Source organism: Balaenoptera ricei, chromosome 14 (assembly GCF_028023285.1).
Source record: "Balaenoptera ricei isolate mBalRic1 chromosome 14, mBalRic1.hap2, whole genome shotgun sequence".
NCBI lineage: Eukaryota > Metazoa > Chordata > Mammalia > Artiodactyla > Balaenopteridae > Balaenoptera > Balaenoptera ricei.
The window spans coordinates 47143633-47248984 of NC_082652.1; the positions used below are offsets into that span (position 1 = coordinate 47143633).

At 37.6% G+C, this 105352-nt stretch overlaps 2 protein-coding genes and 1 non-coding gene across 3 annotated transcripts; all 3 read left to right on the forward strand.

Moving 5' to 3' along the window:
- Nucleotides 1-1050: 1050 nt before the first annotated feature.
- DSG4 (desmoglein 4) lies at nucleotides 1051-48267 on the forward strand (the record flags this gene model as incomplete). The annotated part of the gene is given in 13 exon segments (XM_059893786.1): nucleotides 1051-1083; nucleotides 5320-5355; nucleotides 6862-6987; nucleotides 8529-8684; nucleotides 9026-9170; nucleotides 11450-11616; nucleotides 11878-12012; nucleotides 12861-13046; nucleotides 18058-18323; nucleotides 19646-19811; nucleotides 22127-22343; nucleotides 23915-24211; nucleotides 48080-48267. Coding segments are annotated over 13 exon segments (2118 nt in total), but the record flags the coding sequence as incomplete, so codon positions are not given.
- Nucleotides 48268-60832: 12565 nt separating this feature from the next.
- On the forward strand, nucleotides 60833-88038 carry DSG3 (desmoglein 3). The gene is made up of 16 exons (XM_059893882.1): nucleotides 60833-60880; nucleotides 67718-67753; nucleotides 68275-68406; nucleotides 70066-70221; nucleotides 70810-70954; nucleotides 71949-72115; nucleotides 72978-73106; nucleotides 73382-73567; nucleotides 76036-76307; nucleotides 77459-77598; nucleotides 78676-78900; nucleotides 80572-80829; nucleotides 84387-84526; nucleotides 84830-84893; nucleotides 86292-86539; nucleotides 87472-88038. The coding sequence occupies exons 1-16, from the start codon at nucleotides 60833-60835 to the stop codon at nucleotides 88036-88038; spliced, it is 2913 nt and encodes a 970-aa protein (XP_059749865.1).
- Nucleotides 88039-98739: 10701 nt separating this feature from the next.
- LOC132348282 (U6 spliceosomal RNA) lies at nucleotides 98740-98846 on the forward strand. The gene has a single exon (XR_009497411.1). It is a non-coding gene; the product is annotated as a U6 spliceosomal RNA (small nuclear RNA).
- Nucleotides 98847-105352: the final 6506 nt, after the last annotated feature.

The following is a 105352-nucleotide window of genomic DNA, read 5'->3' on the forward strand; positions in this document are numbered from 1 at the left end:
ACTTCAATGGGGTTGTGAGATTCAAAGTGAGATTGAGGTTAAAAATTGAGACAACCAAGGGGTTGGTTGTCTGGAATTTGGTCTGTCACTGCTGTCCCATTTCACCACCTTCCACTAGCAAAATATTTCACAGTTAACAAAGTTATTTCACACACGTAACAAAAATCCTGAAAGGTAAATAGAGGTATTCTCATTTTACAAATAAAGAAATTTTGGGGGCATAAATGATTCATAAATGTACATAAGTGGTACAGTGGAATTTGAACCAATATCACATGTCCCAAACTCTATCTACTGTTCCAGAATTGACTCGTTTCCCCACTTGGGCCAATGCTGTATCCTATATATATGCTTCTTTTACAATGTGTATAATATTCCATTATGTTTTCTCATCTGTTTTCCTCCCTCTTTTAACCTACGAGCTCTTTCTGGGCAGGTACCCCATCTTAGTCTTTATCGTATTCTTGGAGATTAACACAGAAACATACATTTTAGTTTCTTAGGCACTTTTACATTGCTAGAAAAGGTCCTGTTCAGGTTCCTTCAGTTAGTGCAATTTATTGTAAGGACATCCAAAGAAAAAAGGAGGACAAGAAACTCTCTCATCAACTAGGCCACAGAGACTGGGAGTGACATTGCTGGGTCATATTTTTACTTTTCTGAGAAACCTCCATAGTGTTCTCCACAATGGCTGAAACGATTTACATAACTACCAACAGTGTAGGAGGGGTCCCTTTTCTCCACACCCTCACCAACATTTGTTATTTGCGGTCTTTTTGATGATAGCCATTCTGACAGGTGTGAGGTGATATTTTATCATGGTTTTAATTTTCATTTCTCTCATGATTAATGATATTGAGCATCTTTTCAAGTGCCTTTTGGCCATATGAATGTCCTCTTTGGGTAAGTGTCTATTCAAGTCTTTTGCCTATTTTTTAATCATTTTTTTTTCATGTTCAGTTGTATGAGCTGTTTATATATTTTGGATATTGACTCCTTACCAGTCATAACATTTACAAATATTTTCTTCCATTTACAAATACTTTCTTCCATTCAGTATGTTGTCTTTTCATTTTGTTGATGGTTTCCTTGGCATCAAATGACTACAACCTTTGGATTCTATTGGCTACATTTAAAAAGTAGTGTAACAGTTTATTTTATAATATCAACATTTATAGTATTCTTAAATTCCATTCTTTACAGCTATTTAAACGTATAACAAAAGTTTTTAGATGTCACTATAGAAAATTTTGAAGAAGCACGTCATTTTCCAAAAAAATTTTCGGGCTACATAAACAAAAATTTTTGAAGATTTCTGCAAGACAGTATTAGGAATAGTCAACACAAACACCAATATTTTCCCAAAGTCAGGGACCACAATTATATGACACCAAAATTTAAGCAAAACCAGAGCAATTTGGTAAAATAATATCAGGTGATTCAATAGAAGCTTCAGGAGTTGAGTAAATGAATTGTTAAAAGATAAACTGAAACATATTAAACTTTTAAGAATTTATTTGAACGAAAATCAATTCAAATCAGGCATCGCCAAACCGGAAGTAGTTAGAAATGCTCCACCAACAGAAGCTGGGGACAAACTTTTATAGAGAAAAAGCAAAAGCAAAGTAGGAAATTATTGGTCGGCTACAGCCTAAAGCCTAGATGACCCTTCGTGAACAGCTGTCCTTAAGTTTCAACTTTGTCACTTTGAGGCATTCACAAGCTTAGATTTTGGTCTGCTTGCCTCGGCACCACGGCATCAAAGCCACCCCAGTCTAATAGCCTCCTTGTTTAATTAATGTAACAAAAAGAATCAGTGATTTGGGTCCATCCTCCAGCGGGTGTTTTCACACTGCGCAGATCCAATATTAACCTTGCAGGCTTGTAAACAGGCAGAAACCAGGGTGAAGATACATTGGAAAATACCTGCCACACCACTGATTGAATTATGAGCAGAACCCCAGCTAAGACTCACTCCCACTACCTCTCAGTTAAAATTAGGTTACTGGGTTGATTATAGCTCTGAAAGGAAGCAGCATAATGAGGCTAGCGTGATTCTCCGTCAAGCCTGAGACAATGTCAGGAAGGGCGAGAGCAACAGGTGGAAGAGAATATCAAAGAGGAGGGAGAAAAAAAGAGAAGAGGAGAAGCAGAGGAGAAGGAGAGAAGAGAGACAAGTGGGAAGCGGAAGATGAGGAGGGAGAGCTTCTTATTAACCGCAGGCTCATGTGCTGAGCTCACCAACCTTCTGACATCCACCAAGACAGCCCTTAACCTCCCACTGTAGGACAGTGCCTGGGAATCGCACGTCAGAGTTTAGTCTCCAGCTCTAAACTGCAGAATCTATACGATGCCCTGAATGGAAGACATCTATTAACGTGATACATAAGGCAACCTTCAAAATGTATGATGTCTCTATGCGTTCACTGACAACGAACTTTACCCCAATAATCAAGTGCAAAAACCAAATTACCGAATGGCGTGTTATAATATGATTTCTTTTGGGTTAAAAAAACTACAATTTGTGTAAGTATGTGTTTTTGAAAAAAAAAAAAGTCTAAAGGAATTTCTCCAAATATTAACCATGATGATCTCCAAATAGTGGGATTCTGGGTGATTTTTACTTTTTCTGATACCTTCTAGAATCATCTACTTTTCTAACACAAAGAATATCTAACCCCCGAAAAGGCAGTATTTATTATAAAATAAACCATCTTATGCAGCCATCTTCTATTATATATGAAGCTTTTTCCCAGGCCTAGATATTTTACTAATGTCTAATAAACTTACACGTGAGGGAGAAAGTGAGTTAAAAGAAAACCTTGTGTTCTACTGCCCAATTTCTAGTCTGTATCTTACCCCCTTCAGGACTCAGCTGTCATTCCAAATCCCCACCCACACCCTGCACTCCCTCCTACGGCCCCTCACACCTGCAAAAATCTGCTCTGCCCCCATTTCACCTGTCCCAGGCTCTCTCTAGCCTCAGTTCACTGGAGCGCCCTGACTCACTGGAATTCACAATAGTGTCTTATCATCTCCCTGAGTCTCCACTCTGCCTTGACAACAATCCCCAGTGCTGGGACAGCCCTCATATTCCTTCTCCTCCCACTCCCAGGTTGTCAAATTCTACTAGAAAAGGCACAAAACGAACGGGCTACACATCATATTCTTGCTTCCTAATCTCAGCTGGTCATCACACTCTTCACCAACTATGGAATAATCATTTATTTTCGGTCTCTAATTTTCTGTGCTCAAGTGTTCCCTAACTCAAGAATGCTAGGTAGGCCTACAGCTCTTCTCTGATTTGTGCTGTTGGGCTGACTTCCTGTCACCTTCCCTGTGGCAGATTCTAGAAGTCTTTGACAGTCTCCTCTAGCCCCTTCCCATGCCTGCTCACTCCAACCCTGCAAAACTACAGAATAGGTGTGTGCGTAATTTTCCTCCAGTTATACCTCCAAATGATTTTCTCTCTTCATTGTGTTCCTCTAATCTTCTGTTTCAAAGGAAGAAATAGTCTTCCTCACTATCAGGTCTCTGTTACCCACAGTTCTGATTCAGCCATCCTATTCTCTCTTAATCACAATTGTAACTACTCCTTGATTTCTTCCTCCTTCTCCCTCTCGATTTTCTCCTTCTCTTTCTATCACTGTTTCTCCACAACCCATTTCCTCTCCCTGTAGACTGTATACTTGGTCATGGTTTCCCAGCCTTAAAAATATGATTTGATCTAATTAAATCCTCAACTGTTATCTCACATTTTTTAAATCTCTTAACTTGAAAATGTAATCTATTGTTGCTATTTCCATTTTCTCAGTAACTTATTCCTTGACTCCTGTAATTTGACTTATGCCCCTGGGAAAAGTTAACAATGACTGCTTACTTTAGATCCCATGATGTCCTCAGTTCCCATTCTCCTTGACCTTGTTATGGCACATAAACTATTAAATATTCCCTCTTTGTCTAACTTCTTATCACTCCACTCTACTCATTCTGCCTGCTTTTTGGCTACTTCTCCTCCACCTACTTATCCAACCTCTTCTCCTTTCTGAACTCAGCTTCCTCTCCAACCCTCCACCACAAGCACCACAAGCACCACAAGCCCTGCCCTTTCTTAGCAACCTCACACTAAAAGAATCTGCTGTGCACCCACAGTACAGCCTTGGTCCCTTGACCTCTCTCTTCTCTTAGTCTCCGGGTGCCCTCTGGTTTTAGACTTCTTCCTTCTGCCCCCGGCACAAATATAAGCATTTCCCATAAGATTCTGTTCCCTGTCTACCTCTTTATCTTAAACTGATTCAAGTCATAGCCTCATTTCCTTCAACTTTAAATAACACTCCTGTTTGGATAAATTCTACTTCCGTAGCTTTTATATCTATCCCAAATTTTAGAAACACATTGAAAATAGACAAAACAAACTTCAGCCACCATCTCCCTGCAGTGATAATCTCCTGCTGAATTTTCTGTTTCTATTAGTAGTACTTCGATTCTCCCAGAAAGCCAAGCTCACATCACCGGAATCATCTGACTCTTCCTCTCCTCCTACCCCACAGTCCACAAGCCCTATCCGTTCTTTGGTAATGCCTCCATCCTCTCCCCTTCCCAGCGCCACTTCAGCACCGATATTCATGTTCTATGTCTTACCTAAGCAATGGCTAATTCCTAAGGGTCTCAACTTCAAGTGCTTTTCCCTTGTAATCTTCTCTTCGTATCAATGACATGTTTCAAAAATCATGCTTTTGTCACTCCAAGTCTCTTATCCAACAAAGTTCAGACTCCTTAGTCTGGCATATAAAGCACTTCATGATCTGCCTCCAAGCTGACATTCCAAACCTTGTCTCCCATGTCTTCTCACACTATTTCCTCTACCTTCCAGCTAGTTTATTTACCATTTCTGGAACATCCTCTAAAACTTGGTGCCTTTACAACTGTGCTCACGTTTTACTCTGGCTGAAATTTTCTTCCCCATCAATTCCTCTTATCAAAGCAGATTCATCCTGCAGACCTCTTTCAAATCCCTACTCTCCTATGAGGCTTTCCCAGAACTCACCTTGATAACTTGAGCTGTCCACTCTACCCTTCCACTGAAGCATGTATCCTAACCCACCTTGCTGTAGTTACGTGTTTGTCTTCCCTAAAGGTTAAGCCTTTAGAGGGCAAAAGGCCTGTATTATTCACTTTGCATTGCCCATGTTTATTCCATATTATTAACAAAATGTGTATTTTACAAATGAATTAATAAGAGAACATTGTCAATGGTTTTATGATACTGCTTCCTTTAAATTATGCAAATTTATGCTAGTATTTTACCTTCTATAACAGGTGGTGCTGGAAGTAAATAGTGAATTCATTGTTGAGGTAATGTATAATAAAACTATTTTCTCAATTTAAAATCAAAAGAACAACTGAATTTTGTAATGCATCACATATTAAAAATCAGAGCATTTGAAACCATAATTGTTGAGAAAAAAGGTAAGCGAGAGAACCTCTTCCAAATTGAAACAGCAATGGCAAAACCCATATTCCCAAATAGCCATGCATTTAGCCATGGTTGTGACAGCTCAGTGTAGTAACTCCTACTTATCAAACTATCCTATTAGCTTATTTATACATTTCCCAACCCAAATCAAAGAAAAAGAAGCAACGTAACATTTTAGAATGGGAACAGGATTTGTAGACAGTTACATCAGCAAGAAAGACAATTGATGTTAAATTAATGAGAGAAAGATACAAAAATTTTAAAAAAAGTAATCACAACTAAATAAAACAACAGAGAATCTGGTGCCATTTAGAGCAGGACTCAGGAAATAAAGCTACTGTCCTCTATCACCAGCAAGACTTTATTTTATTTCCGTAGTTAAATTTTCATTTTGATGATCTGACACCTTTGAAGAAATAAAATTACTTTTCTAATATCTGTTGACAAACAAGGGAATATGTGGTACATTTCAGGAGGTTGTATCAAAATGAGGAAAAATGTCAATACTTTGGTTCTTGAAAGGATAAGCTCCATTCACAGGGAACGTTTCCTTTCCCCAAAGTGGTAATTAAATGAAGCCCTAGCTTAAATAAATGCAGAACATTCTATGTCTCAATAAGTACATTAGGAGTTATTTTTTAAAATATGTCTATGCATATACATATGTTTACGCATGGAGTAACATTCTTAAACTCTTCAACTATAAAATTCTTAAACATTTTCTAACAGCAGCAGCATAAGACTACAAAGAGAAAAACATAGCAAGCAGAGATACAAATGGAGAACACTAAGAAGCTATATAGACATCCATGGGATTACTGCAGGTACCATTAATTCAGTTAAAATATTCTTCTAATCCTGCGATAATATATTTGGATGCTTAGCCAGAGTTGTGTCCTTATCAAGAGAAGAGAAAAATCCCTTCCCTCTTTTAGGTGAGCACACTCACCAGCACAAAACTCCTTTTGCAGGGGATGCACACACATGGAACACTGAAATCTTTTACACTCTGGAGACCAGAAAGCCTGGTCAGAGCACAGTGAAGGGTAAGGTGGGCAGGACCTCTCATTTGGTGAGGATAGATTGAAGAAAGAAAAACCACACATATTATTCAATGGAACACACTATGAGCTCCACACACAATTTCTAATGAAATTTGTTTCACTAGAATCCTATAGTTAGAAAAAGGACAATTCCAAAAGAAGTTGCTAGTCAGGGTGGCCAAGCTGTATCTATCTAGAGTTCAGAACTAGTAAAAAACTTTCTTTGTTCCTCAAACTCAATACTGTTACTTCTTCTGGGTGCACCTTACAGTGTTGAATAAATGTCCTTATTGAGTAAAACTGTTCTAACACTGTACAAAATGGGAACGCTTTTTGCTTAAGGTGAAAGAAGTAGGCATGGAAAATGGCACCGCAAAATGGCAAGTGGTCAGAAGACAAAAGCAAGAGTGGATTGCTGCAGTCTGTCGAGAAGGAGAAGATAACTCCAAGAGGAATCCGATTGCCAGAGTAAGTGATGAAATAAACAGGCGTAGGCTGTGCTGATAACAAGGGCTTCTGCAAGGCAGGAAACCCTCAGACATTTCAAGGACTTGCAGCCTTCAGGACACCACAGTGATTTAGGAAGATGGGTGACGTGGAGTAATGTGCTCACGCTGATGAGGCATCGTTTTGAATATCACCTTCTGGGAGCTGATACAGAGCAGAGGGTCCTTAAGTGATACTGAGAGATTTGGATCTCCAGCACAGCTGGGCTTTATCTGTTCGTTTGTGTTCTGGGTATTGTCACATGTATATGTTATAGGAAAGGTATGCATGGCGTAATAGTCTTCAGACTATCCCTCCCCCAAATCAAAGGTTACAGTATTGATTAATTCCCTCCAAAAGAGTAAGGATAGTGTCAAAAGTTCCCACTAGATCCCTACATCCAGAAATTAGGAGAGTCTTAAAGAGTACTCCAAATAATGGCAATCAATAAGGAAGGAGAGTGAAGAAAAGAATGTATAATAAATTGATTCATGAAGGATGGGACTCACATTAACAGCCTCACTAGCTCTTTTTGGGCATCTTGGCCCTGCCCCACTGGTGAAATCAACAGTAGAGTGATCTACCAGAATTCTCTCCTTAAAGTGTTACATGTATACATAGCTTAAATGTATATATAAATCTCCACATATATAGTAAGCATCAGCAGTGATATTATAGCTATAACCTCAGCTCAAGAAAAGAGATTATTCTCTCTCAGAAGTTTTCAAATTTTTGGAAAATTTTGGAAAGCTTCAAATTGTTATTGTTTCCATTCAGCTTACAGTTATAGCTTTATGTTATCCCACTTGTATGGCGTGTTCTTTTCTTTTTATTTGCATTTGGGGGATTTCTTGGATTTTCATCTATATAAATAAGATTTTTAGATTAGAGGGGAGCTAATCCAAGTTGTATTTCCAGCTGTCATTGTTTAACTGTGGATATTTGGGCAACAAACCTTAGTATTTTACTGAGTGTTCTCATCTTTAGTATACAGGTGAGATTTCAAAATTGAAATATCTTTGTTTAAATTTATGAGCAATAGATATAAAACTATAAATTTTCTTAATTTATCTGTAATTTTGATTAAATCTCTAACTAAAATCTAGACAGTGTACATATTAATGTGAAACAACATTTTAAAAACAGTAAGGATGGTGATTTCTTCTGTCAAACTTTCCTTAGATGCAAAGAGAACCAGAGAATTGGACAATGTACTCTTAATAATAACAAGTCTAGCATCAAGCACATATGTGCCATATGCCAGGAATTGGGGTGAAGTGACTATATGTTACCTCATACAATCCCCACAACAAACCTAGGATATAGGTGGTATTATCCCATTATAGATTGGTGCTTGGCAAAGCTAGGTGAATTTTCCAAAGTTACACAGGCATAAGTCAAGGTGCCAGGTTTCAATCCAAAGCCCACTAGGCTACAAAGCCTATTCCCTTCTCACTGCACTACACTCTGCAGATCATGATTTGCTCTAAATTAAATCACAATCCTGGCCATTTTCCTCACAGATTCGATCAGACTGTGAAGTGAATCAGAAGATTACATACCGCATCTCTGGGGCAGGAATTGATCGACCACCCTATGGAGTATTCACCATTAACCCTCGGACTGGGGAAATTAACATCACCTCAGTGGTGGACAGAGAGATAACACCACTTTTCTTGGTAAGTCACGGCAGTATGTTTTGATTTATGCATATTATTTTTCTACCCTTTTTAAAAAAATATATCATCTCAGGACTAATGCTTACTTTTGATAAATCACAGTAGACTGAAATCAAATGAAGGGCTTGAATAGATGAAAAGAGTATGAAAACATAAGTTTATAGTTCAGAATTGCATATGTATGTGATCAAATGTCTAGACAATATTTAAGTTACCAGATTGTAATACAGTCTGAATTCACTGAGAAAATTATCTCTTTGCACATTTCCTGGTGTATTTTCAGGCATGTTACTTAATTTCCTTTGGTAGAGAAAGACATTTTTTTCTCCAACTTTCCACAGATCTATTGCCGAGCTCTGAATTCATGGGGTGAAGATTTAGAAAGGCCTCTTGAGCTTAGAGTCAAAGTTATGGACATAAATGATAACCCCCCAGTCTTTACACAAAATTTGTACACAGCCAGCATCGAAGAAAACAGCGATGCAAGTTAAGTAGTATGACACTCCTTCTCTGCATTACGCCATCTCTACTTCTCTTGGTCAAAAGCTTTAGGAGATTGAAATACAGGTGGTAATTTCAATATCAGAAAAAGTCAAACCTGCATTTTGAACAAACATCACAAATTCTAACTTAAAATTTACCTAGAAGAAAAATCATATCTAAAATGCTAAACATCGTGTTCGTGGAGGATTCTTAAATATGTGATTTACCAGAAGCCTAGTGCCTTCCTCAGAGATTGTCACTGGGCTCATGATTAACTTAATCTAAATGAGTAAACTGGGGAAGAAACCATGCATGTGAAAATGGGCTCCGTTCTGGTCTATTTCTCAAATTCTGGGCTGAACCTCACCAGATAGAGGGTGGTGAAGGGTTCATCTGCAATTGCCCCCATCAGATCACTCACAAAGGACTCACTGGCCTTCACAGTCTACACAGCCAAGTTACATTATATTCTCTCATATTTTTTTTTCATTTTCTCATCCTGCTTAATTCATTCTCCAGCTCTAGTACTCTTCTCTCTTTCCCTCTTTCTATCACTTCTCCTGAACTTCCTTCCTTTCTGTGTCTATGATTTTCCTGTATTGCTACTTCCTTTCTTCTCTCCCTTTTTGCCTTCTGCCTCTTTCTTCCCCCAGTCCTCTAATATTCCTTTTCCTTTCACATCTATGTTTGCTCTTAAACCTCTAAATAAATTTGGGAAAACAAGAATAGAAAACAGAAATTTCATAAGAAAGACAGATAACAAAGCAAATTATAGGTACTGTTGGAGAGTCAAAGAAAAGATGGAGAAGTCCGGGGGTAGGGGAAGAAAAGAGACAAGAATGCTGGAGGAGAGAATGAAAGATAACAAGGAGCAGGGGTCAAGAGGGGGTGTGAGGAGAACTCCTTTCTTAGATCTCCTAAGAAAAGTATTGTAGAAAATAAGAAAAACAAAATGTTTTATAACATAGGATGGGAGTACGTAAGGAAGTAAAGCAGGGGTTCTGCCTAAAAGAGTCAAAACAGGGAGGGGGGGGCCAAAGTCCATCATTGTTTCCTCACTAACACACTTCAGCACAACCTTGGTGAAGGAAGAGAGGGTGAAACCCACACCCACGTCCATATCCAAGTCCACTCTCTTGCTGATCAGTAGCCTTGTTAATGTCCCTCAGGTGAGGAGAGTTACCCACAGGGCCAGGGCATACTTTCATCAACTAAGAATTCCACAAAACCTGGCTATTTCTCTTCAAGGGGTCCCTGGTTCTCTGCACTAGGCTTCTTCACTATGAATCCTGGCTGGAAAGCAGAAAAACATAAGGGACAAACCAACTCTGGAAAATCATCCTGTGGGCTGATGTCCTTGGGGATTGGCCTAGGATGCCTGTGCTTTGTCCCCATGAATAACTAAGACTTCTTATATTCTTGTGGAAAAATCTTCTTTTCAATCATTCTGTATTTTTGACTGTTTGATAAAGTACTATTATCTTGAAAGGTAAACAATAATAATTCTCTGCTTTCTGGATGAGTGAAAATAATGAATTTAAATAAATTCTCCGTAAATAATTGCAATGTTGAATTTAATTAAGCTATAATCTTTCCTAATTAAGCATTTTAAAATAATTTCACAAAACTGTGGCAAAAGCAAATTGATAAAGTCAATTTTTCAGCTTTCTGATAAAGGCTGTTGAACTTTTTCACACATTAAAGATTAATTACTTTACAAACTATTGAGTATAAGATAGGATCAGAAATGTATTGTACAACATAGGGAATATAGCTGATATTTTGTAATAACTGTAAATGGAAAGTAACCTTTAAAAACAGCATTAAAGAATTGTAAAAGTTTTTTTAAAATACATTTGCAAAAATGTGAGACAATGCCAGCCTTCTCGCTAAATTATGTTTTGATATAGTTCATTTTTATAAAAAGGATGTGACATATGTAAACACGTAATGAGTTTATTACTGTTACTTTAAATAAATTGATAAGTACATACTTTAAATAAAGATTATTGATTTTTAGAAAAGATTACTATATTTTGCTAATTTACCATTTAATCATTTAAGGAGTGCAAGTACTTTATAAACAGTAAAGGATTTTATAGAAGCAAACCACCATTATTTTGTATTTAATGGTGTTGCTGAAAGTTATGGTAATATATTCTCATGGAAAACTAGAACAAGAGAATTCAGGAGAAAGCTGACCACTCTTCCTATGCCCGATGATTTGCTGACTTGATTCTAACAGAGTCCCAAACATTCTTCACCTCCATCTTCATTTCTAGACACTCTGGTAGTAAAGTTAAGCACCACAGATGCAGACGAAGGCAATCATCTGAATTCTAAAATTGCCTATAAGATCCTCTCTCAGGAGCTGGCAGGTGCACCGATGTTCATCCTGAACAGGTACACTGGAGAAGTCTGCACTATGTCCAATTTCCTCGACAGAGAGGTAAAGCCTTCTGTGGATGAATTTTAAGAAATAAGGAATTCAATTTTGAAGAGACAAGGATGAAATGATTCATGTGTGCCTCTCCTCCAATGTAAAGGAGAAAAGTAAAAAGCATCCATCCATTTTTTTTAAATGAAAATGATGAAAAGATAAAATTGTATTAAGATTATAGAACATTATAAAAGAAAAATGGAATAATCAGAATGTGTTGGATTTTATTCAAAACAAGATCAAAGTCTTAAAATTCTCTTTCATCTTAAGCAACACAGTATGTATAACCTCCTTGTGAGGGGCTCAGATCGTGATGGAGCTACCGATGGACTCTCTTCGGAGTATGACTGTAGAATCAAGATTTTAGACATCAATGATAATTTCCCCACTTTGGAGAAAACTTCTGTAAGTTGTTACTCTTATAATCCTTTTTCCATAAGTATCACTAATAGATTTACTTTCCCGCTAGTTTGTGAGCCTGGTTCTGTTACATGTATAGATGTACTTAACTTACTTGCTGTATAAACCTTGGAACTTCTTATGTATAATCATATATCTTAATAGTACACGTTTGCCTTTGAGTCACTATTCTGTGCAAATCTCTTCTGCAAAAGCAACAGACCATCTCCTCCATGCTCTCTACTCACGGAAATGTGGAAATTTATTAACATAACTCTGGGAATCATGTAACAACATAGAGGTATCTTTCTAGGTCTGATGATTTGCTGAATTAAATCTATAAGAGTCCCAAACATTCCCAACTTCCATGGTCATCTTTAGGCATAAAGAAGCATACAACTGAAAACAGCAGGGCCAAACTTGGCTCACTGCCTATTTTGGGTAAAAGAAAAAGGTTTTATTGGGCCACGACTGTCCTCATGCTGTCTGTGTCTGCTTTGATCCTACAGCAGCAGTGATGAGTAGTTGCGACACGAACTCTCTGGCCCACGAAGCCTCATATAATTACCATCCAGCCCTTTTACATAAAAGGAGGGAGTAACTTAAGGAAAATTTAAAATAAGCAAGAAAAATGAAACATAGTGACAATTTGATCTTGATTTCACATACAGGACAAGAAAATCAGTTTTATTATCTTATAATCATTTTACTCTTATATTTCTGATTGGACAGATGGCTGATGCAAAAATCATTGGCATAGTCTGTTGTTAGTATTTTAAATGATAATTCCGTATTAGTAAATCTCTTTCCTCTTGAAAATTCATTGATGATAAAATTTATCTATGTCATTTCAGTACTCAGCAAGTATTGAAGAGGATTGCTTAAGTTCAGAACTGATACGATTTCAAGCAATTGATCTTAACGAAGAAGGAACTGACAACTGGTTGACAAAATATTTAATTCTCTCTGGAAATGATGGGAACTGGTTTGATATTCAAACAGACCCACAAACCAATGAAGGCATTTTGAAGGTCGTCAAGGTGCAATATGGGATCTGCAATATTTTCTTCCGAAGAAAGGTTAAAATACTCAGAGAGAATCTCCCTGCAACAAATACTCTACAACCTTGAATACTATCTGTATGGACACGTGCCCTTAGTTAGCTGACTGTGTCAGTCTGAAACTCCCAGCCCAGCAACACAGTATTTATTACCAAGAGAAATAAGAAGGCTGTTTTGTTCTCATAATGCCCAACACCTAGTTGAGAAGATAAGGCAAGTACTCCCAAACTAGATAACAATATGAGTTAAAAACAAAATAAATAGTAGTATAGATGTTATGGTATTAAATGTAATTAATAGCCAGATGGGTGAAATATGAAATAATGCCTAAAAGGTGAGATCCTTCTGAGCTAGATGTGGCTGAAAAGGTTTCAATCATGGAATCAGGTTTAAGCAAGACCTTATAACTGAGATTGCTAATGTGGGTAATGGAATAAGCAAACACACTGAGGTGAGGAAACATAATGCATGTTCAGGCGTAACGAGCAGTTCCGTGGGACTGTTGCAGAGTATTCATGGAGGGAAGAACAGATGTAGGAATAGATATTGAGCTGGAGTCAGTCTGCTGAGAACCTTGAGTACTGGACTACAGGGTTTGACTTTTTCTTATAGATTAATTTTTCTTAAACTACTTTATGGACAACAATAAAATCTAAAAACGCAAATTAGAAACAAATAAAACTACAAACCAATAAGATTCAAATTAGTATTTATGCAATAAGCGAAATTAATTGTTCTCAAACAAAATTACTACTAACAACATAAATAGAACTTATAGCTATGAAAATATATACTAGCAGACCTATGCTTAGTTTACCATGCAGTGTGAACTGCGATTATTCAATTGTTCCTACTTTTCTCTATTCCAGTTACTGTGAAACTTTTTTTCAGACAGTAAATTAGGAAGCGACTTAGCCTTCACCTAATGCAAACATATTATTTATATATTGAGTTTTTCTCTGTCCTTTTTGCAACTGTTTGAAGAAATTAAAGCATTACTACCTTACCACAAAATACAAGCACTACCATTGAAATCATGCAGGGTATTAATTTATGAGGTGGTCATTAAAATTATGGCAAATATAGATATATGTGCTTTTTTAAATTGTCATTCAAATGAACACACATTTCAAAATTCCTTGAGAGAACACAAGGACTCCAAGAATATGTGATGAACTTCTTGTTTGAGAAACATGGCTTTGGGCCAGAAGTCAGCAAACTATGACTCACAGACCAAATCTGACCTGCCACCTTCTTACAAATAAAGTTTTATTGTAACACAGCTGCACTCATTCATTTGTGTATTTCCTATGGCTGTTTCCACACTCCACTGGCTGAACGGAATGCTTGAGACGGAAACTGTATCTGACCTCCAAAGCCTAAAATATTTACTATCTGCCCTTAACCAAAAAAATTTACCAAGCCCTGCTTATAGACCAAGGAAAGCTTTGGGGTATATTTTTAACTAGCAGTAACATTATGAGCTTAACTCCAGAAAGATTAAAGAAAATAATTTTTATATTAATCAAGTCTTGAGGTGCTAGGAACCTGACCTAAAGCAATAGCAGTCAAAATGCAAGTGAGGGAACAAGAATAAGAGCCACCGCCAAATGTAACATGGATAGAAAGAGACAAGAGGTCACCTATCACCTTATCAAATTCTGAATACTTAGTCAAGTTTCTTTCCAGGGATCAGAATTTGTTCCACCTTGCATCTTGGTTAAAAATCAAGATCTAGACATGTCACGAAATTCTTACGTATCTTCTTACCATGTTTATCACTGACTTTGTACATTATCTTGCAATATGTAACTATTCTTTGCTTTTAATCTGCCTCCAAAACTACTAAACTAAGAGCAAAAAAAATCCTTGAGCATAAATAACTTGACCTAAATATCTTTGTATCCTTAGCACCTGGCCCCCGTCTCCAGAAGATAGTAGTGACTCACAAACCTTTAGGCATAGTGTTGATGGTGACATTTACTGAAACTGCAGCTCTTACCCAAATGGGAGTCACTGAGCAGAATTCATCATTTCTACAAAATTATAAAAATGAAAAAGAAAACACGTTCATAACTCAGGCAATGAACTATCTATGACTTATATAATGTGTCTTCTGTGAAAGCTAAAAGTTTTTTAAAGATATACTTACTTTATTGCCAAAAAAACTATTGGAAATTCAATTTCATGAAAAATTGGTCAAGGTAGGATTAGACATTGTGTAGACAACGTATCTATTCTTTTTTTTTCTGGATGATAACTTCCCAAGTTTTTTAGAGAGAGCAGAAAACAACATGCTTTAAAAACATCAAAATCATCAGCATCTACATCAATAATGTAGAAAGGCTAACAAAATTTAAAACCTTAATATGTGTGCTAGCACATAGCCAAAAGAACTATGTATTTAGAGAACATATGTGTAATTTTCCAGGATTTGGCATGTGGAATGAGGTCACTAATGTCCCCTTGGTCCCTCTCCATTTTCACTCAAGCTACCACTTAACCCTGTGGGAACTGACCTCTAAGCCATGGGCATTTGACTAAGATTTCTATAACCCTTTTCTTAGCCTGAGGACATTACAAATGATTAGTTCAACCCTAATTTGGGAAATGAAAGGTGCCAGGGATATGAATGGTCCCTGTTCTCCAGGAACCATCCCACTTATAAGAGGGAAAAGAAAATCCTAACAGATCCATCCGAGTGATTTTACCTTTGTTCTAGAAGGCTTGCTCCTTTCAGGGTTGTGGTATCCTTAGGTTAGAAAACCTTTTTCTCCTTTTCCTCACCCACTCCCCAGTATTGCCCATAATTAATTAAACTGTTTCTTGGGTATGGAACCCTGGCAGTTCTACCCTCCTTAGGTTTGGCCCCTGCAGCACAGCTTAACAAGAGAAAAATCTCTAAGAAAGTAAAAAAAAATCCCTTTTTCAATAATAACTTCCTTTTGGTATTTATCAATACATGTGTATGGATTACTAACAAACAATATAAATATATGGGGGGGTATGTACACATTCACTTCAACATCAAGAAGAAAAGCAAATGCTACCCAGTTGGAATTCTAACAAAGAAATATTGGTTCTCTATTTTTATAATAATTCTAACTAAGGTTTATTAAGCACTCTCTGAACACCAGCTATTGGGTTATATTCTGTGTATAGAAGCTTTGTGCATATTATCTCAATCATCACAACTCAAGGAAGAAAATACTGTGATTACTTTTTTAAAGAAAGTGAAACAAAATCAAAGAGGAAAACTAACTTGTCTAAGTTCACCCAGGTGTCAAACGACAAAGACAAATTCCAAAGTCTCTCAGATTCCAAAGTCATACTTAACTGCCACCTCCATGCCTCACCGTGTTATCTGGGGCCAGTAAACCAAGTTTTAGGAAAGAACTAGTGCCTTGAGATTTTTCCCTCTGTTCACCTCTGTAAGCTCCTTCCTGTGTGTGCCCTGCTTGCCTCTTCCAGACATACTTGTACCAGAAAATGCCAATTCCTGTAAATTTCAGCAATTAAAGTCCCAAATCTCAAGGGTTTTAGCTGAAATTTAAGTGAGGCGTGTTGAGCCAGCCCCAAACAAGAAACCAAGTGAATTCCTGTGAATATTTCTGTCTTATTAGCTCTTGTGAAGAATTTCTTTTTAATTAATTTATTTATTTTTGGCTGCGTTGGGTCTTCATTGCTGCACACGGGCTCTCTCTAGTTGCAGCGAGCGGGGGCTACTCTTCATTGCGGTGCACGGGCTTCTCATTGCGGTCGCCTCTCTTGCTGCAGAGCACAGGCTCTAGGCACGTGGGCTTCAGTAGCTGGGGCACGCGGGCTCAGTAGTTGTGGCTAACGGGCTCTAGAGTGCAGGCTCAGTAGTTGTGGCGCATAGGCTTAGCCTCTCCGCAGCATGTGGGATCCTCCCGGACCAGGGCTCGAACCCACGTCCCCTGCATTGGCAGACAGATTCTTAACTCCTGCGCCACCAGGGAAGCCCCAGAAGAATTTAACTATAATCTAAAAGAACATTCATAAGGTCATGGAATATCCCTGAGAAGCAGAGATTTATCTAAGGGTCTTGCTGATGGCACTGATATCTTACGTTCTATTGTTAGTAAATGTGTTGCAAGTGATGTTTTACATTAGCTTCCAGAGCACTTCTAAACAGTGCCCAGTACTCCCTTTTTTACAATTTTTTTTTACTTGTTATAGAAAATGGATCTCTTCCAATTGAAAATCCATTTTTGAGTACACAATTCATATTCAGCTCTGTGCTGAATCGTTGGGGGTGACTTTTCATGTCACCACATCAATCATTCTGTATCAAAAGATTCTATTCATGTTTTATCCAAAGAACCCATCTCAAAGGTGACTTTTCTCTGGGCATCGTATTTACTTATTTGAAGGTGCCCTATGAAGGAGTCTTCTTGTCCCCCAGACTCAGCACAATTAAATTATAGTTTAGGTCTGACTATAATAGTCACAAATTCTCCTTTAGAAGTTGTTTGCATCATTTTTTTAAATTACACATTCAATTGCATCATACATATTGGCTTCTTGATTCTCTGATTATGCTTCCAAGATATTCTCAGATAGGCATTCTACAAAGGAAACCTGGCTACTATTTATTCATTCAATAGTTGTGAACATTTTTATTTCATTCTAAGTTTTACTTTTTATTTTTCATAAGCACCTCATTTGAGAAAGAAGGATCATCTTTCATTTCAGGGTTTTTAACGTAAGAAGTTCAAAACTCCAAAATTGGAGTCCACTTTAAAGTCACAGGCCTAAATGAACCCATGTACCTGATTATGCCAAAAGATAAAGGAAATAACACGTCTGAAATACCTAATGCAGTAATAAATAAAATATTATCAATTCAAGATCAGAATTGCATAGCTCCTGGCCTTTATTCTAGTGTGCTGCTTTTTTATCTTGGCTTCTTATTCTATCAAGAGAGTCCTTTTGCCATTTCAGAGTTTTTTACTTTCTGTCTTTTCAGAGGCTGGATTATGAACAAGTGCCTAATATTCATCTTAGCATCAGAGTTAAAAACCAAGCTGAGTTTCACCACTCAGTTGCCTCTCAATTCCGAATGCACCCAACCCCTGTGAGAATTCAGGTTGTTAATGTGAGAGAAGGACCCGCATTTCATCCAGATTCTATGACTTTCAGTGTGCGAGAAGGAATAAAAGGAAATTCCTTACTGAATTATGTGCTTGGCACATATACAGCTATAGATTTGGATACAGGAAATCCTGCAAAAAAATGTCAGGTACTGCAAATATTTTGCTCGTGTTTAAGAGATAAAGCACGGTTCTGTCCTATGTTAATTCACTAGTATGTGCTAGTGTATATGGGTTGAAATACTTTCGGAGTTTTGCTTTGCTTTTTGTTGTTGTTTGTTTGTTTTAGAAGGCTATTGTGGTATTACCATTTTTTTCAGAATTTTAATAGTGTTTTAGAGGCAGTAAGGGCTCCAACTGGTTAAAGGAGTAATTGTGTCCAGGGAGCAATTGTAAGATCAAAGAACCACCTACAGTTACTCTATGAGTCTCTTTGGTCTTTTATGCCCTGTTGTACTACCCTGGACCCAGGATGATTAAGCTATTTTATAAACAGTAAGACATCATTAAAGATGAGTCACTAATTTTTTCCTTTAAAACTGTGTTATCGGATGACTTTGCGGCTAATTTCAATCTCCTGCTTGACCTAAAACAAACAAAAAAATGATAACGGTAGAAGCTGAAACACAGGTATCTCAGAAATTTGATGAGCCTAAAGAGAGGTCAGAATTGGAACAATAGAAAGGTAGGTATTATGGACACCAGATACACAGATTATACAGGAATTAGACCTATATAAGATATTCTGGGAAATAACGATAGTGAAATATATAAGTATTCTCTCTGTCTTTTCCTTGTCTTTCTTATTTTCTTCCTTCCAATATTTTTGGAGTGAACAAAGTCTACTGACCTGTAAATTACTTTTGAAATTAACAGTTTTGATTACTTAATCAGTTAATAAATTGACAGACAACAAAAATTATGAAGTCTACCAAGGGAAAGAATATGCCAGATAAATGCTTTGGACGTTTGAATTTATGCCTGGTACAGAGACCAGATTTTCTTTCAATAATGTCAAGAACTTTGAATCCATTACATGTAACAAAAATCCATATACACAAGCTGGCTAGATGACACCACAACCCCTAACAGGCCAACAATGAGGTGCTCTGAAACCAACATGCCTTAAAATCTAAGAAAAACAAAGTGTACCACATGTGAAAATGAATAAAGCATATTCCCTCAGGAGACAGTGCTGTGATTTCATGAACAGACCTGAAATAAATTCATACATTTTATTAACAATTATATTAAGAGCCAGAAGAGTAATAATTATAAAATTATAAAATTCTGTTGTGAATCTGTGCACTAATATGTTCAATACTGGAATTTTATTCTATTTACATTTTATAACCCAAGTCAATTATCACCATAAAGAATGCAAACACCATATATAAGTTCAGCACATTGTGTGGCTTAAAATGATTAACTTTCATATAAGCAAATGATGAATGGATGAATGACTTTATTTAAAAACAGGTGTATCATGGGACATGATGCAGGCAACTGGTTAAAAGTAGATTCAAGGACTGGTGAGATACAATTTTCTAGGGAATTTGATAAGAAGTAAAAATATATTACCAATGGGATATACACAGCAGAGATCCTGGCTATAGATGATAAGAAAATTTATTTTCAAATTTTAAAAAAATTATTACTATTACATTCAATACAAATATTATTCTAATGTTGATGTTAGATTGACTCAGATAAAACATACAGTTTATTGGTGTCTGTAAGACTCACAGAGAGCTCTAAATACCGTAGGTCAAGGACTGAATTCAGTATCCTTTTAACCATAATTTACATTTAAGTCATAATTTATTTCACCTATTTCCAAAAAAGAATTGAATGTGACTTAACAGTGTAAAGCATAAAAGTTAAAATATATAAATAAAATTCAGTTTCTGCTTACGACCTCATCTCTTGAGATGGTTGATCAGCTTGTAGAGTATGTTAGAAATATTTACTTAAAGTAAGTGCTACAAGGGTGCACAAAATTCACCTGGGGATGACCTGCAGGAAAGGCAGTGTCCCGAAGTGTATAGGTATTTTAGAGCCACTAAAACTGAGCTACAATAAGAGGCCTGTGTGAGTGTTGTTGTCCAAAGTAAGATGTTAAAGACCAAGAAAGGATGGACCTAGAGTCTGTCATACAGAGTGAAGTAAGTCAGAAAGAGAAAAACAAATACCGTATGCTAACACATATATATGGAATCTTAAAAAAAAAAAAAAAAAAAAGGTCATGAAGAACCTAGGGGCAGGATGGGAATTAAGACGCAGACCTACTAGAGAATGGACTTGAGGACACGGGGAGGGGGAAGGGTAAGCTGGGACGAAGTGAGAGAGTGGCATGGACATATATACACTACCAAACGTAAAATAGATAGCTAGCGGGAAGCAGCCGCATAGCACAGGGAGATCAGTTCGGTGCTTTGTGACCACCTAGAGGGGTGGGATAGGGAGGGTGGGAGGGAGGGAGACGCAAGAGGGAAGAGATATGGGGGTATATGTATATGTATAGCTGATTCACTTTGTTATAAAGCAGAAACTAACACACCATTGTGTTATAAGCAATTAAGCAATTATATCCAATAAAGATGTTAAAAAATAAAAAATTGAATAATGTTTGAGGATGGATCAGAGACAGCAGAAAGTGAAGTAAGTTGAGTCACCTTAAGCTGCTAAAAAAAGGCAAAAACAAATGCAGAAAAAAGAGTGCATAAAAAAAGAAATCTTGGAAGAACATAGGGGTCAGAAGTATCTGTGATAGGGAGGAGTTCATAAGCTTCTCTAAAAAAGGATGATTCAAAAGATTGAGAGTTTCCTGCTATGTAATGTAATTGTAGAAGGAAAGGCCGATGATAGGTCGTGTTTTCCTTAAAACTGAGTGATGGGAAGATTGTATCTATTTTTGTTTCAATTTGCTCCGATTTCCAACAGCTTTAAACATAATGCTCTACTTTATTTGTAGCTCACTTACCAATAATCAGACTTATTCAAGCATAAGGAATACCTTAATATCCCAAATGTACTTATTCCCTTATTACCTGCTAGTAAATTATGCAATAAATGTTATTTTCAAATATGGAAAAAATAAATAAATAAATTAATTAATTAATTAATTAAATAAAGACCAAGAAAGCACAAGGTTATTCCAAATATAAGATCCAAATTAAAAGTCGTTAAGTGCAGATGCACTGAATTAACTTGTAATTGAGCTGCTTCTCACGTGGGAAAATCTATTAAACATTCCTCTTGGTGAGTAGCAACAGGAATTTGTTTATTTAGCGATAGTTAATGATTCTCCAGAGCAATGTCTGGGAAACCAGCTACTACATAACAAAACAACAGAAAAAGATCAGTAACCAGGAAAGAAGGGAGAAAATAGATGTCCCAGATACCTACCTAATAGAAGATAGATATTGTAGGTTTGCATTAAGTTTATATCTGAGATTTACAGTAGCCAAACAAAGAGAAAGATAAACGGGCAGTATAAGATTGAAAGAGAAACCATGGTAATGCCCAAACAATTACAGTCCATACATTCTAATCTTCATCCTATGAGTGTCACTTTTAACATCTGGGTGCGTGAGTTATATAAATATTATAGTCTTATTTACTACCAGTATTCTAGAGGGCCTGTTCCTAAAATGAATTCTAGCCAGGTTGACCAGAGCCAGTGCTTGTACATTCAAGTAAATAAAAAGAAAAATACATCAAAATGTATCCACAGAAGCCTAAAAACAAGGGCCATTGTTTATTAATCTAAGCAGAATATCTTCAGGAGATTGAAGCAGGCAGGAACCTATCACTCACCATCTCAGGAATCAGTCATACTATTCCTCTGTCCTGTGGCATCATCATGGGATATGAGAAAGAATTTTCTCCCTGACATCATTTATCCCAACATCCAATATGTTTTACTGTTTCAGATGGCTCTGGGAAAACAGCCACGGAACCATATGTATCGAAGTTCCTGATATCAATGATTACTGCCCAGTCATCGTTGCTGAGAGGGAAACCATCTGCCTTGCCTCTTCCTCCATCCTTATCTCTGCAACAGTCATTAACGATCACTCTTATGGGTCTCCCTTTACCTTCTGTGTTGTTGATGAACCCCCAGGGACAGCGGACAGTTGGGATATCAGATCAATAAGTGGTAAGCAGAATGCAAAGTTGCTCATACTTTAAGACCAAAAGCAAAAATAATTACCAAATAATTAGTCAAGTCACGCAACAATACTTTCTAACTCTATTTCCACCAAGAGTGTAAAGAGCCCATAATAGTATGTGTGTTTGTACCAACTGTTGCTACTTTAAAATGAAGGCCTCACATCGATAAAAATTGAGGATAAATTTCAGGCAACATAACACTATATACCTTGGGTTCTTTTTCCTGAGATGTTAAATGTATAATAGAAAATGAAACATTATGAGAGAACCTCATTTGGGCTACAATAGCTCCCTAATCACATATTCATTTGGGGAAACAGGAAACTTCAGGAGGTAGGGTGGTAAGATGGGGGTCAGACTACAGAGTCCAAGGTAAGTGGAAAAACCCACCTTTCTGAGGCCACCAAGCTTCTCCATTCATCTTGAAATGATGCCAGAAAAAAATGCCACCATTAAGGACTTGGAGGAAATTAAGTCACCTGTTTTCTAGCCCTTTCCCACAAAACAACTTTAATATTTTAAAAAGCTAAGTAATTCCATTAAAATCAAGACAACTCTGAATTCACCTTTCCCTACAAAGCCCAATATGCTATTCTAAATAATTGCTAACCACTTTTCCCTCATTCAGATCCTAGATACTATGAGTAAAAACATAAGAAAAAATGTGCAGCACGAAGGTTTGTAAAGGTATTTAAATGATATTATGCATTTGCCTGTAAAAAATATAGTCACATTGGAAAGAATATTCTCAGGTCCTATTTACATGTTGGTGTTGAAGAACAGAATAAAATCCCACCTTGAACTGGGAGATTGGGATTGACATATATACACTAATATGTATAAAATGGATAACTAATAAGAACCTGCTGTATAAAAAAATAAATAAAATAAAATTCAAAAAAAAAAGAATAAAATCCCGCCTAACAGGTTGTGGCCATGCCTTATTTGACTCTTATTTTGACCACAGGTCACATTTTGGTAGACCTAGCCAGCTTATCACATAACTAACTGAAAGTAATAACCCATAATAATAATAATAATAATTGACTGTTAAGGATTAATCAATTACTATTCATGATTTAGGAGTAAATCACCTCTAAACCCTCCTCGGGTTGATAAGCAAATTTCAACCTATGTTTTAAGCAATAGTTTCTATAAAAATCAATAGGTAATCATAGCACAAAGAATTAGGAAAATAATAGTTATTGGAATAATTTTAAATAATAGGACAGCAGTTTTGAATAAGAGGTAACAACAGTCTTCAGAAGGGTATTTGTAAACTACAATCCCAAATAGAAGACTTCCAATATTTCCTTTCAGCTCAATATTCTTCATTCACTGGACAAATATTCATTGAGTGCATATTATATGCTAAAGTATAATAGGATATAATATTATACTCTGGAAATAAGCATCATAAGCATTAATTTTAAAAAATACAATGTACTCTATGATTGAAGGAGCATGAAAAAAAATCAGGCCCTAAGTTAGTCTTGGGTATTAGGAAGGGTTACCCCCAAGAAATTTTTATTTTCTCTCCCTTCTCTTCCTTCTCAGCTACCTCTGCAATCCTGACAGCTGAGCAGCCTTTATATCCCTTATATTACGAGATCCCAATCCTACTAAAGGACAGTTTTAACAGAGCATGCGAATTGCCGCAGATCGTGGAGTTAATGGCTTGCGACTGTGACAGCGACAACATGTGCTTGTACCCGAGTACCACCGGCATCAGCACTGGGGACGGCAGCTCCGTTACCAGTGTGTCTGTCACTGATGACCAAACTGGGGGTTCAAATGTTGGTCTCGGACCAACAGGGATTGGCATGATTGCACTGGGCCTCTTACTACTGCTTCGTAAGTACTGGATTAAATCACTGTTTTCAGCAGTTCTTCAAAATAAGAATGTAACCAGGTTCACTGGAATGGCTATGTTCAGTTTGGCCATTTCTTTATTTTTTTTAACATCTTTATTGGAGTATAATTGCTTTACAATGGTGTGTTAGTTTCTGCTTTGTAACAAAGTGAATCAGTTATACATATACGTATGTTCCCGTATCTCTTCCCTCTTGCCTCTCCCTCCCTCCCACCCTCCCTATCCCACCCCTCTAGGTGGTCACAGAGCACTGAGCTGATCTCCCTGTGCTATGCGGCTGCTTCCCACTAGCTATCTATTTTATGTTTGATAGTGTATATATGTCCATGCCACTCTCTCACTTTGTCACAGCTTACCCCTCCCCCTCCCCATGTCCTCAATTCCATTCTCTACATCTGCGTCTTTATTCCTGTCCTGCGCCTGAGTTCTTCAGAACCATTTTTTTCTTTTTTAGATTCCATATATATGTGTTAGCATATGGTATTTGTTTTTCTCTTTCTGACTTCACTCTGTATGACAGACTCTAGGTACATTAGCATGCTTTTCTTTTGTTTTTTTTTTTTTTAGCACCTTTATTGGACTATAATTCCTTTACAATGGTGTGTTAGTTTCTGCTTTATAACAAAGTGAATCAGTTATACATATACATATGTTCCCATATCTCTTCCCTCTTGCGTCTCCCTCCCTCCCACCCTCCCTATCCCACCCCTCTAGGTGGTCACAAAGCACTGAACTGATCTCCCTGTGCTATGCGGTTGCTTCCCGCTAGCTATCTATTTTACGTTTGATAGTGTGTATATGTCCATGTCACTCTCTCACTTTGTCCCAGCTTACCCTTCCCCCTCCCCATATCCTCAAGTCCATTCTCTAGTAGGTCTGTGTCTTTATACCCGTCTTGCCCCTAGGTCCTTCATGACATTTTATTTTTTATTTTTTTTAGATTGCATATATATGTGTTAGCATACGGTATTTGTTTTTCTCTTTCTGACTTACTTCACTCTGTATGACAGACTTTAGGTCCACCCACCTCACTACACATAACTCAATTTCATTTCTTTTTATGGCTGAGTAATATTCAATTGTATATACGTGCCACCTCTTCTTTATCCATTCATCTGTCGATGGACACTTAGGTTGCTTCCATGTCCTGGCTATTGTAAATAGAGCTGCAATGAACATTGTGGTACATGACTCTTTTAGAATTATGGTTTTCTCAGGGTATATGCCCAGTAGTGGGATTGCTGAGTCGTATGGTAGTTCTATTTTTAGTTTTTTAAGGAACCTCCATACTGTTCTCCATAGTGGCTGTATCAATTTACATTCCCACCAACAGTGCAAGAGGGTCCCCTATTCTCCACACCCTCTCCAGCATTTATTGTTTGTAGATTTTTTGATGATGGCCATTCTGACCGGTGCGAGATGATATCTCATTGTAGTTTTGATTTACATTTTTCTAATGATTAATGATGTTGAGCATGCTTTCATGTGTTTGTTGGCAATCTGTATATCTTCTTTGGAGAAATGTCTATTTAGGCCTTCTGCCACTTTTTGGATTGGGTTGTTTGTTTTTTTGATATTGACCTGCATGAGCTGCCTGTAAATTTTGGAGATTAATCCTTTGTCAGTTGCTTCATTTCCAAATACTTTCACCCATTCTGAGGGTTGTCTTTTTGTCTTGTTTATGGTTTCCTTTGCTGTGCAAAAGCTTTAAAGTTTCATTAGGTCCCATTTGTTTTTTCGTTTTTATTTCCATTTCTCTAGGAGGTGGGCCAAAAAGGATCTTGCTGTGATTTATGTCATACAGTGTTCTGCCTATGTTTTCCTCAAAGAGTTTGATAGTGTCTGGCCTTACATTTAGGTCTTTATACCATTTTGAGCTTACTTTTGTGTATGGTGTTAGAGAATGTTCTAATTTCATTCTTTTACATGTAGGTGACCAGTTTTCCCGGCACCATTTATTGAAGAGGCTGTCTTTTCTCCACTGTATATTCTTGCCCCCTTTATCAAAGATAAGGTGACCATATATGCGTGGGTTTAACTCTGGGCTGTCTATCCTGTTTCATTGATCTATATTTCTGTTTTTGTGCCAGTAGCGTACTGTCGTGATTACTGTTCCTTTGTAGTATAGTCTGAAGTCAGGGAGCCTGATTCCTCCAGCTCCATTTTTCTTTCTCAAGATTGCTTTGGCTATTCGGGGTCTTTTGTGTTTCCATACAAATTGTGAAATTTTTTGTTCTAGTTCTGTGAAAAATATCATTGGTAGTTTGATAGGGATTGCACTGAGTCTGTAGATTGCTTTGGGTAGTATAGTCATTTTCACAATGTTGATTCTTCCAATCCAAGAACATGGTATATCACTCCATCTGTTTGTATCATCTTTAATTTATTTCATCAGTGTCTTATAATTTTCTGCATACAGGTCTTTTGTCTCCTTAGGTAGGTTTATTCCTAGATATTTTATTCTTTTTGTTGCAATGGTAAATGGGAGTGTTTTCTTAATTTCACTTTCAGATTTTTCACCATTAGTGTATAGGAAAGCAAGAGATTTCTGTGCATTAATTTTGTATCCTGCTACTTTACCAAATTCATTGATTAGCTCTAGTAGTTATCTGGTAGCATCTTTAGGATTCTCTAGGTAGAGTATCGTGTCATCTGCAAACAGTGACAGCTTTTCTTCTTCTTTTCCGACTTGGATTCCTTTTATTTCTTTTTCTTCTCTGATTGCTGTGGCTAAATCTTCCAAAACTGTGCTGAATAATAGTGGTGAGAGTGGGCAACCTTGTCTTGTTCCTGATCTTAGGGGAAACGGTTTCAGTTTTTCACCATTGAGAATGATGTTTGCTGTGGGTTTGTCATATATGACCTTTATTATGTTGAGGTAAGTTCCCCCTATGCTTACTTTCTGGAGGGTTTTTATCATAAATCGGTGTTGAATTTTGTCCAAAGCTTTCTCTGCATCTACTGAGATGATCATATGGTTTTTCTCCTTCAATTTGTTAATATGGTGTATCACATTGACTGATTTGCATATGTTGGAGAATCCTTGCATTCCTGTGATAAACCCCACTTGATCATGGTGTATGATCCTTTTAATGTGCTGTTGGATTCTGTTTGCTAGTATTTTGTTAAGGATTTTTGCATCTATGTTCATCAGTGATATTGGTCTGTAGTTTTCTTTCTTTGTGACATCTTCGTCTGGTATTGGTATCAGGGTGATGGTGGCCTCGTGGAATGAGTTTGGGAGTGTTCCTCTCTCTGCTGTATTTTGGAAGAGTTTGAGAAGGATGGTGTTAGCTCTTCTCTAAATGTTTGCTAGAATTCGCCTGTGAAGCCAGCTGGTCCTGGACTTTTGTTTGTTGGAAGATTTTTAATCACAGTTTCAATTTCAGTGCTTGTGATTGGTCTGTTCATATTTTCTATTTCTTCCTGGTTCAGTCTTGGAAGGTTATAGCTTTCTAAGAATTTGTCCATTTCTTCCAGGTTGTCTATTTTATTGGCATAGAGTTGCTTGTAGTAGCCTCTTAGGATGCTTTGTATTTCTGCGGTGTCTGTTGTAACTTCTCCTTTTTCATATCTAATTTTATTGATTTGAGTCCGCTCCCTCTTTTTCTTGATGAGTCTGGCTAATGGTTTATCAATTTTGTTTATCTTCTCAAAGAACCAGCTTTTAGTTTTTTTGATCTTTGCTATTGTTTTCTTTGTTTCTATTTCATTTATTTCTGCTCTGATCTTTATGATTTCTTTCCTTCTGCTAACTTTGGGTTTTGTTTGTTCTTTTTCTTGTAGTTCCTTTAGGTGTAAGGTTAGATTGTTTATTTGAGATTTTTCTTTTTCATAAGGTAGGCTTGTATAGCTATAAACTTCCCTCTTAGAATTGCTTTTGCTTCACCCCATAGGTTTTGGATCGTCATGTTTTCATTGTCATTTGTCTCTAGGTGTTTTTTGATTTCCTCTTTGATTTCTTCAGTGATCTCTTGGTTTTTTAGTAACGTATTGTTTAGTCTTCATGTGTTTGTGTTTTTTACGTTTTTTTCGCTGTAATTGATTTCTAATCTCGTAGCATTGTGGTCAGAAAAGACGCTTGATCTGATTTCAGTTTTCTTACTTTTACTGAGGCTTGATTTGTGACCCAAGATGTGATCTACCCTGGAGAATGTTCCGTGCGCACTTGAGAAAAAAGTGTAATCTGCTCTTTTTGGATGGAATGTCCTTTAAATATCAATTAAATCTCTCTCGTCTATTGTGTCATTTAAAGCGTGTGTTTCTTTATTAATTTTCTGTTTGGAAGATCTCTCCATTGGTGTAAGTGAGGTGTTAAGGTCCCCCACTATTACTGTGTTACTGTCGATTTCCTCTTTTATAGCTGTTAGCATTTGCCTTATGTATTGAGGTGCTCCTATGTTGGGTGCATATATATCTATAATTGTTATATCTTCTTCTTGGATTTTTCCCTTGATCATTATGTAGTGTCCTTCCTTGTCTCTTGTAACATTCTTTATTTTAAGTCCATTTTATCTGATATCAGTATTACTACTCCAGCTTTCTTTTGACTTCCATTTGCATGGAGTATCTTTTTCCATCCCCTCACTTTCAGTCTGTATGTGTCCCTAGGTCTGAAGTGGGTCTCTTGTTGACAGCATATATATGGGTCTTCTTTTTGTGTGCATTCAGCAAACATGTGTCTTTTGGTTGGACCATTTAATCCATTCACGTTTAAGGTAATTATCGATATGTATGTTCCTATGACCATTTTCTTAATTGTTTTGGGTTTGTTTTTGTAGGTCCTTTTCCTCTCTTTTGTTTCCCACTTAGGGAAGTTCCTTAAGCATTTGTTGTAGAGCTAGTTTGGTGGTGCTGAATTCTCTTAGCTTTTGCTTGTCTGTAAAGCTTTTGATTTCTGCTTCGAATCTGAATGAGATCCTTGCCGGGTAGAGTAATCTTGGTTGTAGGTTCTTCCCTTTCATCACTTTAAGTATATCATGCCACTGCCTTCTGGCTTGTAGAGTTTCTGCTGAGAAATCAGCTGTTAACCTTATGGGAATTCCCTTGTATGTTACTCGTTGTTTTTCCCTTGCTGCTTTCAATAATTTTTCTTTGTCTTTAATTTTTGGCAATTTGATTACTATGTGTCTCGGCATGTTTCTCCTTGGGTTTATCCTGTATGGGACTTGCTGCGCTTCCTGGACTTGGGTGGCTATTTCCTTTCACATGTTAGGGAAGTTTTCGACTATAATCTCTTCAAATATTTTCTCAGGTCCTTTCCCTCTCTCTTTTCCTTCTGCGACCCCTATAATGCGAATGTTGTTGTGTTTAATGTTGTCCCAGAGGTCTCTTAGGCTGGCTTCATTTCTTTTCATTCTTTTTTCTTTATTCTGTTCCGCAGCAGTGAATTCCACCATTCTGTCTTCCAGGTCACTTATCCGTTCTTCTCCCTCAGTTATTCTGCTATTGATTCCTTCTAGTGTACTTTTCATTTCAGTTATTGTATTATTCATCTCTGTTTGTTTATTCTTTAATTCTTCTAGGTCTTTGTTAAACATTTCTTGCATCTTCTCGAGCTTTGCGTCCATTGTTTTTCCGAGGTCCTGGATCATCTTCACTATCATTATTCTGAATTCTTTTTCTGGAAGGTTGCCTATCTCCACTTCATTTCATTGTTTTTCTGGGGTTTTATCTTGTTCCTTCATCTGGTACATAGCCCTCTGCCATTTCATCTTGTCTGTCTTTCTGTGAATGTGGTTTTTGTTCCACAGGCTGCAGGATTGTAGTTCTTCTTGCTTCTGCTGTCTGCCCTCTGGTGGACGAGGCTATCTAAGAGGCTTGTGGAAGTTTCCTGATGGGAGGGACTGGTGGTGGGTAGAGCTGACTGTTGCTCTGGTGGACAGAGCTCAGTAAACTTTAATCCACTTGACTGCTGATGGTTGGGGCTGGGTTCCCTCCCTGTTGGCTGTTTGGTCTCAGGCAACCCAACACTGGAGCCAACCTAGGCTCTTTGTTGGGGCTAATGACAGACTCTGGGAGGGCTCATGCCAAGGACTACTTCCCAGAACTTCTGCTGCCAGTGTCCTTGTCCCCACGGTGAGCCACAGCCACCTCCCGCCTCTGCAGGGGACCCTCCAACACTAGCAGGTAGGTCTGGTTCAGTCTCCACTGGGGTCACTGCTCCTTCCCCCTGGGTTCCGATGCACACACTAATTTGTGTGTGCCCTCCAAGAGTGGAGTCTCTGTTTCCCCCAGTCCTGTTGAAGTCCTGCAATCAACTCACACTAGGCTTCAAAGTCTGATTCTCTAGGAATTCCTCCTCCCGTTGCCAGACCCCCAGGTTGGGAAGCCTGACGTGGGGCTCAGAACCTTCACTCCAGTGGGTGGACTTTTGTGTTATATGTTTTCTCCAGTCTCTGAGTCACCCACCCAACAGTTATGGGATTTGATTTTATTGTGATTGTGCCCCTCCTACTGTCTTATTGTGGCTTCTCCTTTGTCTTTGGTTGTGGGGTATCTTTTTTGGTGAGTTCCAGTGTCTCTCTGTCAATGATTGTCCAGCAGCTAGTTGTGATTCTGGTGCTCTCACAAGAGGGAGTGAGAGCACGTCCTTCTACTCCACCATCTTGGTTCAGGGCCACAAATTTTGCTTTTTCCTCAGTTTTCTCCCACCAAAATTATCAGCTCTGTGAAGGCACCGTCAGTGGCTGCTTGTTTGTTGTATTTCCAGTGCCTTGCTCTGTGCAGTTCTGGAGAGGAGAGGGCCCCACACCATGCAGGGCTGCACAGGGAAATGGTGAGGGTGGTCTCCAGGCACAGAGAAAGAGGCAACTTATGGCTGAAGCCTTTATCGTGCTTTCTTTGGAAAGAAACAGGTGAGGCAGATTCCGTCCAGAAGTCTTGATTGGCAAAATGAATGAATTGAGTGCTCAACTGAGCAATCAATGAATGGACCAACTAGGTCTCACATTGGTAGCACAGATGCTGGTACTCACAAATGGCTCTTCATCTGGGACAAAGGGATGGACACTTCCTCAACAGCTAACAGCGAAGGGAAGCATCGCAAAAATCAGACTCCACCGTGACCTAACCCGACAGCCGTGCCAGCCGCCGAGCCTCGGTTGAGCCCTTGTCTTTGCCTAGGGCTGTGGGCTCAGCGGTCGGGACCCGGAGGCCGCCTGTGGAGCTGGGAGCTACCTAGGCGGCCCCACGCAGGCTTAGCCAGGTGAGTGCCTGCCACCAACAGTTCTTGATAGGACTTGCTTAAACACAAACTTAATAATAATTGATTTAAACAATTCTTAAATTTTTAATAATCTAGTAAGAATTATGATTACCTGATGTATACCCATCATTTATGCAGATTCTGACAATCAATAAATGTAAGTTGATTGAATAAAAGAATGAACCATTAAATGATTATTATAAATTACCATATATGCTTAGATACATTTCTAGTCTCTCCTTTATTACACTAACATATTATTAAGTATGCTGATAATTCTGACTATTGTTACAGATGTACTACATTGTTTTTAGTATGTTTTGATATCTGCTAAGTGCAGTCGCCACCCATTACCTTTTATTTTTTTTAATTATCTTGGCACTTCTGATACACTCAAGTTTAGAAAAAATAGCAAACTTGATGGAATTTTGATGAAAAATAAAATTAAATTGAATGTATAAATGAATAACTTTGAGCCCTTCAAAAATAGCATTAATCTAATGCTTTGCCTTTTCTAGTGTGATATTTTACACAGGATAAATACTTCAGAAAAAAGTTAAAACTTCTGGAAATTTGAGACTGCTGGTAAATACTTTTCATTATAACCATTGACTGATTGATAGTTTTTATTTTCTTTCAAAACTATTTCCTCTATTTCTTATATATAAGCTCAGTAACCAAAAAAAAAAAAAAAGAACCAGGAGAACAGTGACTTCAAAATCACTTGTGAAGTTTGCTCTGGAGTAGATAGGAGGAGGATGAGGCTGTTGGTGAGGCGATCAGAGGAAGTTCTTTCAATGAAACAAAGCAGTGAGGGACTGCTTTGAGTTTCATCTACACGTCCTGATCCCTGGGCTAACTGAATAATTTACGGTCCACGTCACAAAATCATATTTTAATTGTGCATTTCACATCATCAGCAAATGGTGGCAACCAGTTATGCCAGGTATGTCCCAAAGATGGCACTCTAACCTAAAAACACCAAGCCAGTAAATGCCCTTAAAACTGGATGACCCTCCCTGGAAGACCATCTGCTGAAGGAGCAGAACATGAACACTAAGACCCAGGCTTTCACCTCAAGAATAATATGCTTTCTACTTTTACAAGGAATAGAAATGAAATCAATAGAAAAGTCAGTGTTAGGATTTTAAGACTTTTTTTGCTATTGGTGCACCACTGATTATATTCCTAGTATAAAATTAATGTGTGCTTACTGTAGAAAATTTAGAAAATATAAAAACATAAAAAGAGACAAGCCTCTTAGATAGCCTCATTCACCAGAGGACAGACAGCAGAAGCAAGAAGAACTACAATCCTGCAGCCTGTGGAACAAAAACCACATTCACAGAAAGACAGACAAGATGAAGTGGCAGAGGGCTATGTACCAGATGAAGGAACAAGATAAAACCCCAGAAAAACAACTAAATGAAGTGGAGATAGGCAACCTTCCAGAAAAAGAATTCAGAATAATGATAGTGAAGATGATCCAGGACCTCGGAAAAACAATGGACACAAAGCTCAAGAAGATGCAAGAAATGTTTAACAAAGACCTAGAAGAATTAAAGAACAAACAAACAGAGATAAACAATACAATAACTGAAATGAAAAATACACTAGAGGGAATCAATAGCATAATAACTGTGGCAGAAGAATGGATAAGTGACCTGGAAGATAGAATGGTGGAATTCACTTCTGCGGAACAGAATAAAGAAAAAAGAATGAAAAGAAATGAAGACAGCCTAAGAGACCTCTGGGACAACATTAAACGCAACAACATTCGCATTATAGGGGTCCCAGAAGGAGAAGAGAGAGAGAAAGGACCCGAGAAAATATTTGAAGAGATTGTAGTCAAAAACTTCCCTAACGTGAAAGGAAATAGCCACCCAAGTGCAGGAAGCGCAGAGAGTCCTGTACAAGATAAACCCAAGGAGAAACACACTGAGACACATAGTAATCAAACTGCCAAAAAATAAAGACAAAGAAAAATTATTGAAAGCAGCAAGGGAAAAACGACAAATAACATACAAGGGAAAAACGACAAATAACAAATAACATAAAGATTTTTCAGTACTTAAGGTTGACCCTTTATGCCAGGTTAACAGCTGATTTCTCAGCAAAAACTCTACAAGCCAGAGGGAGTGGCATGACATAATTAATGTGATGAAAGGGAAGAACCTACAACCAAGAGTACTCTATCTGGCAAGGATCTCTTTCAGATTCTATGGGGAAATCAAAAGCTTTACAGAGAAGCAGAAGCTAAGAGAATTCAGCACCACAAAACCAGCTCTACAACAAATGCTAAAGGAACTTCTCTAGGCAAGAAACACGAGAAGGAAAGACCTACAAAAGCAAACCGAAAACAATTAAGAAAATGGTAATAGGAACATCCAGATTGATAATTACCTTAAACGTGAATGGATTAAATGCTCCAACCAAAAGAAACAGCCTCACTAAATGGATACTAAAACAAGACCCATATATATGCTGTCTACAAGAGACCCACTTCAGACCTAGGGACACATACAGACTGAAAGTGAAGGGATGGAAAAAAATAATCCATGCAAATGGAAATCAAAAGAAAGCTGGAGTAGCAATACTCATATCAGATAAAATAGACTTTAAAATAAAGAATGTTACAAGAGACAAGGAAGGACACTACATAATGATCAAGGGGTCAATCCAAGATGCACCCAACATAGAAACACCTCAATACCTAAGGCAACTGCTAACAGCTATAAAAGAGGAAATCGACAGTAACACAATAATAGTGGGGGACATTAAAACTGCACTTACACCAATTGACAGATCATCCAAACAGAAAATTGATAAGGAACACAAGCTTTAAATGACACAATAGACCAGACAGATTTAACTGATATTTATAGGACATATTCCATCCAAAAACCGCAGATTACAATTTCTTCTCAAGTGCGCACAGAACATTCTCCAGGATAGATCACATCTTGGGTCACAAATCAAGCCTCAGTAAATTTAAGAAAATTGAAATCAGATCAAGCATCTTTTCTGACCACAACGCTATGAGATTAGAAACGAATTACAGGGGGAAAAACGTAAAAAACACAAACACATGGAGGCTAAACAATACGTTACTAAATAACCAAGAGATCACTGAAGAAATCAAAGAGGAAATCCAAAAATACCTAGAGACAAGTGACAATGAAAACACGATGATCCAAAACCTATGGGATGCAGTAAAAGCAGTTCTAAGAGAGAAGTTTATAGCTATACAAGCCTACCTCAAGAAACAAGAAAAATCTCAAATAAACAATCTAACCTTACACCTAAAGGAACTACAGGAAGAAGAACAAACAAAACCCAAAGTTAGCAGAAGGAAAGAAATCATAAAGATCAGAGCAGAAATAAATGAAATAGAAACAAAGAAAACAATAGCAAAGATCAAAAAAACTAAAAGCTGGTTCTTTGAGAAGATAAACAAAATTGATAAACCATTAGCCAGACTCATCAAGAAAAAGAGGGAGCGGACTCAAATCAATAAAATTAGATATGAAAAAGGAGAAGTTACAACAGACACCGCAGAAATACAAAGCATCCTAAGAGGCTACTACAAGCAACTCTATGCCAATAAAATGGACAACCTGGAAGAAATGGACAAATTCTTAGAAAGGTATAACCTTCCAAGACTGAACCAGGAAGAAACAGAAAATATGAACAGACCAATAAAATTGAAACTGTGATTAAAAATCTTCCAACAAACAAAAGTCCAGGACCAGATGGCTTCACAGGTGAATTCTATCAAACGTTTAGAGAAGAGTTAACATCCATCCTTCTCAAACTCTTCCAAAAAATTTCAGAGGAAAGAACACTCCCAAACTCATTCTATGAGGCCACCATCACCCTCATACCAAAACCAGACAAAGACACTACAAAAAAAGAAAATTACAGACCAATATCACTGATGAATATAGATGCAAAAATCCTCAACAAAATACTAGCAAACAGAATCCAACAACACATTAAAAGGATCATACACCATGATGAAGTGGGGTTTATCCCAACGATGCAAGGATTCTTTAATATACACAAATCAGTCAATGTGATACACCACATTAACAAATTGAAGAATAAAAACCATCTGAATAGATGCAGAAAAACATTTTGACAAAATTCAACACCCATTTATGATAAAAACTCTCCAGAGAGTGGACATAGAGGGAACCTACCTCAACATAATAAAGGCCATATATGACAAACCCACAGCAAACATCATTCTCAATGGTGAAAAACTGAAAGCATTTCCTCTAAGATCAGGAACAAGACAAGGATGTCCACTCTCACCACCATTATTCAACATAATTTTGGGAGGCCTAGCCATGGCAATCAGAGAAGAAAAAGAAATAAAAGGAATCCAAATTGGAAAAGAAGAAGTAAAACTGTCACTGTTTGCAGATGACATGATACTATACATAGAGAATCCAAAAGATGCCACCAGAAAACTACTAGAGCTAATCAATGAATTTGGTAAAGTAGCAGGATACAAAATTAATGCACAGAAATCCTTTGCATTCCTATACACTAATGATGAAAAATCTGAAACAGAAATTAAGGAAACACTCCCATTTACCATTGCAACAAAAAGAATAAAATACCTAGAAGTAAAGCCACCTAGGGAGACAAAAGACCTGTATGCAGAAAACTATAAGACACTGATGAAAGTAATTAAAGATGATACCAACAGTTGGAGAGATATACCATATTCTTGGATTGGAAAAATCAATATTGTGAAAATGACTATACTACCCAAAGCAACCTACAGATTCAATGCAATCCCTACCAAATTACCAATGGCATTTTTTACAGAACTAGAACAAAAAACCTTAAAATTTGTATGGAGACACAAAAGACCCCAAATAGCCAAAGCAGTCTTGAGGGAAAAAAATGGAGCTGGAGGAATCAGACTTCCTGACTTCAGACTATACTACAAAGCTACAGTAATCAGGACAATATGGTACTGGCACAAAAACAGAAATATAGATCAATGGAACAGGATAGAAACCCAGAGATAAACCCACACACCTATGGTCAACTAATCTATGATAAAGGAGGCAAGAATATACAATACAGAAAAGACAGCCTCTTCAATAAGTGGTGCTGGGAAAACTGGACAGCTACATGTAAAAGAATGAAATTAGAACACTCCCTAACACTATACATAATAATAAACTCAAAATGGATTTGAGACTTAAATGTAAGACCAGATACTATAAAACTCTTAGAGGAAACCATAGAAAGAACACTCTTTGACATAAATCACAGCAAGATATTTTTTGATCCACCTCCTAGAGTAATGGAAATAAAAACAAAAATAAACAAATGGGACTTAATGAAACTTAAAAGCTTTTGCACAGCATAGGAAACTACAAACAAGACTAAAAGACAACCCTCAGAATGGGAGAAAATATTTACAAACGAATCAACAGACAAAGAATTAATCTCCCAAATATATAAACAACTCATGCAGCTCAATACTAAAAAAACAAACAACCCAATCCAAAATGGACTGAGACCTAAGTAGACATTTCTCCAAATGTCCAAAGAAGGCATACAGATGGCTAAGAAGCACGTGAAAAGCTGCTCAACATCACTAATTATTAGAGAAATGCAAATCAAAACTACAGTGAGGTATCACCTCACACCAGCTAAAATGGGCATCATCAGAAAATCTACAAACAACAAATGCTGGAGAGGGTGTGGAGAAAAGGGAACCCTCTTGCACTGTTGATGGGAATGTAAATTGATACAACCATTATGGAGAACAGTATGGAAGTTCCTTAAAAAACTAAAACTAGAATTACCATATGATCCAGCAATCCCACTACTGGGCATATACCCAGAGAAAACCATAATTCATAAAGACATGCACCCCAATGTTCCTTGCAGCACTATTTACAGTAGCCAGGTCATGGAAGCAACCTAAATGCCCATCGACAGACGAATGGAGAAAGAAGAAGTGGTACATATATACAATGGAATATTACTCAGCCATAAAAAGGAACGAAATTGGGTCATTTGTAGAGACATGGATGGATCTAGAGACTGTCATACAGAGTGAAGTAAGTCAGAAAGAGAAAAACAAATATTGTATATTAACGCATATATGTGGAACCTAGAAAAATGGTACAGATGACTGGTTTGCAGGGTAGAAATTGAGACACAGATGTAGAGAACAAACGTATGGACACCAAGGGTGGAAAACGGCGGAGGTGGTGGGGGTGGTGGTGTGATGAACTGGGCGATTGGGATTGACATGTATACACTGATGTGTATAAAATTGATGACTAATGAGAACCTGCTGTTTAAAAAAATAAATTAAATAAAATTGAAAAATAAATAAATAAAAAGAAAATGGAAATCATGTTCCATTACCCAGAGACATCTACTGCTCACACCATGATAGTTTTCCTTTCAATTAATGCTATCATAGCTCTACCCTTTGGCTGACAGGTAATGCCTAAGAAAACCCAATCTGTAGTTAGTACTTAGTCTCTACACCCTTTCTCTACAACCTTATTCATTGCATATAATTTTAAAGTTGAGATTATTATATACAAAAGTTTGCGCCTACTTTTTATATTTAAAATTCTTTAAAAGTATTTTAGGGGATCTTTCATTCCATGAATGAACATTGAGGTTTCTTCCACTTCTTTTATATTGTAAATAATGACGTGATTAATATGTTTGTGTGTATAGCTTTGCATGCACTTTGCATTATTTCCTTTTGAATTGAAATTTCTGGGTCAAAGACTATGCACATATTTAAGAATCTGTATATTACAACACATTATTAACAAGGTAGTCCAGGATGTTAGTGAAAACACCTTATACACTACAGTGTAATAATCATAGCTATATTTTTTACATTTCTGGAGTTCCAGTTTCCCTTCCAGTTCTGAGATTGAGTCCGAGTGTCCAATAGATGTTTCCTATTACTCTGAAGCTTATATTCATTTGTAAGGATGCCAGCACTCTAGAGGATATTTAGATAGATATCCCATGCTATCAAGGCTTAAGTTGTCACAGGTTACTTTTGATGGCCTTAAAACTTACTCAGTTTTTAGACTGAAGACGATACAGGCTCTGCTGTCTTTGTATAATGTGTTCAGCCCTGATCTATGTAGGTATAATACTAGAACCAAAGTATTGAGCTATAATTTTCTTTTAAAATACCAAATTATCATCTAACAATTTAAGCCCTGAAAAGCATCTCTCCCCCCAAAAAGTCATGAGAAAGTCTGAACCACAATGCCACACTGGCACACCCAGGTGCCACCTGTGGGCTCACTGATAGAACTAGGTTAACCATCCAACAGAAAGAATCCTTAGATTTAAATATGTGCTTTAGAGGGAAGAAAGATTCCCAGCAAAAATAGGACATGGTCTGACATGATGATGGTAAATCCCATCCTGGGATGGCACTTATTACTTACCTGTGGTCTTAATTTCAAAAACTTTGAGATTTTTACAGTGTCCAGAATACATTAAACCCTGACTAATCTTTCACAATTGGTGGATTTCAATCAAGTTCTAGCCTGTTCCTTGTTATTTTACATTTCCACAGTTTGAAACTAATGTTTCCACCCCTCACCCAGCCTCCCTTAATTTAGAGAATTTGCATCTTCTGCTTCACCTGCACTGAGATACCGGGAGGAGAGAAGATATTGTGACAAATGACACTGAAAAATTAAGATTAAATTTTCAACTCTTGAATGGAGAGGACGGAAGACCTGGACCCGTGAGGGAAATTTGGCTTATACACTCATCCTTTTCACAACAATTACAAGCTGGAGTGCAAACCCCAAACAAATATCACAAGCTAACAAGATTCATTAACTGCTGCTGATGGCTGTTATCTATTCATACAGAGTATAATCTTCACAGAATGGTTAGAATCAAGATGCTTCCAACTAACTACCGACATCGACGAGTACTTTTGGACCAAATCACACAGCAAGCACTAAAACAGTTAACTGGAACCTTAACACTTTTCCACCCATTCCAATTTCATAAAATTTATCAGTGAAGAACAACAGATTGCCTAAAGAAATGAAAAAAGAAAAAGTTAAATCCTTTACCATATTCTGGTAATCAACTATTTTAGGGAGTTAATGCCTTCCTCTCTCAATCTTCAGACTTTCTGATGGGAGGCTCAGGGGAGCCTCATTTTCTGCTGAGAGGAAGCAAGGATGAGAATCTGAAAGAGGAGCTATTCTCTACCAGAACAAGAGGGAACAGGACACCTACCCTCCATTAACTCTGGCCTCTCCCAGTCTCTCTCCAAGTCAACAGTTCCTTTCTGCCCTGCACCACAGGCTACCTCAGAAAGGAGTCCCCAGCAGCAGGTAAGGAGGACACCAGACTCCTCCCTCTACACTTTTCCCTCCCCTAGAGAGAGAAAAAGGAAGGGGAGAAAAGACCACAGAAAATCCCACTGGCTTAGCAATTATGGTTTCCCTGGAATCGAAAGGGATGTCCTTTTTCTGAAGGTAAGGGTGTGTGCAGCTCACTGCATGTTTTGGCAAAGTACTTGTGAAGCATCCTCAGCTAAGACAGAAAAACATGTAGCTTAGCAGGAAAAAAGGGCTGAGAAACGATACCTGAAATTAAAACCACTAAGCTCCATGATAGACAGTGATTACTTAGAAAACATCCATCACGTTGTCAACTGGAAAATCTGTGCAGAATGAAAATTGCTTTATAAGGAGTTTCAAAATCTGGAACAACTGTTGATTTTAAGTGTCGGGTACAATAATTAGTAGTAACCATACCTCCTGATTTTCTAGGATGGGTTCACACTGATCACCAGCTCTTTCAGTCTTAACTTAAAATCATCTATCTGTTATCCCCTTATGTACTCATTCTTGTTAGACTAAGTTGAGTTTTAGAAAATACAGTCACCCTTATAGGCATCCATTAAATATCTGTCAATCTCATATGACCAGTTAGTCATCTAAAATCTTTCATAGCATGAATTGAATTAGTTCATTTCTTTCCATGCCTATGGATACACCTTGATCCAAGACTCTACCACTGTCTCATTCATCTTCGTGTCTCAAGATCGCCAAAAGGCACATGAAAAGCTGCTCAACATCACTAATTATTAGAGAAATGCAAATCAAAACTACAATGAGGTATCACCTCACACCAGTTAGAATGGGCATCATCAGAAAATCTACCAACCATAAGTGCCGGAGAGGGTGTGGAGAAAAGGGAACCCTCTTGCACTGTTGGTGGGAATGTAAATTGATACAGCCACTATGGAGAACAGTATGGAGGTTCCGTAACAAACTAAAAATAGAATTACCATATGACCCAGCAATCCCATTCCTAGGCATATATCCGGAGAAAACCAGAATTTGAAATGCCCCCCGATGTTCATTGCAGCACTATTTACAATAGCCAGGACATGGAAGCAACCTAAATGTCCGTTGACAGAGGAATAGATAAAGAAGATGTGGTACATATATACAAGGCTGAATATTACTCAGCCATAAAAAGGAACGAAATTGTGCCATTTGCAGAGACGCGGATGGACCTAGAGATTGTCATACGGAGTGAAGTAAGTCAGAAAGAGAAAAACAAGTATTGCATATTAATGCATATATGTGGAATCTGGAAAAATGGTACAGATGAACCAGTTTGCAAGGCAGAAATAGAGATACAGATGTAGAGAACAAACTAATGGACACCAAGGGGTGAAAGTGGGGTGGGGGGGATGAACTGGGAGATTGGGATTGACATATATACACTAATATGTATTAAATAAATAACTAATAAGAACCTGCTGCATAAAAATAAATAAAATTAAATTTTAAAAAATTAACTTTTATAATCTGAAAAATAAATAAATAAATATATTCCATATACATGGAAAATATACTTGATTGAATTACCCTTATTCATTCAATTCTTAACATTGTTATCAAAATTGTCTCTTCTAGTAGCTGTAGATTATGGGAGGATCTATGCTTCTAAAAGAAAAATCATGAAGAGATATTATTAAATGTCTACATTCCAAGGCTTGCAGCTCTGCATATCTAGACTGAGAATTCTATTCATATTTGGGTTCAATTCTTGGACAAGTCACTTAAGTTTCTTCACCGTACTTTGCTTATTTGTGAAATTAGAGAATTGGATTAAATCAATGTTTTTATACTGTGGGTCACACCCCCCAATAATGAGTCATGAAGTCAATTTAGCAAGCCTATATAGGGAAATATTTTTAATGGAATTAGATAGAACATAAAAGAAAAGGAAATAGCAGAGTATATCACAAATAGTAAGAGTATGCGTTTGTATATGTGTATATTGGTTGTTGACATAACTATATTTTTCACCATGGTTAAAGAAAGTTTGAACACCACTAGACTAGATCATCTTAAGTTTCCTCAGAGTCTCAAATGCTTGAATTTTAGGAATAAGTTGAAAGAGGAATAGGAAGGCCTTCAGTGGTAGGATTGGGAAGTTAGAGTAACAGAGGACAGTGTCTCTTGGAGCAGAGCAAAAGCTGTGCAGGTAAGAGATAATTCAGTGCCTTTAATATTATCCACATCATATGAAGATAAGCAATAGGTAAATCTTTTATACAGAATACCTCTTCCTGGAGAGCATTGGGAAAATAAGAAAGTTATCAAATCCCTGGAGGACTACAGAAGAGTTTGTAAAAATTAGTACGCAGTGATCCTCATTTACCAAAGGCCTATTATAATTGTTACTAAGGGAAGACCGTTTATGTATATGGAGGAAAGGGAGGCTCCATGTAGGTTGTAGGTATATCCTATCCTCATTCATTTAAATTGAACGTAGCAAACCCCACTTCTGACTCTCTTTGCTTTGATCTTCAACTTCTGGAGTACGAAATAGCTTTCACTTTGTAGATGACGAGACACGTGCCCATAATTCCTGCCCAGTAGTGACTTGTCATCCTAACCTGGACACTGGGGATGGGACTGGTGCCCAGTCTCCACCATAGACGAACCATGCAGTGATAGGCAAGTCCCATCCCTCTCTGGGCTTCACAAGCATCCCCTTCAAAATGTGAGTTTCTTGGACAACATATGTCTCTGTGTATGAAATTGCCCAGATCTCATCTGCTCTTACTATATCAAGTCTTTCCTAAAATGAGAATGACCTGAGGCATTCCAGGCATTTTGTTCAAGAAGAAACCAGTTTCGGAGGATCCCCTTTGGGAGTAAAACCCCAGGTATGCAATTTCCAGGATATTTTATGGTCAACTGAGAAAATTAGGAATGAAGCTTCATGGAGAGAAATGAACTGTTGTTCCCTGAGGGATAAGTTTTCTGAAAGAAATTTCAGAATTACTTGAGATTTTGTGTTACCCCGCCCCTTTCTGTGTGCTGCCCTTCTTAAGGGACTCGAGAGGGGGCATCAGACTTAGTGCGTCCACTCCCACACGCTCAATCCCCTCCCCCCCCCCCCAATACACACAGTAGCTTGCTTTTCTTCAAGCTCTAGCAGAATGGGTTTTAATTAAGTCTAAATGAATACCAAGCAATTTTATTAGTTGGATCTTCTTTAAGAGTGAAAAAAGCTTTGGAAGAGGGAGCATTTACATTTTCTAGTGAAAATACAGAACGTAAAATTTCCTCTGATAAATAGAGTAATACAAATTTCAGATCTACATTCTGCCCAGAGGTAGCATGGAAAAGGGAAAACGAATAGAAAGAAAAGACAGAATGGATGGAGGTGGTGAGGGCGGCTTTCCTCCTGAAGCAGCAGGAAGAAAAGTGTTGAGAGGGAGGGAGAGGGAGTAGGAATCAGGAATGGAGAGAGCAAGCTGCATCCAGACAGCAGACTGGAAGAGGGGTGCACCCTGAAAGGCGAACAGGAGCCAGTGCTGTGCTCACTAGCCCCAAGGAGGCTGCCACACTATGGAACCAGTCACACTGGCCCAATCTGATCTCTGACCTCACCAGGAAGCCTGCACAAGACAGAGCAGAGATAATCCTTGTTCTAGGATAGACAGTCATTCGCTGGTTTGGAGCTTGTTAAACTGACTAGTTGCCTGTTGTGATTCTTGTTCCTAATTTGTACTCCATTCCCATTTTTGTCGTTGTTGTTTTTCTCATACGAGTCCTAAATGCCAGACTCTTGACTTTTATTCTGACTGCTTCTCCCTTAGACCTGAGTTGGATTTCTGAGTGCTAGCACAACAAGAACTTTTCCAGATACTGAAAGATGCCCACATCCTACAGTCTCACCTGGTAGTTCTGACCCTGATCTTAGACTTTCTCCCAGCATTCCCAGATCCATTCTTTCAGTGGACCACTCAGCGGCATGATTCCTAACCCACATTTTGTTCACACTTTCAATCCACTGACTTCATTTCATTTCAAAAATATTTATTGGGTATCTGGCATGAACAGGCGAGGCACTGGGACTACAAAGAGGAACCAGACACAGTCCCACCCTTGGGGATGCTACAGACTAGTAAGAGGGATCAACTCTTAAGCAAACATTCCAGGATAATCTTTAAGAAATCTCTACCTATGTGCTACGTTTGGACATGCAGACCCAGAGCACAGGCTAGTTCGGGAGATCAGAGATGGTATCTGCAGAAGATGAATCCTCAGCTCATTGTTAGGGAAGCATGTAGCAAGGTGGTGAGGAGAAGGTGGTGGAATTGGGGTTAGGCAACCACCAGCAGCGTGCAGCCTGGTGTGACACAGGCATAAAGAGCATCACGTACATGTGGGAAATGGTGGCCATGAGACCTAGATGTCCATTGGAACAAATCATGGAAAACCTTGTGTCCACGGTAAAGGGCTGGCAGTTTATCTTACAGGAGTTGATGAGACACTGAAGGATTTAAGCAAGGAAAGCAAACGCTCAGATTTGTATTTCACATGTGTCTTTTCAGTGCCTCTGTGGTGCTAAATTTGTGGAGAGTAAACCTTGATGAAGGGAAGGAATTGGGCTGATTCTGCTTTCGGTTCTGCACCTCCCAGCCCACCTCCTCCTGTGACAGTCTGTGACCAACTGAGCACAGCTGGAGGCAGTTTCACAAGCCAACTGCTTTGTCTTTTGACATTGAAGGGTATTGCTATTTAGCCAGTTTAATATCTAATATATATATATATATATTTTTTTTAAATGAAGTATAGTTGATGTACAATATTATATGTTACCAATGTACAGTAGTAATTCACAATTTTTAAAGGTTATACTCCATTTATAGTTATTACAAAACATTGGCTCTATTCCCTGTGTTGTACAATATATCCTTGTAGCTTATTTTATACCTAGTAGTTTGTACCTCTCAATCCCCTACCCCTATGTTGCCCCTCTCCCCTTCCCTCTCCCCAATGGTAACCACAAGTGTGAGTCTGTTTCATTATATTCACTAGTTTGTTGTAGTGTTTAGATTCCACATATAGGTGATATCATACAGTATTTGTCTTCTCTGTCTGACTTATTTCATTTCGCATGATACCCCAAGCCCGGGCTTCCCTGCTGGTGCAGTGGTTAAGAATCTGCCCACCAATGCAGGGGACACGGGTTGGAACCCTGGTCCAGGAAGACCCCACATGCTATGGAGCAACTAAGCCCGTGCACCACAACTACTGAGCCTGCACGCCTAGCGCCCACGCTCTGCAATAAGAGAAGCCACCGCAATGAGAAGCCTGGACACCGCAAGGAAGAGTAGCCCCCACTCGCCGCAACTAGAGAAAGCCCGCACGCAGCAACAGAGACCCAATACAGCCAAAAAAATAAAAAATAAATAAAATAAATAAATTTATTTTAAAAAAATACCCCCAAGTCCATCCATGTTGTTGCAAATGGCAAATTTTCATTCTTTTTTATGGCTCAGTAGTATTCTATTTTATATATATATATATAATATATATATATATAATATATATATATAATATATAATATATATATTACATATATATATATATACCACTCTTCTTTGTCCATTCATCTGTTAATGGACACTTGGGTTGCTTCCATATGTTGGTAATTGTAAATAATGCTGCTATGACCATCAGGGTGCATGTATCTTTTTGAAGTAGTGTTTTTGGGTTTTTTCAGACAAATACCCAGGAGTAGAATTTCTGGGTCATATAGTAGTTCTATTTTTAGTTTTTTGAGAAAACTCCACACTGTTTTCCACAGTGACTGTACCAATTTACATTCCCATCAACAGTGTATGCAGGTTCCCTTTTCTCCAAATCCTCGCCAACATTTGTTATTTGTGTTCTTTTTGATGACAGCCATTCTGAAAGCTGTGAGGTAATATCTCGTTATAGTTTTGATTTGCATTTCCATGATTATTAGTGATGTTGAGCATCTTTTCATGTGCCTGTTGGCCATCTGCCTGTTCTCTTTGTAAAAATGTCTGTTCAGGTCTTCTGCCCATTTTTCAATTGAGTTGTTTGCTTTTTTGATGTTGAGTTGTATGAGCTGTTATATTTTTTAGATATTAACCCCTTATCAGTCATATCATTAGCAAATATTTTCTCCCATTCAGTAGGTTGTGTTTTTGTTTTATTAATGGTTTTCTTTGCTGTGCAAAAGCTTTTAAGTCTAATTAGGTCCCATTTGTGTATTTTTTTATTTTATTTCCTTTGCTTTAGGAGACAGATCCAAAAAAATATTGCTACGATTTATGTCCAAGAGTGTTCTGTCTATGTTTTCTTCTAGGAGCTTTACAGTTTCTGGTCTTACATTTAGGTCTTTAATCCATTTTGAGTTTTTTGGGGGGTTTTTTGTATATGGTATGAGGAAATGTTCTGATTTCATTCTTTTACATGTAGCTGTCCAGTTTTCCCACAATATTCTTCTTAATCATTTTTAATTACAGTAAGCCCCATACATGTGAACCTTCAAGTTGCGAACTTTCAAAGATGTGAACGTGCATTCCATCCACGTCAGGTATGAGTCAAATTGCAGCTTGCCCTCCATCTCCTATTGCTGTTGACCCTTCAGCTCTACCATCTCCCACCTCCTCTCCCTCCTCCAGTCAGTAACTCTTCTTGCTTGTTCACTTGATGCCAGCCCCTGTATGCCAGCTGTTGTCCTGTACTATTGTACTTTTCAAGGTACCATACTGTAAAATTAAAAATGTTTATTTTTTGTGGATTTTTAATGTATTATTTATGTGAAAAGTATTATAAACCTATTACAGTACAGTACTACATAGCTGATTCTGTTAGTTGGGTACCTAGGCTAACTTTGTTGGACTTATGAACGTGCTCTTGGAACAGAACTCATTCGTATGCAGGTGACTTACTATAGCTGCTGGGGGCATATTTTTCTTCCAAACAGACTTTAAAATATTTTTATCCTCCACCTGCGTCCTTCACATAGGCTATGGGTCAAGTCTGAGACTGCATTGAGAATTTGTCTTTGAGGAACTGACATAGTAATTCATTTCATCCAGGGACACATTAATATCTTTCTATTTTCTTAGATCTTATTTCACGTCCTTCATTAATAGTCTTCTAACCATTCTTAAGAAAATTACTTCCAAATATTTTACTGTTTTTACCTGAGACTATGAATGAATTCTTTTTCTCATTTCACTTTCTAGACTCTTATTACTAGGGAAAAACGTTACTGATTTATTATATAAAAATCCACCTTAAAATTTCTAAGAAAAGTGCTACATGCAAATGTGTGATAATAAATTTGAAAACTCTAGAAGATATGGATAATTTCCTTGCAAAATATAAATTATCAAAATGTAGCCCCCAAAATGGAAAGCCTCAACAGACCAACTGACCATTGAGGAGCTCCATATAGTGAAACTTGGAGTAACTGGAGATAAATTTCATAAGCTCAGAACACTTCCTTAAAACGCAGGCTGACTTACCCAAATTAGTATAAACTGCATCACTTCAAAGTCTAAAGGAATAAAAAGGTGTTTTGAGAATTTGTCAATCCTGACTTCACATGGAGAATTGAAGATTAACATTAAGTCAGCATGTTGAACAAGTTAATCAACATGCGCAAACATCCATAAAATTAGCCGTGTGTCTAAGGCATCAAAAATGAAGCCCAAACTGACTCATGAACCTGCTGTGCGAAAAAGGGAGACTAGAGGTAGAGTTTTCTCTACCTTTAATCTCTCTTTAGGTGTAGCCTTCCAGAAAAAGACCAAATATGTTGCAGCTGTGCCGGTACTGGATCAAAAAAATAAAATCATACTGTAAAGATGTGCTTTGAGAAACGTTCAGCCTAAATGAATCCATAGGAATCTTCAAAAGTTTCAATAAAGAAAAGTAAATTGAAATGATGTTCAAAAAAGTTAATGTGAAATAGTATAGAACAAAATTCTGTAAGCTAAACAACATTTTGCTGTAAGACATGGATTTATTCCCTATTCAGGTAGGTAATGGATTCTGATCGTCTTCTTAATGTCAGCAAATAGAATAAGGGTGTTTATTCAAAGGAAGGCCAACTAGACATGTCCAAAACTGTAGAAGAAACACGTTCATATGTTTGAACGGGAAGTTCAGTGCCTTCTTAAGTACTGTGTGAATACAAAACAGATCCACATGATACAGGAGTTACTGTGCCCTTGAAAAACCAAAGCAACAAAATACACTTGAAATTTGTTTCCTCTCATTAATCTTTTCAGGAGGCTTTGTAGCTCCTAGTCAGGACCCCAATGGTAAAATGCCCAGGACAATAAGTTGTGCAAGTTTTACAGGTTTGAGACTTACTTGCAACTTACTAATCATAAAAGTATCAGCGTATGATGCCTCACGTAAAAAGCCAGTAACACATGAGTCTTTGGTAGAAAAGATTAAACACATCAGTCTTTGACCCAGCAGAATAAAGAATGACAGACGGCTCATTTTTCAGAAGCATCCTTCCTTTCCATGCTAGAGCTAGGAGTTCTTAACCACAAATACTCCTGTAATCCTTGGAGATCATTTTTTAAAATGTTCCATGCTGTTTTCAGATCCCATCTACAGATTGGCGTCTAAGGCAGACCAGGGAGCATAGATCCTGTTGTGTACGATGCAGTGTATCCATTCCACTGGCAGCCACGCCTCATGGTATGTGGTTTTCTTCCCATGGGTGGAGTGGTGGGTTGAGATTTAAATTTTTTAAATTATAAAAAAGTTTTGTTTTCTTTCCTTAAGAATTACCTATAATAATACTGGTACGATTTGAAAACATAAGTCATGGCTCCCATAATACTTAAAAATATTCAAGGACTTCTGTGAAATGTGCTCTTTATCATCAAAAGGAATATATATATATACAAATAAAGGGATGTAAAAAGAACTAGAGAGTATAGGAAATTAATATTTGACTTTGCATATTTGATTGTCTTATCTTTTCAAATCTTTTTTTTTTTCACTGTTTTCAAGTTTGACATGTCATTTACTAACCAATGTAATGAGTCTGTTTTCTTTAACATTTTTTTTTTATTCAAACAGAAAGTCACAAAAATTATAATCATCCTCATCAATTCACTTAGTCCCATGTAATTATTTTTTCACCTTGATCTTTTGTTAGCACTTTTATGAATTCATCAGTTTTCCATTAGAGTTCTGAAAATGCTTATTCATTCAGTTCAGCAGTACAGTCAGTTACCAAAACCTGCACTTGTCAGAGTCTTTTCCATGAATTCCTTGAAGATGAAACCCTTTTATAGGAACATTTTTGCAAAAGCATCAGAGTACACCCAGAACTGTCTGTAAATGACAAAAGACTTAAAAATGACCACGGTTAAAGATTTGATGAAAGTTCATAATAATGCAGTTGACAAGGAAATTTAGTTATTTCTGAGATATACATTTTAAAGTAATAACTAGAATTATGACTTATAACATTATACCAGAACATATAAGATTTTTAGGAATTTCATGTAATGTCTGAAACATTTATATTAACATATTTCCAGGCAAATAGCCCAAAGAAAGTTTAGTATTAGGTTTTTTTGTTTTGTATTGTTTTGTTTTGTTTTATACAGCAGGTTCTTATTAGTCATAAATTTTATACACATCAGTGTATACATGTCAATCCCAATCGCCCAATTCAGCACACCACCATCCCCAACCACCCCCCCCCCCCGCGGTTTTCCCCCCTTGGTGTCCATACGTTTGTTCTCTACATCTGTGTCTCAACTTCTGCCTTGCAAACCGGCTCATCTGTACCATTTTTCTAGGTTGCACATACATGCATTAATATACAATATTTGTTTTTCTCTTTCTGACTTACTTCACTCTGTATGACAGTCTCTAGATTCATCAACGTCTCAACAAATGACTCAATTTCGTTCCTTTTTATGGCTGAGTAATATTCCATTGTATTATATGTACCATGACTTCTTTATCCATTCGTCTGTTGATGGGCATTTAGGTTGCTTCCATGACCTGGCTATTGTAAATAGTACTGCAATGAACATTGGGGTGCATGTGTCTTTTGGAATTATGGTTTTCTCTGAGTATATGCCCAGTACTGGGATTGCTCAGTCATATGGTAATTCTATTTTTAGTTTTTTAAGGAACCTCCATATTGTTCTCCATAGTGACTGTATCAGTTTACATTACCACCAACAGTGCAAGAGGGTTCCCTTTTCACCACACCCTCTCCAGCATTTGTTGTTTGTAGATTTTCTGATGATGCCCATTCTAACTGGTGTGAGGTGATACCTCATTGTACTCTTGATTTGCATTTCTCTAATAATTAGTGATGTTGAGCAGCTTTTCATGTGCTTCTTGGCCATCTGTATCTCTTCTTTGGAGAAATGTCTATTTAGGTCTTCTGCCCATTTTTGGATTAGGCTGTTTGTTTTTTTAGTATTGAGCTGCATGAGCTGTTTATATATTTTGGAAATTAATCCTTTGTCCATTGATTCATTTGCAAATATTTTCTCCCATTCTGAGGGTTGTCTTTTCGTCTTGTTTGAAGATTCCTTGGCTGTGCAAAAACTTATAAGTTTCATTAGGTCTCATTTCATTATTTTTGTTTTTATTTCCCTTACTCTAGGAGGTGGATCAAAAAAGATCTTACTGAGATTTATGTCAAAGAGTGTTCTTTCTATGGTTTCCTCTAAGAGTTTTATAGTGTCCAGTCTTACATTTAGGTCTCGAATCCATTTTGAGTTTATTTTTGTGTATGGTGTTAGGGAGTGTTCTAATTTCATTCTTTTACATGTAGCTGTCCAGTTTTCCCAGCACCACTTATTGAAGAGACTGTCTTTTCTCCATTGTATATCCTTGCCTCCTTTGTCATAGATTAGTTGACCATAGGTGCGTGGGTTTACCTCTGGGTTTTCTATCTTTTTCCACTGATCTATGTTTCTGTTTTTGTGCCAGTACTATATTGTCTTGATTACTGTAGCTTTGTAGTATAGTCTGAAGTCAGGGAGTCTGATTCCTCCAGCTCCATTTTTTTCCCTCAAGACTGCTTTGGCTCTTCGGGGTCTTTTGTGTCTCCATACAAATTTTAGGATTTTTTGCTCTAGTTCCGTAAAAAATGCCATTGGCAATTTCATAGGGATTGCATTGAATCTGTAGATTGCTTTGGGTAGTATAGTCATTTTCACAATATTGATTCTTCCAATCCAAGAACATGGTATATCTCTCCATCTGTTGGTATCATCTTTAATTTCTTTCATTACTGTCTTATAGTTTTCTGCATAAAGGTCTTTTGTCTCCCTAGGTAGGTTTATACCTAGGTATTTTATTCTTTTTGTTGCAATGGTAAATGGGAGTGTTTCCTTAATTTCTGTTTCAGATTTTGCATCATTAGTGTATAGGAATGCAAGAGCTTTCTGTGCATTAATTTTGTATCCTGCAACTTTACCAAATTCATTGATTAGCTCTAGTAGTTTTCTGGTGGCATCTTTTGGATTCTCTATGTATAGTATCATGTCATCTGCAAACAGTGACAATTTTACTTCTTCTTTTCCAATTTGGATTCCTTTTATTTCTTTTTCTTCTCTGACTGCCGTGGCTAGGACTTCCAAAACTACGTTGAATAATAGTGGTGAGAGTGGACATCTTTGTCTTGTTCCTGATCTTAGAGGAAATGCTTTCTGTTTTTCACCATTGAGATTGATGTTTACTGTGGGTTTGTCATATATGGCCTTTATTATGTTGAGGTAAGTTCCCTCTATGCCCACACTCTGGGGAGTTTTTATCATAAATGGGTGTTGAATTTTGTCAAAAGCTTTTTCTGCATCTATTCAGATGATCATATGGTTTTTCTTTTTCTTTTCTTTTTTTTTTTTTATAAATCTATTTATTTATTTCTTTTTGGCTGCGGGTTTTCTCTGGTTGCGTCGAGCAGGGGCTACTCTTCTGTTGCGGTGCACGGTCTTCTCATTGCTGTGACTTCTCTTGTTGCAGAGCACGGGCTCTAGGCACGAGGGCTTCAGTAGTTGTGGCTCGTGGGCTCTAGAGAACAGGCTCAATCGTTGTGGCGCATGGGCTTATTTGCTAAGCGGCATGTGGGATCTTCCCGGACCAGGGCTCGAGCCCGTGTCCCCCGCATTGGCAGGCGGATTCTTAACCACTGCGCCAACAGGGAAGTCCGATCATATGGTTTTTCTTCTTCAATTTGTTAATATGGTGTATCACAATGACTGATTTGCGTATATTGAAGAATCCTTGCATCCCTGGGGTAAATCCCACTTGATCATGGTGTATGATCCTTTTAATGTGTTGTTGGATTCTGTTTGCTAGTATTTTGTTGAGGATTTTTGCATCTATATTCATCAGTGATATTGGTCTGTAATTTTCTTTTTTGGTAGTGTCTTTGTCTGGTTTTGGTATGAGGGTGATGGTGGCCTCATAGAATGAGTTTGGGAGTGTTCCTTCCTCTGCAAATTTTTAGAAGAGTTTGAGAAGGATGGGTGTTAACTCTTTTCTAAATGTTTGATAGAATTCACCTGTGAAGCCATCTGGTCCTGGACTTTCGTTTGTTGGAAGATTTTTAATCACAGTTTCAATTTCATTACTTGTGATTGGTCTGTTCCTATTTTCTGTTTCTTCCTGGTTCAGTCTTGGAAGGTTATAGCTTTCTAAGAATTTGCCCGTTTCTTCTAGGTTGTCCATTTTATTGGCATACAGTTGCTTGTAGTAGTCTCTTAGGATGCTTTATATTTCTGCAGTGTTTGTTGAAACTTCTCCTTTTTCATTTCTCATTTTATTGATTTGAGTCCTCTCCCTATTTTTCTTGATGAGTCTGACCAATGGTTTATCAATTTTGTTTATCTTCTCAAAGAACCAGCTTTTAGTTTTATTGATTTTTGCTATTGTTTTCTTTGTTTCTATATCATTTACTTCTGCTCTGATCTTTATGATTTCTTTCTTTCTGCTAACTTTGGGTTTTGTTCGTTCTTCTTTCTCTCGTTCCTTTAGGTGTAAGGTTAGATTGTTTATTTGAGATTTTTCTTGTTACTTGAGGTAGGCTGTTATAGCTATAAACTTCCCTCTTAGAACTGCTTTTACTGCATCCCATAGGTTTTGGATCATCGTATTTTCATTGTCATTTGTCTCTAGGTATTTTTGGATTTCCTCTTTGATTTCTTCAGTGATCTCTTGGTTATTTAGTAATGTATTGTTTAGCCTCCATGTGTTGTGTTTCTTACTTTCTTTCCCTGTAATTCATTTCTAATCTCATAGCGTTGTGGTCAGAAAAGATGCTTGATCTGATTTCAATTTTATTAAATTTACTGAGGCTTGACTTGTGACCCAAGATGCGATCTATCCTGGAGAATTTTCTGTGCGCACTTGAGAAGAAAGTGTAATCTGCTGTTTTTGGATGGAATGTCCTATAAATTTCAATTAAATCTATCTGGTCTATTGTGTCATTTAAAGCTTCTCTTTCCTTATTTATTTTCATTTTGGATGATGTGTCCATTGGTGTAAGTGAGGTGTTAAAGTCCCCCACTATTATTGTGTTACTGTCGATTTCCTATTTTACAGCTGTTAGCAGTGGCCTTATGTGTTGAGGTACTCCTATGTTGGGTGCATATATATATATAATTGTCATATCTTCTTCTTGGATTGATCCCTTGATCATTATGCAGTGTCCTTCCTTGTCTCTTGTAACATTCTTTATTTTAAAGTCTATTTTATCTGATATGAGTATAGCTACTCCAGCTATCTTTTGATTTCCATTTGCATGGAATATCTTTTTCCATCCCCTCACTTTCAGTCTGTATGTGTCCCTAGGTCTGAAGTAGGTCTCCTGTAGACAGCATATATATGGGTCTTTTTTTTTGTATCCATTCAGCGAGCCTGTGTCTTTTGGTTGGACCATTTAATCCATTCACGTTTAAGCTAATTATCGATATGTATGTTCCTATAACCATTTTCTTAATTGTTTTGGGTTTGTTTGTTTTTTTTTAATTAATTAATTCTTATTATTTTTTTTTTTTTTTGGCTGTGTTGGGTCTCCGTTTCTGTGCGAGGGCTTTCTCTAGTTGTGGCAAGCGGGGGCCACTCTTCATCGCGGTGCGCGGGCCTCTCACTGTCGCGGCCTCTCTTGTTGCGGAGCACAGGCTCCAGACGCACAGGCTCAGTAATTGTGGCTCACGGGCCCAGTTGCTCCGTGGCATGTGGGATCTTCCCAGACCAGGGCTCGAACCCGTGTCCCCTGCATTAGCAGACAGATTCTCAACCACAGCACCACCGGAGAAGCCCTTGGGTTTGTTTTTGTAGGCCCTTTTCCTCTCTTGTGTTTCCTGCCTAGAGAAGTTCCTTTAGCATTTGTGGTAGAGCTGGTTTGGTGGTGCTGAATTCTCTTAGCCTTTGCTTGTCTGTAAAGCTTTTGATTTCTCCATCAAATCTGAATGAGATCCTTGCCAGATAGAGTACTCTTTGTTGTAGGTTCTTCCCTTTCATCACTTTAAGTATATCATGCCACTCCCTTCTGGCTTGTAGAGTTTCTGCTGAGAAATCAGCTGTTAACCTTATGGGAGTTCCCTTGTATGTTATTTGTTGTTTTTCCCTTGCTGCTTTCAATAATTTTTCTTTGTCTTTAATTTTTGGCAATTTGATTACTATGTGTCTCGGCATGTTTCTCCTTGGGTTTATCCTGTATGGGACTCACTGCACTTCCTGGACTTGGGTGGCTATTTCCTTTCCCATGTTTGGGAAGTTTTCAACTATAATCTCTTAAATATTTTCTCTGGTCCTTTCTCTCTCTCTTCTTCTGGGACCCCTATAATGCGAATGTTGTTGCATTTAATGGTGTCCCAGAGGTCTCTTAGGCTGTCTTCATTTCTTTTCATTCTTTTTCTTTATTCTGTTCTACAGCAGTGAATTCCACCATTCTGTCTTCCAGGTCACTTATCCATTCTTCTGCTTCACTTATTCTGCTATTGATTCCTTCTAGTGTTTTTCATTTCAGTTATTGTATTGTTCATCTCTGTTTGTTTGTTCTTTAATTCTTCTAGGTCTTTGTTAAACATTTCTTACATCTTCTCAATCTTTCCCTCCATTCTTTTTCCAAGATCCTGGATCATCTTCACTATCATTATTCTGAATTTTTTTTTAGAAGGTTGCCTATCTCCACTTCATTTAGTTGTTTTTCTGGGGTTTTATCTTGTTCCTTCATCTGGTACATAGCCCTCTGCCATTTCATCTTGTCTATCTTTCTGTGAATGTGGTTTTTGTTCCACAGGCTTCAGGATTGTAGTTCTTCTTGCTTCTGCTGTCTGCCCTCTGGTGCATGAGGCTATCTAAGAGGCTTGTGGAAGTTTCCTGATGGGAGGGACTGGTGGTGGGTAGAGCTGACTGTTGCTCTAGTGGACAGAGCTCAGTAAAACTTTAATCTGCTTGACTGTTGATGGTTGGGGCTGGGTTCCCTCCCTGTTGTTTGTTTGGCCTGAGGCAACCCAACACTGGAACCTACCTGGGCTCTTTGGTGGGGATAATGACAGACTCTAGGAGGGCTCATGCCAAGGACTACTTCCCAGAACTTCTGCTGCCAGTGTCCTTATCCCCATGGTGAGCCACAGCCACCCCCAACCTCTGCAGGAGACCCTCCAACACTAGCAGGCATGTCTGGTTCAGTCTCCCCTGGGGTCACTGCTCCTTCCCCTGGGTCCTGATGTGCACACTATTTTGTGTGTGCCCTCCAAGAGTGGAGTCTGTTTCCCCCCAGTCCTGTCGAAGTCCTGCAATCAACTCACACTAGGCTTCAAAGTCTGATTCTCTAGGAATTCCTCCTCCCGTTGCCAGACCCCCAGATTGGGAAGCCTGATGTGGGGCTCAGAACCTTCACTCCAGTGGGTAGACTTCTGTGGTATAAGTGCTCTCCAGTCTGTGCGTCACCCACCCAGCAGTTATGGGATTTGATTTTACTGTTATTGTGCCCCTCCTACCATCTCATTGTGGCTTCTCCTTTGTCTTTGGATGTGGGGTATCTTTTTTGGTGAGTTCCAGTGTCTTCCTGTCGATGATTGTCCAGCAGCTAGTTGTGATTCTGGTGTGCTCGCAAGAGGGAGTGAGAGCACCTCCTTCTACTCAGCCATCTTGGTTCCTCTGTCTCAAATCTTATTATTATATCACCTGAGATGGTGAAAAGGCCAGGATGAGGTTAGATCCAGGAGGGATGCCAGGTCTTTTGGATCTAACCACGATCCAGAAGTTACTTAGTCTGGGTCCAGTTTCTTAGATTGCTATACTCAGAATCTTAACTTTATTTCCATTTATTATAATCTGATAAATTATTAGCATTTAAATGAACATTTAAATCTCTTGGTAGAGCTAAAATATATTTTTTATACAAGTACTATTTTATCATAAAAGAAGCAGAAAAGAATTACCTATAATAAACATTATGCCTGGGGGAGGGGAGGGAGGAAGGACAATTTCTTACACTATCAGTGGGAATGTAAACTGGTATAGCCTTCTGGGATGACGACCTATTAAAAACTGTACTACATGTGCCCTTTGATCCAGCAGATATACTTGCACAAAATTTTTAAAGATATGTTCGTTTAATCACCCTGCAAATTGCTGGGAATAAGGTACTAAATGAAATAGACATGATACCTCCCGGATAGAGTGCACAGTCAAGTGGAGAAAGGCAATATAAGCACTCCAATTAAGAAATAACAATGGACACATGATACTAAGCCCTATACAGACAACAAATTGGGATGACAGATAAAATAATGGGGATGAGAGTGCCCACGTTAGGGAGTAGGAAGAAAGGATCCCTCTGAGAAGGTCTCATAAGCTACCAATTGATGAATGAGAAGCAGCCAACCAGGCAGGAGAGAAACTGAGTGAAGACCTGAGGCAGGAAAGAGCTGGTGGTTTTTGAAGAACAACAGAAGGTGCATGTGAGAAGGAAGGAGTGTGTGAAGTGGCTGGAGAGGAACACAGGTAATGGACCAGGCAGTTCCCTGGAAGCCACAACAGGCAGTTTTGATTCTGTTCCAAGTACATTGGAAGCCACGATCCTTTCAAAAATAGCAGTCAGGTTGCTGAGTGAGAGGAGGATTGGGTGAGAGGCGAGAAGGGAACAGGAGCTCAGTCCTAGGCCCATTGCCTAGGCTGCCTGAGAGATGCCAGGAATCTGGTGAGTGTGGATGCCCAGAGAAGGAGGGAACTAGATGGATTCAAAATAGATTTTGTAAGTAGATTCCACCTGGTCAAGTTTATCTCCAACCAACCACAAGAACCAAAGAAAAGTTTCCTAAAGAGGCACGTTGTTGAAGTGAACATGAGGCTCGTTTGGAAAATTCCTCCATTCGCACTCTTTATTACCTTATAAAAATATTCCCACAAATAAGCAATTGCCTAATCAGACTAAACAAAGCCAAAAGATGTTGACCCTAATCCACGGCATAAGTAAAAAATTTTTAAATGTGCATTCACCCATATTTACCCTTCCGAAATTTGGGCTTGAATCAATATATGATAAAAAAAATTGCACAAATCTTTTGAAAGAAAGAATTCCAGGAATTACAGAACCATGGTGACCATGTTGCATACTATCTAATAGAAAATTAGATCGATAGCTCTATTTTCACTGATTTTTAAAGTTGCAGACTGTTCTCTGCAAATGCACAATTATTACATTCTCTGACATTTCTGGATGCCTTCAAGTGATGATCCTAATGAAAGAAGTGTATGATTTCCATCATCTTGAATAACAAAAAGTGATGGATCACTACGTTGGCAGGCCATTTCAGGATGTATGTATCATTTTGTTAATGCATGATTTGTGGAACTCATACCTTAATTAATGAATCTGTGGACATTCAAGAACAATTAAATATCAAGAAGTAGTGATGTCTGACATATAAGATATATTATATACATGTTTCCAGTCAGAACAAACAAAAACAAGTGAAGGCTTGCCAGTGAAAACAGTCTTATTAACATCCTCTACTTGGTGAATAATAGAACTGCTGTAGACAATGAGCATTAGAAACATCATGGAAACCTCTGAAGCCACTGCCTCTTAAATAAACACTCATTTTTATTGCTTCACTTCTTATGCCATGGTTCAGTTTCCAGCAGATTGAAGAATGGTCTCTTCTTAAACCTACGATGTATTGTATCTATTGTCCAATTCTTATATTTTTAATATGATGCATCAAATGAAGCACAATACACACATACAATGAAGCTCCTTTTTAATGATTATGATTATTATTGTTATGATCCTCATTTTTATTTCAGCTTCTTGAGTAAAAGCCAGTTTCAAGTTGGGCTTATGTTTCCAAAGCCATTATCTGGAGAGTAATAACATAACCACTCAACAAAAACTATTGGAAAATCCTCCCTTCTTTCCTTTTCACAAACATAAACATCAACAAAAATAGCAAGTGAAAACACTGCTTAGTCCAGAAGGCACAATGCAAATGCACTCCCCAGCAGGAGTAACCTCCAGGCCACCTTCCTATCACCATGTGAATGTGGCCCCAACACAAGGATGCTTTATTACCTTTATTACCTTTATTACTGAGGTTCCCAATCCTGCAAAGAAAAAGAAGTGTTGGCTTAAAACACTGTCAAGAGCACATAGAAAGAAGATTAGGGGAGTCCTGTCTGCCTACAGAATGGACAATGGGATCCGTCCTTGCTTTCTACAACCTTCCTTAACAGGGACAAGTAAATGGAGCCAGCCTGAATCAGGCCAAGTCTGGTACATACTCTCCTATAACGGTGCCCATACTCTATTTACACCACCCAACCAAGAATCCTTAGATGGTATTTCAAAATACAAAAATGAAATACCAGTTAAGTCCTTAACCTGTGTTCAGGTGAGGAAAGAGTGAAGTGATAATCAACATTTTTAAGGCTAATTAATTAAAATTGTCAAAGAAGGGATTTCCCCGGTGGTCCAGTGGTTAATACTCCCCGCTCCCAATGCAGGGTGCTCAAGTTTGATCCCTGGTCAGGGAACTAGATTCTTCATGCCGCAACTAAGAGCCCACATGCAACAACAAAAATCCCACGTGCCACAACTAAGACCCAGTGCAGCCAAATAAATAAATAAATAAATATTTATATAATTGTCAAAGAACTGGAGTTTTAGGAAAGGTAAATCAGAAAAAAAAAAATTGAGTCATATCTAGAATTTAGTCCACAATACAACTTATGGGTATTCCTAGGAATATCATAATTCACTGCTATCATTTTTTTAAAATTTCTTTTGTCTTTAGCACAATAATGCTTTGAAGAAATTGCAAGATATTAAATTATGGAGAAGGAAGGCATTGAAAGCTCATTATGTTTTTCTCTTTTTCCCTGCCCCAAAGTTTAGAATGTTATTCATAAAAGCTTTCTGTACTCACATTATTTTTAAAGAAGTTACTTTTTTAATGATAAAACTAATATATTCTCATTACCAGAAATAAGAAAATATATACAACCATAATGAAGAAATAAAATACATCCATAATCACTTCATTCAAAAAATAAGTTCTAGTATATTAAGGTGGTTCATTCTAGTCTTTGCCCATATGTATGTATTTTTCATTATGCTATAAGAAAAAAGCCCCAGTATACATACATATAAACCCAAAACTCTCACCAATGTTAAAAAAATTCAGATACTAAATTGAGAAGCAACCAACACTTCAATTGCTGAATTCTGCACTATGCAAATCACTAATAAGTTCAATAAAGCTCATCCCAGCTTCTATCCCTACATTTGTTAACTAGTCCAGTCACAGACTAGTTAACATACTTAATGCCACTCATCTGAAACTTAAAAATAGTTAAAAGAGTAAATTTTGTTATGTATATTTTACCACAATTAAAAAAAAAAAATCCCACAAGATTTTTACCTATAAGGTGTTTTTTTCCAACTCCTAGACTATAAAATCCTTTCTGTCTAAAATACTCTGATTAAATGGTTTCCCTGGTACTAAAAATCTTCCAAAACCTGATGCACAAATACTTATAATATTGTTTTTCTACCAAACATTTTAAAAAATATTCTGGAATGTTGAGTGCTCTTAACTCTAGTGTTATAAGCAAACTAAAAAGGTGCTTTAGTAGCTTTTTCCCATCCCATAACTTGAGTTGGAGTCCAGGAGTTTAGAAGTGCACAAGTAAACAGCAGTGAGCAAGGTATCTGCTCTAGAGGAAATGTAATTAAAAGTGCACAGAGTTAACCTACTTCACTAGGCAAATTACTTTTTTAGAAAACTTATAAATGAAAAGAAATAAAATAGAAAGATGTCATCTGAGTATTATCAGGGATCTGATTTTGCAATGCACAGCTTATATATTTCAAATATCCAAGGCACCATATGTGTTTAGTCCAATTTTATTTCCAGTTGTTTTCATTCAAAACCTGTATTAATAACTGCTTGATGTGATGGTTTTCTTCTTCAGATTTGTAGTTTCTTTCAATAAAATATATTATTGCTTAACACCTAAAATATATTTTGCTTAACTTTAAATCTACTCACATACACTCAGGCTAAAAATAAATGCTCTTCCACAAGTTAGATTTGGGGGAATTTTGTAGGTTTTGTTTTATTTTTCAGTTTTAATTGGCACCATGAGAAGCAGCCAATTAGATCCTTTTTCAGTGTAGTCAAGGTTAACTTTTTCACTTCCACGCCATGATTAATTTATCAGCTGGTACCATCCTATGAAAACTGGTTTTTAGCCTGCGAACTTTTCTTTCAGCTTCCAACAGAGGATTTCATTGCTTCAGGAATTGAGGTGTGTCTAAGTTTTTACCTGGGAGCAAAAGTGATGCAAGCGTTTCGAGTTTAGGGTGGGGAGGAGCTGCAGAACAGGCCATCTGCAGACTCCTGAAGACTCCTGCTGTCCTGAAGACAGCAGAGACGCTGAGAGGGCTTTCCTCAGACATCGCATGCAGGCGGTTGGAAGGACTAAAGCAGCAGCTCCCTTGGATTCGTTCACCAAGGAAATCAGAGACAATGGCTTGGTTCCTTTTCAGAACCACAGGGGCTCTGACCATTTTAATGGTAAGTCCTATTTTTTTCTAATAATTGCAAACTTTCCCTGTTTCCTTCCTTGTTAGAGAATGCTATATTTGACTGCTGAATCCCTATTATAAATTCTAAAAAGAGTTCAGTGGAAATAAACATTTTAAAATGAAATTGTAAAGATTACCGGTTTCCCCATTTTGTTGTTTTTTTTAAGGTTGTATTTTCACATAAGAAAATAAGCCAGATAGAAATGAATTTGAAAGTTGCTATTTAGCATTTCTTCAGGTAAATAATTAACTAAAGAATTAAATAATCCTGGTCTCAAGTCTATTTTCCACAACACCTTGACTTTCTTCAAAGTAATGCTTTTATTCATCTTTTTATTCATGCTTTTATTCTAATACACAAACTAAAACACATAAAAGAGAACGAGGTCTATTTTCCAAGGTTTTATATCTCTTAAGCATATGGCTAAGAATTGTACATGCCTGGTCTTGATTCCTGACATGTTTTTAAGTAGTCAAAGACCATGGAATTAAAATCAAAGCAATGTTTGACTCTAGAGAAGTTGGGAGGGTTATTAAGAAAACAGTGTCTTATGTTTAGCCTTTATGTGCAAAAGACATCCAACCTTTGGGTACAAAAGAAGACAGAATATTTTATAAGCCAGTTTTTCAGAAGAGTAATACTTTTTTGGATTGGGAAAGATTTATATAATATTACATAAAAGAGAAGTGGAATCTGGAGAGCAAAGCACTAGCCTGGATATTACAGACTAGTTTTTTCCTTAAATGTGTTATTTTAGTAAAGAAGAAAACTTGTCACAATATTATCAGTTACACAAAGATATCAAAATAGTGAAATACGCCATAATGAATATTTTTTAGATTCTTAATACTGATTCCTCATTTTATCAATAATAAGTTGGGTTGGCCTACACATCAGTTTACCTCATTGCCTCATCTAAAAAAACTGAGATAATTGAACTTCAAGAAGTTATAGGGAGATAGTTCTCAAGGAAGAACGTTCTAAAAATTAAATACGTTTAAAATTAGAATAGATTGCCTGTGAGCCAGTTTCCCAGCCTTCCTTCTCATGGCAATGGTCAAGCAGAAAAATTGGTATCACACCCTTCTGTTTGAGTCTGTTTCTATTATGACAGTTTTATTCATCTTTGTATCCCCAATGACCACCATAATATCTGTCTTACAGTGAATGCACAATTGTTTGAAGAATGGATAAATGAATGATTGAATGCGGCCTCTCTCAACTATAACTTCCCCTCATGGTGCTTCTATAATGTTAGTCATGGAAGAAGCTATGAGAGGTTAGAACATTTTGCTCCCCTCAGGAAAATTTTACAGGCACACATACACAAACACACAAGCTATTTAAACAACAATATAACTTCATACATAATTGTTAAACTGAGAGGTCTGGACAAGCTCTTTCCAATATGGTAGCCAGTAGCCACATGTAGCTATCAACCACTTGAAATGTGGTTGATCTGTATTGAAATGTGCTGTTAAGTATAAAGCATACACCATGTTTTGAAGATTCAGTATGAAAAAAAAAAAGTAAAATTTATCATTAATAATTTTTATGTTGATTACATATTGAAATGGCAGTATTTTGGATATATTAGTTTAAAATATATTAATAAAATTAATTTCACCTTTTTAACCTTTTTAATATGAATAATAGAAAATTTAAAATTATATATGCAGCTCACATTTGTGGTTATTATATTTCAACTGGAGAGTGCTGGTCTACTCTTAATGCTATTAGTGGAAGGCGGTGTCAGTCAGAGGTGGGGTAGGCAAACAAGTCTCCACGGACCAGGTGAGATTTGAGCCGCTTTTTGGTAAGTATAGATGGGCCACAGGGAGATATCTGCGGTTGTCAGCCCAGCACATGCAAAGGCAGGCGCCATTACGGCACTTGCCTAGAGGCAATGGACACACTGATTTGGCTGGAATGATAGTCTGCATTGGAGAATCTGGACATGAAGTTAAAAAGGCAGATGAGGGTCAGACTGAAACGTGCGTTCTGTGAAGGGTAATGAAACCCTTTTAGAAGTGGGGAGCCACCCAGAGTTTCGAAATAGCTTGGTGATGGGAAAAAACAATGCTTTTAAAAGCACTGCGGAGTGGGAACGCGCATCTTTTGTTATTAAAGGGTGGGGTCTGAAAGTTGGAAGACCTGTTTGGAGGTTTTGAGTTAATGCCACCAACCTATGACCATACAAGTGTTGCCTAGAGAGGTAATATATGAAAGCTAAGTCACAGACTTCAATCTATGCCTGTACCACTGACTCACTCCAGGCCTTGCTTCCTCAGCTGTCAAATAAGAATAATCATATCCCCCTGACTAACGAGAGTGACCACAGTAAGAATAAAGGAGCTATGTGCATAGGAAAGTGCTCTGGAAAACATAAAGTGCTTTGTAAGACTCTAATTCCTATTATTTGTAATATTTTAGTAATAAAGATGAATCTTGATTGATGAAGCAATCCAATTTCCAGTACTAATAAATATATGAAAATAAATTTCCTCCTGATCCTCTCCAAAAGTTAAGATTCTAAAATCAGAATAACCTTGCCAAGAAATTCCATCCAGCCCTGCCTGACTTGAGCAAAACTTAGGAAAGATGTCATTACTTCCACCTATTACCACTCCCACTTACTTAATACCCGAAACCGGTTTTCACTTAGAACACTCAGTGTCCATGACGTTTCTCATAAACCTCTTAGCCTTTGTCTCTACCTTTCCTGTTAAGAGTCATTCTGATAGCCTAAGGTGAGGGCTTGCTTTGGGAAGTTCATCACAAGAATTACATAGGCAATTGGCTACTATCCATAATTATACTATGAATAATGGAATTTGTATAATATGCACATTTTTCTTGCATGGCCACTGCACAGTTGGCCAGGCTGTACACTGCACAATGCCAGGAAGTGCATTCACATAAACTACAATGTGAACAGTGCCCCCTGGAGCTGTGCAAGGAGCAACCTACACAATTGTACGGTGGAGCGCTGGTTCTTGTCTTTTTCTGATGCTCAAGAAAGAGAAAGTCCTTATGTGCCTTGACATGAATAATAATAATAAAAGGTCACTTAATATCACAGTGGCTCTTTTACACCATTTTTTAAAAGTCTGGACAGAAGTAATTAATACTTATTAAGCAGTTACTGTAGGCTAGGGATCATCTCTATGCTTTAGAGGTGTTAATTCATTTAATCCTCACAACAAACCTATAAAGTAAGTAGAATTATTATTTCTATTTTACAGATGAGGAAACTGAAAAATTAAGTAATGTTCCTAAGTTATTCAGCTGGTACATGGTGAGACTGGGATTTTAATTCAGGGATTCAGGATCCAGTGTCCAATTTTCTATTGCTACATTTGACTGCATCCTACACAGTCTTTAAAATGAGCTCTTGAAAACAGCCATGGGTATTTGTTTTTCTTATCACCTCTATCATGATACAAGGCTTAACTTTCTAAATTGAGCTTACTCTAAACATCAGTTATTAAAAATTGAACCGTCCTAAATTACTTTTTAAGTAATTAAACATATATCATTTTACTTCAATTAAAGAATTTGCCTTGATTAATACAAAGCTTATTAAAATACTTTCAGGTTTTTAAATTTTAATTTTAAAAAGTCTATATATATATATAAAGCTATGAGGTATCATAAAATATAAATCACTCATTTCTTCTGAATTGTACATATGAAATTTATTCAAACATGTATTGAATGACCTCTATGATCTGGCACATAAATAATCATTGTTCTTAACCAATTATAAAAATATCACCAACCTATGTATATATATTTCATGAATTTTTCCAAAAATAATTAATAATTTAAAAAAATCAAGTTTAAAATTTGTAATGATTCCTTTGAATTACCCAATTCATTCTACAAATTTCCCAGAGGGGAGTGGGTGTGATCCACTCTCATCCCATTCTGAGAAGAGTGGCCATGCCCTAGCCTGGCTAGGACTAGCTCTGTGGATCCAATCCACAGTCTAACAGTCTGTCCTTCCCCACACTAAAGTAACAGATTACTCTAAACAAAACCTTGGCCAGCTCAGTAAAAAGCAATTGTTATTATATATGATATTTAAAAATCCAGTCACCCATATCCTCAAAATATATTTATTGTTGACCTACCATACTCAATAGGAATCTTAATGATATAACTACATACATTTTAATTAGCAAATAGGGCATGTGAATATCAAATCACTTTATGTCATACGCTTTTTAACCTAATAATCTCATTTGCTTTTAATAAAATATTTCTAATTCTTACGTATGCCAAGGTATTTAGACCATATCAATGCTTTAAAAATCATGTAGTCAAAATTATAAAAATAACCAGGAAACAAAGGGAAGAAAGAAAAGTAAAGAAATTCTCAAGATATGGAGTGTTTTCTCCACATTGGTATTTCCTAGACTCTAGGCCACAAAAAAAGAAAACTTAGTTGATTTACATTGTCAAGAAACTATTGAAATATTTATTACATATTCAAAATACGTATATGAACAAAGTAACTAAAACATCTAAGTAGCCACATATAAGTATTAATTAACTAAAATAGGAAAGTTTTTTAAAAACACTATTCAAAATAATGTAAGCCTATGATTACATGTCTCAATACATATATAAAGAACACGGCATTATTCAGAAGTGCCCCCGTATTCCTAGAAATACAAAAATAATCCCATTTTCACAATATTCCCTAAAATTGGAGAACATTCTTGTTGGTCTGACTTTAAAAGAGAGGATGGGAAACAGTAAAGGTTTGGCTGAGTAACTTCTCTAGGGGCTCTGATTCAATGAAATGATTGAACAAATAAGAAACACCTGGCTGCAATGCTCATTTTCCATAGTTTAGGGTTTGTCCTTCCTTTGCTTCCCAGGAAAACAGAAATCATGTCTTAATGTCTACTAGAAGAATCATTCTCCATGGGGCTAGTACAAACATGATTCATATTTTCTGGATGACTCTTTCTGGTTTTCCTGTAAAAGAGATTGTGCCTGGTCCATCCCTCCTCTCACATGTGGCTGAGGTGTTCTTAAGAACTGAGAAAGTAGTACAGTGACTACATTGCTCTGGTCTTTTCTCCCAAGTAACTCATGATATTGTTTAATAAAGAGCAGCAAAGCTGTAAAATCATTTTGAGACCTGTTAGAACCACAGTAATGGTTCTTCTTCATGACAATTTTAACAAACACCCTTTGAAATAAAGATTTTACTGAAATTTTTAGAATGGAAGGGTCCTGGTGTTCTATGTCTGGTATGATTATTCCTTTGGTTCAGACTGGGGCCTGCCTCTTTATTATAACCTTCCAAAATAAACAATGTAATAAATCTACATTGTTTCAGGAATAACTGCAGCCTTTGCCAGGAAGAAATCTAAACTGACTATCATATAACTTTCTTTCTATGACTAGTTTTTTTCTATTTATCTATGTTGACTTTGGTTAGAATCTAGTGTAGTGGTGATGTGCACGCTTTAGAGTCAGGCTGCAGGGGTGCAAATCCTGGCTCTCCTGGGGCTGTTGGTTGGGGCAAAGTACTCATTCTCTCATGTCTCCATTTCTTCATCCATGAAATAGGGATTACAATAAAAGAATCTCCTTCAGATGACTGCCATACTAAGTGAGATAGTAAACATAAAGCTCTATGAATAGCAACTGACACAAAAAAATAATCATTTTTTTCTTCTGATTTATTTTTCACAATCTTTTCCCTACCAGATTCTCTTCAGATTAGGTAATCAGTGAGTCACAAAATAGTGGTTAAACATCTGCTGAGGGACAGGTATTGTACGAATTGCAAGAAGAAAAATAATACAGAAGCAATGATTTGGGAAGTTTGCAATTCTCTTGGCTCGATATCACAATGCACATAAAACCATAAGAAATAATAAATCATGGTAAACCATTACGAGCAAAACTGCATGTTATAGAATATGTGTTGTACAAACTCAGAAAAGGAGACATCAGTAAGGACAGTTTCATGGAGACTGTTGGAACTTGAAATGATCTTAAAGGATGAGTAATATTTAAGTGTGTGAAGGGAAAGAAGAATGCATTCCAGGGGGAAAATGACACAGATGAAGGTCCTGTATGCTCTTGAGATAGTGAAGACCCTGGCCCACCTGGCTTCATTTTATCTTTATTTTTTTCAGATCAGTATGAATATTAAGCTCAAATTTAAACTGAAGTAGTAAGGCAGAGATGCGCAGATCCATGTCCCACAGAAAACAACACTAGTGACTGGAATAGCATATCCCGATCTTTTACGTTTCATTCTCTAAATTAGACTAGTTCCTTTCCACTCTCTCCACTCTTATATGACTAAGAAAATGCCTTACCCTGCAATTGCAACTAACTAATACAGGATTGCCTTTGTACAAGTCAGTAGCGTAGGTCGTGGCTTTTAATAATCTCCTATGGCACTTTCTGAAGTTTATCACAATGATGCTCACCATTGTTTCCCAAAGCAATAGCTTCCATAGCTCCCGGGAAGTGTTTATAGAGCAGCCAGGCAAGAAAAGTCTGGTTGCTGCAACAACTGTTAGAATTTTGAAAAGTCCAATAGATTCTCCTGTGTATCATTGAAATGCTGTAGTCAGATTAAAGAACTGAAAGAACTTGTTTATACGAAGAGTATTTTCTTTTTTTTGGAAGGATTTTGCCCTTTGAATACTGTGTCTCCAAATCTACTTCTTTTGAAATAGAAACAAACTACAATATGAACAGCAGAATGTAAAAACCAGGATTATCGTCTTATATAATTGCTTATTTGAAAAATTCACATTTAATTTGACTTTATTTAAATGTCTACAGGTGGTCCTTTTGGTTCATGGAGAATGGAGAATAGAGGTAAAGTATGAAAACGTTTTTTGTAATTAAAATAATAGTTTAGTTAAAAAATTAAAATTGTACTCAGGAAAAATAAATATTTAATGTTTTAAATTATTTAATAATTTAATTGTGAAAATATAATTAAAATTCTAATGGCTAACCTAATAATATTTAAATACTAGCAAGAAGAAGTGTCATTATTGTAACTTATCACATACCTTCTTCTTATCTTAAATAAATCAACAGGTTTTCATTAAACCTGTCTTTTATGCACAGAATAGTTAGATGTTGTGGAATATATATAGAAAATATAAAATATGATTAAATGCTAATATTAAAAATCATATAGCTCTGTAGCTATTGTAGTTATTTAATGTTTCTTCTTAGCTTGACAGTGTGAGGGAGAGAAAATTAGATATTTAACAGTCTTAGAGATCTTGAAACATAGGAGGCTCCTCAACCTAGGTGTCTATAATTAATACTCAAAGCAAAAATTTCCAACAATGTGCATAATAAAATGGAATCCCTTTTTACATAAGACAAAAGGGCAACATGGAGAATATGAGACAGCGGTACAACAAGGCAAAAGGAGATACAAACGTGAATGGGTGAAATTTGCAAGACCCTGCAGAGAAGAAGAAGACAACTCGAAAAGAAATCCAATTGCCACAGTAAGTATTATGAGCAGAAGTAATGTTTTCAGAATAAATGTACTAGATGTAAATTAAAATAATATGGCAATTCCAATTAGCAAAATGCAGACTGAGGAGTCCACAGAACAAATAACCTGGTATCTTCAACAAAACAAAAAACACAGTAATAATAGTAATAACAATTTAAAAGAGAGACAGATGAAGGAGCTATAGCTTCTAGAGTAATAAAACATAATTAAGAGACATTTCAATCAATTTCAATGGATACACCTTTTTGGATTCAGATTCTAGCAAACAAATAGAAAAATTATATGGAAAGTGCTTTGTTTGGGGCAGCAAATTATGCTCCGAGAATAAGATTTTTACCAGTAATTTATTTAGCACGGGTTCACTGCAGGAGTTATAATAATTTCACAAGCCAATAACATATAAGATAATGTCTCCCAATGAACCAGTAAATACCGTACTCCTAACCACAAGTAGATTAATCACACTATTGTTCCAGGCAAGGGAGAGGTGAAAGGAATAGAGTACAAATGTAGTTGAGTTGTAATTTTCTACGAGTTGGTTCTTGGGAGAGTCAGTTTAGTCAACCACAAGCTGATGTCCAGTGCAAAAGCACAAGTCCCTTATCACTAGAGCACGTTACTAGGGAACAGAGGCGGTGGTACTGGCAAGCAAGATCGTGGTTTTCACCACTGCCAGGCAAAGAGCTGCCTTGCCCCGGCAGGAGCTAATAATGCCTCAAGGTCTTCAAGAGAGCTATTTAGATCAGCAAAGAGTTGCCTTGCCCAGACTGAACGCTCTCAAGAGGTCCTCATAATCTCCTGATATTTAAAGCTTAAATGTCCCTCAGCCATAATGGCTGCTCCACATGTTCGTATCAATAAGCTCCCAACATTGCTCCCCAATAGCTGAGCTACTGAATGTTTATTGACAGCCACGGATGTCCATGATGACATCCTGACACAGCTTCCTCAACGTAAGCAACTTCACTCTTAGAACAAAACAACTTTATTCTTAGATTTTTTTTTTTTAAAGTGGATTTGAAATCATACCATACCAATACACAGCAATAAGATAATTAAAGATGGTTGAGAGTCAACATGGGATTGGCCATGTATTCAGAATTGTTGAAGCTGGGTGATGAGATATATCAGGTTCATTATACTCTTCTAACTTGATAATATATTTGAAGTTTTCCCTATTAAAAAGTTTTAAAAATAATAATAAAAGCAATGCATTCTAATATTAACACTTACTATATAATCCCTTTCCCTTTTTTTCTCCAGCTCCTCCTTTTTAAACTAAAATAAATGTCTTTTTTGTTTTTTTAATGTTACCTGCGAAGGAAAGGAGCATTCAGAAGTAGGCTTGTCAATATGAAGTGTCCTTGACTTTCTCTCAACCTTTTAACATCACCATGGTGACCACAATCAGGGCAAATATTCTAAAGCCAGAATGATTAACGACACATTGGTCCCTAGTGGTCAACAGAAGCAAAAATTTGAATTTATTTCACATTCCTACTATCTATCAAGGCAAAAAAGTAAACAGCACAGTGTCAAGAAAGTGTGAATAAAATGAATAGATTGACTTGAGAGTATGGAGGAGAGGAGGGGAAGGAATAGGCCTGAGTGATGATCACCTTAACATTTTGGGTATTTTGGGCTACAGATTACTTCAGATTTCCAAGTAAGCCAGGAGATTACCTACCACATTACTGGAATAGGAATTGATGAGCCCCCTCTTGGAATCTTCACTGTTGACAGAAACACTGGAGAAATTAACATAACAGCCATAGTTGATCGTGAGGAAACCCCAAGCTTCCAAGTAAGTTTGTGTTCTCGATATTGGCCACCCTTCCCCTCCTGCACAGTGGCTTTAGAAGGTTAATTTAGAAGAGAGATCAGTGCATGAATCCATCCACCAACAAATAACAATATTAGTCCCTCTACAGAGAGCCTCCCCTGGACTTCCCTGGCAGTCCAGCGGTTAAGACTCTGCGCTTCCTCTGCAGGGGGCGCAGGTTCGATCCCTGGTTGGGGAACTAAAATCCTGCATGCCTCGCGGCATGGCCAAAAAATTAAAAAATAAAATAAAACAAAGAGCCTCCTCTTATGGTTGTGCCCCTGAAGGAATACCCCAGGAGGGTGCATGAGCGCTCAACTCCAGCACGCTGCTTGCCAAGAGCTTCATGCTGCCAGGAGACACGTACCAGCCTGCAGGAAGGGGCAATTTGCCCAACTGGTACGCCCAGAGTCGGCACTTTTTCCTGCTTTGTCTCCTCTCTGGGGAAATACTTTTCCTCTTTGCACAAAAGCACTGTACATGCCAGGAGAGGCCTTATCTCTACAAGTTTTAATAGTAGGCAAACTAAAGTTTGTAGAATGTTAATTAACATTTCCCCTCCTTTTCTAGATTACCTGTCGTGCTCTCAGTGCCCTGGGACAAGATGTAGAGAAACCGCTTATACTAACAGTCAAAATTTTAGATATAAATGACAATGCTCCAGTGTTCTCAACAAGTATGTTCATGGGTGAAATTGAAGAAAGGAGTGCTTCGAGTAAGTCTTTTGCAGTAACTACCATTTAAAATTTTTTTTTTTTCAGATACAAGTGTCACTATAGTACATCATTTTTACAAGCTAGTTTATTCTCTTAGTTTCATCAGTAGTTTTGAAGAAAAATTCGTCAAGATAACCTGAGTCTTCCTTTCTAATATTTGTGGTTGAGCTACTTGTTCACTGCCAGTGTACTATATTTCCAAATTGTGATTGTGTTATCAAGTCAAAGCTTATCCTAGTCACAAAGATAAGGAGGTGGCTTTAGGCAACCTGGATGCATCAGCTGGGCTTTTTTAGGTTATAAGGGACAGAGATATACTCATTACTTGGATAATGGGGGGGGAAGGGAGAATTATAAGGCCATCCAGCAAGGGAAAAAATAAAGAGAAAATAGTCCCAACCTCAACACAACCAACCAAGGCTTAGTGAGAAGTGGAGGATTTTTACCAGAAGGCACCGCAGCTCACCTGATTGAGAGAGACAGTAAGAGATACTGCAAGTGACATGTAATATTTTTTTAGCACACAGATAGTTTTAAGATTTTTTTAAAAATTTTTAAAATAGATTTATTTTATTTATTTATTTATTTAATTTTGGCCGCGTTGGGTCTTTGTTGCTGCGCACGGGCTTTCTCTAGTGCGGAGAGCAGCTTGCAGTGCGTGGGCTTCTCCTTGTGGTGCCTTCTCTCTTGCGGAGCACGGGTTCTAGGCGCGCGGGCTTCAGTAGTTGTGGCGTGTGGGCTCTAGAGCACAGGCTCAGTAGTTGTGGCGCACAGGCTTCGTTGCACCGCGGCAGGTGGGATCTTCCCGGACCAGGGATCGAACCCATGTCCCCTGCATTGGCAGGCATATTCCCAACCACTGTGCCACCAGGGAAGCCCTCTAGTTTTAAGATCTTAAAAGACAAAAATCAGTTTGAAATTGTGCTGAACATTTCATGTGAACATAGTGTCAATCTTTACATATTCCTTAATAAACTTCTTCCGTATTCCTAGACTCACTGGTGATGATCCTGAATGCCACAGATGCAGATGAACCGAACAACTTGAACTCTATAATTGCCTTCAAAATTATCTCTCAGGAACCTGCAGGCACACCCATGTTCCTCCTAAGCAGACACACCGGGGAAGTCCACACTTTGACCAATTCACTTGATCGAGAGGTAAAGCAAGGCACTGGGGAGCGTTCAATAACTCAGGATTCGGATGTAAGAATGTTAAGAGAGGTGACTCCTTTCTACCTGAGAATGAAAGGAGAAAGGAATAGAGGTTCCCAGGACTCACTTGGCCCAATCTAGGGAAACTCCTTGCATCCTAGTGTGATTCTGCTGGAGTAGGATGTGTACTTGAGACCTGCGCAATCAATTGTACCTAAGGAAACAAGTGTCAGCATACCCTTGGGAGTTAAAGCGGGGGAGTGAGGGAAGGCATTGCATGCACGACAGAGACTGAACTGGGGTTAATCCCTCATATGATGGAGGAGAAGGAAATTTCTTAGATGGAGGGAGAAATTTCTATCTGGAGTAAAGCCTTCTCTGGTGTCATGCTTTTTCTCCTGACTTCTCTCAAATTTACCCCTACTTCCGGAATACTAAAGAATCCCCTTCCTCTCTCTGCTCCATTGTCCTACCACCACATCTCCATCAATGCACGCTATCCCATCAGACTCTGTATAACTTTTATACAAGTGATTTTCCAAACAGACCAGCAGGGAAGCTCTGTAAGTGAGTTTCCCTCTGATAAACATCCCACCACCCTCATTGTCTATTTTTGCTCTAAGTGTACTATCCTGCCCTAAGAAGCTCAGAGAAAACCTGTACTAGCCTCATAAAGACTTCCACCCAACCATCCAGAGCCCCACATACCTCCTCTATGATGGACGATGAACGGTGCGTGTGGTCCTTCTAGAGAATGAACCATGAACTTGAATATTTTCACCTCCTTCCCATAGGAAGCAAGGAGTTGTCATTCGTACCTCTGGCACTAGAGATTAATCATTTTTCTTTATTTTTTCTCCAAATTTAGCAAGTTAGCAGGTATAATCTGGTTGTGCATGGTGCAGACAGAGATGGAGAAGGACTAGCAACACAATGTGTATGTAACATTACAGTGAAAGATGTCAACGATAATATCCCAACGTTCAGAAAACTGCAGGTGTGCCTTTCATTCCTTGAAAAATAATTATATATTTTTTTATGTTATACCTTGCCATCCTAATCCAGGATTTGCCTGCTTGCTGGCTTTTATTTGAGCTCTCTGCACTTTTCTTTTAAAATAAGCTATTGTAAAATATAAGAATTCAGTAAACAGCAAAGAGGCAATACATAATTAGAGAATTAATGACTAATGCCATTCAGAATGAATACAATTCATTTAGATAAAGCCTGCCAGTGAGTCTTAAATTTTGCTTTTTTTTTTTTTTTTTTTAGTATTCAGCAAGTATCAAGGAAAACACTTTAAGTTCTGACTTGCTTCGATTTCAAGTAATAGATTTGGACGAAGAGTTCACAGATAATTGGTTTGCAGTGTATTCCTTTACCTCTGGAAATGATGGGAACTGGTTTGAAATACAAACTGATCCCATAACTAACGAAGGCATCTTGAAGGTGGTTAAGGTAAGGTCTGATTTCCCTTCAGTGGGAAAAATGTTCTGTATTAACCAAAACTATTACGATATTTTAACCAAAACTGTCATAAATAAACTTTATTCACTTATGAATAATAATACCACTTCTTTATAGAAAACGTAAAAAACACATAAAAGTAGATAGAATTTTGAAGACACACGTAGCCCCATTACCTAAGGAAATTCTCTTAACATGTTGATTTGTTTCCTTCCAAGCTATCACACTTTCTATAGAAACACAAACACACTAATATACATATATTTATCGGTGTGCCTGTTTTATGCACAAGAAAGTAAAACGCACTTCCCGACTTAAACTCGGGAACAGACAAGAATACATGGAATAGTTGCTTGTGAATTTGTCAACTTACTTTAAATGGATTAGCTACGGTCCTCAGAGGGAAAAAAAAATGCGACTTTTTCTAGAAAACGGAAATGTAAAAACTAAATCTGCAAAATAAAAAATAAATAATTGAGTAACACTTCCATTTAACAGGCTTGGCTACAATAGACCCTTCATCTGAAATAACATAAGGCTATTTAATGCCTGGATATTGTATAGACTAGAAGAATATTACCACTATTCTGTGACATTCCTTGTCATAGAACATTGGACTATATGGGAGCTTCTCTCTTTAATTCTGTGACTCCAGTAGAATGACAGAACCATAATATTCCTTAACAGGGAGATCCCTGGAATTCTAGATTGTTGGAAGCCACATAAGCGGTTGCTATTACTCTGCTTTTCAGAGTGGGTTACAGCCATCCTCAGTTGCAAGCGTTTTGTTATAAACTCCCGACAATGCCTAGGAATGAGATATTCCCAGTCTTCTATGTTGGTGTCATCCAGTCTCCCAAACTAGAAACCTGGGCCTTATCCTTCAATCGTGGCATTTTCTCACCACCCAGAGCCAGACATCAAATTCTGCCCTAGAAACTGTCCTTAAAGTCTAGCCCTGGTCTTCCTTCTCACAGCCTGTGCTCTTCTCAGCCTTGCCCCCTCCCCTCCTGATTGACGTACCTACCTCCTGTGTATACGTCCCTTCATTCTCCTTCGATCACATTTTTCTTAAAGCCAACTGGGACCAGTTACTCTCCTCTTTAAAAACTTTCCTTGTTCTCCATTGGCTGTGAAAATGGCCCTCAATCAAGATTGTCCATGTGAATCACCTGCAGCTTCTCCCAGCCTGTGGCAAGTTAGGAACTACTGGTTCAGTTGGTCTGCAGGGAAGGCCAGGCAGCAAGCGGCTCTTAAAGGCTCCTCAGGGGACTCTTAATATGCAGCCAGGGTGATGACCACCTGCTGGCCTTTGAGAATGACCTTCAACCCCCTCAGAATTGCATCCAAGGCCTCTCGGCAGCCATCTCCCTATCACCTTCTGTAACCCTGGTATTTGCAAGTGCTTTCACTCTGCCTGAATAACTCCTCCTCACCCCGAATCACTCTGCTCACATGAAAACCTCTCGGAAGCCTTTCCTGACTTTCTCCAGGACAAGTCTTCACTCGCTTTCACACATAGACTCTGTAATCTCTTTTGTCAATTACCCCTTATATTATAATGACCTATTTAAGCATCGTTCTCTTCTTCTCCACTAGGAAACACTTGAGCCCACAAAACCAGTCATTGCAAAGTTAAAACTCAAATCTGGATCTCATACCTTAATTATTTTCAGTTATACACAAATGTAACCAAAATGAACATTTCCTTATCCCATCACCCTTAAAAAATTTACTAGTGAATGGAAAAAACTATCCTGGGATACCTCAGGCCTTGATTTGGGCCACCTCAATAACAGGGTCAAACAAATAGGTAACACACAGGACTATCTGAAAATGGTTCTATGAAGAGTCGGTGGGCCACCCACTCACTGCTTTGCAGAGGCCTATTTGCCAACCAAGTTTATTAAGATAATTTATCGTTGCCAACAGGGAATTTTTAAAGCCAGAAAGGATATTATTGCACAGGAATCCAATAACTATTCTGTGAATGGACGTAGCTGCCATTTACAGGAATGTATTATGGGCCTTAATTAGTTCAGTCCTTACAACAATCTGATGAGGTAACAGTGTTTTACCAGAAGCAAAAAGTTGAGGATCAGAGATAGTAAATGTGCCCTGAGTCACATAGCTGTTAAGTAGCAGAATCAGGGTTCAAACCACGTTACCATAGAAAATTTGTGATTCTTCCCACTGTACCACACAGCCTGAAGAAACTATAAAGGTGTTTTGTTAGTCTATAAAGAAGTACTCTGCTTCATAAGTATCTGTTACCAAACTGAGGTTTCCTGAGTTACAAATTCTAAAGGATTCTCATCACAGCATTGCAATGATCTGTGAAACCGTTTCGCTGTATAGAAATAAAGGATTCATTCATAGCACGTAGCATAGAGCTCTCTTGTCCTCTTTCCAGATATTTTTGTGACGCCTCTTTCCTTCTAATTTTATTTTTACTCTAGTCTCTAGATTATGAACAACTACAAACTTTCAAACTTAATGTCACCGTCAAAAACAAAGCTGAATTTCACAAATCAATAATCTCTCAACATGGAGCCCAGCCAGTCCAACTCATAATCCAAGTAATAAATATGAGGGAAGGAATTAGATTCCATCCTCCTTTCATGATATTTGTTGTCCCAAAAGGCATAAGCGGTATATACCTGATCAGTTATATCGTGGGAACATATGAAGCCATTGATGAAGACACTGGCCAAGCTGCCTTAAATGTCAAGTGAGATTTTATTTTAATATTTTATTATTCCTTGAATTTTTTTTTATTTTATTGAAGTTTAGTTGATTTACAATGTTGTGTTAATTTCTGCTGTACAGCAAAGCAACTCAGTTATACATATATAATCTTTTTCATATTCTTTTCCATTATGGTTTATCACAGGATATTGAACATAATGCCCTGTGCTATACAGTAGGAACTTGTTGTTTACCTTGACTAGTTTTAATTTATAAACTATTACAAAATAACATCTAAACTATTCTGAGCCAAGGATACAAAGGGATACAAAGGCAGCCAACTCAAGGAACCATATAACTCAAGAAGAGGCATGCTATGAGCAAAGGTAGCATAAGCATAAGTTAAAGTGGAAACTAAGAAAACAATGACTTAGCCTGTCTAGAGAGATCAGGAAAAAGTTTCATGGAGACTTTCAGTTGAGCCTTAAAAAAGAGTAGAATTTCACCAGAAGACCGTGGTGCAGTCAGATAGAACAGCACATACAAGACACATATGCCTAAAATAGTAGAGCACCATGCAAAGTAGCTGCTGCAGTATAAAGAACAAGGACACAGGGACTTCCGTGGTGGTGCAGTGGTTAAGAATCTGCCTGCCAGTGCAGAGGACATGGGTTCGATCCCTGGTCTGGGAAGATCCCACATGCCACGGAGCAACAAAGCCCATGCGCCACAACTACTGAGCCCACGTGCTGCAACTACTGAAGCCCACGCACCTAGAGTCTGTGCTCCACAAGAGAAGCCACCGCAATGAGAAGCCCGTGCACCACAACAAAGAGTAGCCCCCGCTCGCCGCAACTAGAGAAAGCCCATGCAGCAACAAAGACACAACGCAGCCAAAAAGAAATTTAATAATAAAACAATAATAATAATCTTCATTAAAAAAAAGAACAAGGACACAGTTATTTTACTGAGCAGAGCAGAAAATTGAAAAACCAGGCTAACATATACTTAAGGATTATGAAATACTGCTTGTCTGTGCTAATATGTTAAGCTTCTGCTGCTTTTATAAAAGTATGTTTCATAGTCTTATATTAAGTATAAATATATTAAATACTAATGAGTCATTTTCATTAAATAGGTAACATTCCATGTTTGAAAAAAAAAAACCTATTCTTGTCTTCTATTACAAAACAGATACATCTTGGGACGTAATGATGGTGGTTTGCTAATTATTGGTTCAAACACTGCTCAAATCAAATTTGCCGAAACCATTCATTGGGATGCTACTTTCATGGTTAACAAGACAATCACAGCTGAGGTCCTGGCCATTGATGGTAAGAAAAAATATTTCATTTTTAGAGAACTGTTACTCCAACTGGCATTTCTTGATGAATAGATGACTGTGATTATTAACATATTACCTTTATCATTAGATGAAGTTAATTATCTTAGGGGCTCTGGGTCTCAAGTCTGAGGTGGCTAAATCCAGGAGAAGACTGAGCATCCCAGCCTCTCACTTGAGTTTGTTGGACCAGTGAATTCTGTGTTTGGTCCTGTTGTTTGCTGTTGGGGCAGGAGTTTCTCGGTTTGAGAAGGTGGATAAAGATTGAGACAGAAAGCCTGTCAGGGAAGCTCAGCTCAAATGTGAGGAGCCTTTGTGAGTTACTTACACACAGAGTGAGTTACTTACAGAGACCTCAAGCACTTATATCATTGAACAATAAAAATCTTTTGAAATGTTTTAAAAATAATATTCACTGACTATGTGTGTTTCCCTAAGTGTAAAATTAATTTATGCTCAAGGCGATCAGCAAACATAAAAATAAAACAAAAGAATAAACACCCAAAATCATATTATCTGGGAAAACAGAAAAAAGCACTAAGGGAAACAACAGAAATAATTCATAATCCCACCACTGAGAGATTTTTATTTTATTGCTTTTGATAGTCAACATTAAAAAATTTTTCTTCAATAAACTTTATATTTTGGGTAATAAAAATAAATCATAGTTTATTCCAAATACTTTGGCTCAAGCTTTAGAAGCAAAAATATTTCATACAGTCTGGGCTCGTGCAGTAGGATACATTTAAGAAAACTATTATTTTTATGTTGATTTCATTCATAATCAGTGAATTTATCATCTTATAGGTCTTGGTTCCAAGCATATTAAATTAATAGCCATGCTTCTAATCAAGACATCTGCCAAGTTGATAAATTTAAATTTGCTCTCAACAAGGTGTGGAAATTGGGTGACATCATTTTACTTGTGGGAATAACGAATACAATTTCTCACGAGTAGATACACTAATCTGGCTGCATGTGAGAGAAATTTTAAAGGTTTATTTATTTAGTTATTTTTTGTACAACTTGTTCTGTATATTTCTCTAACTCTAAAATGTTATTCTTATAGAAATAACAGGTAAAACTTCTACAGGCACCATATATGTCCAACTACCTTATTTTAACGAAAATTGTCCAATAATTGTCCCGGAAAAGGAAATAATCTGTAGTTCATCACCTTCCGTGGTTGTCAAAGCTATATTACGGGGCAAGGGTGAATATACTGGCCCCTACACATTTTCGCAGAAGGAGAATACTACAGAACCGCCAGTGTGGGAGATCACAACACTTGATGGTGAGTACTTGTAAAGCTGCTTCCACAAATGAAAGTTGCTGCTTCTTTATATTTCCAGAAGGTTAAGAGAGAGTTCATTTGGGAGCAGTTCCTTTCCAAGAGTAGTTTTTAAAATTCTTTGTAATGAAGATGAGGTCCTAGCCTCATGAATTTCTTCTCTCTTCAGGAAAGAAAAGGGATGATATAATATAATATTAGCACTATTTAATATTTTCTGCTTGTCATGTGGACTCCAATTTTTGGATAGCTTTATATTTTTAATTTTTTATCTGTACCTTCACAGCACCCCAAAAAAATAAAAATAAGATTATAGTCAGGCACCTATTTTATTGCAGAGCTGTTTAGGTTTCTAAATACAGCCTTCATGTCTGCAGGCTTTCAACAGACATAAAGCATTGACGGTGTCAGCCTGCTCAAAGCTGTCACTAGTCGGTCACTAGTCAGGAGTCTTGAGAGCATGGTGGACTGAAATTTGTAAACCTATTAGCCAATGGGCAAGAGCTAATCCATCCTTCCTTTTCTCCTAACCTTTATCATGCTAATTTCACGTTTCCTCTGTTTTCCAGGAGTCTCACGGAAAAAGCCATTAGACAATAAGAATCTTCTCCCTTTTAGGATTTTATAATGACCAGCAGGCCACTTCAAATCCTTTGTAAATGAACTCACTTATCTCTAGCTCTTTTCTGAACTAATCTTGCTTCCTTTCATGAATGTGCTTACTCTGCGGTACCCTAGTCATAGGGATCTGCCATTGCCAGAGTCACCAAAGGCATCTTGTTCTCCGTGGCCGTCTTTCCTGGGGTCTTACTGATCCTGGTGTAGGGATCTAGCTCCAAATTGTGCATGTAGCCAAATGGGTTTACCAGACACATGTCCAGCGAAAAGCCTACAAAAGAAACATCATAGAGAGACAGGACCTGGCACTAGACACGCCTGTGTGGGTGAGGGTGGGCAAGGTAGCAGTGGTTGGACGAGGTGGATCGGGCACAATGTCAAGGGGCATGATGGGGTCAAGAATGATTCAAGGGATACAACCCTACAGCTTATGAGAGCTGCTGCTGGAGCCCACTTAAGAAGGGAGAGCATAGCAATGAAGAATGGAGAATGATCATTGCTCTTGAGTCAGAGAAGCAACAGGCCTTCACCACAGGGAGTCCCATACAACTGGCATTAGGCTCATGGGTTGAGGACCGACAAGAGCAGCTGACGTAGCAGCAGCCAAAGCAGAAACTCAGTCTTGATAAGTCAGGCACAAAAGCCTGGACTGAGGCGGAAGGGATACATTCAGAGGTCTACACCAGGGTCCAGGGGTTGGTGCAGACGTACAGAAGAGTGGTTAAGTCCCAGAAGAAGGAGGCCTGGGATTTAAATGATGCCCATCTCCCCTCCTCTTTTGGGGGAAAATCAAGATAGGACTGAGTTTTCACGGGGGAGAATAATGGGCCCATCTGGGGCAGACAGGAGGACAAGGAGGCAGTACAACCCCATACACCCACTGATCTCCGATAGCCCTCATATCTGCTCAAGCCTCACCCTACTATTTGTGACAGTGATGTCTATGGCAACTCTGGTTCTGTTCACCAAAAAGAAAAAAAAAAACCCATAGTTTTCAGAGCAAGGAGCAAGATACGCCTTGTCCTACTGCTGATTTGTTTGGTTGTTTCCCTTCAGCCACCTCTGCAATGCTACGAGGCACACAGCAGGTATCTCCCAGTGTGTACAGAATCTCCCTGGTCATCGTGGACAGCAAGGGCATGTGGTGCGAGACCCCGGAGAGCTTGGCTCTGGAAGTCTGTCAGTGTGACAACAGTGGCACCTGTAGATCTTTGACCCCGACCGAAACCCCTAATCTGCCTACTGAAGAGAGGCCTGTTAGGCTGGGGCCTGCCGCCATCGGCCTGCTACTCCTCGGTCTTTTGCTGCTGTTGTGTGAGTATGCCGCATCATCGTTCCGCTTGCACCGGGTGTCAGCACATGCAGAGGCCTTCCCGCTGCATGCACAATGCATCTCCGCAGTTGTTTTACAGGCAAAGCTGGGGGAAAATGGCATTTTTCAGGAAGACTCGGAAATGGCATTTTCAGGAAAAATCAGAAATGTTTAAAGCTAACACGTCACCTGCCAGCAATCTGTATTTATAATACAGAAAAGCAAGTCGTATATGTTAGACATATAGAAAACAGCATGAGAGATTCAAGAAGGAAAAAAATGAAGCATGAATAGTCTACACACTGGCCATGATGTTCATGGTCAAAATAATGACTTTATCCATGAGTGTGGCACTTTCTAAAATGTCTTTTCCGTATACAAATCTCATGAAATTCTAAAATAAAATAGAACCCTGACCAAATAAATTTAGGGAAAATATATATCATAAGCCTTGAGCTTTACAATGCACATAAATATATCACAGACTCTGAGAAGTCATTGCTTAATCTAGAATTTCCTCAGAATAGCTTTCTACCTGAAAATATACTCCTGTAAGGCTCTCATACTTAATATATTAAGTTTATTGAACACGTTGAGGGAAATTACATACATGTATTATTTTTCAATAAAACTAAAATTTATTTTTTTTTAATAGGTAGGTTTCAAAAAGTTACACTTAAAATCGTGTGAATCAATTAGTATTTTGAATGTAACAAGTCTCTATTTAAAAGAACTTCATGGCAAATTCTTATAGTATAAATAAAAGAAATCCTTGATAAATTCACAGTCACTTCCCTAATTTATTATAGAACCATAGACTTTTAGAGTTAAAAAGATTATTCAACCTCTTAATTTAATTTTTTTTAATTTATGAGATATTTTTAAGCCACAAAGAAGAACAGAAAATTGCCATGACAAGCACAAATATAACCACAACTCAGACTTAACAGATATTAATATTTGCACACATATAATCATATAACATATAACCATCACTCAGACTTAACAGACATTAATATTTGCCATATTTATTCAGATCTCTTTAAAAAAAAGAAATAAATTGCTATCCATACATTTAGTGGCCTCCTACACATGCCATATATTCTCCTTCCTCTTTCCCCTTAAGTGTTTACTATTCTAAAGTTATCATGCATCATTTCATTTAATAGCTGAAACTGACACTCAGAGTTTCAGTTTTCCAATGTCATGATTAGTCAATTTCAAAACCAAAAATTTTTCAAGTACCTGTATATGAGTCTTTATGGTACCTTCCAAGAAAGGGAACTTGATTCTGGTTTTCATGTAGTAGTAGATTTATGCATGTCTAACTCTATGGAAAACATATACCATGATAGAGCTGTAATATATTTAATAATATAATATAAAATAAAAGCGAACACTAAGGAATATTGCAGAGGTTTCACAGACTCAGGGGAATCGTCCATTTGAGCCTTGGAAAATGAGTAGGATATAGCAAGTACAAAAAGAGGGAAAGGTGTTTCCAAAGGGTAACAGCATGAGCCAAAGCCAGAAAATGCTTGGCAGGTTTTAGGAAGCACACAGCCTTGGGAGGCTAAAGCAAGGGGAAATTGTGGAGAGTGAAGGAGTTGAAACTGGAGAATGCTTTGGGACTAGTTTGAAAGAGCTTACACACACATGGAAAGGAGAGTTGCTGAGAGTATTTGAATAAAAGACTAACACGATCATATTTGTATTTTAGAAAGATAACATTGGCACAGTGTGTACTGTAACTTAAAAAGGAAAGAACAGTTAGGAGGTTATTGTAATAGTTCACAAGGGATGATGGAGGCCAGGTTTTGAGCCATGGCATAAGACTGGAAAGGAAAGAATTGATGTGCAAGGCACGATGCGGGTACATGGAGAGGATCTGGAGACAAATGGATGGGAAGAGTGGAACAGAAGTCCAGATGCACCACTGAATTTGGCTGCTACTGAAACCATTAAATGAAATTGAAAATATCAGAGGAAGCACAGATAAGTAGGGTGGCAATGATAAGTCTGATTTTGAAATGTTGAATTTTAAGTTATGCATATATCCTCTAGGCTACTGTACAGGATGGCTGTATAGTAGCTGTGGCTCAGGATGACAGTCAGAGGTAATATACTCCATTATTCCCACAATCACATTTGCTTCATGTGAAATATCACCATTTGCAAAATGTCGTATCTTGAATTTTGGGCAGGACAGAACTTTCTCTGGATGCATATGTAAAAACATAATACATATTGCACACACAATGATAAACAAGATTTCTAAAAGACTATTATGGCCACCTAAAAATACTGACCATACAGATATATATTCATCACTTTTCAAAACTAATTTGTCCATTTATAATATTCAACCCTTCCCACACATTTAACAAAGTCATAGAATTAAGAATGGCAATAAGTAAAGAAAACCTTTAGAAGTATCACTTATATGAACATTATGTTAAATTTTGAGAAAATGTATTATGTCCAACTTTTTATTTTATATACTTGGCCTAATTTTTTTCATTTATGTATATATAAAATATATAAAACTGACCTAATTTGTACAACTGATGTAGCCCATCCAAACAATACTGGCAAGTCCTCATGGCACTCAGTACCATCCTTTATCTATATTATCTCATTTAATCCTCACAGCAATCTATGAGGTAGATACTATATATTCTCCCATTCTTTGGATCAGTTAATGGAGGCAAGAAAAGATGACATAATTTGTCCAGCTGGTGTATGGTGGAACCAAAACTCAAACCCTAGAGGTCTGACTCCAGAGGTTATATACTCTTAAATCTCTCACTAAGCTGCCAGTAAGTGAACAGAATTCAAACATTAGGATTCAGGCGGCCTCAGCCGGCCAAAGGTGGAGGTGTGGTCACTCACTACCTAGACTGAGAAGTGCCTCCTTTCTCTCTTGGCCCATTAGCCTGAGAATGATGTTAATCTTTATTGCTAAGATGTGACTGATAAGCACAGAAAGAATGGTTGTTACCCAGGCAGGAAGGCCCCTCCAAGCTAAGAATTCCTAAGTCACAATTAAGAGTGCAATGATATTAGATCATCACTCTAGTTGCTGAGGGAGTTTGCAAGTTAATGGCTATTCTCTAAGAGATCATTAGAGACCAGATTACCAAATCACTATAATGCCCACCTAAAATCTTGACTCTTCAGGTGTGTATTCACTTGACACCATACACATAGCCTCAACATGTACAAATAAATGCAATAATAAAAAAATATATATGACGGAAAATGATTGCGGAGCTGAATGGCCACCTTTATCATTCATCAAACAGTGCCTATTTTAAGAAAACAATATACTTGTCTCAAGAATAATCTGATCTGTCTCCTTCAGTTTCATAATCATGCGAAATTTTAGTATGCTTAATTTACCAAATTTTATTTTGTAGAAACTAATTTTGCTTTCTATTAGATTATCCATAAGCGTTAAAAAATACTGTATTTTCTTTGTAATGTTTCTGACAATTGCCATGTCAAATTGTTTCCAAGTGATTCAAATGTGCTGATATTTTGTTTTCCTATATACTAGTGGCCCTCCTTCTGCTGCTGACCTGTTACTGTGGGACCGGTCCTTTCAGGGGAGTGACCGGTGGATTCAACCCAGTGCCTGATGGTTCAGAAGGAACAATTCGTCCGTGGGGAATTGAAGGAGCCCAACCTGAAGACAAGGTGAGGATACACTTCGTAAAACATTTATTTCAATCATACAGAACAAAATTCGATTTATATTCATATAGAAAAAGAGGTAATGGGGTATAAAAATGATACTCCTGACCCTCAAGGACTCATGAGAGTCAGTACTAAAATGAATGGAGCCTTTTAGGATCTTAGCTCTTCAGATGTCAAATCATAAAAATGGTTACTCCTGGAAGAATTTGGAATTCTTGTAATGTCTCCATTTGCATATCTTACTTATACTGGTGAAATCTGGATAATTTTTAAATGTATTTATTTTTTGCATATGGTTTGTAGGAAATCACAAATATCTATGTGCCACCTATAACTGCCAATGGAGTTGATGTCACAGAAGATTCTGGTAAGTGAACATAAAATTTATTTTTGAAAGCAATAATGGGTTAAATAAGAAATATTGAAAAATAAGAAATGTTCTAAATTCTTTTCTTAATAATTTGCATATTTGTGCACATACTGAGAGATGTTACCCCTGAAATAGGGTTTCAATGAAATGGTTTACTGTTAGTATATCAGTCAATTCTGTGACCTAGCTCTGGCTTCAATAAGTTCATTTGTCCACTGATGTCACCATCTTTTACTAGCTGAAGATTTGTTATACTTTTCCAAACTTTAATAAACTGAAGTAGAGCTCTCAGGGGGTTAAATTATTAATTTTTTAATAAGCAAAGATTTCACACATATAGAAAAATGTAAAGGAAAATATAACAAACACTATGTACTCACCACCCAACTTTGCCTATCAACATTAGTAATATTTGCAGTTAAAGCCTCATGTGTGCACATCCTAGGTCTTGTTGCCCTTCTTCCTTCCCCAGAACTAACAGGATCCTGATCTGAGTTCAATTACCAATTCTTATATTTAATCATTATGGGACAAGGATCGCTTATTTGTCATATAGGTGAAATTATTTATTTCTTTGGTTTACCAGATGACTATTTTATTCATCTTATCTCAATGCTACAACTAAGGTGTAAACTAGAACCATAAGACCTAATGCCTAATATTCAATTTTTTCTTAATTCCATGCTTAGCAATAGATTGTTTTTAAATGTCCAGCCTGAAAAATCCGCATAAGATCTCCCCCAAAAATGTAACTGTCTTTATCAGCTACCTTAATCCTTAATCCTTACCTGCTTCTCCCATTATAATTACATAGCAAAAACTATATTCAGAATTTTCTAGAAAAAATAGCTTTCCATGAAAATGTAAAAGTAACAGGCAAAATAGTCACAGCTTATGAAATTTTCGTTAAGCACCGAGACACCAGATTAACACCTGCTAATTTGCATGATTACATTATGTATGTTTCCTCTTTGGTTTCCATATTGAGCCAATATGACAGCTTAATTACAATTTCTTTTTTCCTGAAAACAAACAAGCATTGCATTAGAAGCTTTCCATTGCTGTGTGCTGAATATTCTGTTTTTACTTTTCCATTTCTGGCCGTTGTCACTGAAAATCTATTTCCTTTGTATATTTTTTCAATTAGCATGTTTTCAGAGCTATTTCATCTGCTAATATCCTCTGTTACGTCCTCACCTCCTCTGTTACTCTCACATAACAGACTGCGGGATGTTCTTATCACCTCGAGTCATAAAATTGTATTTTCTCCCACACACTTGCTTTACTTGGCAACTGCTCACGGATATCAAAGACCAGGAAACAAAACAAAACAAAACAAAACAAAACAAAACAAATCACAGCATGAGATGTTATCGAATTTTCTCCTGTTTTTAGAAGTTCGTACAAATACATACGCTGGAGGGACGGTGGTGGAAGGAGCTTTGAGAATGGAAGTGGCCACCAACCCTAGAGCAGCTTCAGCATCTGGAGCCGCTGCAGAATTCGGAGCAGCCGCTGGGCTTAGCAACGATTCCACAGGACGGTCCGGAACGATGAGAACAAGGCATTCCATGGAAGACACCAACAGGGACTATGGTGAAGGGGCAATAAACATGAACTTCCTAGACTCCTACTTTTCTCAGGTAATTTGGTGGAAAACTTTGTGGCTTTGTTATCTTGTTTACATTAGAGATCTTTCTACTTGACTCTACTTCAGTTTTACAGTTCGTTTGTTTGCAGCTTGGTGAAATACAAGAAAAAAAAAGTAGAGGCTCCTTGTAGAATAATACAGATAACCTAAGATGGCTGCCAAAATCAGGCTACTGGTCAAAAGGAAGAAGGGGCCGGTAGACATAAGATGAGAGAATATGGCACCTCATTCCTCCAACTGGAATAACAACAGAAAGCAAAACCTTTTGCATTTCAGATCAGCAGCATCCTCTTTAGGAATACAAAGCAGCTTATTTTCTATTTCCAATACCATGAAGTATGTCAGAATACATCTGCAAACATTTTTCTGAGAGGGTTATAGATAGTATTCTTCACATTGTCAAGGAGTCCATGTACAAAAATGTTGAAGAACCATTGAATTAATGACCCAAACATAAAAGGGGGAACAAGGGCTGTGGTCCAAGATTAGGTGAAGTGTCAGGAAGCATAGAATCAAAATGGGACAAGGGTGCAAGAACAGAGAGGACTTTGGGAGGCAGGTTGCTTGCCTCTTGGTTGGTGCATCTTTAGAACGGATCTCACCTACAGTTTCGGTATCAGAACTGGCAAGTGCTGGCATCTAGCCTAGTAGAGCAGATGAAGGCTGACACTGCGTGTGAGGAGAGACTGGCAGGAAGGGCTTGTTTAGGATGAGGATTCTAGGAATATTCCGGGGTGTGGCATGGGCCCTATTTACGGGTCAGGCTCTCACAAGATTGCTGATATAGAGGGTGCCCTTACTTCTATGGATTACCTAAGTCACGCATTCTTGATCAAACCTTGAGTTCTAAGAATGGTATAATATTACATTCTTCCACTGGGTGTCTCTTATGATTCATTTTTTCCCACTTTTCTCCACCTTTAGAAAGCATTTGCCTGTGCCGAGGAAGACGATGGCCAGGAAGCAAACGATTGCTTGCTGATCTATGATAACGAAGGAATGGGTGCCCCTGGTTCTCCCATCGGCTCCCTGGGTTGTTGCAGTTTTATTGCTGATGAGTTAGATGACAGCTGCTTGGACTCACTCAGTCCCAAATTTAAAAAACTTGCAGAGATAAGCCTTGGGATGGATGAAGAAGCCAAAAACTCTCAGCCACCCACCAAAGAGAGCGGTTCTGGGATTGAATCCCGTGGCCAATCCGTACAAGTCCAGCAGTCAGAATCTGTTAGGTACCAGACTTTGTCAGGCAGCCAGGGAGCGTCTGTTTTGTCTGCTTCTGGCTCTGTCCTCCAGCCAGCCATTTCCATCCGTGACCCTTTGCAGCATGGTGGCTATTTGGTAACGGAGACTTGCTCAGCTTCTGGTTCCCAAGTGCAGTCTTCCACTGCAGTCTTTGATCCACTTCTCACACAAAATGTAATAGTGAGGGAAAGAGTGATTTGTCCCAGTTCCAGTGTTCCTGGCAACCTACATGGTCTGGCAGAGCTATAAGGGTCAGGTAGTAAAATCTGTACAGAAGATCCTTGTTCCCTTCTGATGTGACCAGAATGAACTGGAATTATATACTGGCCAAATATGGATATGTGAACCAAATTATTCAAAATAGCATAGCAAATCTCACAGTATTGGTCTGATTTGGCACTTATTTGCTACTCTCATAAACTGATCATGATTACAGTCTAAATCGTCTAGTTTATATCCCCAAACTGGATGTGTTGTCACTCTTACTTCTCAAATACTATTCAAGGCCTAGTAAATCTTAATGTTTTACAAAAAATCTTGAGATCATATTCAGTGGGAAATTTTCCTAATAATTTTTAAACTGCAAATGCCATGTGTTTTAGTGGATTAAGTGCTTGGAGTCAAGAGCCCCAGTTGTTGAATCTTTCACCTTTTCTTATATCATTAATAATGATATGTCATAAGGTCTTTGCTAAAGCATTTTGAGCTGCTTGGAAAAAAAGGAAGTAGTTGCAATTGAATTTTTGCTATCTTCTTGGTGCTGGGAGACCCTGGGTACATCTTTTGCTCAAGCTAATGGTATTGGTTTATGCATTAAACTCGCTGCATCTATATTCCTTATATTCTCACAATAAGACAATTTTGAAATAGAAGTATCATAGAAAACTTAGGAAAGTTTAGTATGGTATAAATATTTTGTGTTTTTTTAAATCACCTTGAAAGGATCTACCTAAAGAAAATATTTTACATCAAGCTCCTCCCTACACACTTCGCAGTAACAGTAATCCTGTGTTAATAGTCTTTGAAAATTACTCTTTATTTTTTAAATGTCAGTAGTTAGCTGTAACTTACATATCACTTACAGTGTTGTTTATCATGTTAACCGTGTCTACAGACTTCACGGGAATACAAAACATGGCTTTTCTCATAAGCAAAAGAGGCCTCTGACTAGAATAACACATAGTGAAATTTGTGAATGTGTATTATACACAGTGTTTCTGGTCAAAAAAGGATACAGAAAGGAATTATCAGTAACTCTGTTTTATTAAGCCTCACTCCTTTTAAATTAAGCTGCTACCGCAATTTAATTCTTGAGCATAACATTGTTAGGTAAGCGACGGCTTAGAATATGTCATTTCAGGGGTATTATCCTGATGGCAACGCAGTTCTTCAAATCATTTCTGATCATTCAAGGTCTTCAGCCTTTAGCCCATAGAGAGCACCCTACCTCTTATCAACATTTTTGTCCTTAACTGAGTCTTTACAAGGTCATTGTCTGGCTCTATGCTCTGTTATCTCTAATTGTATATAAAATACTCCTTTCTGGTTTTTGCCATATTCAAAACCTATATTTGTTTTTTAGACGGAATGCAAAGTAATGAAGTGTTTGTTTTTTAACCCAGAAGGGTACAGTCCTGAGGGTTCCTGGGGGTGGGGGGGAAGAAACCCCCTAAATATCCTTACATCTAGCATTCTTCCCTCTCCCTGGTGCCATGACCACCAGGAAGGCACGTGCTAAGACAGCCCGAGAAGCACAGACAATCTGTTCTTCCAAGACTAGGCAGCTGTGGCAACAAGGCTTGCAGGGTGCCCATCTTGAAGTGAGGGGAGCTAGACCCTTTGGAGCAGCCTGCCAGGTCCTGAGGAAGTCACCTTGCTATTACCACTAGGGCCTCTTCTCAACAGAGGGGTCTTGCTCTGGGATCTAGAACACACAGAGTTGACTTGTGACTCTTGTTTATGCATGAAAATTAAATTATAATCAGAATAACCCTTGTTCCAAGTTCAAATGTGTTTTCAGGATCCTCAAAGTATTTTAACATTGCCTCTTAAAATCCAACTTATGAAATGGGAATTTTGCTTCGTTGTCAAACTGCAGAGGAAACTATGCCATAGTAGTAAAGACTAATAAGGGAAAAATTGAAATTAAAGGAGTTTTAAAATAAAAATAGATCAATCTTGTCTAGAAGGACCTAAAATTGATTTGCCATGTAAACGAAATTCAAAGCAAAAATGTATCTGTATTTTTTCACTAAAAATAAAAATTGTTTTCAACAGAAAAACTTTTTAAAAACTGTCTTTTGACTTAATGTATTATAATTTTTAAACAGTATATACTAAAACTTTAACAGTCAAACGTTGTTATAATAAACCTGTTTTGCAACAAATTTATGAGTACTTCCTTAACCATTTAGCAAAAGCTGAACTACTCTCTGCAGTTAATAACTGTTAAGAAATATGATGTAAAAAAGAGATTGCACATGCATTTTTATCAGTATTCTACATTGTTTTTCTAGCTGATACTTTTTCTGCATCCTCCCAGGCAGGAAGGAAGTACTGGGGGACTCAGGATCTCTTCTTCGGGTAGAAATAGTGCTGGATAAGGTGCTGGACGAGGTCAGGGCAGACTTATTAACTGGATGATTTAACTCATTTATTATTTGTTTGGTAATTTGGAATGGTCTCTCAGGCAAAAAAAACTGACATTCTATGAAGACTCAGAGAGAAGTTGAAGTAAAGAGAAGGTAAGGTTTCCAGCCTAACAGGGTGACCAAAATGTACCATGACCTTGGTGACAGCCATCAGCCCCTGCAGTGAGTTTGTCTCCCAGTAAATGCCTATTATTTTTATGTCTTCCTTTAAAGGGATGCCACAAAACAACTCCCTTCAGAACTCAGATCTTGCTTTGGTTGACCCTCCTCATTCTTAAATGCAGACAATTCAACCTGGACCTGGGGTATGGGGAGCAGAAACTGGATTAGAGTGAATGTTGAGTGAAGAAAAGTGGATGGCTTAACTCAGGCTTCCAAATCAGTCTCAGGAAAATGAAAGCTATGCAGGTAAATTCCAAAAAAAATCACCAGTTCCTCTTCTTCACAGAAAGTTGAACAAATAAAAACAGCAAGATCAGTTTCTCTTATCTTAATTTTCAGAAACCAAGTAAGAGTGTAAAGGAGTACATTCAACTGACTAGCTTCACTGCAACTAGCAATTAAGAAACAACTAGAAATTAAGTAAAAATTACGGATCTTTCCTTCTTGTTATTAGCAATCCAGTATTTTCTCAACTCCTTTACTGAGTCTATAAAGAGTAATTCTGAATCCGTGATCACATGATTTAAGACTTGCTCAACAGCACAGTCTGAGATCATTTTTATGTAAGGGGGATAACTGATGAGAAAAGAAGATAGTTACTTAAATTCCAGGTGCCAGAAACAACACGTTTTCCACAAAGAACACTGAGATTTCTTCTGCTTTGCCTGATTCAGAGTGCACTACAATTCCCTCCATGACAAGACATAGGCCATTCCAGGTTGGTGTCTTTGCTTTCTTTTTCTTTTATACATGGACTCTTTTTTACAAATGCAAAAAAAAAAAAAAAAAAAGAATCTAAGCACAACGCAGGTGTAGTTAAAACTCAAGATAATGATGGTCTAAAAGTGTAAAGGATGCAGTTACCAGAGCAGGAAGAAACATGACATTGGTGAGGTCTACCAGATGGCCAAGAGAGTTATATTCTAATTTATTTCTTACAGTAGCCCTGAGATTACAGTCGCAAAAACAGAGACCCAGAGAAGCAAAGTAACTTCCTCAAAGTCATGCAAGTGACACAAATCTAATTGTATTATTATAATTATTAATTATAATAATTATTATAATTTATAATATATTTCAATATATTTATAGTAATAAATATATAACATTTATAATATACTTTTAAAATATTTATTATAATAAATATATAATATTTATTATATTATAATAATATTATTATATTGCTGAATTATATTATTCAGCAATAACAATACTTATTACTCTCTCGGAATAATCTGTTTATTTTCAGCTCTGACTTGAGTAGAACATGAAAAATTGGAAAGAAAACAATGAAAATTATACAATAAAAAGATTATAAATCTAGATATAATTCTAAAGATTAAAGAAGCAGTACAATGTAGGCATATATATGTATACATATATACAATTGAAAGATAGAGATAGAAAGATAAAAAGGTAGGGATAGATGAAAGAATGCAAATACATGATTTGCTGCTGTTTTGAAAAATATTTGGGTTTATTTTTCAGGCCACAGTGAGCAGTTCTCCTCCACATTTAATAACAGAAACAAGCTACCTGGAAGTCATGGAATCTCTTTTCCGGTAAGCTCCTGAAGACTTACTTTGACAGCACACTATTTAGAAGAGGTTATGTGACATGTGTCTAGATATAAAAAATAACTTTATATTTAAAAATTTTTATTTGATATTTATATATATTGCAAAATGATCACCACAATAAGTCTAGCTAACATCCGTCACCACACATAGTTACAAAAAAATGTCTTTTCTTCAGATGAGGACTTCTAAGATTTTAGCAATTTTCAAATATGCAGTTCAATATTATTAACTATAGTGATCCTGCTGTACATTACATCCCCAGGACTTATGTATTTTATAGCTGGAAGTTTGTACCTTTTGATCCCCTTCACCCATTTTGCCCAGCTCCCAAACCCCTTACCTCTGGCAACCACCAGTCTGTTCTCTGTATCTATGAACTGGGTTTTTGTTTTGTTTTTTTAAAATAATAACTTTAAATGGTTCCTTCCACCTCAGTGTTTCCATGATTTGTGAAAAACAACACATTTTAACGACTACAACAAATGTTTTATTCCCACGAAAGACATGGGACCACTGTATTTTTAATTTTATGCCTCGGAACATCTCTGATGTTTTCTGTGAGCTGAATTTTTATTAAATTAGCAACAGTAAATTTTGTATGAAAACAGAACATCAAATTATGATAAAAGCCAAACATTGATATTGAAAGAATATGTCCTCATTTCCTCAGAAGTCAGAGGAAGTATTTATATTCTTTCATAATCAAGAGAAGATTGCAAAGAAGTTTCTTAATTATAAAGCAATACAGAATCAGGTAATCTTGGATTTATTTAAATGACATAATGGTATGGTTTCAACTCCTGCAAGGAGGCATTGTTACTAAGCCAAAAATGAGTATTTAAACACAAAATGTGAGATTAACTTAGTCATGGCTTCCCATGTCCTACTGACTAGTATTGATAATAAGATTGTATGGTCCTAACTAGGAGGAGAAACATAGACACACACACACACACACACACACACACACACACACATATGCACACATATGCATACATATTTGCCTCCAGTAACTATGTAGCTTGGTATAGCTGAAGCAGTGTCTTTCCATCATCGAACCCATGGACCAGACACTAATGCTCAGTGGTACTACAGAAACAAAGTTTCTATACATACATATATATATATATATGTATGTGTATATATATATATATATATATATATATATATATATATATATACACACACACACACAATACAAGGAGTCTACTCTGTAGATGTATGATAAAAAAGAAAAGAATCACCTAAATTTTCCACCTAAATTTCTTTAGGTAGGACACAATGAAGAGGCCTTGCTTGACCAAACTCTTAATTATTCTCATCCAGGGCTGACACCCACAACTTTTGATTAGTAAAAACATGTGAAATAAGAAATGGAGCTATTAGTCAAAGGTACAAAGTTTCGGTTGTAACTGATGAATAAGTCCTAGAGACTAATGTACAGCATAGAGCCTATACTTAAAAATACTGTATTGTATATGTAAAATTTTGCTAAGAGGGTAAGTCTTATGTCAAGTGTTCTTGTCACACACACAAAATAACAGTAACAAACAAAAGGGTAGGAGGAAACTTTTAAAGGTGATAAATAGGTTTATGGTATAGATTGTGGTAATGGTTTCATAGGTTTATTCTTATCTCCAAACTCTTCAAGTTGCATACATTAATTATGTACAACTTTTTGTATGTCAAAAAATTTTAATGTATAATAAACCCTTAGTCTAATAAATTTTGACAATATTTTTCTTCATCTTCCCTTTTCCTCTCAACTGTTATAAACTGCTATGGATTCTTCCTCAGAAGATATTTTATGGCTGCTAATGTTTGAAATCTAAGTTGATTTTCTAACTAGCCACTCTTTCTATACACATTTTCTTGAACCCTGGAACTGTCCTCTTTGTGCTGGTCTTTGAATATTCGTTTGAATTGCAAACCAACAACAAAGGCATATGCTGTCAGGATGATCCAAGACCTTCTCTATGCAACACTCTCCCAGGGCCTCCAGAGCAAGCCAATGCATGCTATTGCCACCTTTGCCAGCTCTAGCTAGGGAAGGATGTCGCCACTGAAAGAACAAGTCAGGAGGTGTTATTGAATATTTTGATAGGAAACTGTGAGCTGTCAGGCAAAGAAAACCTGCTAGTTTGCATAAAATGAAAACTTACTACTGGAGGACCTAAGAGAAAATTTTTAAATTTCATTCCATCTGTTAGTCAATCAAAAATAACTGTATATTATATTTTAATGACTAACAAAAGACAAACTTGAAATTTTTGTTTTGTTTTGTTTTCCAATTGTGTGTTTTAAGTTAATGGTTAAGAGTTCAGGCTTTGGAGACAAGTACTTGAGTTCAAATCCCAGCTTCACCACTTACTAGCTGTGTGTCTTTGGCAAGTTACTTCACCTCTTTGCACCTTTCTGGACTATTGTTATAGAGATAATAACATTCCCTACCTCATGAGGTTTCTGTAAAGAAGTTACAAGAATGCACTTGGGACACAGCACTCATAAAGATTTGAAATAAAAATAATTATTACTATTTTTTCAATCTTTAAAATGAACTCAAAAAGTTGAGTGGTGACATGCAAAACTACTGAAACCATACCAACTCAAAACATCTATATTATCTGATCCTAAGTCCTGTTTTACAGATGCTCAAACAGGCTGAAAAGTAATTTGTCCAGGGCTTCCCTGGTGGCGCAATGGTTAGGAATCCGCCTGCCAATGCAGGGGACACAGGTTCGAGCCCTGGTCCGGGAAGATCCCACATGCCGCGGAGCAACTAAGCCCGTGGGCCACAACTACTGAAGCCCGCGCGCCCTAGAGCCCGTGCTCCGCAACAGGAGAAGCCACCACAATGAGAAGCCCGTGCACCGCAACGAAGAGTAGCCCCCGCTCTCTGCAACTAGAGAAAGCCCGCGTGCAGCAACAAAGACCCAATGCAGCCAAAAGTAAATGAATAAATAAATAAAATTTGAAAAGAAAAGTAACTTGTCCATCAAAGGTAGAGTTAGGAATTAACTAGGCCAATTCTCTTCTTGTGATTCCAAACTGCCACTGTAATATTTCTTTTTCACTAATCTTTTGCCTTAACCACAGAGCTTGTCCTGTCTACTCTAGTCTGCACTGGAAATTCCTCTGAATACACAAACAAATAGAGATGAATTCATTCAAATCAAACTGTGACTTGTAGCCAAACTAATGAGAATTTGACCAGGTGGCTGCAATATTTCAGTTGAGCTCCCTTGGAAAAGGACAGAATGGGAGGCTTTTTTACCCTAAGAGTTCTAACTATGTCATTTCCACCAAGTAAAATAGGGCAGCTAGGTGGCTTTGGGCAAAAAAAAATCGTTACTTCCAAATTAGCATAAAAGGAATGGTGCTACTGACCCAACCTCCAGTAGGATACGCATGTTAGGGAATGCTGGTAGAACAGTAATTACTGTACAAAGAAAACGACCACGCTTTACATCCAGTTTCTATAGGATTTATGGTGCCAGGTGAAAAGAAGTTTTATTTACAAAAGCTAGTTGACCCAACATAAAATAGAAGGAGGTTAAATTGTCTTTACCTTTGCATATTTTATTACCTTATTTCTAGAATAGGATATGTTTAGTGTTTTCATAATCACTACTTCCTACTTCCTTTAAAAATCTGACCATAACTAGTTGATAAGTTTTTTAATTGTTTGATAAATTAATTCACAGCAAAGTATAAATCACAGAAAATGATTTATTCTCCTCCTTGGAGTATATACCTTTAATACTTAAATATCTGCAGACTCAAAAAACAAAGCGAAACTTCATTATCATTAGGTCATAGGTCAGGAGGTGGAGTGTTTAGTGCACAGACACTTTCCTGTCAAATCACATATGTGGCACCTATCTGTCCATATAGGACCACGGAGCATACCCGAGATTCAGGTTTCACATTCTGACCAATTGACCTAATGCATCTAGTCTCTAAGAAATAAAAGTAAATAAAATGTTCCATAGAAATTCCATCATCTTTTTATTCCTGAAGCCTAGAGTAAAAATTGTCCTCTGATTTTTAAAATTTTTTTTTTGGTTTTAGATGGCTTATTCATACCTCTAAAGTGAAAATCTGAGTTATAAAGAACAATAAATGATACTCTATGGACTTGAGATTCCAATTACTGAAAATTCCAAGGTCCAAACAATGGAAACTCACAATGGCACTTTTATGAACCATAAAACAGTTCTTCCATATGACCCTTCACATGGATTTTTCTTTGTTCAACAGGTTTTCCCTGTAATACTGCTCTGCTTAACTTGTTGAGTTGTCATAAATGTACTGATTACTTCAGATGAATGTTCTAATCCTAAAGTTAAGCAAGAAGTATAAGGATACACTCTCTTCTTTCATACCCACAGGAGAGTTAGTCACAAGAAGTCTTTGTTGGCTGACTTGCCTTTATTGTAGCTGATTCTGCATGAAATGGGTGTGACTCTCTCCAAAGGTATGAATCATTCAGACATTGTTTCAGTAGAAGTTAAGAGAGGTCCGCCTAAAAAAATGTTATAGCAAATTAGCAGACAATTCCCTTGTAAAATAAGAGGTCTGCTTTCAAGGCATATAGTAATGTTCATAATAAACACTATGATTTTTTAAAAATCTTTAACCACAAATGTCCTCAGACCAGCTGGTAAGTGTTACTGTGATCGTTAAAACTAAAATATCAGGAGCAATTTTTTTCCCACTGCCTTTTTTGTATCAAAGTTTTGCTTAACTGGTTTCATAATGTTTGAACATATTTCTGTCTAATAAAATCTCTGAATGGGAACTAGAGGAGGTGATGAAACTCAAACTAGGTCCACCGCAAAAAAAAAAAAAAAAAAAAGTACAGTTCAAGCAAAACGGGTTTAAGAACACTTTCCTGAAATGCTCACATACCAGGGACATTTTGATTTTCTCTTATGATATCTGAAAGACTGCTTCAACTCTCCAATTTCCTGGGTGTGTACAGATGTAACTGAGTTAATTAAATTATTATATATCATATTAAAAGATTTTCAATTGCTTATGCTATAAAAGCAAAGTTACATAGAAATAATTTGCATTCGTAATATCAAATTTGGGATTCAAGAATAACAATATCATAACTTTTGCTCAGCAGGGTAGTAGTTCCCAATATTTCGTCTGTGTAATATGTGTGACAAATGACATTCACAAGCTCACACCCTCCCATGGACAAGTTCACCCTCAGGCTCCGTTTGCCTCCCCCGCTGGAATCAACCGTTTCTCCACCCAAGGGGGATGTCAAAAATGCAAGTAAGTAACATCATTACTGAATAACTTTAAATGTGCTCTAATGATTTCAACAAGTAAATGAATCACAAATTTCAGAACTTGATAATTAATAAGTTACTGCATCGACTTGCATGGTACAAAAGTTTTTTAAAAACCACCAACAACGTTAGTTTTGAAAGTAAATTAAAATCAGTTAATTTCTTTGAATCCTTGTTTTTTCTTTAACATGGAAATTGTTATTTATTTTTGAAATTTTGCTTCTCTCTACTACAGTAATTATAATTATCAATCAGATCATTTTGAAAAGGTCTTTAAAGCCAGTATTTTACTTCCACCTTTGCTCTCCAAAGCCATTGCATCGCTTCTATTTCACTTTTTCTTGATATGCAAGAATGTCACTTGTCTACGTGCAAATGAATGAAGTAACTGCCGAGAAACCAGTATTCTTTTCTGTCTTCTGAGGGGTTTTTTGGTGGATCTCCCTAGGCTCATTAGTCACATTTGGGTCAGCATGATGGTTTCTGTCTGACACTCTCAGTAAACACTCTTGTGCTGCCCTGTCACAAGTCCTGTCACACAGTCCAGGGCTGCTATTAGCAACCAAACTCTCCTCCTCTCTTCCCCAGCCACTGCTACTTCCCTTATCTTTCCAAGAATTCCTATAAACAAACCCTAGGGTGAAATCAAAGCTAGAGATTTATTCTGAAATTTTTTTTCAGAAAACGTAGGTGGAGAGATAAAATCAACATTGTCAAGTGGCACACTCTTGTAATGAATGCTAACTTTGTTCACCTCCAGAGGGAAAAGGGATTTTCCATATTGTTTATGGTTTCTGGTTTCGCACTTTGTTCCCCCTGTAAGGAAGGGAGTCTTGAAAAAGAGGACGAACACAGAAATGTTCTCCAATGGCCTCTAAACTCCTCAAACTTTACACTGTTCGGGAAGCCTTAGCAGGCCCATCTGTGATAAAACTGTGAGGTAGGGGGATTTTGTCCACAGTGAAGCAGGCCTCCCAGCACACCCACACCTCAGTTTGGGGAAATTTACTCATGTCCTTCCAGGAATATAATGCTCTCTTCTCTTTTCCCCTTTACCCTCATTTTACACACACACATACACACACTTATCCTCCAAAATAACCTTGAAAATATTGGGTTGGCCAAAAGGTTTGCTCGGTTTTTTCCGTAAGATGGCTCTAGTAGCACTTAGTTGTCTTTAACTTCATTGAAACAATTTTGTTAGATTGTATGTGACAGCTGTCATGTCAGCGTGCATTTAAAAAAACACTTGTGCTCGCTTTGGCAGCACATATACTAAAATTGGAACGATACAGAGAAGATTAGCATGGCCCCTGAGCAAGGATGACACGCAAATTCGTGAAGCGTTCCATATTTTTTGATTCACTTTGTTATACGGCAGAAACTAACACACCATTGTAAAGCAATTATACTCCAATAAAGACGTTAAAAAAATAAAAAATAAAAAAAGACTTATCAAAATTGGTGCATTTTTGTGTAGCCATTTTATTATTGAAGGTGGAAGAAAAAAAGCAACATTTTTGGTGTTTTATGCTTTATTATTTCAAGAAAGATAAAAACGCAATCAAAACACAAAAAAAGATTTGTGCAGTATATGGAGAAGGTGCTGTGACTGATCGAATGTGTCAAAAGTGGTTTGCGAAGTTTTGAGCTGGAGATTTCTCACTGGACGATGCTCTACCACTGGGTAGACCAGTTGAAGCTGATAGTGATCAAATCAAGACATTGAGAAAAATCAACGTTATACCACGTGGGAGATAGCCAACATACTCAAAATATCCAAATCAAGCACTGAAAATCATTTGCGCCAGCTTGGTTATGTTCATCGCTTTGATGTTTGGGTTCCACGTAAGTTAAGCGAAAAAACCTTCTCGACCATATTTCCACATGTGATTCTCTACTTAAACCTGATGAAGACGTTCCATTTTTAAAACAAATTGTGACGGGCGAGGAAAAGTGGATACTGTACAATAATGTGGAACAGAAGAGATTGTGGGGCAAGTGAAATAAACCACCACTAACCACACCAAAGGCCGGTCTTCATCCAAAGAAGGTGATGTTTTGTGTACGGTGGGATTGGAAAGGAGTCCTCTATTATGAGCCCCTTCCGGAAAACCAAAAGATTAGTTCCAACAAGTACTGCTCCCAGTTACACCAACTGAAAGCAGCACTCAATGAAAAGCGTCTAGAATTAGTCAACAGAAAACGCATAATCTTCCATCAGGGTAACTCAAGACCGCATGCTTCTTTGATGACCGGCAAAAACTGTTACAGCTTGGCTGGGAAGTTCTGATTCATCCGCCATATTCACCAGATATTGCACCTTCGGATTTCCATTTATTTCAGTCTTTACAAACTTCTCTTATTGGAAAAAATTTCAATTCCCTAGAAGGCTGTAAAAAGCACCTGGAACAGTTCTTTGCTCAAAAAGATAAAAAGTTTTGGGAAGATGGAATTATGAAATTGCCTGAAAAATGGCAGAAGGGTGAATACGTGGTTCAATAAAGTTCTTGGTGAAAATGAAAAACGTGTTTTATTTTTACTTAAAAACCAAAGGCACTTTTTGGCCAGCCCAATATATTCACTATTCTTTCAGTCACATGTTCCACTAGTATATACTGAAGACCTACAATGGATCAGGCACTGTTTAGGTGCTGAATACATAGCAATTCATAGAGAAAAACCCCAGCCCTCATGAAGTTTACATTCTAATGAATGGTGACAGATAATAAATAAGTAAATGCACAGTCTTTTAAATTTTGATGTGCCAAGAAGAAAAATGAAGTAGGAAAGGGCGATGGGGAGCCCTGGGGGTGGGAGCAATTATAATTTTTATATGGGTGGTCAGAGAAGATCTCACTGATAAGGTAATATTTGAGGGGAAAAAAGTGAAGAGTAAGTAAACCTTGTACATGTCTGGAGCAGAACCTTCTCAGGAAAAGGAACAGAGAGTACAAGGGCCCTGAGGTGGAGCATGCTTGGTGTATCTGTGGCGTCATGTTATGATGTAAATAACTGATAAGAGATTAGCATGCCACCCTCCCAGGAACATGCATGTATCAGCCAAGGGAACCTTCAGCTAAAGGATTTCAGACCTTAGTCAGTAGGAGGGAGAGGCATTCTGATGGGCCATGAAGAGCTTGCTGAGGTTTTCTAGACAATCGTTGCTTTGTACACATCTCAGTGCAGCATTATTATAGTCTCATCACCTTGTAAGACTACTGTATGATTTATTTCGAAAAAAAAATCTCTGACGATGTTGGTTCAGCACTCTACTTAGACCCAAGGATAGACAATTTTGTTTTCTTTGCTGAGCCAAATCTCGTTTTGCAACTGTAGTGTCTTCCTCTAATTCTCTGGCCTGTGAACACTGTGGACAATTTCCTTAAGTCACTTTGGTTCGGCACTTTGCATCTGAGGAGTCAGTCGTCATCTACTGACTCACGAGGAGGAGCCTCCGGGCAACAGCTCAGCTAGAGCCTGTGACTCACCGCGTGCGGCTCTCTTATCAGGCAGGGTGCTGGCGGTGACTGTTCACCAAGGATGAGCTGGTTTCTTTGCGCTAGACCACGGGGCTGGCAGTCTACTGGGCTTGATTATTACTCTGCAAGTTCTAGCTCAGAAAGGCAGCAAAGCTTTTCCCACCCTGCTGTTAGAGGCCCCACCCCCCAAATCAGCCAGTGCTCCTCTCTTACTGCCTAAGGCAGAGGCAGCTCTTGGTCCAGCTAACTGGAGAATCCATGAAAATTTCAACATCCTGACACCTAGTGTCTGTGATGTCCCTCTTGCCTTGGCCTCTGTGGAAAAAGACCATGACTCCTTCTCCAGGGCAAAGGGGAAGGACGATCCTCTCCCATTTCTCCACCCCTAGTGTAATACACTCTCTTCTCAACCTGACCCTGAACTCCTCCAGCTTTGCCTTGTCCATGTCCTTCCTGCCACACTCAACTCCGGAGATACTATATCCCAGACACTTTGACCTCTTAGTTATCAGCCAGGCCACTGTGAAACTCTGACTCACACCCACCATCCGCTACTCCTCTCCAGCTCCTGGGCTGCAGTATCGATGGGGGAAACAAACACCCAGCAACACACGTGCGTGTGTGTATGTGCACATGTATGCATGTGCATCTCACACACACACACACGCACACACACACAATCCCAGACCAACATTTTCTGACCAGATCCACTATTAATCCATCCAGAGTGGATATTTCAAACACCTTCCCCCTATAACTCTCCTTTTCCACTTGTAATTAGTTCCTTCCGTGTGGGCTTGGTTCAACAAATCTTTTTTTTTTTTTTTTCCCTTAAGGTAAAGTAGTTTTATCTTTTTTTAAAATTTAATTTAATCAATTTATTTTTTATACAGCAGGTTCTTATTAGTTATCTATTTTATACATATTAGTGTATATATGTCAATCCCAATCTCCCAATTCATCACACCACCACCCCACCTCACCCCACTTTCCCCCCTTGGTGTCCGTACGTTTGTTCTCTGCATGTGTCTAACAAATCTTTATTGATCATCTAATATGTGCTGGACGCGAGGGGCTGGGCCCACTATGAATATGATATGGCCTCTGCTCTTAAAGAAGTAACAATCTTGAGAAAGGAAAACAATCAAAGCAGCAGACAGGAATGAACTAACTATAAACCACAGTGACTGCTGCTATTCAGGTTGTGTGAGTCACTTTGAACACAGCCACAGAGAATGAAAGGGAAGTTAAGTACAGTAATTGGAGAGAATGCAAAAAGGAGAACTGAGGATGACTGTCAGGTTCCTGGCTTGGGTGGCCAAGTTAACAAAGCATATGAGGAAGTAGCAAGCTTGAGCTGGAGAGGTACACAGGGATAGGGAAATCTTTTTTGTCAGTATGCTGAATTTGATATCCCTACAAAATTATTATGGTAGTTTGATGTCCCTATGAAATGTCCAAATGGTAATGTCTCATGTTCGAAGCTCAGAAGAGAAAGTTGTGATGGATCTGCACAATGGGAGTGGCTACAGAGTCATGCTAGGTACCAAGTAAGAAGAAAAGATAGAAAGGAAAGAACTCAAAAGGCATAAACACTTAACAGGTTGGCAGAGAATAAGAAATGTATTGAGAAAGAACAGTCGAAAAGAAAGAAAATTAGGTGACTCTTTCTGCCTCTTAAATCTACCTGCAAATGTGTTCTCATTTCAAACTACTTGCTAGACTTTTCTCATTGGATATTGCTCTAATATCTCAAATTCAATTTTCACACACACAAAAAAGCCTTTACTTCTGACTTTCCTGTTTGTGTCAACATTATGAAAAAAAAAATGCTTTTTTCTCAGATAAATCTGAAACCCCTGACTCTTCACCAACAGCCTTTATGCTTTGAGTTACTCTGTCCTGACAGGTTCAATGTCTCCTTCACAATTATTCATCCTTTAAGAATCAGCTCACCACACCACTCCACCCCAGCCTCACGGTCCAAAGCGTGAGTTAGGTACTCTCTTCCCTATGTTCGCTTTATACCATGCAAATAGTTCTACCACTGCACTTATAACAGTTTATATGTTAGGTATAGCTATACTATTTCATAAGCATCTATTTTTGTTTCTTGGACTACTTATCTTTGTATTGACAATAAAATGCAAATTATATGTTTGGTGAACAGAGACAAACTAAATGTTGAATAAATGAACAAATGAGTGGAACTAAACCAGAAAATAAACTCCTCCTCTTTTCGTCCTTCTCCCTTTACCTAGATATATGTCATAGTTTTTCCTGTATCCACATACCCTTTATTTTTTTCATTTTTTAAATTGAGATATAGTTTATGTACAATATTATACAAGTTACAGGTGTGCCATATAGTGATTCACAATTTTAAAGGTTATGTTCCATTTATAGTTATTATAAAATATTGGCTATATTCCCTGTTCCACATACCCTTTATTAATCAACATTCTATGAAAAAGCCTCTTGACCATCATAACCAGTTTTTGTTGGTCTTTATGAAACCTTTTTTTTTACATTTTTGTTTTAGATAATACTAAGAGATGATTCTAATAAGCTAACCACCTGTGTGTACATGTGAAACAAAGTATGCTGGGAAACAAAACCCAGATAGATATTTTGAATATATCTAGATGCGAAAGCTAATTATTTGCACAAAGTACGTTTTTTAACTGATGCATTATAAGTACGTGTCTTAAAAGTACATTTACCATAATGTTCAACTAATTTAGGGGGAAAAAACCTGCAAGTTAAACCTTTCACATCTTGTTAACACTTCAATTTATTTTAAAGCAATCAGCACTTCATTGGGAATGGCATTTGTTCTTGTGCAAAGAGATTTATGAAATAGATTGACTCTCATGCCAGCAGAAAAAAGTCAGGATCTAGAGAACTAGCTGTGTATGATCTGACTTCCAACAAGTCCCTTCAACTCACTGAGTCATAAGTTTCAGAATTTTTAAAGAGGAACTAATTCAAGAATGACATACTATGGCATTGGATTGTACACGTATTGACATCTTCTCTCAAAGTCTTACAATAAATGTCTTATAGAGGAATACTTTCCTGAAACTGCCTTTGACAGCCTCCAGGAGAGAGTAAATAATCCAACAGAAGTAAAATTTGCATTAGCTTTTCTCATTCTGGAAGCTACAATTATCTTCATTACTAAACAGAGATCAAACGCTAGATAATGAAGCATAAATACTTGCCTATAGGAGTCAGTTGCAAGAGCACTAATTTTAGGTAGGACTTATGTATAGTTTCCAGGGATGATCTGTGAGTGTTTTGGTAAAGCCTGCCTTGTTTAATTAGTAACTTTCCCAGCAGTGATGGGGAATGAGAATTATCACCAAGGGTGCTACCACCCTCACCTAACTCAAGAGAAAGGAGTGGAAACTAGAAGACATTCTTCCCTACTGACTCAGCTACGTAACCAACGTTTATTGAGAGTCCATGATGGTACTCAGCACTGTTCTAGTCACTGGAAACAGTGGGAAACTAACAGACACTCCTCCTAGATACTTAGTCCTCAGTTTAGCCACTGATACTTAAGTAACACTATGAGAAAAGTCACTCTGCATTTACTTCCTAAAGAGAGGAAGATGTGGTTCTCAACTCAAAGAGGGAGTGGTCCCTGGCAGCTTAGGAAGAAAGGGACTAAGGCAGAGATGGCCATTGTACTGGATCTGGAAAAGGGGCAAGATTCGAACTGGGGAAAGAAGGGTAGGAGATACTGGGGGAGGGAGAGGAAGGCACTTTTAACCACAAGAGGAACTCTGCTATTTTGGCCAACTCTGATGCCAAATGTCTCGTTCTAGTAGCAAATCAACCCTTTATACTTTTATAGGCTCTTCCAATACTTCATTGTCAATAATTAGCCTTTCTTAGAAGTTTCCTAATCTGTTGCTGATTCTAGAGTTTCTGTTTTTACAAGAAGAATCCAACTTAATATTTACACTTGCAAAAATAATTACAACACCACTGTTTGTTGAACCCGGATGTGCTAGACACTACAGAACGCATCATATAGATTTTCTGATTTAATCTTCACAACAGTCCTATTTGTTGGATGCCATTAATCCCATTTGACAGATCTGGAAACTGAGGCACAGAGAGGTTGTCCAGGTCACACAGCTAAGTAACTATTGCAGAGAGGATTCTGACCTCTAGTGATGCTTTGTGTAAGAGATTCTGTAAATCCTATCGAAGCGTATATGTTTCCCTGAACCCCTCTAGAGTTTTCTCCCAGTCGAGGCCAGTTAACAAGGGGTCGAAGAACTGTCCGTTTGGATCATGTGTGATTCTTCTAATAACCGCTTCTCCCTGAGCCAGACAAGCGGCAAACCTGTGGGAAGCACTGAAGGGGC

Coding starts and splice junctions, on each gene's coding strand:
- DSG3 (XM_059893882.1), top strand. CDS start 60,833: ATGGCTTGGTTCCTTTTCAGAACCACAGGGGCTCTGACCATTTTAATG. Junction 70,222..70,809: donor AGGAAACCCCAAGCTTCCAA/GTAAGTTTGTGT, acceptor CTCCTTTTCTAG/ATTACCTGTCGTGCTCTCAG. Junction 73,107..73,381: donor CAACGTTCAGAAAACTGCAG/GTGTGCCTTTCA, acceptor TTTTTTTTTTAG/TATTCAGCAAGTATCAAGGA.